The following is a 144,179-nucleotide window of genomic DNA, read 5'->3' on the forward strand; positions in this document are numbered from 1 at the left end:
CTCCTACCAAAAATCTTAATACATTCTAGAGTGAAACATTCACTTGTGATTAAGCTGAAGGCTCTACAATTCTTCTTGCACAATGAAGACTGAGAGAAGTTAAAACTGGTCCCGCTTTGCAATAGCAATGAAAAATTGAAACCAGATCGTTTTGAAGGCAGCTGCACAATGAAATCAAGACCGTCTATAGCAGGCATGAACCAAAATGTATGGTAATGTGTATTCTGAAAACCTGGTTTTTTTTTGGGGGGGGGGGGGGGGGTGTAGCGGGAAAGAGTCAGATTAAAAAAAATTTCAAAATAAAAATTTAAGGAGACCATTAAAACTTATATTTTTAAAAATCAATTTTTCTAAACATAAATGTATTGATACAGGCAGTTTCACATTTAAAAGAACTATCCAGCATTAGGCAAAAAGAAACAGCAGCAAAAATAACACAGCAAAAAAGTCAAAATATCCTCTTTTTCTTGTAATATGAATCAGCATAATGGCCACCGAGGCCCTGCGAGTGTTGCCCAACGTAGCCGCCATCTGGACTCACTTCAGGGGAAGGCAGGAGGTAGGAAGATGCACGTTTCTGGCCAGTCACTGGAGACTTAAGGAAAATAATGAACAATTTAATTTCAGATCTTGTTTTTAAAAGCTCCTCTTGAAGATGGTTTCTATTAATAGTAAAGCAAAAACAAACCACTGGTGCAAGAAATGCTGACTATTTGAAGCATTTACGAATTCTAATAGTAATTTCTACAACAATCACCAAAATTTTTGCACGGAAACCTATTCTCAGTGGCACAACATAATTCTCCAGCATGAAAATGGACTATGCAGAACAGTAAATACCCAGGCTAAATGCCTGGGTCTCTACTGAAGTAACCATTTTTGATTTTGTTTCTGGACAAAGGGTCATATAGGCAAGGAAAGTAAGCTAATGTTTCCAATCCTTATCACTACCCAGTTACTGCTTACAGGGTACAAATTTTAAAACTGACTGCCAATGTGACACATTTCAATGTTTTTTGTTACAATGGTCTTACTGCACCCTTCTCTCCACAAAGAAACAAAGGTGCATCCCTATTGTCTGTCCCAGATATCCCACACCTGTAGGATTTCTAATGCTCACTGCACCTTATGTCCAAACCATTTCAGTAGTACATCAATGAATTATAACAACCATGTTTAAGCTGAGCTCAGGTTTCAAAATAACTAGCTTTATTAAATTGCAAATGAGATATAGCTTGATAGTTGCAAAATAGTCCAATTTTTAAAAACTATTTTGTCCGAACAGTAGTAGGTGTAATGAGTCCCTTCACTATCTGATTAGAACATTTGTGCATTCCGTTTCAGTTCCATAGAACCAAAGATTAGGAACCTTTGCATGAGCTTCCCATAACCAATCCCATAAGCCTCTCTTCCTACAAACCTGCCCATTTCTCAAAGTGACAATGATCTTGGTCTCAACTACTCCATGACCATGCTCTTACAAATTCTGCTGAAAGAAATTTCTCCTAATCCATTTCAACATTGAGTGATGATTTTACATGGGATAATTGCAGCTCCCTGCACCAGGAAATAAAATTTCCATTTCAGGCCATCAAGACTAAATTTTGAAAATAGAATAAATCTGATCTCAGTCTTCGACACACCAATGAAGATAATCCCAATATTTGCCATAACAATAGTTTTGTATTCTTAGAACAAACTTGGTGAGATGTTCCCTGAACCTGACTTTGATAAGGAATAACAAAATGTTTGAAATGCCCAGATCAGGAACTATACGAAAGAACAACAGAATATATGTTTCTGATTGATAACCTTTTCATCAGAACTAAACAAGTTAAAGATGCAACAGATTTTAAGAGGCAGGGAGGAAGGAACAAAGGGGAGTATGATTAAATGACACTCCTTTTTGTCATTTAATCACTTGCCCTCCACCCAATCACATTTTTCTTTTTGTATACTCACCACCTCCCACTCCCAGCCAGTCTTTGCCTTCCACTCTTCGCCCTTCCCCATTTTGAATTTCTGTACTTGCTCAAGGCCTATTACAAATCTAACTTTCCAATTCTGACAAAAGGTCATTGACCTGAAACAATAATTCTATTTCTCTCATCATAGATGGTATACATCTTGCTCAGTATTTGAACCATTTCTCTTCATTTGATTTCCAGCATTTTGCTTTGGCTTTGAAGTGCTTTCTATAAAATTCAAAATCCACAGCACTCTTTAATGGCAGCGTAACAATCAAATCATATACATTCGATTTTTATACTCTAGGCTCTTGTCTATAAACAAACAAATTCCACTGGTTATTAGCATGTGTACTTTCAAATAATTGTGATTTGATTAATTATTGTCACGTGTATTAACAGTGAAAAGTATTGTTTCATGCATGCGACACAAAGCATAGCATTCATAGAGAAGGAAACAAGAGTGTGCAGAATGTAGTATTACAGTCTTAGCTATGGTGTAGAGAAAGGTCAACTTAACGCAAGGTAAGTCCATTCAAAAAATCTGACAACAGGGAAGAAGCTGATCGAATTAGACTTTTGTATCTTTATCCCCCCCCCGCCCCCCGAAGGAAAAAGGTGGAAGATATAAATGTCCAGAGTGCATGGGATCCTTAATTATGCTGGCTGTTTTGCCAAGGCAGCGGTCAATGGATGGGAGGCTGGTTTGCGTGATAGATTGGGCTACATTCACAACATTGTGTAGTTCTATGACCTTGGGCAGAACAGGAGCCATACCAAGCTGTGATACAACCAGAAAGAATACTTTCTATGGTGAATCTGTAAAAGTTGGAGTGTTTGGGGGGGGGGGGGGGGGGGGGGGGAACGACGACGAATTGTTGGTGATCTGGACACCTAAAAAAAAACTTTTCTACTTTGTCCCCTTTGATGTTGCGATGGGCATATTCTCCTTATTCTTTGATGACAAATCTCCTTCGTTTTGTTGTTATCGATGGAGAGATTACTGTTGCCACACCAGTTTCTCTCATACCTGAACTGTCTCATCACTGTTTTGAGATCTAACCCACTACATGGCATCGTCAGCAAGTTTGAAAATCGAGCTGGAGGGGAATTCAGCCACACAGTCGTAGGTGTATAAGGAATATAGGAGGGGGTTGGGAACACAGCCTTATGGGGCACCAGTGTTGAGGATGATCATGGAGGTTGCCGATCCTTACTGACTGTGGCCTGAGAATTAGGAAGTTCAGAATCCAGTCGCAGAGGAAGATGCTGAGGCCCAGGCCACAGTTTGAAGATGAGTTTTGTGGGAATAATGGTGTTGAAGGCTGAACTGTGGTCAATAAATGGGAGTCTGACATAGGTATCCTTGTTATCTAGGTGTTCCAAGGTTGAGTGCAGGGCTGGGGAAATGGCGTCTGCTATGGCAATAGGAAAACTGTAGTGGTTCCAGGTAGTCCGGAGGTTGGAACTGATTTGTGCCACGACTAGCCTTTCGAAGCACTTAACGATGGATGTCAGCGCCACTGGCCGATAGTCACTGTGTATTTCAAATCTACTTGTTTCTCCATATCCTTCAGTATCCCTGGATTTACTTCCCAAAATGAACTCCTCCTTAGCACCAAGTGCCATGGGCCAGCTGTCAATCCATCAGATTAATTTGGAGTACGATCTTACTAAAATGTAGCATCTGCTTTAATAGGATACACCCTACATCCAATCATAGAATCAATACAGTGCAGAGAGAGACCATTTGGCCCATTGAGTCTGCACAGACTCTCCAAGAGTATCCCATCAGATCCTCCCTCCACCTAATCCCTGTAACCTAACAAATTTATGATGGCTAATCCACCTAACCTACATATCTTTGGAATGAGAGGAAACCAGAGCATCCAGAGGAAACCCAAGCACAGGCAGAGAAAGTGCAAACTCCACACCAACAGTCACCAGAGTCAAACCCGAATCCCTGGCCTTTAAGGCAAGTGTGTTAGCTACCCTTTCCAATCCAATTAATGATGTGAAGTAGATACCATCCTGTTTTATAAAGTTTTGCATTTTGAGGTTATCATTCATCATTATATTTTTAAAAGGAGTCCAATGATTAGAAGAACAAAGTGCTGGAAAATCTCAGCAGGTGTGACTGCATCTGTGGCAAGAGAGCACACCCGAGTCTGGGTAGTGCTCGCAAGGGCACACTAATGACTATTGCTCAGTTGTCCAGATTTCATCCCTTGTTCATCTTGCTCATTTCTCAGGAATAAAACCAAGTAATAATAGTTATAATTCCTATAAAATTAGAAACATGCTGATTTATTATTGCATGCCTCCAAAAAGATACTACCCACATTCATTATCTACATTACGTTTATTCCAGGCTATTTAGAGATAATTAAAATCATCCAGTATTATTGCCCAGTTGATCTTGAACTATCTGCATGTTTTCCTTACTCAATCCCACCCAATTGATAGGGTATGACTATCCACCATAACTTTCAGAAACTGAACCTCATGACCTCCGGAGAAATGAAGTTATCGTGTGGGTGCAGGTAACCACACGATACCCCGAAATCCCACCTAGTCTAAATAATATCCATTGTTTGGTAACCTCTGTTAGGGAATTTCACAATTTGCCTTCCCAATTCTACCCCAAAGGATTCTGTTTTAACTCAATCCAGAATGTTCTCATGTTCCAGTACTATAAGAAATAATTCCACTAGCTCACTGTTCCCACCTTCTTACCCCTATTCAATTTTTCTGAAAATGTCATTACCTCTCTCCTTTTAGGTACCATGTCTTAAGAGCACATTGATGACCATTGACCTCCATGTCAATCTTGCTCTGGAGGAGCAGACCATCTTTATTGGTACTGCATTTGTCCATTTTGAGGGGTTCTTAGAAAGATCTGTCTTCATCTATCTTGATCTTTTTTACCACGGAGCTTCTGAATCATGATTTTCTATTACATGCCCAAGGCATGTGGGTAACTATTAGGAAGGGGAAACCTCAGGTGATGGAGAGCACGCCGGTGGATGTTCCCCCTTCAAAATAAGTACTCCTGCCCGAGTACCACTGGGGGGCGGGACAGGTCATCTGGAGGAGGAAGCAGTGGCCAGCTCTCTGGCACTGAGCCAGTACTTCAAAAAACTAACAAAGACAGCAGCAAGGCAGTACTAATAGGGGACTCCATAGTGAGGGGATCAGACAGGCGTTTTTGCAGACGCAGACGGGAGTCACGGACGGTGGTTTGTCTCCCTGGAGCTGGGATCCAGGATGTCTCTGGACGCGTCCCAGATATCCTGAAAGGGGAGGGTGAGGAACCGCAGGTTGTGGTTCATATAGGTACTGCTGACATAGGAAGAGGGAAGCAGTCATGAAAAGGGATTATAGGGAACTGGGTAGGCAGCTGAGAAAGAGGAATGCGAAGGTAGTAATCTCAGGAATGCCGCCTGCGCCGCGGGAGAATGACAGCAGGAATGGAATGAGGTGGAGGGTGAATGCGTGGCTGAGGGACTGGAGCAGGGGGCAGGGATTCCGGTTCCTGGATCATTGGGACCTCTTTAGGGGCAGGTGTGACCTGTACAGTAAAGACGGGTGGCACTTGAATCCCAGGGGGACCAATGTCTTGGTGGGAAGACTGGCTAGGGCTACTGGGAGGACTTTAAACTAGAAAGGTTGGGGGGAGGGAACAGAGATGAGGAGACTGAGACCGAGGAGGGTAGCTCCCGGGTAGGGAAGGACTGTAGGCAGTACGAGGAGGTGGTTAGATGGGTGGTGGAGAAATGTCCAGACTGAGGGGCTGAGGTGTGTCTATTTTAACGCCAGGGGTGTAGTAAATAAGGTACATGAGCTTAGGGCGTGGATTGCTGCTTGGAAATGTGATGTGGTGGCCATTACAGAGACTTGAATATCTCAGGGACAGGACTGGGTTCTTCAGGTGCCAGGATTCAGATGCTTCAGGAAGGACAGGGTTGGGGCAAGAGGTGGTGGAGTGGCACTGTTGATCAGGGACAGTGTCATGGCTGCAGAAGAGGAGGATGCCGTGGAGGGACTGTCTGCAGAGTCTCTGGGTGGAAGTTAGGAACAGCAAAGGGTCGATAACTTTGCTGGGTGATTTCTATAGGCCACCCAATAGTGACAGGGAAGTTGAGGTGCAGATAGGGAAACAGATCCTAGAGAGATGTAGTAATAACAGAGTTGTCGTGATGGGGGAACTTTAATTTCCCAAACAAGGGTAAGGGGTTTGGATGGGGAGGAGTTTGTTAGGTGCGTTCAGGAGGGTTTCCTGACGCAGTACGTGGATAAGCCTACAAGGAGAGGCTGTACTTGACCTGGTGCTGGCTAATGAACCAGGACAGGTGTCGGATCTCTCGGTTGGAGAGCATCTTGGGGATGGAGATCATAATTTTATCTCCTTCACGATAGTATTTGAAAAAGAGATAGGATCAGGCAGGCTGGGAAGGTGTTTGTCTGGAGTAAGGGGAAATATGAAGACATCAGGCAGATAATTGGATGAATAAACTGGAAGGAGGCGTTCTTGGGGAAAAGTACAGAAGGAAGGTGGCGGATATTCAAGGAACGTTTGACTGGAGCTCTGCACGATAACGTTCCGATGAGACATGGAGGTTTTGGTAGGGCGCGGGAACCGTGGTGCACGAAGGTTGTGGTGAACCTAGTCAGGAAGAAAGGTGTATAAAAGGTTCAGAGAGCTAGGAGATGTTAAGGATCTAAAGGAGTATAAAGCTTGTAGAAAGGAGCTTAAAAAGGAAATTAGGAGAGCCAGAAGGGGTCATGAGAAGGCCTTGGCAGGTGAGATTAAGGAGAATCCCAAGGCCTTCTACAAATATGTAGAAAGTAAAAGGATAAGAAGAGAAGGGATAGGATCTATAGAAGATGAAGGGGGAAAAGTCTGTGTGGAACCGGAAGAAATGGCAGACGTGCTTAATGAGTACTTTGCCTCAGTTATCACGGTGGAAAGTGATCTGGGAGGTTGTACTACAGGTTTGCGGCAGTCTGAAAAGATTGAGTATGTGGATGTTAAGGAAGAGGATGTGTTAGAACTTTTAAACTCTATCAAGATAGACAAGTCGCTGGGACCGGATGGGGTGTACCCCAGGTTACTGTGGGAGGTGAGGGAAGTGATTGCAGAGCCCCTGGCGATGATCTTTGTGTCGTCGATGGAGACGGGAGGGGTTCTGAGGATTGCAGATGTGGTTCCTATTTTCAAGGAAGGGAACAGGGATAGCCCGGGAAATTACGGACTGGTGAGTCTGACCTCAGTGATTGGTAAGTGATGGAGAGGATTTGAGGGACAAGATCTATGAGCATTTGGAAAAGTTTAGAATGATCAGAAATAGTCAACATGGTTTTGTCAAGGGCAGATCGTGCCTTACGAGCCTAGTTGAGTTCTTTAGAGAATGTGACTGAACACATTGACGAAGGAAGGAGTGGTAGACGTGGTTTACATGGACTTCAGCAAGGCGTTTGATAAGGTCCCCCATGCAAGACTTCTTGAGAAGGTGAGAGGGCATGGGATCCAGGGGGCTTTGGCCTTGTGGATCCAGAACTGGCTTGCCTGCAGAAAGCAGAGAGTGCTTGTGGATGGGTCTTTTTCTGCATGGAGGTCAGTCACCAGTGGAGTGCCCCAGGGATCTGTTCTAGGACCCTTGCTGTTTGTCATTTTCATAAATGACCTGGATGAGGAAGTGGAGGGATGGGTTAGTAAGCTTGCCGACGATACAAAGGTTGGTGGTGTTGTGGATGGTCTGGAGGGATGTCAGAAGTTGCATCCATAGATAGGATGCAAGACTGGGCGGAGAAGTGGCAGATGGACTTCAACGCAGATAAATCTGTAGGGGCATTTTGGCAGGATCAATGGGATGAAGGAATACAACATCAAGGGTAGGAGCCTTAGCTGTGTTGAAGAGCAGAAGGATCTTGGGGTCCGGGTCCATAGGACTCTTAAAATCGGCCTCGCAGGTGGAGGATGTGGTCAAGAAGGCACATGGTGTACTGGCCTTCATTAATCGAGGGATTGAGTTTAGGAGTCGGGAGGTAATGCTGCAACTTCATAAAACCCTTGTCAGACCCCACTTGGAGTACTCTGTGCAGTTCTGGTCGCCTCACTATAGAAGGATGGGGAAGCTATTGAAAGGGTGCAAAGGAGATTTAACAAGGATGTTGCCTGGATTGGGAGGCATGCCTTATGAAGATCAGTTGAGGGAGCTAGATCTCTTCTCCCTGGAGAGACGAAGGTTGAGAGGTGACCAGATAGAGGTTTATAAGATGTTGACAGGAATAGATAGGGTGGATTCTCAGAGGCTATTTCCCTGGGCTGAAATGGTCACTACGAGGGGACACAGATTTAAAGTGCAGGGAAGCAAGGACAGAGGGGATGTTAGGGGTAAGTTTTTCACTCAGAGGGTAGTGAGTGAATGGAATTGGCTGCCGTTGGTGGTGGTGGAGGCAAACTCGCAGGGGTTTTTTAAAAGACTTCTGGATGAGTATATGGGATCTAATGGGATTGGGGGTTATAGATAGGTCTATGGCTTAGTAGGTATACAAGTGATCAGCGCAACTTGTGGGCCGAAGGGCCTGTTTGTGCTGTAGTGTTCTATGTTCTAAATTCCAATTACTGATCAAGATCTTAATCTCAGATTTTACAAGCTCCTCTGCACTGATAGTGATTTTTCCAAAATGTATTTTCACCATAAGAGCTAGAAATCTGCAGCCCCAATTCTTCTCTAACTGCCCAACATTCACTCCTGTATGTCAACATTGGTGTGAATCCCAGAGTTCAGAGCTTTGGTTAATTCTGAGTTGATCACAATCATTTTCATTTTTTGAGATGCATCTCTGGCCATTCCAATCCTTTATCTTATTTCTTGGACAAACTTCCCATCTGATGTTAACATACTTCCTAGGTAACAAAATTTGTCTGGTGACATTTTCATTCTTCACTATGATCTTTACATTTTGGTACGATATTCTTTTTGGACCCTACTAGACTTTGTTTCCTTGAAATTTATGCTCGGCCCCTTATCACTTACACTGATGATTCTAGCCAAAACCTTTTGTAGTTTCTCTTCAGAGCTGGCAGTGAAAACAGTATCTTGCATTATTAAAGTTGTAACTTCCAACCTCCAATTTAGGAAGGTCTTCAATCTCTCCAAGAATATTTTCACTCCACAAACTGAATAACCCTTGGGAGAAAATACAGCCATGTCTAACCCATCTTTTAATCTTCATAAAATTGCTTAATGTTGTTGTTTGCTGCCAATAAAGATTTCTGATCACCCCAAGATCCTCACCATCAAGATCAAGAGACTAACATACTCATCAGTTCTTCATTTTCATCTTATTAAATGCCTTACCATAATCAATAGAACATTTTTTTCATGTTTAGGCTCTAATAGCATGTATATCATAAATATTCATTTCTTGTTCCTCTACCTTCTACAAAACACTGAAGATTTGAAACTTTTGGCTTTACCTTGCTCCCGACCCTATTCAGAAAATGGTAATGTAACTGATGAAATTCACATTTAATAACTCCTGATTTTTTTTAGGGAATGCAATAATTATCAATTTATTTAAAGTCTTCTGGCATTTCTCATGTTGTAAACATTAAAGATGAATCAAAAAGTCTTTCAACACTTTTGAGTTGTCTGGTGTTTATTTTGTTTGGACCTTTGGCTTCATTGTTCTTCATCTTATTTACTGCTGGTCTTACTTTGTCTTTCAAGATCTTTGGACCCACCATGTTTTTAGTTGTTGACTTCAAGTTAGTTATATATTCAGTCCAAACACCTGGTCCATTTCCACAATAGCTTCCTCATGTTTCCCTTTGATGCATCCGTCAGATGTACACCTATCTTTGTTATTTCCTGAATGTCTTTATGCACAGTTCTCAAGTTTGTTCTGGCATTTATTTTATTCCCTCATTTTCTGAGCAACCATTCTTACTTCTCTTCAGCATGTGTCTGTTTGATCCTTTTGACCAATTCCTGATATTGCTGTTGATCTATCTGCTTTACCTTCCTTATATGCTCCATCAGGAGCAACATTTTCTCTGTCACCCATTTTTGTTTTTCCTCCTCTTTAAAACTGGAACGATTCTCTATGATAACTTTTGTGTAACCAGAAAAACCAAATCCCCACACCTACCTAAACTGCAATAATGCCTCCATTATAACTGCTATATTGCACCATTCCAACATGGAATGTTTTTAAATACACTTCAATTGTTTAGGCAGCTAATTTTTGACAATTTAAATATTCCTCCCTTTAAACTGCTCCGTTTAGTTTCCTTTTCTACATGATTTCATTTGCTTTTTCCCTCTTGCTTTATTTGTTTAAATTATCACCCATAGAACAAATTATTGTACCAACGCAGGTACCTTCTCCACTCCAGCTCAAGCAAGTTCCATGCATCTTATACAAGCCAGTTTCGTCCCAAATCTGACTCCAATGTTGCAGGAAATTGAATCGCTTCCTAACATGATTATCTCTCTTATCCCAATAGATTTTCCTGCCTATCATTTGTTTTGAGTGTAACTCTACAATTACTACCTTTGAGCACCTATATCTTTCATCTAAATTCTGAAAATCCCTTTTCATGATTCCAGTTCCAATACTTCCTCTTTCACTGGTTACAATATGAACCATGACTTCTGGCTGTTTCAATTTCCTTTTTGTGCATGTCCCATTATGTCCCTTACCCTAGGGTTGGGAGATGGCATGAGATTTACATGCAATCCCAGAAACATTATTTCTGGGATCATGGAATGGTCCATCACCACAGCATTTCACTGCCAACTATTCATTTTAAAGTGTTGACATCATGGGTGCCTTCAAATAGTTACCATTAGGGTAATCAGTACTGAAAATTGCCTAATCCAAGTAAATACACAGGGCTTCGTGTTTCTCCTGTCTTTCTTCCTTATCCCAACGGATGGCAAACATTTTGCTTTCTCACTACACCACTGTGCCTACAAGGTGACCAACTCCCAGAAACTTTCCATCGCCTGTACGTAAGCATTCCAAGCTGTCTGGAAGCTGACACTTCAGGTTTCAGCATAGCATACTCCTATGCACACAGTTAACATGCAGATTAAGCACCCTGGCCATCCCATATTCTGCAGTTACTTTACAGCATAGGCTTCAGCTCGATCTCCCATATCCTCAGCCCCACACTTAACTATTTTCAACCAATTAGCTTGGTTTCTCTGACGATCAACCTGACTTTTTTCATGCTCTGTCATGTCCCCATTTCCCTTAAATTGCCTACGACAAATTCTGGATAGACAATACGTTAAAGTTAATTACATACTAATGCTTTTGACCAATCTGAAAATTGGGTTACCAAACAGTAGGGGAATTGCCTGCACTTCAGTTTTTCTGGCTCAACCATTATTAATCAGAAGGAAGAGATAAAAAACACCTTCTGGAATCCAGAAACATACAGCTGTCTTGTATTTTTTCCAGTCTCAGCTTTACATGTATATAGTACACTGTTAATTTAGATTTGTACACTTAATACAGTAACAATGCCATGCAATTTACTATGCTGCGACAGGACAAAGTTTGTAAGTTACACATTAACTAGTAAGGAGAGGGGTAGGCTTCTGTGCAACACCCTTACAATCGGATAGCCTAAAACACACATTGTTTAATTCTCGCTTGCCTTCTGAAAGATACACAGCAGATACTTCACAGCTGATTACTGCGTGCCTAAACTGTCAGTTTTTCATCTATAAGCTCAGATCATTTAGTCACAAGGAGAACATCACATATCATGCATCAAACATTTATATAATTCCCATCAGGATAGAGATCAAAAGCAGGAGCCGGGGGAAAAACAATTGAAATGAGAGAAGTAATGGGACCTTCATGCCTCAGATTTACAAACTAAAGACATGTCAATATTTTTTAAAAAATGGCCTTCTATAACTTGTTTACAGAATGGTTTTCAAAAATTTAAATTGGAAATAGAACAATTGAATTCATAGCAGTTAAACAACAGCAATACCAGAAATAATACAATAAGTGAAGGAAATGATTTGAAAGAAAATCATTGTGGTTCAACCAAGAATTTTGACTTAAATATTGCTGTGAAAAAGAGACAAAGCTTTTCATCTTGTACTTACCAAGACACTTTGCAAGAATACCAAGGGAAAACAACAGGAGTGCTGATTGGTTGGCAAGTGGAGTCTGATTGGCAGTTGCTGAGGGGGGTCTACCAGTTGGTGGTGACTGAGAGTCAACTGCCAAGCACTGCTTAAAGTTTAAACCAGGCAGCTTGACCCTGACTGGTCAGGACATTGTCCTGAAGAATGAATTGGCCAATGGCTTGTCCTTATTGGGTTTACCTGAAGCGAGAGCGTATACACACGCACGTGTTTTCTCTGCAAAGAGCAGGGCCCTGAGTATTAATAAATACAGCTTCCAACACAAACAAATGCACCACACAGCATGTCCAAGCGACCATCTGAAGTTGGTCGTCAGCATGATTCTTAGCACACCAAGGATTACTTAGCAAATGTTGTTCATCTGTAGAAATCACATGTAATGTTTGACAGTGTTTAGAATTTTGCAAGCATAGGCTGGTTGGGTACACTTTGTACCCTGCCTGTTGCAAACAGCTGGGACATCTTGCTTGATATGATCCACCAGTCTTTGGCACATACAGGCTATAAACCTAGCATCTCACCAGCAAAGAAATTCATATCATATTACTGGTTTGTGAGATAGGTTTGATGGCAGCATTCTGTTAGTGGTGAATACCATGTGTATTGTTACTCCACAGCATCAGCACAAAACAGCTGGCTTCACATGATTATGAGATACCCTGCCCTTCTATATATATCAGCTACTTTTCATGGCTGAAAGTGAAAGCCTTCAGCCTGTTCATGAGTTTCCATGATATTCACTGCAAAATGATTTGATCAGGGTAGCTATTATCCTGCAATGTGTCTGATACAGCCATTTTAAGGCATCAAATTTGCATTGAGCAAATGGCCCAGGTCCTATTTACAAGGCTGCCACCAAGACCAATCTTATAGCCTCTTTGCAGAGGGTTTTCAGGGTCAAGCTAATTTAAATTTCAAACAATTCATGGCAGTTAACTGCCAGTCACCATCAACGGGTACATTCCCCATGGCAATGTCACTGCCCAACAAATGCGCACTCTTCTCAGTATAAATTAAATTAGTGTTTTCCCCTTGCATTGGTATTCTTGAAGTACCCGGTTGAGAAGACAAAAAGCTTGACAAGTTTTTTTAAGCAATACTCCAATTTCCGTACTCGAGACTAATTTTGACTAAATTAAATGCATTTTAATCATACAAGCTGCCAAAATACAATTCAAATGCACTACATAGTGATGCATTACAATAGCATATCAAATACCCACCAGAATGAAGGTTTGATCAGTCAAGCTGAGATCAATTATATGACTGCAAGATACTGCAAAACAGCAATATGACAGAGGAGGAGCTTGGAATATGATACTAGCTAATCTCACATACATCCTAGCATCCAAGCAAATTCAACTCCAAGTTGGACACAACCATGAACCTGGAGGGCAAACGGGAATGTAATGAAACAATGCCTCTTTATTCACAATTGATTTATAAAGGAAAATTGTGGGGTGAAACAAGTCAACTGTGTATTAGAACTTATATCTGGTTTCAATTTCTCCTAAAAGAAGTTGTTTTCCCATTTCTTCCTACTTTTAGTCTTTCCCTTTCACTTCTGCCACACTGGACAGTCAGATAGCTTAGAAAGCCCAGGTCACACCATTAAAAAGGTACGTTACATTCAAGGCACATTCCCAGAATGTTTTTCTGGCCAAGGCCATCCTGATCATCAAATTCTTTGGAAATGTTAGAGCCCTCAGGTTAAAAAAAAACAATTCACCTTGTGACATCTCTATTCATTTAGAAATAACACTCTAGGATTTCTCTCTCTTTTGGGGGAGTAAAGGCTTTTACCAATTTTCCATAATAATACTTGATGTGATGGTATTAAATTTGCTTTATGACAATTCTGTGAAGTAAACCTGAAGCATTTTTTTGCGTTTTCATAATGAAAATTTGTTGTTGGCCTCGGGTTTTTCTCATCCCTTCAAGTGGGAGCACTCAGAAGCATAGAACCTGAACAGTGCGGGAGGCGGCCATTTGGTCCAAAGCCTGTACCTACTGTCCCAAAGGAGCATCCTACCAAGACCTAATCTCCCCTTCTATCCCCTGTGTAGATTTACCATTTCCAATACACCCCAACCTGCACATCTTTTGGACTGTGGGAGAAAGCCAGGGCACCCAGAAGAAACCCAAGCTGACAGGTGGAAGTGGTGCAAACTCCATACAGCCCCATTACCAAAGTCTGGAATCAAGCCTGGGCCCCTGGCACTAAAGCAACAGTGTATACCACCGTTACCATGCCATCCCATGAGACGATTTATATTTTGCCTAACAAAATCTTTCAATCTTAAGACCTTTAAGTCACTCCTAAGCTTTCTCAAGGGAAAAAAAGACCAAGCCTGTTCACCCTTTCTTGATAAATATAATTTCATTTATGATTTGTGTACATTTTTCACTGCTTCCATATCATTTTTATAATATGGCAAGCAGAACAGTGCAAGTTTATTCTAACAAAAAGTTAATATAAATTTAGCATAACTCCTGTACTTTTCAATTCTAACCCTCTTGGAAAAAAATGTAGTTCTCCTTTTAGTGGTAATTCCTCACTTAAGATTTTGCCCCAGCCAGGACCTATAGCTGTTTTTATGTACTGTAATTTCTAACAAACCTATCATCTCAAAACATAACCTCGAGTCATTAATACAATATTCAACATGCAATATTGGAATGCTCGCTGAACGGAGTCTTAACTAAGGAGTCAGCATTCTCAAAGCAGTACATTATCCATTGATTGGCATGGTAGGTATCATGTACAGGGTGATAATATTATAGACAGTTTGCAATACTCAAACTCTCCCTCACTGCTGAAAAATCAATTCCAGCCCGTTCCATTTGAACGCAAACAAACAATCAAGTTATCACAAGAGATAATGCAAATATTCCATCACACTAGTTAAAATCAGCGCAACAGCAGCAAAAACACGCATGTTCAGACTCTTACAAGTCAAATAAAAGAGATTGGAACTTTACCTTGAAATTAGTCATGGGGTTTCCCACTGGAGCGGGACCAAGGATTCCAGCCCCTGGAGCAAGTGACTGCTGGGCTGTAGCACAAGGAGGTCCCTGCTAAGAAAAGAAAATGAATCAAAGCAAGCATTAGCCACCCCCCCGCCCAAATGTCCCCTTCTCCTCACCTGAGGCCAGAGATGAATGCAAGGTGCAGTGACATGGGTTCCAGTTACTTTGTGATACTCTATTTAAGTGATTATATTTCATTTGAGAAGAATCAAAGCTAAAAACTAAAGTGAAATATTAATGAGGTGTGTAGGCACAAACAGCAACTTTGGTTTCAATGCCCTAGGGTACGCTTCCTATTCCTGTTCAGGTGATAAACTGATCCTGGTCTTAGATGTCAGATGAGAACAGGATTCTGTGTGATAGGAAGAAAGTTGTTGACCAAAAAAATAAACTTACAATTGTGCGGAAAAAAGAACCACATTGAATTCCAACTCTCAAACACCAACGTATTGATCAGCTCTCTATGGCAGCTAGAACAAAATCTCACTATGTTGAGAGAGTAGAAAGTGGCATTTTATATCTTTTTCAAATGCAACAATTTGTTGAAGGGCTGTCATCATGAGTGTTTTGGAAAATCTTTGTCATGGAAACAACATGATTACATCACTTGCATACAAGACCATAAATTATAATGGCAAAAGAAAAATATTCCCAAATATTCCTTTAATTCAAAGACCGTTGCTCTGTGAAATCTGAAACCAGATATGGTTGAGTATTTATTTAGGGCCAGTTCTCCCCTCTTTACCCAACTTCCCAAAGGATGTTGTCTATTGGTGGACATGATTCCAACAGCCCTCTGATGGCTTTCCCCAGCTGATATTTATCATGAGAACTTACACAGCATAGCATTAAAACTTCCAGGATATAGCAACTAGGAGATCTTGTTCTCCAACATAAATACACATTCTGCAGCAGGAACCATTGGATAGCAAGAAGAATGATTCTTTTTCCTTTCATAATGCAATGGAGTTACAGGATTCCACTTTCCCCTCTTGTACTTGGGCAGAGTCAGCTAATTCAGCTGGATTAGAAAAGTCAAACTTTGGGCACTCCAGGCTAGATATTTGAACAGTACATTAGATGCTCATTTTACTCGAGGTTACTGGAAACTTTAATACAAGATTTTTAAAAAAGCACATCTGAAACAAATCTCAATTTTTTGTACCAAGGTAAGAAATACTCACATTTTTCACTTAGTGATAGCATCAACTGTTCCAAAATCACAGGCTTTCATCCATCTATTGCTCTCACTAGGCTACAATCATCTTTTGGGGGGCAATCTTGGAACTCTCTTCTCAATGTAGCCTTTTAAGCATGCTCTTCTCCAGGTTTAAGTATACGCTTGTGTCTCTCTGACCCTGGGCCTGGCGCTCAAAAAAGGTGACATCTGACCAGGGTACAGGTTTCAGCATTATATCCTCTTGTTTCTCCTCTACACAGTCCAACATTCTACTCACTTCATTGAGTTTGAACTTGACCAAAAGTCAAGGAATTAATGCGAATGTATATTTGCCAATGTCATCTAAAAGTTAATCCAAATTAATATTTTACATTCTATTAACCCCTACCTTGTTGGTTTGACCACTTTGCATGCTTCCAGGGAAGTAGGTTTGATTTGCAGCATAATAAGAAGGCACCACCTGCACAGCCATACTGTAGTCCACACTAGTATTTACAGGTGTGTTCTGGAAGGAAGAAAACCACTCAACTATGAGTTTTTAGGAATAGGAAAAGCTACATGGGCCAATGACGCTGTGCTTTTGGTAATCTCTCAACCCAGCCCGCATTCACACCATATCTCTCAATTACTGTTGAGACTAAGCAACATATTCACGCACACTTTGAAGTTATATACATTGGATATTTTTCCTTCCCTTATGTTTTACGTTTCAATTCCCCTCACACCTTAAATAGTCCTCATAGCTTTTCTTGTGACTACAAATTACAATAGTTTAAAGTTAAAAAAGGGCATTTTCTCCTTAAATTCTGTTTGTATAAAGATGCAACAGTTGTAATCAAAGCATTGGATGGCTGCCTGGATCCGTGGCCTCCAAATTCACCAATATGGATGCAAATACCGGTGCAGGATATCAAACACATTAGGTCCTGATTTTACCATCAAGTTGCACCCGTTTTCAGGTGCGAAAACTTGGTAAAGTTAGGCATGAGGCAAGTAGTGCGATCCGTGGCCGCTCCCCCTTTACCAAGGCCCAAAAATGGCTGCAATCAGGACTGTGCCCGAAACAGGCGTGATAGCTATTTAAATTGACTTAATGGACTGGGTCCGACAGCGTTCTGCCTGGGATCTGTGCAGGGAGGGGAAGTGTGCGCGAGGGCCCTCGGTGGGGGTGGGCAATGTTTTGAGGGCCAAGGATGGGCATCATCTGGTGCCCAGGTGCGATGCGGCAGGGGAGCCACATTATCATTTTCTTCTGCACATGTGCAGTTGGAAGCGCTGATCAGAACTGCAGGGTTTCAGATGCATTAAACCCCACTCACAGGCTTCTGCAGCGCGATTTGGAATTGCTCATATTTTTCACAGTACATATGGGAATACCTGAGAATGAGTCTAAAAGTCAGATCTGAAACAAAGTTAAGTCTGCCCAGCACTTAATCAAAATGGTAAAATAGGGCCCATAGTCTGCTTGATATTACCACTATCCTCTGTGTTGCTAATTCTCTCAAAAATTTTAAAGAGTCACAGAATGCCTTCGACTTTCCTAGCTAGCCCTTTTGTATTCTTACAATCCTGCCACCACACAGTTATAAAGAGTAGCACTCAACTGAAGGGATCCAGGAGAGAATCAAAGAATGGGATGGGGTGCAGAACACAGGAGTGGCATCTAGAAACAAATGGTGTCATATTCGATGCACTGAGTCTCCCCGCCCCTCCCCCACACAAATCAAGGAGTCCCTATTATCCAACTAGTTCCCCCCAGCTCCCACCCTAACACAACACATTCTACTCCTACCCTAAGGCCCAAACACATCTCCCATGCCAAAACTCCTCCACAACCCACAGACCTCTAGCTGTCCACCCCAAGCTGACATTCACACTTCCCCCACCAGCCCCAGAATCCAACCCAATATGCCCACCCCACCAACTTGACTCTCACCTGCCTGAAAATCCAATACTTCTCTCCTTCAACAGACTCTTACCCCACCAACTTCCAAAAAAAACATGAAAAGTGTGAACAGAATATCAAAGAGAAACTCTCATGTGTGAATGGATTGTGACTGAGGGGGCACAGATTTAATTTAAGAGTAGCAGAAGCAAAATAAGATGTTTCTTGACGCAGTGTGTTTGGGTCTGCATGTGTGGTGGAACCAAATTTATTCAAGGAACAATATACAAGGTTATGGGGAGAAGGTAGGAAAATGGCACTAGGTAAATTGCTCAGAGGGTAAGTGCAGACAAGACTGCCTGAATAACAACCTCCTGCATTGTAACAATGTGATTGTAACCCACAGCCACTGTAGTGCTCTAATTTTGGTAGGAGCACTGCTCCATGGAATGGGAAGCAAAACAAAACAAAAAAAGCCTTTTCTACCATTTCTCTAGTAGCCTTTAGCTGACTCTAATTATCACTGTTTAAGACTGTTGCAGGACTGGAAAAAAAATGATTTCCATAGTAAATGTTCCACCAAGATTTTCTCATTTTGCACAAGGACCCTAACAGGCACAGCACCCTCCTTTGCAGCCTTAAGTTGAACCTGTGTTAAATTCAGTTGCCCATATGGATTATAGCTGGTGTCATGACATCAATACAAATCAGTTGCAAAACAACACTAAAACTGATAAATATGGAACCTGTTTTACATTCTAAAGATGGGTGAAATCACACCAGTTATCCCAATGTGTCTAAACACCTTCACTGAATGTGGCTCACGAAAAGTGCAAGGATGTCTGAACAAACTATGTAACTTGAGTCTTCGCACTAGAAGGCATGCAAGAATGGAAGGAGTACCATTCCTGAAACAATTCCTGATGTGGCAAAACAGATGAGTATGATGCATCATCCACACCCATCCAAACAAAGCTGTTCAAACAATGCAATCTCCTGAATGGCCTACAAAATTGGGTAGTAGGTTAATGAGCCAGATTATAAAAGGGCAAAGGCCTGTTTAGGCAGCAGTAAGTTCCATTCCAGTCTGTTCTTAGAAGTAAAGGCTGTGATGTCCCCCCAGCAAAAGAAAAAGGGGAAATTTCATAGTTGGGTCTCCTCTGGCACTTGCCAGTTACAACATGTGCCAATGCTACCTTTTTGGCAGCAAAGTTCTCCAATGAGATGGTATCACTAGGAGGGAAAGACTACGGAATTAATAACAGGAAGATTAAGGTATGGCAAAGACGTTGAACAAGTATTTTCTATGTCTTCACAGTAGAAGACACAAATAGAACATAAGAACATAAGAAATAGGAGCAGGAGTAGGCCATCTAGCCCTTCGAGCCTGCCCCGCCATTCAATAAGATCATGGCTGATCTGTCGTGGCTCAGTTCCACCTTCCTGCCCTCTCCCCATAACCCTTAATCCCCTCTCTTATCAAGAACCCATCAACCCGCTTCTTAAAAATATTTAGCGAGGCAGCCTCCACCACTTCAACGGGCAGAGAATTCCAGAGATTCACCACCCTTTGAGTGAAGAAGTTCCTCCTCAACTCCGTTCTAAACCGCCTCCCCTTTATCTTGAGGCTGTGCCCCCTAGTCCTACTGTCTTTTTTGAGCAGGAAGAGTCTCTCCACCTCTATCCTATCCATCCCATTCATCATCTTATACGTCTCAATGAGATCTCCCCTCATTCTTCTAAACTCTAACGAGTACAAGCCCAGTATATTCAGCCTCTCCTCATAGCTCAATCCCCTCAACTCTGGTATCAGCCTAGTAAACCTCCTCTGCACTCCCTCCAGGGCTAAAATATCCTTGCGCAGGTGCGGCACCCAAAACTGCACACAGTACTCCAGCTGCGGCCTCACCAATGCCCTATACAGCTGCAGCAAGACCTCCCTACTTTTATATTCAATCCCCCTCGCTATGAAGGCCAGCATCCTATTCGCCTTCCTGACCACCTGCTGCACCTGCAAGCTGGGTTTTTGCGACTCATGCACAAGGACCCCGAGGTCCCTCTGCACCGTCGCCTGCTGCAGTTTTTCGCCACGTAAGTAATAGTCCTTCCTACCATTCTTCCTACCAAAGTGGACCACCTCACACTTGCCAACATTAAATTCCATTTGCCATTTCCTGGCCCATTCGCCCAGCCTATCTAGATCCTTCTGCAGACTCTCCACACCCTCCGCACAATTTGCCTTTCCCCCAATCTTGGTGTCATCAGCAAATTTCGACACCAAATAGTATATAGTATCCCAAGAATAGTAGAAATGCAATGGGTAATGGGGAGGGAGAACTTGAAACAATGATTAGAGAAAAAGTACCAGGAAAATTAATGGGACAGAAAACTGAAAACTCCTGGATGATGGCCTGTATCCTCGGCTCTAAAAAGCAAAGCCAGAGACTGGCTGTAATCTTTCAAAATTCCCTAGATTCTGGAAAGCAGATTTTCAAAACCATATTCCAGAAAGGGGGAGCGAGAAAGCAGGAAGTTATTGACCTCTTTGATATTGGATAAATGCTAGAATCCATTATTAACGAGGTTGTAGCAGGACATTTAAACCACCATTTAAATATTTAAACATCAAGACTATCATGCTGGGTCAACATGATTTCCCTTTCACAAAATCAAGTTTAACATATTTATTAGAGGATATAACAAATAAGATGTACGAAGAGGAACTTGCAGACCATAAGAATTGAACCAGTAGCTCTTAAACTTTGAAAAAAAAAGGAACTCCTAAGGTACTACATAAAAAATTACTGTACAAGACAACAGCCCGTAGTGTTGGGGTGTTATTTTCAAGAATGGATAGCAGATTGGTTAAACAAAATAGTTGGAATAAATTGGTCTATCAGGCTGGCAAACTGTACTGGAGTGCCACGGGGTCTATTAGGATACTAGGGTCTCAACTAAATCATTAACTAAAAAGAGAGACTGACGGTACTTTTGCCAAATTTATTGATGACAAAGTAGGAAAGCAAGCTGTGAGGAAGATTCAAGTCTGCAAACAGATATTGCTAAATGTATAAGTTTCTTCCGAAATCCATCAATATAAATAGAAACAAGTTTGTTACTTTCAATATTTAATTTTTTGGGATTTGTGATCTGAAAACTGTAATTTATGGATTTTAATTAAACTCCTTTTATCAGTTTGCTGAACACAAACCAAAAATGAACAGAACACACAAAAACTCAGTCTGGCATATTATTTAGCCCAGTAACAATCCCTACACCATACTGCCAAGCATCTTGTATTACCATCCAATTCCTAAGGACCATAGGCATTGATGATAGAATCTCCAGAATAATTTTTGATTTATTGATGTGAATTGGTGATTTTATATTAAACTCATGAAAAACACAACCAGAAAGCTCCCAGAAACTAACTGTTTCCTCCACCAGTGTCCAACCAAAATTCATCCCTCTGTCAATATCGCAAAAATGGATTATTTGGTCATAGTGCATAGAGGGGCCATTTGGCCCACTGAGTCAGCACCAATCACAATCCCACCCCGGCCCTACCCTCATATCCCTATATATTTATTCACTAATCCCTCTAACCTACGCATCTCAGGATACTAAGGGGCAATTTTTAGCATGGCCAAATCAACCTAACCCGCATATCTTTGGGCTGTGGAAGGAAACCTGAGCACCCGGAGGAAACCCATACAGACGAGGAGAATGTGCAAACTCCACACAGACAGTGACCCAAGCTGGGAATTGAACCCAAGTCCCTGGAATGTGAAGCAGCAATGCTAACCACTGCTACCATGCTATCCCTGTTGTAATATATTACAGTACTACAACAGGGGTGACACAATAGCATCGTCATTACAGTATCACATGCAGTTTGTGGGAGCTTGTCCTGCACGTTGGGTGGAATGTTCCCTCACTATAAAGTGACTGCACTTCAAAAATACCTCATCATGAAGTGTTTGCTTCTCAGTGCGATAAAAAATTTTTTAAATCAACAGTTGCATTTAACTCTCTACAGAGAAGCTTAATCTTCCAGGTGTTGTCTTCTTGCCACATGGTCACCTCCCAAGATCCCTAAAGATCCATTCTGTAGAACACTACAGTGCAGAAAGAGGCCCATATAGTCAGCACCGAACACAATCCCACCCAGGCCCTACCCCCACACATTACACCCACCAATCCTTTCAATCTACGCATCCCTGGACATTAAGGGGCAATTTCTTAGCACGGCCAATCAACCTAACCTGCACACCTTCAGACTGCGGGAGGAAACCAGAGTACCTGGAGGAAACCCACACAGACACGTGGGGAATGTGCAAACTCCACACAGTGACCCGAGCCGGGAATCGAGCCCAAGACCTTGGAGCTGTGAAGCAGCAGTGCTAACCACTGCTACCGATCCATCCCAGCAGCCTTATTATATCTGAGTGACAATTTGTAGACACTGGAAAACTAATCGTTTCCACAAATAGCTGATGACATCCAACTCCCTCAACATCATTGCCCTTAATGTATGGTTATAATTGTGCAACTAAAACAAGTTAGATTAAACAGAATTTAATGCAATTAAACACTTGGAAAACAAACTTGTCAACCTTACTACAAACGCTTATCATCTCCAGGTCTATTCCTAGTTGCTCACTCAAGTCGAGCGAGTGGAAGGCAGTCTTGATAGACATCTGAAGTTCACTTACTTCTACCATATCAATCGTTTCAACTTTATCCAACTATAATCACCTCAGGACTGAACTTCACCCACAGCTTCCTAGCCAACCTCAGAAGCTCCCACACAGTTAACTGCCAAAATTTCAAAACTCTCAATTTCTTCTGCATTAAGCCCATTCCTTCATTACTCCAAAACTCAACTGCTCTTCATCCAACAGGTGCAAAAATCACTACAGTATTGTCCCACTATAATTTATGCTTTCGATTTGATTTGTCATCAAATGTATTAGCATACAGTGAAAGGTATTGTTTCTTGTACGCTATAAAGAGCATCCTGTTCACAGAGAGGGAAGGAGAGAGTGCAGAATGTCATGTTAGTCATAGCTACGGTGTAGAGAAAGATCAACTTAATGCAAGGTAGGTCCATTCAAAAATCTGATGGCAGCAGGGAAGAAGCTGTTGAGTCAGTTGATACGTGACCTCAGACTTGTATCATTTTCCCGACAGAAGGTGGAAGAGAGGATGTCTGGGTGCATGGGGGCCCTAATTTTGCTGGCTGTTTTGAAATATAGTAGGGGGCTGAGAACATGGTCTTGTGGGGCTGTGCTTCATTAAATAACATTAACATTACAATAACAGTTATCCTTCAACTTAAATGCCTTTGCTAAGGATGACACTGAATTGGCCCCAGTCTCTTGCAGTCACTAATTCTATCAGCATTTGTTTACATGGCACAGTGACAAGCACTGCTGCCTGTTAGCATCAGGGACCCAGGTTTGATTCTCAGCTGCACATTCTCCTGTTACCTGCATGGGTTTTCTCCAGGTGCTCTGGTTTCCTCCCACAGTCCAAAGATATGCAGGTTAGGTTGATTGGCCATGCTGTATTGACCCTAGTGTCAAGGGGATTAGCAGAGTAAATACGTGGGGTTACAGGGATAGGGCCTGGGTGGGATTGTGGTCAGTGTAGACTCAATGAATTGAATGGCCTCCTTCTGCACTGCAGGGATTCTACGACTGCTGCTTTCAACTCTCTGGCTAATCGAAACTGAACGGCTTGAAATCAGTTAGAAACCAGCAATACATTCAGAATACTTTTCTATTTTTAGGAATTCCCTAAACACGCACCTCCCTAGAACTAATGGTGTGGTTGATATATTCCTAGGGCTTTGCATACATAAAAAGTCAACAGTTGGCTTTATAATTTTTTTATATAACAAATGTGAAAACAAGCAACTTTGGAAATGCAATGGGAACACAACTTTTTATAATTGTAGATATACTCAATATTCCTTAATGCATACTGGAGCAAAAAATTATGCAATTAAGACTGAAGGAGTATTTAAACACTTAGTGCATCACATTTATACCAAGTTAAAATAAAACCAGCTGTAGACCAAGTGGTCATGTGAGAACATGATGACAGGCTACAAAAGAGATCTGTGGCAGGAGCTTTGGAGTTGGTTTTCCCTGGGAGTGCAGGCAGAGCACAAGTGTTGAAGTAGCTGAAGAGCTAATGAATAAACTACCTTGTTGAAAGTCCTTATTGTCACAGAGTGATCGACGGAACCCACACCTACACAGTGTCAGAAGCTGACTATATGGTACAAGGATTTTGCTGCTTTGATAAAAATATTGCAGATAGCTGGAAAAAGTTCCAGGAGTGACATATTTACTCTGGTGCTGCAATCTCTAACAAGTCTAAAATCTTAGACTTAAATCTTAAAGCTTTCAGGCCCTGAGGCCGTCAAAAAAATTGCAGTCATTTGTTTTCCAGATGAAGGAAAAGACAAGATAATCCTGAAAATTCAACACCACCACACTTCTGGTTAAAAAAACTTTAATAGACCTGCATTCAATTCAATGAACCAAAGACCAGATGAATCAATAATCTTGCATGGCCACTAAACAAATGTGTGTTTTGATTCAACAGATATAAGAACATAAGAAATAGGAGCAGGAGTAGGCCATCCAGCCCCTCCATTTCAATAAGATCATGTCTGATCTGTCGTGGCTCAGTTCCACATTCCCGCCCTCTCCCCATAACCCTTAATCCCCTCACTTATCAAAAGCCCATCAACCCGCGTCTCAAAAATATTCAGCGAGGCAGCCTCCACCACTTCAACGGGCAGAGAATTCCAGAGATTCACCACCCTTTGAGTGAAGAAGTTCCTCCTCAACTCTGTTCTAAACCACCCCCCCTTTATCTTGAGGCTGTGCCCTCTAGTCCTACTGTCCTTTGAGCGGGAAGAGTCTCTCCACCTCTATCCTATCCATCCCATTCATCATCATATACGTCTCAATGAGATCTCCCCTCATTCTTCTAAACTCTAACGAGTACAAGCCTAGTTTATTCAGCCTCTCCTCATAGCTCAACCCCCTCAACTCCGGTATCAGCCTAGTAAACCTCCTCTGCACTCCCTCCAAGGCCAAAATGTCCTTGCTTAAGTGCGGCGACCAAAACTGCACACAGTACTCCAGCTGCGGCCTCACCAATGCCCTATACAGCTGCAGCAAGACCTCCCTACTTTTATACTCAATCCCCCTCGCTATGAAGGCCAGCATCCCATTCGCCTTCCTGACCACCTGCTGCACCTGCAGGCTGGGTTTTTGCGACTCATGCACAAGGACCCCGAGGTCCCTCTGCACCGTCGCCTGCTGCAGTTTTTCGCCACGTAAGTAATAGTCCTTCCTATTATTCCTATCAAAGTGGACCACCTCGCACTTGCCAACATTAAATTCCATTTGCCAGGTCCTGGCCCATTCACCCAGCCTATCTAGATCCTTCTGCAGACTTTCCACACCCTCCGCACAATTTGCCGTTCCACCAATCTTGGTGTCATCAGCAAATTTCGACACTATACACTCGGTTCCCTCCTCCAGATCATCTATACAAATGGTAAAAAGCTGAGGCCCCAGCACCGACCCCTGGGGCACTCCACTAGTCACCAACCGCCAATCCGAATAGCACCCATTAACCCCCACTCTCTGCCTCCTATTTGACAACCAATCCTCTATCCACGCTAACACCCTACCCCCAACTCCATGCCCCCTTACCTTCTGCAATAACCTCTTGAGGTACCTTGTCAAACGTCTTCTGAAAATCAAGACAGACCACATCCACCTGCTCTCCTCTATCCACCGCCCTCAACACATCCTCATAGAACTCCAATAAATTTGTCAGACATGACTTCCCCTTAACGAAACCGTGCTGTGTCTGCTCTATCAAGCAATTCCTCTCAAGATGCCTCGCTATTTCCTCCTTGATAACGGATTCTAACATTTTACCTACAACAGACGTTAAACTAACTGGCCTATAATTCCCTGCCTTTTGCCCGGCACCCTTCTTAAACAACGGCGTAACATTAGCCATTTTCCAATCTTCCAGCCCTTCCCCGGAATCCAGCGACGTCTGGAAAATAACCACCAAGGCATCCACTATCACCCCCGCCATTTCTTTCAGAACCCTTGGATGCATTCCATCCAGTCCTGGGGACTTGTCCACAATCAGTCCCTCCAGTCTGTCGAGCACCGCCTCTCTAGTAACAATAATGTCATTGAGACCCTCCAGTCCTACCACCTTTCCATCTCTAACACCTGGCAAATTATTCACGTCTTCCTCCGTGAAGACTGAAACAAAAAAGTTTTTCAAGACCTCAGCCATTTCCTCATCCCCTACCACTAAGTCCCCCCTCTCATCCTCTAAGGGTCCAACGTTCACCCTCGCCAGCCTCTTCCTTTTTATATATTTATAAAAACTCTTGCTATCTTTTTTATATTAAGCGTTAGCCCAGCTTCATAGTTTCTCCTACCCTTCTTTATCAACTTCTTTGTCAATCTTTGTTGACATTTAAACCTCTCCCAATCCTCTTCTCGCCCACTACTCTTAGCTACTCTAAACGCCTCCGCTTTTAATTTAACACTTTCCTTCACCTCCTTCGTTATCCACGGCTTATTACCTCTCCTCCTACGGTCCTTTTTAACCATCGGAATAAATTTCTGCTGAGCACCAAGAAAGATCTCCTTAAAGATGCTCCACTGCTCCTCAGCAGACCTACCTTCCAACGCGCTCCCCAGTCAACATTTGCCAATTCTTCTCATCCTACCGTACTCCCCTCTGTTCAAACAAAGGACGCGCGTCCGGGAACCCACTTTCTCCTCCTCCATCTGCACCAGAAACTCCACCATACAATGATCACTCTCCCCAAGAGGATCCTTCACCACAAGGTCCCTAATTCTACCCACCTCATTACATAACACCAGATCCAAGATAGCTCGCGCCCTCATCGGCTCCAACACACTGTCGAAGGAAACTATCCCGGCAGCATTCCAAAAACTCCTCCGAGCCCACCGCGTCCAACATGGGTCGACCAATATGTAGATTGAAATCCCCCATAATTATCGCCGTTCCATTCCTGCACGCCGCACTTATTTGCGCGTTAACAGCCCGCCCCACCTCCAGATCATTATTCGGGGGCCTATAGACAACACCCACCAGCGTCTTCCTCCCTTTGCTGTTCCTAATCTCCACCCACAACGATTCCACTTTCTGCTCTTTGGTTCCTATATCATCCCTTGCAACCACCCTGATGCTATCCTTAATCAGCAGAGCTACGGCCCCCCCCCCCCCCCCCCCACCCCCTTTTTCCTCCCGCCTATCCTTCCTAAACACTTGATACCCCTGGACATTCAGCTCCCAGTCCCTGTCACCTTGCAGCCACGTCTCTGTAATGGCCACCAGATCATATCCATTTGTGCTGATCTGCACCACCAGCTCATCCACTTTATTCCGAATGCTTCGTGCATTCAGATAAAAGTGCCTTCATCCCAGCCTTCACCTGGACCCTATTTGCCAGAACACCACCAATCATACTCATGCCCCCTACTCCCTTTATTATTGGGACATCCTCAGCCTCTTCCCTTACTTGTACCCTCTCCTTAACTTTAGACCCCGTAATGTCACCTACCCTCGCACCCTCCCCCCCCCCCAATTAGTTTAAAGCCCTGTCTACAGTCCTATTTACACGATTCGCCAGGACTCTGGTCCGAGCACAGTTCAGACCAACCCCATCCCACCCGAACAGGTCCCACCTACCCCAATACTGATGCCAATGCCCCATAAATTCAAACCCATTCCTCCCACACCAATCCCTGAGCCACCCATTCACTTCCTTAATCTTATCAACCTTACGCCCGTCTGCACTCGGTTCAGGCAGTAGCCCAGAGATAACCACCTTGTCGGTTCTACTTTTTAATTCCATTCCCAGCTTTTCATACTCCCTCCCCAGCTCCTCAGTTCGCATTTTGCCTACGTCGTTGGCACCCACATGTACCACAACGACCAGATTCTCACCCTCCCACTCCAGGTTCCTCTGCAGCCCAGATGCGACATCCCGGACCCGAGCACCAGGCAGACAACACACCCTTCTGGTGCACTTTGTCATTGTGACAAAGGACAGTGTCAATACCCTTAACCCCACTATCCCCAATTAGTGCTACGTTCCTTTTCACCTTCTCTTTGCCTATGTCCTGCGTCTGCATCACTACTGTGTGCAGTTTGCTCACCAACCTCACCTCCCTTGTTCTCATCCAGACTGGAAGCAAGAACCTCAAACCTGTTATGCAGATTGAAAGGCTGAGGCATCTGCTCCCCACCCTCCTTCCTCCGCTCAGCAGCCCCCTCTTGTTCCTGACCCTTAGAGTTAGCCAGTCTAGGGGGGGTGGACGTCACTTGCACCCCATCGACAATGGCACCCTCTCTCCCCTTGATGAGCCTCAGTGTCTGTAGCTCAGAGGCCAGCTCGTCTACCTTGAGCTGGAGCTCCTTCAGCAACCTGCACTCACTGCAGACATGGTCACTGGGAAGGACCCTGAGGTCCACCAGCTCCCACATCATACAGAAACAGCACATCACATGCCCCTCCATTATTCACTGTAGTAGTATTGAAAATTTCAACACAAACTTACCTGGCCCTTTTTCTCCCAAGCCCTTTTGCTCCTAAGCCTTAATAGCTCACTCTGCTTCCCTCTCACTCCGCTGCCTACACCAGGCCTCCTTTTAAACCTGGCACTGTTTTAAAGCCTGCTTCCCCACAACTCCCTGCTATCGACTCCCTTAGAATTCTTAAAGCGGTAGATACAAAAAGCCCACAAAAATGCTTTTAAATGATTTAAACAGTTCTACAAAGGTAAGTTCTGACTACGAAAGTGCTTTAAACGTATTTAAATAGGTTTTTAACAGGTAATTTCTTATGTCTCTCTGCTCCTTCACTCGTCTGCTCCAGCAAACAATGGAAGGCTTCACCAATATATTGGCACACAGTGAAAAGTATTATTTCTTGGATGCTGTATAGACAAAGCATACCCATTCACAGAGAAGGAAAGGAGAGAGTGCAGAATATCGTATTACAGTCATGCTAGTGTGGAGAGAAAGATCAACTTAATACGAGGGAGGTCCATTCAAAAGTCTGACTGAAGCAAGGAAGAAGCTGTTCTTGAGTCAGACTTGTATCTTTTTCCTGATGGAAGAGAACATGTTTAGGGTGGGTCGTTGATTATGCTGGCTGCTTTTCTTAGGCAGCAGGAAGTGTAGACAGTCAGATGGGAGGCTGGGTTGAGTGATGGGCTGGGCTTCATTCACAACCCTTAGTTTCTTGTGGTCTTGGGCAGAGTAGGAACCACACCAAGCTGTGATATAGCCAGAAAGAATGCTTTCTATGGTGCATCTGTAAAAGCTGGAGTGAGTCGTAGCAGACAGGCCAAATTTCCTTAGTTTCTGAAAAAGTAGGTGGTGCTCATGGGCTTTCTTAACTAGTGTTGGCATGGAGGGGACGAAGACAGATTGTTAGTGATCTGAACGTTTAAAAATCTGGGATTCTGAAGATTTAATTAGGGATCACATCGTTTGTGGAATTTATAGTGATTTAATCTGCTAGCAGCTGCTATGAGAGAAAAACTTAGCGCTACAATCAGCTATCAATAGCTACGTTAAAACAGAGAAAAAGTTTTCAGGCAAGAAACTGAAGCATTTGTTGCACAGTGGGTGTCTAGCTTTAACTGGCCCCAAAGAGAACAGCTTCTTTTGCATATGGCAAAAGCAACAAATAAGGGAAATGGAATCACTTCACTAAGCAGATCCAAACCACAGCAGCCCTCTCTGCCATCAGCAACCATTTGATCCTCCAGGGGAAGGAGCGTCAGTGAGGGGAATGAGACTACATGATTCAATACCACCAACACACTGTTCTCAGAAGAGTACCAATAGCCATGGAGCAGGAAGTCATTAATGAGTTGAATCAAATGACAGCATGGTGTCATAACTTCTGCAGAGGCAGCCATGGAATGGGTTGCAATGGTTACAAAAGATTGTACAGTCAGGTTGTGTCTTGACCTGGTGTACTTGAACAAAGCACTGCCCTGACCACATCACCCTATGAAGACAGTGGAACATGAGATAGCAGACATGCCACATGCCAAGATGTTCAGCATTCTCAATGCAAAATACGGCTTCTGAAGCACCCATTAAGATGAAAAATCCTCAAAACTAACCACATTCATGTCTTCAGTAGGCAGATATCAATTTCTTTTTATTGCCTTATGGGAACTGCAAGTGGATATGAGGCTGTCCAGCAGTGCATGAAGCAACTCAGATCATAGCTCATGATATCCTTGCTTGGGGTCACCCTATGCAAAAACATGATTAAGACCATTTAATTAAAGCACAATCCTGAGAAATGCAGATTCCAGGTCAACCAGGTTCCTTATGTGGGTCATTTGCTCAACTGATGTAAAGCCCAATCCAGGCAAGGCAACAGTTTATACAAATGTTCATTCCTGTGGACAAGCATGCTTTACAGCACTTTCTTGCCATGATAGATCACCCAAGTTCATTCCAGGTTAGTGTTAGGTCACTGGACCTACTTCATCAACTTCACACCGCTCAGCCATCTTCAACAGACTCAAACAAGTCCATTGATGTTCAGGCACTCATACTTGTATCAGCTGACACCTTCCAGCATGGATATGGCAAGCTGACCTTTGCTTCAAGGGCCCTCATTGAAGAGTTTTTAGTCTTTGTCTGTCAAATTTCATGAAATCATATATGACCACAGAGGAAGAACTAATACTCCATCACCAGTAATCTCCAAAAGATACAACTACACCCTAGATTAGAAGCAACCAGATACAGGGCCAAGGAATTCACTGTACCAGCCTTCCACATATAGAAAGATGGAAAGGGAAATCGCCCGATGTGCATGATGCAATGCACATCAAGTAAGGAACCACTGAGGTGTCAGACCTCCCATGATCATTTGTAGCAACTGACATCTTTGAATGTGATGGTAAACAACATTTAGCCTTAGTTCATTCATATTCCAGTGGTTTGAACTCTACCTGCCAACTCTTGAGTTAAACAGTAATCAAGCTTGAGACACTTTGGTACACACATGTCCCAGAGACTCACTCATGACAAACAACTCTCATTAATTCATTCTCCACTGAATTTCACAACTTTGCGCACACAGAATTTTGACTGGATATTGGCAGCTACTCGCAAGATACTCAAATGGCCTGGTGGAACAAGTTGTACGTTCAGTCAAGCATGTTCTAGAGAAATGCGCGTGGATCACAGACGACAATGCTGCACTCAACCTGCAAAATCTACCACAACAGGACCTGCCCTCATTGGCACAAGGACTTTTTTTCAACTGCACCAGGATCACAATTCCTACTGCTGAGGCTCTGCTTCAGCCCAAACTTGAAACCAATGTGAATGATGCCCTCCTGCAATACAAACAGAAGTAAAATGCTCATGCCCACAGACTCACCCTCTAGCACCAAGTCAAACAGTCAGGATTCAGACTACTTGCAGCGGCGCTATACAGCAATGTCTGTGATCAGTTACATGATTGTGATGAAGAGGCTTGATGGGCTATGCAGCAGTTGCAACAGCTTAATCTGTGCCTCATGTAAATTATGCTATGTTAGCTCCTTTAATTGTTCGTTCTACAATGATCTGTACATAGTTTCCTATTGTGCATACTGTTACATCTCAAGCCAGTGGGTGTCCCACTAAACAGGGACGATGCAGGCCAAGTGGCCACGCAAGAACATGATACAGCTACAAAAGAAGTAAAGTGCATAAGTCCTTGCTACCAGTAATTCATTGAATCCACATCAACAGGAGTTAGATGTAATTGGGAGCCTTTAATTACAAAACCAAGGAAAAGCCATTCTAAAAGGGAATGTGAAGAAGATCAAGTCTCCTATACATTAAAAATGTGCACTTTACACCATTGACGTCTACAACAACATGGCTGATTAAAAAAATTGAAGAACCAGCATCCATAATGCAAAAATATCTAACAAATAGTGGGGGAGAGGAGAAGAACAGGGTGTTCTAATCAAAAGTCAGTTCAAGTTTAGAACTGGAGTCAATCTGTACTTAGCCAATCCGTATTCAAATCTAACACTGAGTGAAACATTACAAGTATAATCTCCTAACTCAATTAAACCCCAGTTTCACAGTCAAGTGGATGCTAGATGCCAATTTGTGCCTTTCACTTGAACATAATTAATCACAATTGATATACAATTAACAGGAGTATGAAGTTTGGGTTTATAAAGCTAAAAAACAGGAATAATGTCACGGTGAAGAAATTCTAAACCAACTGAATATTAGAAAAGAGCAAGAAGCGAGAAAGAAAATTTGAACAAATTTCCATCCAAAAGAAAGAAAAATCATATGATAAAGTACAAGATAGTTTGTTGAAATCGTAGTTACAGACAATTTTTGGAGAGACAAGACACTGAAAAATATGGTATTTATTGGCTTTCATAATTATCAGTTATTTTTGAACAGAAGCTGGTGCCTAAGAGCAATAAAAATACAACACCTAAAATAAAGAAACAGGTAACTTAATGCAGAAGTGCAAGCTAATGAATTTTGGGAAGGAAAAGACTGAAAGGACAGAGCATACTCAATGGAAAGATATTGCGGGGTGTCAGAGAATATCGTAAATAAATAATCCCTTGAACATAACAAGTGACTAAGTACATATTCTGTGATGCAGTACAGTAGATGAATGTGGTTGATGGACTGAATGCATCATTATCACGAAGGAAGAAGGTTTCAGAAGTTGAATCTCTGGTTTATGTTCAATCAACTAATCTCAGGTCATAGCAATGATGAGGCATAAGAGGTCTTTGCATCAACATGTTAGAAAGAGGTGAGAAAAGTTAATCTAGTCTGAAAAGCATCGGCCATGGCACCAATCGTGGACCATAGCAGAACATAACACCCTTGTACCCAAGAAGAATAGTTCTACATGCCACACGTTAAGGATGACCAACACTGCCTACGCAAACACATGAACACAAGACACTACTGCAATTACAATGGTCTTCGTTTCTCAGTTGCCCTTCTTTTTTCAAGAGGAAATTAATAGGTGGTGAAGTACTAGTAAACACGAAGTTGTCATGGTCCTTTTTTTAAGGAAGTGCTGCAATTTATTTTACAAAAGCAACCACATGAAAAGACAGAGCATTTAATTTACTTTCAGTAAATAAATTCAGTAAATTCCAAAATATGGTTCCTTCAAAAATCAGACATCTGAAAATCCCTCTGCTCCATTGCCACACACACTCCTTTAGGGCATGGAATGTCATGCCACAATGCAACCTAATTATGGCTTTTAATATGCAAATGAATTGGTATTCAACTTCATTTTGTGTCCAAATACACACTGCTGCTATAAAATCTCAAATACAAATATATCTTCACATTTATCAATGCAATGTTCACGTACACAAAACTCAATGACAATCAAAAAAAAATACAGAAATAGCAACAGAGTATACTGGAGTACCAACATATGGATCAGCAGCTACACAGTTAACTCTATGAAGGAGATTCCGACTTGGACCAAGATACTGCTGCAAAATTGATGATTTCCAACAGCTCCCAAAAAGAATAAAGCAAACAAAAGTAATCCAGTTTATTTTTACTTTGGGATCCACAAAAATATAAGCAATATAGATTGTAATACACCATGAGGTTTTGTACCATCTACAGGAACTATTTCTATAGCTATTAATGCAATTTCACTTACCTCACTCTGCTCTTTCTCACACCCTACTACAAACGTCTCGGAAGAGCTATGTGATGGCACATAGTTCTGGTACCACTGTTGCATGGTATCCTACCAATACAGAAATAATTTCACAGGCCATTGTCAATGCTTGGTCTAACATGTAATATGGGATTGAAAAATACTGAGTTCCAATTCGCCTTTAATAATGTATCCAGGAATATTCAGTACCATGTTTTTTGAGCCAGTTCTCCCAATGACCATATTCCCATGTAGCTACTTGCACCTGTAGCCCACCCACCTTATTTACAATACTTTGCACATTTACATACATGCACTTCAAATCCTCTTTAGATCTTAATGCATTACCTCAAAGGCCAACCTCCATCTCATGTTTTACCATTTCCTATTTTGTTTGCTTTGCCCAATTCTTTGTGCACCTTGTTTATCCTTTCTAATGCTACATTGTGGTTCCATCCCTGCCAAATTAGTTTTAACCACCCCCAACAAAGTGATTAAATTTTTCCTTCTGATTATGTGCACCCATTTTCTGTGACAGATGCCAGGTTCTTTTACAGCTACTTTATAAGTGATCACAATGATGAAATAAGTGATTATTTAATCAGTCATGAATATTTGTTACACCACAAGTTGACTTCCAAACAATTGTGTAAAAAAAAGAAAAACATTTAAGAATTGCATCTACAAGGCTCAGTGGGGAAATTACTATAAAGACCAGGAAGGTCTGTCTGGTTGCCTCTTCCATCCTTCGTCTCTGTAGCCAACCTTCAACTTACATCCAGTTCAACAAACTTTGACATTTCACCTTTGAAAAACTTAACTATGTTTGCCAGTCCCCTTCTCAGTGTTTTTCAATTCATACAACATACACTGAACACAAGGTAAAGAATCTACTACATTAAGGAAAATTAGATTTACATTGTTGAACTCATTTCATATTTTAAAGTATATTCAAGTTTCTCTTGTTTTATACATTTATAAATTATGTTCGAATCATTTGTCTTTAGCCTTAATATCAAAGAAACTCAATTAAAATCAAATCCATTTCACAGCAACCATTACAAATTGAGATTTGTAGCTTTACCTGTGAATAGTCCGCACAACTGGAGGTGTACTCAGGATAGTCAAATGTGTACTGCGAGGCTGATGTCTGCAACAGCTCAGGTGTTGTGACTGCTCTCGAGATGGCTGGATTTAACATGTATTCCAGGACTCCAGCGTGCTGTTGCCCAGGAGCATGCTTACTGACATTTCCACCTGAAGGGAATGAAGAAATGGGTTTAAAATTTAGGGAAAAAAAAGTGAATTGGTTGTATTGTGAAGTAGCAGAAGTAAAAGAAAAATATCTTCCTTTTGTTTTTGAAAGTTGCAACTTCACAACCAACGGTAGCTTTCCCTTTCCCTCATCATTCATGAAACAGCAGAAGTTAATTGGTTATTTAAATATGGAAAATATTACATCTGATCTTGGTTTCGTCCATACCTACAAACACATTTTTATTCACTAGCTTTACATGAGTTTAAAATTAGAAATAATTATTAAGAGTAAACAGCAATCCAAGTAGGGGAAAAAAAACCCTTGTTTCCTGTGCAGATAAGTTTGAAATGAACCAATTGTCGAGTGCAATCAGATTCCAACCAACCTGAACATTGATCAACTGTGGGCGCGGTGCACCTAAAGTCTGGACATCCATCAAGGAAGAAACTCAATTTTTCAAAACAGATACTAATATTTTTAAAGGAATTTAAGAGTACTTTGAGTAGAAAATAGCCCTCTACACTTGAGACATTTGAATCTATGGCAGAATATTTGTAGCACCTCTTTTATTATCCTTTCACAAACTGCAACCAGTTTGGATCATCAATAACACTAACTGATCATTTGTGCCATGCAAAAAAAAAAGCCATCTCCCCTGATTACTCACCAGGCAAATTCAGGTTTGGCAGTATATTGCAAAAGTTAAGATAAGGATTGTTCGGCATTTTTAGATCAGGTGGTGGGATTCCCAGTAATGATGTCTGGTTGCTTGTTGCAGTGTTCTGTGAAGAAAGGAGACTTTAAAACAAACAGGATTTTTATTTTTCTCTGCTAATCATCTAGCTGAGAAACAGTATATACAAGTTTAATACGCTGGCAATTACTCTTTTCTAGTTTTCCTTACAAAAAAATCCTGGATTAATAAATGTTAGGAAAACAAAGGTAGTTTTAAAAGCTATTATTAATTGATAGTCAAAGCAATTGTGAAGAACTTGTATAACATTCAAGATAAAAGTAATTTTGAAAAGGAAGGTGCAAAACATGGGAACAAAACTGATGGAGGGAAAGTTATTGAAAAGATTTGAAAGCATGTCTTTTTGAAAAAGGTGCTTGAAATCACTCGTGTAGAAGCAGAGTTCAGTGAGACAAGGTAACTCGTGGTATACAAATCATTTTGATAATGAATTTTGAGGAGAAATCCATAGAAATTCTTGTGTTCGGAGTGGACTGTGTCAAAACACAGCCAGCCTGCGTGTTTAAAGGGACTGTGCGTTACTGAAATGATAATAGCCGAAGATAAACTTTATAAACTGCAGGGAGATCCGGATAGGGTGAGCGAGTGGGCGAGAACCTGGCAGATGGAGTATAATGTTAGCAAACTTGAGGTTATCCACTTTGGTAGAAATAATAGTAGGTGGGATTATTATTTAAAAGGCGAAAAGCTGCAGCATGCTATGGTGCAGAAGGATCTGGAGGTCCTTCTGCATGAATCGCAAAAACCCAGTCTGCAGGTGATCAAGGCAGCGAATGGAATGTTGGCCTTTATAGCGAGGGGGATAGAATATAAAAGCAGGGAGGTCTTGCTGCAACTGTACAGGGTACTGGTGAGGCTGCAACTGGAGTACTGTGTGCAGTTTCAGTCGCCACATTTGCGGAAGGATATACTGGCCTTGGAGGGAGTGCAGGGAAGGTTCACTAGGCTGATACCGGAGATTTGGTGGGGGGGGTTTTAGCCTACGAGGAGAGATTGAATAGGCTGAGTCTGTACTCGGAGCTTCGAAAGCTGAGGTGGGGGGATCTTAGAGACATAAGATAATGAAAGGGATAGATAGGGTAGAGGTAGAGAGAGATTCTTCCTGCTTAGAAAGGATAGCAGAACTAGAGGGCAGAGCCTCAAAATAAGGACGGGGGGGGGGGTGCAGTTTAGATCAGAGTTGAGGAAGAACTTCTTCACTCAAAGGGTGGTGAGTCTCTGGAATTCTCTGCCCGTTGAAGTGGTGGAGGCTACCTCGCTGAATATATTTAAGTCGTGGGTAGATAGGTTTCTGATAGACAAGGGAATTAAGGGTTATGGAGAGAAAGCAGGAAAGTGGAACTGATCCACTTCAGATTGGCCATGATCTTGTTGAATAGCAGGGCAGGCTCGAAGGGCTAGATGGCCTACTCCTGCTCCTATTTCTTATGTTCTTATAACTAGTGTTAATCTTAAAATCTGTGTATCTTTGTAAAACTAAGGGGAGTATCAAAATCAAACTTTATGTTTTTTTTTACTTGTTGAAACTAAGTAGCAGTCCTATGATTCTGTTCCTCCCCATTTCCTAAAAGTGAAAGTTAAGATCTTTTGAGCCAAGGCTCCATTCTAGGATCTTTCTGTCCAGTTGTAACTGGAACTGGGGCCGCACAGTTCTGAGAAGATATAAAGAACAGGAGTCAGTTTTCTAATACTGGAATAAAGCTTATTCCCTGCTCTTCTACAGGCAACACCTCTTGCTACTAGTACACTTCACGAATTCCAGGTGATCTCTAGCACATGCTCAACTGACCATTTTCATTTATGAACTGAATAGAGTGGAGGCTGTACAGGATAGTTAATTAACATTTGTCTGATTCACATTGCCATGATCATGAGCTTTTTGAGGGTGAGGGGTTAAGAGGTGGGGAAGTCCATAGCAAATCATTGTAGTATCAGTCTGCAGGGTTTTCTAAGTATCAAATGAACCTGACAGAGATGTCAGTAAAGTTAAAGAGGCAGCTTATGCTCGAATTGAGGAGAAGTAGTCCATGACAATTTAAATAAGGCTGGAAAAATCCACCTGGCTTTACCTCAAGGAAGCCATCTCCAGGATTACCCTCACGGTGAAAGTCAGTTCAGAGATTAGAAGTTACTCATCTGGAAGCAAGCTATTAGGAGTTGAGAACAGCTTTGAACTGGTTCCAGGGGAATGTAGTGTCCACTTAAGTGGCAGAATGAGGCATAACCATGGAGGGGGATTTTAAATGGGGAATATTTTCTGTGGTTTAGAGAAAAAGTTACCTTACTGAATGTAAAATATCATCTGATCATTCCAATGTAGAGACTGGAAATTCAAATATCGTTTTGAAAAGTTATTGGTCTCTCTGGGAGTTGTAACATTAAGTGGGCTATTTCACAATTACGGTGGTAGGAACGAAACACCTTCAAGGGCAGTTCAATTTGTGCATCTCAAGAATCCTATTTAATCTGGAACGGGCAGCAACTCTCCAATTGTTGCATTTATTCAAGTGGTGGCCATGATTTTCATTTGTGATGAAGATAACCAGAATATTAATCAGAGTTGCTACAGCAACAGAATAGAATCATTACATTCTACTGCTCAGTTTTGCTTTCAGATGTCCTGGCAAGACATTTGTTCTGTATACTTGGAGACTTAAAACAAAAATAGTGAAATTTCAAATTTTACTTTTACATATACTCAACTTTTCCCCTTATATAGATTACACCACTTAGTTTTTGAATTTCCTGAATTATGTTTTGGGTTGAACAAATTCTTGCAAGAAGCTTGGCTGTGTCAATTATAAGCAATTACCTTATTTTCTTCAAATAATTATTGCTGGGTTTACTTAGGACATGCAGGAGTATTTTAGCGCTCTTTAAGTTAGGTAAGTCATTCTTTTGCACTTCATTATAAAATCGCATATTCTTAAGAAATACAACCTTAAGAAACTCCTTTCACACTTTTCCAAAGCAAACTGTATACACATTAGCAGTCAAGCTGTGTTAGGTGGGAGGTTAGCTTACCCAAGCAGCACCACTTATAGATACATTTGGTTGGATTTGTTGTTTTTGTTGACTGGTGATCAAACTTCCCAGAACAGAATTAGGAATTCCTTGAAGATGTGCCTGTGTGACAGAAGCAGAAACTGGAGGTGGCCCAATGACTACATTTGATTTCTCCAACAAGGCTTTTTCGGTTGTATCTTGTCCCAAGAATTTCTGATTGGGGTGAAAAGGCAATGTTCCCACTGGTGGTTGAGCAGCTGCTTTTGCAAATTCAACAGGCAACGAGGGAACTGGAATACCTGCATGAAACAACAGATATGAAGTTAGTGGCAGAATGATTTCAATATTTTTAGATGCATTTCAATAGCAACTGTATGCATGTTAAATACACAAACTTTTCTATTTTCTGGGGAAGGGATTTCTGGTCAACAGCAGGTGGGGTGGGAAAACAAAATACCTTGCCTCAGGCAGGGCAGTCTCGTGAATGTAATGCAAGGGAACTTAAATTAATAATGCATCAGAAAAGTGAGTTGATTAGTTGGCAAATGGACTCTGATTGGTGTATTCTCCTTGGTAGTCCAGTTACCAATGGATAGTTGAGTTAACTACCAAGCATGGTTTGCAATTTAATCAAAATAGCTGGAATCAGTTTGTAAAACATAGTTCTGGTGTATTGATACGTGTAGCTTCCAGTATTAGTAAATGTACTGCACTGAGCCAGATTGGCTAAAACAGGCCTGTTTTAGCCAAAAAAAGTGACAGCCAATTGTTGGTTTATTCCTCAGAGCAATGCCTTGACTGGAGTAAAGTTGCCCGGTTCAACTTTCAAAATGGCAGTTAACTGTCAGTCATCATCAATTGGTACATTCTCCACAGCAACACCTGTACCAGACTTCATTTGTCAAGCAATTGGCACTCAGTATAAATTCATTGATTTCTCCTAGACTATATTATTGTATATGTCCTGATAAATGCAAGATGATAAACTTCCAAAAAAAGGTCTCTCTTCAGCAACACTCAAATCTATGCTGCCAAATTAAAGGTATTGGTTGATGCAAAGAAAAACCTCTTCAAAAATTTTCTTTACCCCAAACAAGGAAATTAACAGAGGTGTTAGCAGCAGAATTAGCAGGCTTAAATCTGCAGGCTGGGATGAGATGCATCTCAGCTGTGGGAGGAGATAAGGAGGAAGATATCAGTTACTGGCACAGTTTTAAATCCTCTCCAGCCGCAGATGTCTGAAGGACGGTTAATATTGTCCCATTATTAAATAAGGAAGGTATGGATAGACTAAGAAACTTCCTGGGGAAGTTACTTGAAAGTGTCCTGAAGGAGAGAATATATCTGCACTTGATAGATGCCGATTAATCAGAGATTGTCAGCATGGATGTGTCATGGGTAAGTCATGTTTGATAAATATAACTTTTTTTGAGTGTTGATGAGGACAATGCATTTGACTGTGGTCCATGTAGACTTCAGCAATGCTTTTGATAAATTCCACTGGTCAAAAAGGGCCCATAGGATCAAGGCAAAGTGGCACACTGGATCCAAATTTGGCTGAGAGGCAGGAAGCAGAGGGTGACTGATTAGAAGTCTGTTTCCAATGGGGTTTTGCAGAGCTCATTAATGATTTGGACTTAAAGTAGGCGGTATGATCAAGATGTTTGTGGATGGTACGAACGTTGGTAGGATGGTAAATAAATAGTGAGGAGATAGCCATGGACTTCCAGAGGTTATCGACTGGTCAGGTGGGCAGAGCAGTCAAGTGAATTTCAACCCAGGAAAGGGTGAGGTAATGCACTTGGGGAGGACTAACAAAGCAAAGAATTACACCATGAATGGTAGGACCCAGGAAAGTACTAAAGATCAGAGGGACGTTGGACAGCAAATCTACAGATCCCTGAAGGTGGCAGGACAGGTCGAGAAGAGGTGACTAGATAAAACAGCAACTGGGATACTTTTATTAGCTGCGGTATAGAATACAAGAGCATGGCGCTCGTGATGGAACTATATTAAACACTGGCTGGGTCATAACTGAATTACTGCACGAAGTTCTGGGTGCCACACTGTAGGAAGGATTTCACTAAAGAGGATGCACAGGAGATTTACCAGAATGCTGCTTGGGCTTGAGGGTTTCAGCTATGAGGGAAGGCTGAATAGGCCAAGGCTGTTTTCCTTGGAGCAACAAAGGTTGAAAGGAGATGTGATAGAGCTTTATGAGGGGCAGAGTTAGGAAGGTACTTTTTCCACATTAGTACAGGACCCAATAACCAAGGTCACAGATTTAAGAGAAGGCTTTTCCCTCAGAGGCTGGTGGGAGTCTGGGACACTTTGCTCGAAAGGGTGATTGAGTCAGAAACTCATGTAACATTTCCGAATCCCTAACATCCTGCTCTGCTTGAGACTGCATTAGACTGCATTCGATAGGAACTAGAAGATGACAATTTTTTATATTGGATCCTTGCAGTCAGTTACAGCATTCACCTCATCTGGCTAAATATGCAATACCACACATACCACAATTGAAAGGATTTACTCCTCAGAAGTGAACGTTGGAATTAAAATCTATATTTAATTTGGCAAGAACATAAGAACTAGGAGCAGGAGTAGGCCATCTGGCCCCTCGAGCCTGCTCCGCCATTCAAGATCATGGCTGATCTTTTTGTGGACTCAGATCCACCTGCTCTCCATAACCTTGATTCCTTTACTGTTCAAAAATTTATCTATCCCTGCCTTAAAAACAATGAGGTAGCCTCAACTGCTTCACTGGGCAGGGAAGTCCACAGATTTACAGCCCTTTGTGTTAAGTTGTTCCTCCTCAACTCAGTAATAAAACCGCTTCCCCTTATTTTGAGGCTATGCCCCTAGGTCTCGTTTCATCCGCCAGTGGAAACAACTTCCCTGCTTCTATCTTATCTATTCCCTTCATAATCTTATATTTCTAAAAGATCTCCCTTCATTCTTCTGAATTCCAAGATAGTCACATGTAGTAACTAACCAAATTAATATAACCAATTTTGCCAACAGGCCATCCTGCATTGGAGTCAAATCTATATTTCTAACACCTAGTATCTTAGAAATCAATCAGCATTTCATTCCACAACAATTGGCAGAATTTAAAGTACAAAAATTAGTTTTAGTTTTGCATTGTACTTACTCTAAACCAAACACAGCAAGCACATTTCACCAGCAGGCAACAAGCACCTTTTGGCTGCTTCTCTATTAAATATGCAATCTTAGTCAGAAGCCAAAATGGAAATTTCATCAGCACAAAACAGGCGCTTGACAGTTGAGATTGGGTTAAAGCTCATGTGTATAGTCATTATCCATACAAAGGGCTGTTATGTTAGAGTATTTTTCATTTGCTGGCATTCAGATAGATCTGGTAGTAGTAGAATCTCTATCGGTTGCCTTAACAGCAGTCATGGGCACTGCAACTCAACAATGCAAAGACTTGGATCAGGCCAGCAAAGCACTACTTATTTCATTCATTACCTATATAAAACTTTCTGTATGGTTCAAGATTGTAAACCAGCTGCTTGCAAATTTGAATTTACCTTTTGGTGAATCTGCCAAAATTCCTTTCCCAGGGTTCAATCTTGCAGTTGGTCCAAGGCCCAAAGCCGCTTGAAGTAAAACAGATGGATCGCCAAGTAAACCAGGCTTCTGGAAATAAAATATTAAAGTAAAAACTTTTTTTCCCCCTTTAATTCATTTCTCTTTGCTCCAATTTTTTTCTTGTTCTCCTCTTGGAAAACAATCAACTGTGTCCCAACTGCCTCCCACTATGTCATTCATGGCCATTCCCCATCCTCAGGTCTGCTTGGTATATATTGTCAAGCTGTTTCATAGTACACCACTGTACCCAAGTGTAGTTATTTCCTTGTCTACCACCTCCTTTTGAAATAATAATGGGAACAGGACCCTGCCTTCACAAGAACACACAAAAGGTTCAGGTGAAGGAAGCAGCATGCAGGAGCATCTAAAAAAATGGGAGTGCAACAACCTCAGTCCAGCAATTTTGCATTTTCAAAACATCGTAGCTCCAGCTTTGGATTGGATTTGGAAGTTGAATAGCAACGCAAGCCCAGGAGAGGCAACTGACAACAGAATGGATGGTTTGGAGGAGACCCACAGCAAGCAGGAGGTATGAGTAGAAAATTACATTTATCTTTTATATTTTCAAAAATGAGAAGTTATTTAATTTACCAATGTAGGAATCTAGCTTTTACTGAACTTCAACTTAAAGAGAAGAATGTTTTTGTTTACTTTGTCCAATAAGTCCTACAGTTTTAACCTTGATTCTTCTTACACTACAGCAAAGGCCACTGGTCCAGACAACAACCCAGCTGTAATACTGAAGACATACCCCAGAATAAACCGCAACCAAAACAAAGCTGCTACAGTCCAGTTACAACACTGGCATCTAGCCATGTGAGTCGAACAGATATGCCCTGCCTACAAAAAGCAGGGCAAATCCAATACAAATTACCACCCCTTTAGTCTATTCTCAAAGTGATGACGGTACGATTGACAGTATTATCAAGCTACACTTATAAGCAATAACTTGCTCAATGTTCAGTCAGTTCTGCCATGGCATCTTGGCTCCTAACTTCATCATAGCATTGTTCCAAATATGGCCAAAAGAGCAGAATTCAAAAGGTGAGATACAACGGCTGCCTTTTACATCTGCCAACTATGGCACCAAAAGGAGCCGTAGCAAAATTAAGGTCAAGCAGAATCAGGGAGAAGTCTCCACTGTTTGAAGTCATATCTAGCAGAAAGGATTATGGTTAGACCAGAAGACAGATAAATAGGCTTTGTGGCCTATTGACTCAGCTCCACCATTCAAATGAGATCATGATCCACTTTACTGCCTTATCTCCATAACTTTGTTACCTTGATTCCCTTACCTGATCAAAAATGTATCTCAGCGTTCAGCATATTTAATAACCCAGCCTCTACAGCTAGAATTCCACAAATTTACTACCCTCGAAGAAATTCTTCTTCATGGGTGACCTCTTACTCAGATTATGCCCTCAGGTCCTAGCCTCTCCCACAAGGGAGAAGCAACAATTCTGTCATAATATGCTCACCTCTCATTCTTCTAATATGAAATGAATACAGGCTCAACCTCTCATCAGAAGAAAATCCCTCCATATCCAGGATGAACCTAGTGAACTTTTTCTGGACTGTTGCCAATTTCAACATATCTTTACTTAGGTAAGGGAACTAAAGCTGTTCATGGTATTTCAGGTGTAGTCTAACTAATGGGCAGCACAATGGCATTGCTGCTTCACAGCACCAGCTGCCTGGGTTTGATTCTCAGCTTGAGTCACTGTCTGCGTGGAGTCTGCACAGTCTCCATGTCGGTGTTGGTTTCCTCCCGGTGTTCTGGTTTTCTCCCACAGTGCAAGAGACGTGCAGGTTAGGTGCATCGACCATGTTAAATTCTCCCTTAGTGTACCCAAACAAGTGCTGGAGTGTGGCAACTAGGAGGTTTTCACAGTAACTTTACTGCAGTGTTAATGAAAGCCTACTTAATTAAACTTAATGCCTTATAAAGTTTTAGCAAGACTTTTATTTTTTATACTTATACTTCTTTTACACTTTTATATTTTATACTTCCACAAAAACTCAGTTTGCAAGTGCAGGTGATCAAGGTGGCAAATGGAATGTTGGCCTTTATCACTAGGGGGATGGAGTATAAAAGCAGGGAGGTCTTGCTGTAATTGTACAAGGTACTGGTGAGGCTGCAACTAGAGTACTGTGCACAATTTTGGTCCCCTTATTTGCAAGAGGATGTATTGGCCTTGGAGGGAGTGCAGAGTTCACCAGATTGATACAGAAATGAGGGGGTTAGTTTATGAAAAGAGACTGAGTAGATTGGGCCTGTACTTGGAGTTTAGAAGGCTGAGGGTGGGGCGGGGGGGGGGAATCTTATAGAGACATACAAAGATAATGAAGGGCCTAGACAGGGTAGAGGCAGAGAGATTATTTTCACTTAGAAAGGAAACAAGAACTAGAGGGCACAGCCTCAAGGGGAAGTCAATTTAGAACAGTTGAGGAGAACTTCTTCTCTGAGGGTAGTGAATCTTTGGAATTCATTGAAGCAGTGGAGACTACCTCATTAAATGTGTTAAAGTCACAGGTAGATAGATTTCTGATCAATAAGGGAACTAAGGGCTATGGGGAGCAAGCAGGTAAGCGGAACTGAACCATCAGATGAGCCATGATCTTATTGAATGGTGGGGCAGGCTCGAAGGGCAAGATGGCCTACTCCTGCTCCTATTTATGTTCTTAGACTCTACGACCTATGAAATAAAGGCCAGCATTCTATTTGCTTTCCGTAATACCTGAACTTGCATGCTAGCTTGTGATTTGTGCAGTTTTCGGCAGTTTCTTTGCAGTTAAACAAACATTCAGCTCATTGTGCTTTCAAAGTACATAACTACATTATGTTCAATCTGCCTTTTTTTGTGAATCTGTATCTCTCTTTAGACTCTCATCCTCACCTCTTGCCTTCTCACCTATTTGTGTCATCTGCAAACGTAGCAATATCACACTTCTCTTGTCTAAGTCATTTATATTGCAACCAATTATGGCCCCTGCATTGATCCCTCTAGAACTCCATTAATTATAGGTTGCCATCTTGAAAATGCCCCTCATCTCAAACCTTAGTCTATTAGCCAATTGTTTATTTATGCTAACATACTACCCTCAACATAATGGGCATACTTTTTTAGTAGCTTTTATGAAGTACCTTATTAAACATCTTTTGGAAATCTAAGTACATTAGATCTACTGATTACCCTTTGTCTATCCTGCACGTTACCAACTCAAAAGAATTCTAGTAAGTTTTTCAGGCATGATTTCCCCTTCATAATCTGCTTAATTATATTATTTCTCAATACTCTATCACATCCTTCATGATGGACTCAACATTTTCCCACTGAGAAGTTAAGCTAACTTGGCTTTGGTTACTTTTTTTATGGCAATGACCATCTTCAACAAAGAGAACCCAACCATTTCCCCTTGACATTATCATCATGGAATCTCCCACCATCAGAAACTTAACTGGACTAATCATAAATACCGTAGCTACAATAGCAAGTTAGAGGTTGGGAATCTGTAGCATGTAACTCAGCTGCTTGTTAAAGCCAGTCCAACGTCTGTATGGTACAAACCCAGAGTATGGTGGAATACTCTCCACTTGACTGGATGAGTATGGCTTCAACAACATTTCAGAAGCTCGACACCATCTAGGAAAATGCAATCCACTTAACTGGCTACACTACGTTTTCCATTCATTAACTAGTCCCCAATTCATGCTACTACCCATTATTTCACAACCCCTAATATTATATAACTACCAATTGCTTAGTACCTAATTAAATGTCTTTTGAAAATCCAAGTGTGATACATCCTTTCACACGCCATTATTTGACCTGAAAATAACACCCTCAAAAATTAAAGATTTTTTAAAATACAATTTCCCTTTCATAAAAATGTTGATTGCCTATATGATTCAAGTGTGTGTTACCACTTCCCAAGCAATACATTTTAAAAATTTTCCCTACCACTATCAAGTGAACCGTTTTCATTCTCTCTCCTCCACCTCCCCAACCAATCTTTCTTGAACAGCAGGGTTGTATTTTCCACCTTCCAATTCACAGGGACCATTTTTAAAATCTAGGCTACCTTGGAAGATCAAAAACTATATCAGATCTTACAACTTTTAAAACAGAATGATGTGGATCATCAGGTCTCAGGGATTTGTTGATTTTTGCTTTGTACAATTCTCCGGTACTTTTTAACTACTTAAAAGTTCATTTTCAGGAGACCCTTGGTGGCACAGTGGTCAGCACTGGACTTGGGTTCAATTCTGGCCTTGGGCAACTGTGTGGATTTTGTATATTCTCCACTTGTCTGTGTGGATTTCCTCCAGGTGCTCCAGTTTCCTCCCACACTCCAAAAATGTGCAGGTTAAGTTGGATGGCCATGCTAAACTGCCCCTTAGTAAGAGAGGGATTAACAGAATAAATAGGTGGGTTTACGGGAGTCGTGCCTGGGAAGGATTGTCGTTGGTATAGGTACGATGGGCTGAATAGCATCCTTCTACACTGTAGGGATTCTATGACTCCCCACTATTTATTTTGTGTACTTTTTTTTGCTTTCTAATGTAAAGACAGGCATATTATACTTAACATCTGTCCTGCCTTACTCCCCATTAGAATAGCTCGACTTAGTCTCCAAGAAAGCAATGTTTATTTTTGCAATGTACTTGTAGAACCCTCAACCTGTTGTATTGTTAGTGTACTCTCATTCCACTTCCTCACTATCAATTTCTTAGCCACTTCTTCCTGCTTTTGAAAATTCTTAAAATTCTCAAAAATTATGATTCATTGGCAAAATTAGTCTGTCAGATCTAATACTGTTCTTTACTTTCTCAATTAGTGGTGGTTTGGTGACCTTTGCTATGGAGGTCTTATTCCTCAATACATATTCATTGAAAATCCTTGATTATGTACCATATCTTTTAATCTAATTTTCCATTCTCTTGTCAACTTGATCTTCAGCCTTCTGCAATTTTCTTTGTTCACATTTAAAATCCTAGTTTTGGACATAACCACATTACGTCGAGTTAATATGAAGTCCTATAATGTGGTCAGTCTTCCTAGAGAATCATTTACTATAAGATTGCTAACTAACCTGGACTGGCTGAATTTCTATATTGAAAAGGTTAGATAACCAGAATCCAGAAAACTTTCAAACCTCTTTTCTGGGATATATTCCAATGTTTTTAATTTTTTTATTCCATTTGATGAGACAATTTGAAACCTCAAAAAGCCCAGCAGTCTTCACTTTAAAGAAATATTATGCATTTAAAAGTTATTTACAGAAGATCAACTTCTTCTGAATTATGATTTTTAAAAATGTTGTCTAAGAAGGTCTGTTGCTCATTGTTAAAGAGATATGGCTAACATTTTAGATGCCCATAAATTTGTTTGACATTTGAACTTTAGAAAGAGACAAGAAGTGATGCTTTATCACTTGCAAAGAATAGGATCTTTATGCAGAACATGTCCATTGCTCAAGGTAGTCACTAGACAGGACTCTGTTCATTTCCTAATGTATTACCAAAGGTTTACCTGGATAGACACTTGAACGTATGGAGAATTAGGACTCATTATCATGGTCTAAAAGAGCAGAAATGTTAAGGTTTGATCAGATCCCAAAAGAAACAAATATGCTTTTGACTGACATTTGCAAGTCACATGAAATGAACTTTAAAAATACTAATTAAATACTGAAAAATGGACAGCAATACTAATAGGGAACTAGTTTACTCAGAGGAGTTACAGGAATCACAGGACAGTTACATCTGAAGGAACACAGAATTCCCCATCTAGGAGATTAAAAACAGAACATTCTGAATGGTCAAAAAGGCTTACAAACATGTGTATAAGGCAAATACCTGCCAGCAACTTCCGAACGTGTGGGTACTTAATAGGGGCTGATTCAATTGTTTCCCTTCTTCCTCTCTCAAAACCCTGCTAACACACACTGTTAAAATGTACACAAATGCCATTGATGTAACCACAGGACCCTCATAACCATACAAAATGCACAAGTTGACACTTTCAGGAGACAACAGGTGAATAGGCGAATGTTAAGAACAAAAAGGCAATGTGAACAAACATTACAATATAAAGCCAGTTTTGAGATTACACCAGCTGGATTCTAAACTATAACTCACGTTGTTGATAGCTGGATTCTCCTTGTTCAGGAGCAGCTGTTGTTGTTGTGCTACCTGCATTCGTACGAGGTTCTGAAACAATCCATTTCCCAACACAGCGTTCTAACAAAATAAATTAATCAGTTAAAATGAAGCTGGTCACAAGGTACAGATCAATTATACAGAAAACAAGTTTATCCAAATTATGAAATTTTAAGTGTCAACAGGTTGTGAGAATTCATTAAAAAAATGCTGATGTTAGTTAGGAGACATGCGCTCTTCAGTGTCACCAGCTGAAGCAAAAGGTCAATCCCAATTGTTCACCAACTATCCTCCTGAATACTAGTACATACAAACATATGAATTAGGTGTACAAGTAGACCACTTGGCCCTTGGGCCCTGCTCTGCCATACAACTAGATCGTCTGTGATCCTATGAAAGTTAAAGCCTACCCCTTATAATCTTTCACCCACTTACCACTCAAAAATCTATCAAGCATAGCCTTAAAAAAAAAGCAAAGACTCTGCTTCCACTGCCTTTTGAAGAAGAGGGTTCTGAAGACTCTGTATCCGGGGGAAAATTTTAAATGAGCGGACCCCTTATTAAACCCCTAGCTCTAGATTCTCCGACAAAAGGAAACATCTTCTCCAAATCCATCCTGTCAAGAATCTTAAAGGTTTCAGTCAAGTCACCTTTTACTCTAAATTCCAATGTGTACAACCTGTCCAGCCTATCATAAAACAATCCATCCAATCGAGCTATTAGTCTAGTAAACCTTCTCTTAACTGCACTGAACACATTTACATCTTGAGACCAATACTGTATGCACCACTCCAGATGTGATCTCAGCAATGCCATGTACAACTGAAGCATAACCACCCTACTTCTGTAATCAATTCCCCTCACAATTAACAACATTCTATTAGCATGGTTAGTGTGAAAAAATTAGATCAAAACAAGGCATTATTCTATCCTAGTCCCAAATCATTATGGCATACTGATTTTTGTGGATTGCACATTGAGAGAGGTGGTCACACCCTAAGCTAAGTCTGCACAGGTACAAAAGGAATGTATGACTGCCAGGGAGAGTGGAGATAGGCAGGTAGTGCAGGGGTCCCCTGGAATGATAAGCCTCTCAAAGAAATATGCTGCTCTGGATACTGTTGGAGATAATGACTTCCCAGGCAAATGCAGTGAAAGCAAAGTCCATCACATTACAGAGGGGGAAAAACAGGGGTAGAGCTATACTGTATGGGGATTCAATTTTAAAGGGGAACAGATAGGTGTTCCTATAGCTACTAAAATGATTCCAGGATAGTATATTGTCTCCCTGGTACTAGGATCCAGGACGTTGCAGAGCACTGTAGGACATTTTGGAGGGGGAGGACAAAGAGCCAGTAGTTGTGGTATACGTTGACACCAATGACATAGGTAAAAAATGGAATGAGGTTCTGAAAGCTGAATACAAGGAGCTAGGTGATAAATTCAGAAGCAGGGCCTCCAAGATAATCATCTCAGGATTACACCTAGTACCACGTGCCAGCAAGTGCTGAATGAGGAGGATAAGTAGGATGAATCTGTGGCTAGAGGTATGGTGTAGGAGGATGGGTTTCAAATTCCTGAGACAGATTCTTCAGAAGGTGGGATTTGTACAAACTGGATGGGTTGTCTGAAAAACATTCATTCATCGCTGCTTCCTGTTAGGGTTGGGACAAGCATCTTTGCAGGGCTGTTCGTTAGTGCTGTTGGGTGGCTTTAAATAATATGGCAGGGGGATGGATACTTGAGGACGGAGTTGAAAACTGGGTTAGAAGCGAGAGAGAAAAAAAGTGAGAGCGTATGATGAATACATGGGAATAAAAAGGCATAAAAATCAGTAGTTGTACCGGGCCTAGAAATGGGCTTAGTCTAAGGAAAAATGAAAAACAAAAACAAAAAGGTTGCCTATTTTTTAAGCTACGTGCATTAAGATATGAACTGACAGCACAGAGTTAAATGGGTGTGATCTGATAGCCATTACTGAGACATGGTTGCAAAGAGATCAAAGTTGGAAATTAATATTCAGCATTGTGACTTTTCGCCAGAAATAAAATGTGATGGGGTAGTTATGTTAATGAAAGGAAATAAATACAGTTCTGAGGGATGATCTAGATGTGGAGAATGTGGAATTGAGTTGGTTGGAAGTAACAAATATCAAAAAGGATGAGGGTAATAGGTGTATTATAAGACCTCCAAAAAAGTAGCCACATTGTGGAAAAGCATTTAAGTCAGAAATAATACATATGTAAAAGCAGCACTGTATTAATCATGGGCAACTTAAATTTTCATATAGATTGGGCTAATCAAATTGGAAATGGCAGCCAAGAAAATGAATTCAGAGACTGCATTCAGGATGGTTTCTTGGAACAACATAATATAGAGCCAACTGGGGATCAGGCTATCTTGGATCTGATAATCTGTAATGAGATATGTTTAATGAATGATTTCAAAGGTTAAGGAAGTAGTGATCACAGCACAATAGAACTTATCACAGAGAGAACACTGGGACTGAAATATCAGTGATAAACTTAAAGGAGGTAGACTAGTCATATAGTAGCAAGACAAAAGATGTGCAGTAGCAGACATTTAGGGAGATAAATCATGACTTCCAGCAAAATACATAAGGAAGAAAGGCCTTACCATAGTCAACCAAGGATATTAAAGGAGGGTAATAAATTGAAAATGGAAAACATTAACTGGAAATGTTAGTGGTAGGCCAGATGAGTGGGAAAGATCCAAAATGCAACAAAAATGGACTAAAAATTTCAGAAAGGAAATAAACTGAGGGCACTAACGAGAAAAAAAAATAATACAATAAGAGCTTTATTGAAATACATTCTAATGAAGTAAAAGAAAGCAGTGACCCCATGGAAAATGGAACTGGGGAAGAATTGGGAACAAGGAAATGGCAGGAGTCAAAGAAATATTTTGCATCAGTTTATACTGTACAGAATCACAGTATTATAGAACTGAAGCATCCCAGATATAAAAAGAATTAGAGGAGCAATTCAATAGATTGATTTTAGACAAACTAATGCGCTAAAAGGTTGACAAGTCCTCTTGACCTGATGGTTTGCACCCCAGGATCTTAAAGAAATAGCTACAGAGATTGTGGACGCATTGGTAGTCATTTTCCAAAAATCCTTAAGATTCTGAAACTGTCAAAGGATTGGAAAACTACCAACATGGTACCCATCTTCAAAAAGGGCAGGAGGCAAAATGCAGGAAACTACAGGCCAGTCTGTCTAACTTCAGTTATTGGAAAAAATAAAAACATAAGTGAGAATAGCAGTACATTTGGAATGCCATAATCTGATCAAGGACAGTCAGCATGGTTTCATGAAGGGGAAATCATGACTGCCAAGTTTACTAGAGTTCAGTGAGGAGGTTATCAGCCAGAGTAGAAGAGGAGAACCAGTTGATGCAAATTTTCAGAAGACACTTGATAAGATGCCACATAACAGGCTACTATGTAAATTAGGAACTCATGGTTTTGGACGTCCTACTCTGGCATGGGTAAGAGGATTGGCAAACCAGCAGAAAGCAACTATAAAGGAGTGTTTTTCAAGTTTGGCAGGGGGTGATGGTGGCGGCAGCAGTAACCAGTGGAGTGCCACAGGGATCAGTACTGGAGCCTCAGCCTTCGCAATATGAATTGATTATCTGGAGGAAGAAACAAATGTACTGGCGCCACATCTGCAGTTGATAAAAAGGTGGGAGGGAAGGCAAGTTGCAAGGTGGATACAAATAGTTCAAATAGATAGTGAGTGGGCGGAAACTTGGCAAATGGAATTCAGTGCGGAAGAATGAGAGATTATTCATTTTTGAAGAAAGAATGGGAAGGCAGATTATTATTTCAGTGGTGAGAGACTGCAGAAAGTTGTAGCCATAAGGCCCTTGGGAGGTCCTTGTTCATGAAACAAAACTAGCATACAGGTGCCGAAGGTAGTAGGGAAAGGGAAGGCAAATGGAATGCTGACTTATTTCAAGGGGCTGGAGTATAAAAATAAATAGGTGTTGCTGCAACTTAAGGTATTAGTGAGGCCACATTTACAATATTGTATACAGTTTGATCTCCCTAGTTAATAGAGCATGTCAGTGGAGACAGTATGGGGGTTTATGGAGACAATTCCAGATATGGAAAAACTGCCATAAAGAAAGATTAAATAGTTTGGGTTTGTACTCCTTGGGAGTTGTGAAGAATGAGGTTATATGACTGCAACATATACATTGCTTATGGGGTTAGAAAGGGTAAGTTATTGTGAGGATATTTCCAGTCATAGGAGAGTATAAGATACAGCACATTGTAACAGTATAAGGTGTGCACTCATTTAGCACAGATCGGAGGAAGAATTTCTTCTTTCAAAGGTTGGTGAATGCTTAGAATTCTTTACCCAGAAAGCTGTGGAGGTGAAGTCTTTGAACATTTTCAAAGCTGAGATTGATAGGTTTTTAATCAGTTGGGGAATTAAGAATTACAACGATAAGGCAGGAAAGTGGGCTTATTGAGTGTTAGATCAGTTGTAACCTATTAAATGGCGAAGTAGGCTCAAAGGATTGAATAGTTGTTCCTATTTCTTATGGTCTTATGGATATTCACTGACCACACAACTAAATAAAGGCCTCTTGGACAGTGTTATGGTTCAGGTCAGAAACTCCAAAGCGCGCCTGGATTATAAATTTTGCACCTTGAATTTGGCTAGGATAAACATGATACATTTCACCTCAGGTATGAATCAAATGACCACTAGGGAGCTTTTAATCAAAGTTTAATTAAGAATATAGTTAACATGTATAGTAAGAGATTCAGCAAGAATTTTTTTTTTATAACAAAAACAAAGCAACATATAACCCTCAAATACATCCAAGATGTTCCCATCAAAACCAATCCCATAACTAACCTTTAAACAGGTGTGACACGGCAAAGACTAATGCTCACGAGATATTGGAATGGAGTCCTTTGGATGAATTCTGCAGTTCTCTCGATAGAACAGTAGGGAGACTCTAGACAAACCATCAACAGCAGATTCTCCCATTCAGAAAAGGCAGGACCTTATTTTCAGATAACCAGTAGAATTTCCAAATAAAACAGGGAGAGAGAAGCACTTTTCAGCGTGCTGTCCCTTCTAAAACTAACCTGCAGCTCAGAACTGAAAATGAAAGAGCTCCTGTTACTTGGCCTGCAAACATGCTTCCACCTGACGATGCAGGGTCATAAAACTAAATCACAGGAAGTATCCGAGGCCCTCATTTAAGCAGCAGTGAAAGGACTCCTCATTGACAGCTCGGCAACAATGACATCAGCTAAGGCTGAGAGTATAGGATTTTTAAAACAAAATCTCCAAAAAGGTGCACCAATGTTACAGCAGGCAAAGCTGAAGTATAAAATCAATGGAGCAGGGATAGCAAAAACTTCAAAAATCTGTTTTTAAAAACTAACCCCACAACAGTATGCAATTTTCCCTAGGTTTAAGCATCTCCAGATGTACACGTGCTGGTCAAATGTCACAACCAACACTGCAGTCAACAGATCTGCTCTTGCACACAAATGTCTCCCCTATCGATGGTGTCAATAGAGTGGTGCACAAGTGAATTGAAGCGGGTCTCCAGTCAGGCAAGAAATCAGTTATTTGAAAAAAGTCAAGTTTTCCTTTGAAAAGCTCCTATGTTGTCCATTCCAAAGAAAAAAGGTAGCCTCTTACGAGTACTCAAAACAAGTAGTACATCTTTTCAGCAAACTAAGCAAAGCAACCGGCAAAAGGGTGTTGCCTAGGGAGAGACAGGTCAAAGTTTTTGAAGGTTTGCAAAGGTGAATGATTCATTTTGTGGGTTTTGTTATTTGCATACTATTGAGATCAGGTATTTTATTTACAGGATCTTTTATAGGTCAATGTTAGAAATTGCACAGCATACCAATCACATTTCAAAGCAATTCATTTTAGACAGGGTTCTTCAAATGTCCTAGATCAGATAGTAATGAAGAGCAATATGATCATCATGCATTATCAAAATGATTGTTGGGTCATATGTACCCGACCAAAAATTTGGAGGTTCCACTACCAGCAGTTTCCATTATCCACCCACGTAGAAGATTTGGGAAAACAGAATTCCACTGGATCTGACATGCAACAACTCAACCAGAATCAGTTTATATGCACTGCCTGCACTTGTCCAATAGTATGCTTTATATATTGAAATATATTTCTGAAGTGTTTTTTTTATTTTTGAAATTACCTGTGTTTGATTCATCTGAAGTAGGGCTGCAGTCAGTGCAGGGTTTGGTAGAACAGGCAGGTTGCCAGTATTTCCTAAAACACCTGAAGAGATCAAACCAGATTCGAGGTTAATCTGGAGGAACTATTTACGTTAATACAATACTATTAGTCTACTCATCCACAAAGAGGCAAGCATCCATTCCAAATTACAAGCTTTGAAAATATCCAATGATATAAAATACATTTGAGAACTTATAATTGATATTATTTGATTTGTCACATGTATTGGTGTACTGTGAAAAGTATTGGTTCTTGCATGGTATACAGACAAAGGATACCGTTCGTAGAGCACGTAGGGGAGAAGGAAAGAGTGCAGAATGTAGAACATTGTTAGGAGAGTTTACAAGAGTTAGTAGAGTTTTAAAAGCATAGAACAAGTAGAAGATAGAATTAGAGAGTATGCTGGGGATAGCTTGCAAAAAGTCACCACACTCTGGAACCATCTTGATATCAACAAACATTATCACCCTATGTACCCAGCTCAACAACTTATTTTTCACGCGAGCCCCTCCAGTGATTAAATTTGAGGAGTGTTATGTTGCTCATGGTGTCAGTTTTCAGAAAAAACATTGGACAAAAGCTCTATCTGCCCACTGTGTAAGTAGAAAAAAATCTGTGGGAATGATTAAGAAAGATCCAAAAGCTAATCTGGAGTCATGAGAGCTCAGACCAAAAGTCTGAAATCTGCAGCCCTCCACTTCAGCATGGTTTCTTAGAGCTTCCCTTCTCTAAATCACTCCTCAGGCCTACCCAGTGATTATACTGACTTTGGGTCACATCACTGGGGTGTATGATCTGATCTCAGTAGGAAAACTAATTTTCCTGACATCTCAAAAGATTGAAAAACATCTTCTCTAATATTTTTGTGGCTTATGCATTTAAGTTCACAGAACTTTTTGCATGGTCACAAACATGTAGCAACTTAAAAGGGTCGACTTGTGCTCTGCCTGCACAGAAACTTCCTAGTTGCTATATGGCTTAGAAAAAGGACCAAACGTTTCCTCTGTCCGTCTGCCAATTAAAGGACTGAATACATTCATAAGAACTTCAAACTCCACATTCAGGCCTATCCACATGACAGGTTTCTCAAGTGCCAGAGCCCACATTGATCAATTCAAATAGTGGGAATGGCAAAATGACTACTACGATCACAGGCAGCACAGTGGCACAGAGGCTAGAACTGCTGCCTCAGCATCAGGGTCCTGGGTTTGCATATTCTCCCCTTGTCTGCATGGGTTTCCTCCAGGTGCTCCAACATCCTCCCACAATCCAAAAGATATATAGGTTAGGCTGACTGGCCATCAGGGTCACATAATGTATAGGTCAAGGGGATTAGCAGGGCAAATATATTGGGTTATGGGAATAGAGCCTGGGCGAGTTGCTCTGTCCAAAAGTTGGTGCAGACTCAACATGTCAAACGGCCTCCTTCTGCACTGTAGGGATCCTATGATTTTTATCGTGACTTTTAGCGATCCAGGTCAGCTATTTGAATAGAGTTCAAGAGAAGACAAATGAAGATAAATTATGCACAAGCATCCTCCTTCTTGTTCCAGGCAAGTCACATTTGACTATTTTCAGAAATACTGAAATTTAACTAAATGTGATACACGTATTAGATACAAGTTTTCAGAATGCTTTCAAATGAAAAGCATCAAGACACTTATAAAGCAAACAAATGGTGCAAGACAAAATGGATATACATAAAAACATTGCTTAAAAACAGGATGGAAGTAATATGACAAAGATTAGATATTCTTGCGTATAGTTAATTTGGACTTGCTAATAAAGAAATCAAAAGCTGGCATACAGCAGAATGACTGTAGAAGACTGCAGGAAGACAAACACGTGCAGAAATATATGGTAATATATCTGATGGGAAAATACAAGGAGTGGGTACATACACTCAAGACAGACTGATGTGAACTATTAGACACCGAGATGATGGTTTGAGCACAGATTTAAGACAAGAATAGGTTCACAGAATACAAGAGTAACATACTAATATCAGGTTTGGACACAATATTGATCAGACCTCAGTCACAGAACAATGCACAATTCTGGATGCCTTATTGGAGAAGAACATTTGTGACAATACTGTGCCTTTAAGAAATGTATGTGTGTCATGTTTTCTTGGGCAGGATTGTTAAGCAATTCTATTTATTGGTGCTGCTTAATCTGTAACCAGCAGTCCATCAGTACTGCAGAAACATAATTGATCTTAATTGCTAAAGTGTTTATTTTAATCTGGACTAATGCACTTCTGTTATTTTAGTGTTTTCAAAGTATGGCTCAATTACATTGATTGCGAGGACAAGTCATGTGACTGGGATTAAACAGTCAGTTGCTACTTAGAATTGGTAGGGAAAAGTGCCTTTCTCTCTGGACTTTGACACTGGGATCCGCCAGGAAATAAGCATCTTTCTCTGGAGGCTGTTGTATGGGAGTCAGAAGACATGTCTTTTTGTATCTCTCCAGAGGCTGAAAATGTAGCATTCACATGAGCATGTCTGTTTTTGAGCAAATTGATGGAGGATGCATGTCTGTGGGGTTATTGCTTATGCTAGAATTGTATGGATAGCTAACAGTTAAACATAAGGTATAATTCTTAAGTTTGTTTTCATAACATCAGTTCTCCAGGAAAACAGTAGAAATGGGAAATTATTAAGACAAAAGGAAGGAACAAAGGGCAAGAGATAAATGAACAGGGGCTTATTAAATTGTGAAGCATCTTGTTAAACCGAGAAAGCCTATTTTCACTATTTGGACAGCCAATGACAAGAAGCATCAATTTAAATGGTCCCTAAGAATCTTATGAAAAATGTCTGCGTGCTGTGGCTTCATGGAGTGTGGAATACTTGGGGTGAATAAGGCAGAAACAGGTGTATCTTTTATAGATACATAAATAATTCACAGTAAAATTCAATGTTATGGAGTGTGAATGAAATTAGTTTTGGATTACTCCAACAAGGGTCAGCACAAAGGAGTAACCCATACTTCATTGTTCTTTGCTTCGAACTCCTAATTGCTTAAGTTGGGACAGATCAAATTGGATGGTTTAAGCAAATTCCTTGTGAAAAATTCAAAAGTAGAGGAACACACTGATAGAAATAAAATGTTCGCTTGTGTGTTCTTGTCTCTAGAAAGAAACCCTAAGACGACCTACTCCAAAAAGGAATCCAAGACATAAAACAAGGTTTAAAAAAGCTGCTTAAAAATGAAATGAACAGACAATCAGGTGAGGCTACAGATCAGAATGGTTCCACTTCTCAAAGCATATTAAGAGTTGAAACAAATCACAGGGACAGAAAAATCTTAAAAACTCACTTTTTTTGCCAGCATGCCCTTGAAAATAAGGCCTAAGTAGCAATGGTAATGCAGCAGGATTACCCAGGCTGTTCATGATCTGCAATGGGTTGGGTTCAGGAAGAAGGCCCTTCTTACTGTTTAGCAACTAAGGACAAGAGAAATTTTAAAAATCAGAGCAGTTACATCGTCATACCAAAACAGAATAAATTAATATCTTTCATTGCATACTTACAGCAACAAATTTGCAGGCATTCCCCAAAGAAACTCAGTTGTAATTCATTAGGATGATTTTAATAGGAGTATCAACAAATGGATTTTGATAAAAGACAGATGATCCCATTAAAATCAAAGTCAGAAATGTGACTGCAGTATGTAGCACTGGTACAACAATATTGGTACAATGCCTCAAATACAGAAGAGTGCCCTGGGCTTGACAATGGCGCTGCAGTGCTTTAGTGGCCTGACTGTACTTGCCATCAAGGCTTAGACTTAAACAATAGGTATTTGGGTGGCATAACACAGGATTGTCTGAACCTCAGTCAGCCCCTTGGGTTGGGACAGAGGTGGGGAAAGAGTAGAAATAATTGATAGATTATTTAATTATTTAAATACTGACATGCTATTGCTTTAACTACCTTAATATAAAAGTTGAAAATATCCTGCTGGGTGACACACTGGCAGTGGTTAGCACGGCTACCTCAGTGCCAGAGTCCTGGGTTCAATTCCGACCTGGGGTCACTGAGTCGAGTTTGCACATTCTCCCTGTCGGCGTGGGTTTCCTCTGGATTCCTCCCGTCGTCCAAAGGTGTGCAGGTTAGGTGGATTGGCCTTTCTAAATTGACCCTAATGTCAGGGGATTAGTAGGGTAAATGTGTGGGGTTACAGGAATAGGGGCTGGGTGAGATTATGGTCAGTGCAGACTTGATGGGCCGAATGATCTCCTTCTGCATTGTTGTGATTCTAAGCTGATATCAACATTTCATTCCAAAAAACCGAAGCCATTAAAATTACAAGCTTACAAGTTAAAACAAAATGAGACTTCTGTTTTCACAGAAAGTTGGTGGACATTGAGTATCAAAATTCTCTCAGTTCTATAGTTTTAACAATAGAGTTCATTATTCCAAAGAAGATTTGAAAACACAACTTACCAACCTCTGAGCAGCAATAAGTGCTGCCAGTGTACAACGGCCAGCTGGCCCTGGTGCACAAAACGAAACACGGGCTTGGCTACCCCCAATAAAGATTCCATCAGTGGATCGCTGTACTACTTCAGTTTGATCTGAAGTCTCATACTCCGCCACTGCAAAAGAAGGATGGCTACCTGAGGCCTGGGCAAGCTGACAGATAAAAAGACAAATAAGTGCATTAAAAAAAATTAAACAGCACTGGTTCCCTCTTCAAGGGAATATTAAGTGGGATGGTGTATTACTTTCTGAATGAGCTCAATTCATTCTCCCCCTCCTCCCTCTGCTTTTCCAAAATGTCATTACCCTAACCAGAAGGTTAATTGCCGTGGCAAGGCTGGGCTGAAGATGGGTGGAGTGTGGCAGGCAGAAGAGATTGCCAAGTAGCTTCAAACTTTAAAATCATTCAATAGAGGTGCAATTTAATAAAATAACTGAAAAACAAATAAAATATATGCAATCATCATCTTTGGATTACCTTATGTGCTCATAGTAATCTACAGCAATTAAGAAAAAGTCCCAAGTTTGGGAAACGTCACAAAAGAGCAGTCAAATACCTACAGGGTAATTTGAAAAAGCCAGGAAATTGAAGCAAAAGGAACACAAGCGTTAGAAGCAAGCTATTCAGTCCATCGAACTTGTGCCATCATTCGACAAGATCATGCCTGGTTGGTCTCAACCATGCAATCCTCAACATCCTTTCAATCAAAAATCTGAAAACTCAGCCCTGAAATACACTATAGCCCTGTGAGGTTGAGAATTCCACAAACTAATGACTCAGAGAAGAAATTTCTCATCTCAGTCTCAAATCGGAGACCCCTAATTTTTAAAAACGTGTCCCCTAGTTCTAGATTCCCCTGACGAAACATGCTGTCAACATCCATCCTGCCAAGTCCCCTCAGGGCCCTATATGTTTCAGCAACAACTCTCATTTTTTTAAATTCCAATGGTTGCAGGCCCAACTTGCTCAACCTTTTCCATTAACCTCTTCACCCCAGGAGTTAGGCAGTCAAGTGAAGCTTTTGATCCTGCTTCTAATGCAATTATATCCTTTATATCCAAAGCTGCAAACAGTACTTCTGATGTGGTTGAATCAAGGCCCTGTCCAGCTGTGGCAACACTCCCCTATTTTTATACTCTTACAATACTTAAAACTACTTACTGTGATTGCATTTTAAAAACTAAAATAGACAATAAGTCTTTATAAAATGCAACTCTTCTTGTAATTACAACTGCACTAAATGCACAAGCAGGTAGGACTTGGGAAATATGGAGGGTTCAAGACAAACAGTACATTGAAAATACATCTCAATGGTTCAGTTGGTAAATTCAACATGGAACAGTCACAGACTAGAAAGATAACTGATTAAATTCCCAGTCTCTGGCATAGTCAGCACCTCCTGGCTAAAGAATGGGGAAAAACATGACCCAGTAAGTGGTTTCAATTGTTTTCTATTGATTTATGTTGAAAAATGCATATGTGTAGATATTAAATAAAATCAGACAAGGCAGTTCTATACTGTGTCACGTAGCGGAGGTAATTTTATGTAACCTATGTTTAGATTGTTGGGTATTAGAAATATGGGGTAAATTACTTGAATTGTGTCAGTATAAGAAAGGGTTAAAGCTCTAGTTAGATTCAAAGAAAGAAAATTATAGCACAGGAATGACTCGCCAAACCTGCATCAAGCATGCTGCCTGACTGAACTAAAACCCCCTATCCTTCCGGGGACCATATCCTGGCATTACTATCTTATTCACGTACTTGTCAAGATGCCCTTCTAAAGTCACAAATTCAAGTTAAACAAAAGTGTTTTCAGGAAGAGAGGTTTGGGTTTCATTTCAAACTGTCCCTGTTGTACTTGAGTTCTAAGAGTTGGGTGGCACGGTGGCAGCGGTTAGCATTGCTGCCTCACAGCGCCAGAGACCTGGGCTCCATTCCCAGCTTGGGTCACTGTCTGTGTGGAGTCAGCATGTTCTCCACATACCTACATGTTTTCTCTCCAGGTGCTCCAGCTTCCTCCCACAGTCTGAAAGTACTGGTTAGCTGAATTGACCATGCTAAATTCTGTGTACCTGAACAGACACCGGAGTGTGGTGACTAGGAGATTTTCATTAACTTCACTGCTGTGTTCACAGAAACCCTACAGTACGGAAAGAGGCCATTCGGCCCATCGAGTCTGCACTGACCGCAATCCCACCCAGACCCTACCCCCATATCCCTACACATTTTACTCACTAATCCCTCTAACCTACGCATCCCAGGACACTAAACTGCAATTTTAGTACGGCCAATTGACCTAACCCACACATCTTTTGACTGTGGGAGGAAACCAGATCACTTGGAGAAAACCCACACAGACATGGGGAAAATGTGCAAACTCCACACAGACAGTGACCCAAGCTGGGAATCGAACCCAGGTCCCTGGAGCTGTGAAGCAGCAGTGCTAACGTGCCACCCGGCGTTAAGCTTGCATAGGTTTGCATTAATGCAAGCCTACTTGTGGCAAATAAACTTTAACTTTTGAAAAGCAAACAGATCTTAAAAGGACAGAACTGTTGCTTAGCAACCTTTAAGTTAGAAGAACCTTTTGAGTTTAGTTTTAATTAGGCCCAAGGCAGTGGAGCACAGAGGAGAAACGACTCATCTCTGCCATAAGTAGGATAATGGAGCAAGTCCCATATAGTAAAAAAGATAGTTTTAGAAATTAGGGAAAGAAGAGTGGTTCCAGGAAGACTGAAGTCAAAAAGACGAAAGAAACTAGAATTTTAATAGAAATGGTTTACAGAAATTAAAGACAGGGCTGAAAAATGCAGACCTGGTGCACTTAGCAATAAAAAGCCAGAAATCAGTAATAATCTTAAGGTTGGTGACTTTAGTTCAGCCTGTGAAGCAGCAGTTTTCTATTGAATGGCCGAGTACCTGAGAAATTGTATGGAAGCTTAAAAGCACATGGCAGTTAAATACATAGGAATTCCGAAAGGAGAATTGGAAATCCTGGAAGTGGATCCTTGCTAAAAGCACCGGAAGAATATATGGTAAGTCTATCTGAAAATGGAAAAGTTTAAAGTTTATTTATAGCCACAAGTAGTCTTACGTTAACATCGTAATGAAGTTACAGCAAAAATCCTCTAATCGCCACATTCCAGCACCTTCATAGAATCATAGAAACCCTACAGTGCAGAAAGAGGCCCTTCAGCCCATCAAGTCTGCACCGACCACAATCCCACCCAGGCCCGACCCCCACATATTACCATCTAATCCCTCCACACAACCCAGGAGACTAAGGGGCAATTTAGCATGACCAATTAACCTAACCCACACATCTATGGACTGTGGGAGGAAATCCACACAGACACAGGGAGAACAAGCAATCTTTACACAGACAGTGACCCAAACTGAGAACCAAACCCAGATCCCTGGAGTTGTGAAGCACCAGTGCTAACCACTGTGCCTTGGGTACACTGAGGGAGAATTAGCATGGCCAATTCACCTAACCTGCACATCTTTAGGCTGTGGGAGGAAAGCCACACAGACAATAACCCAAGCCTGGAATCGAACCTGGATGCCTGACAGCAGTGCTAACCACTGTGCTGCCCCAATTTGGAAACACAAGATGATCATTCTAGGATCTTCTTGTGCAGCTGTATCAACTGGGATCATAACAGCTGTCCTGAAGTTAGAGTTCATGGACATTTTGTCACACACGAAGCAGTATAGAAAGCTATTGGAAAGGTGCCCATCACCCACACTGCTACAAAAGGCATTACTACTTAGGGATCGAGTCTAAACAACTGAGTTCAACAAATGCTAAAATATTAACTATTAATACCAATTACCAAGTGAGCAGCTGGTGAGTCTTATCTTCTACTTGTAGATTTATTACATATTAGAGCTTTTCAGTGTAAGGTTTATTAATAGTGGTAAGGTTTCTGAGTAGCGTTGAGATTAATTAATAAAGAGAAGAATGGCAAGTCTGCTCCAGCCTCTAGAGTGAATTTCCTGTGCTACATTAACTCCAGGATCCTTCCTGACATGGATAATCTTTCGTGCAGGAAATGTCAGTTTGCAGATGTGAATCCAAAATCGAATATTGCCTTCCTGGTGGCAGGTCAATTAAGTCACCATGAGGCTGCAGAGTACCTTGAGGGGTGAGGGTCAACAGCCAGCAGTATTGGTCCACACAACATAAGACAGACGTAGTCCTGCAGTCAGAACCTAGGAGCCAAGTAGGAAGTTACGGCCTCTCAGCGTTATGCACATAGAAATGGGAAGATAAAGCAGGTGAATGTGTGGCTAGAAGGATTTAAATTCTTGGGACATTGGGTGTAGCTCTAAGGGTCAAGACAAAACAAGGCATTCATTTACTATTTCAGCTAAGCTCCATGTGTCAACCCCACTTTTTTGTCCATGATGAACCCTACTCATTTTACCATCCTTTAACTATTTATATATCCGTAGAAGACTTGGAGATTTCTTTTTATGTTGGCTGCCAATCTATTTTCATATCTTCTCTTTTTTATTTGCTTTTTCATCATCCCACTGAATCTTGTGAATTTACCCTAGTTTTTCTACCTGTCACATGCACTTTCTTAATTTCTAATTCTCTTGCCATCCAGGGTGATCTAGCTCTGTATGCCCTATCTTTCCCTTTCGACAGAATATATCTTGACTGTGCCAGAACTATCCCTTCTTTGTTCCACTGTCATTTTCTTGTCATCCTTTGACTTCCAATTTTTTTGGCCCAATTTGTATTACCTCGTTGAAGTTGCTTTTTTCCCCCCAGTTAACCGAGCATTCTTGCTTTGTTTATTGTAGCCAGTCTACCTTATACAATGATCACTGACCCCAAATGTTCTACTAATACTAGATTCATTTGACCTACCGCATTCCCAAAACAGTTCAGAGTGCTTCCTTTCCTATTGGACTGAAAATATACTCCAATAGAAAATCTCCCTGAATACACTTTGTACCCCTCTGCGATTTCCTTGTAAAGGACGTAAAGGAATAAATTTGCAAACTACACACTGAGCAATGTTGCATGATTTTTGTTCCTTTGCTCTAGCCAAATCGATTCTATTCTTGACCCCTTTGAGACATCCTCTTTTTCCACCACTGTAATGGTCTCCTTAACTTTGCCATCCTACTCCCTTTTCTTCCATTCTGAACTTTGAATATTTTGCATCCAGGAATACTTAATATCTAGTCCAGCCCTTTGCACCAGGTTTCTACCTCCACAACATCACATTTCCACACTGTAACACAAGTCTTATTTACTACACTCTGCATTCATATGCATGCAAAGTAACCCTGAATTTAGATTTCTGTAGAAGGGTCACTTAGGTCCAAAATGTCAATTCTGTTTCCACAGATGCTGCCATTCCTGCTGTTTACCTAGCATTTTTTGTTTTTATTTAAGGTTTTTATTTATCCCTTATTCTGAATATTATTCCCCATCTCTCTTATGGGGAAGAGGTAATTCAGACACTAGAGGGTTCAAAATTGATACGGTGGTGATTTTGGATGGCCATCTGTTCTTGTTGATAAAGCATCAGGACCAGATGAGGAAAATTGCAGAGGCAACCACCATAATTTTTTAGTTTCCTGGGATGCAATGGTGGTGCCAGATGGCTGGGGGGTGGGTCGCACATGTTCCACCCTTGTTCAAGGGTGGGATGTTCTTTCAGAGAATCAATGGGCTGAATGGCCTCCTTCTGCACTGCAGGGATTGTACGGCAGGAGTATGAGGAAGGCAACCAGGGAAGAATATGGATGTTACAGTTGAAAGCCAATAAATGCTTCATAATTTGCTTCAATTCAAAAAAATTTTCAAAGAATGTACAAATCTGAATTACAGCAATTCATTGGTAACAAAATTACTGATTTGATTGGTCTTATTTTCACAGAACTAGTGAATTCAACCCAGAATTATTTTGAAACGGTTTTCCTCCCAATTCCACATATACTCTTTTACCGTGGGTACAGTTTCAAAATCACAGGGCAATAATCTAATCCTAAATTCACTAATTATTGCTGTTGTAAGTGAGAAAACAAAATATCACAAAACAGAATGAAGACTGCCAGATGACTACCAGCTATACAAATGCAAAATGGATGAACACTGTGGATTGAAGGTCGATGGCCTTTAGTAAAGAATATTTATACAGCAACTTTCTCATGAGAAAAAGTGTGGAATATGGTACATGATATCTAAAAACAGCATAATTCACTGGCCAAATCCTGTTCATTGCCATTCCTGTTAACAAAAATTCAATTCACTCAGTCAAGTCAGTTCCTCAATAAGTTTATACAAATTAATACCAATAGGAGAGTTTATGCAAGTTCACTTAATAGACTTGATCAAAATTGCATGGCACAACTTTTTTGAAAATTACATAAGATAAAGAGGCCATGACCCAGTGTTTAGAACACAAAAGTTTAAAACAGTAATGAAAATGAGCAATTAAAGCAGTACAAAATAAAATGGTGGGAGAAAAAAAAATGACTTTTTGATGCTGCATAATGTTATTCAATTTGTATTATGATTTAAAATACTGCATATCTAGCATGAAAAAAGATTACAACTGAACTACAGTGAACAGTATTTGGCAATAAACAACAACAGCCTGAACATATTCACTCATTGCTCCACATACCTGACAGAAAATTGGTTTAAACTTCTGAGAGAAGAGCTCTGTCAGTTCCTTTGCGTCTTTATAATCGTAGGGAATTTTATCTATGCAAAGGCACTTTGAATGAAGGAAATCAGCTGTGAGATGATCAACATCTGTCCACTGCACATATAATATGCAAGATCCCAGCTGTTTGCCCATAAGTTCGGATTTAGCTCGAGCAGCAGAGTCCTTCTTCATGTACTCCACAAAACCATAACCTTTTGAATGGCCAGTAGTTTCACTATAAACAAGGAAACACCTCTCCAAGTTTCCATAAAGGCGTACCAGTTCTTCAAACTGTTGTTGAGTATAGGACAATGGAAGTTGAGTAATGCAAAGCAAGGCATCAGTAGGTTGCAGTTGAACAGATATCTCTGTCCCCTGGAAATTGGACTTATGAAATTTTTGAATGGCATCCTGTGCTTGGTCTCCATTCAGCAAAGTAACAAAAGCTGAAAAAGGAAAAGAAACAATTTAAATACAAGAATTAGATGCCATAAAATCTGATGTACATTCATCTATTGCCACCTTCAGAATTAACATTTTCTTGATCCCTTCAACACAAGAACCAGGTTTGCATATTGTAATTTCTTCCATCATTTAACTAGTATTCCTAACTGGATACTCACCTCATACGGAAACAATGTTCCATTTACACAAGAACAGAAATGATGAGTGGACCATTTGGCCTCTCAAGGTTGCTCTTTCATTCAATAAGATCAAGGCTGATATGGCTGTGATCGCAACTGCAGTAAAACGTGCCTATTATACCCAATTCCACTTGTAATAAATGTCAACATTCCATTTGCCTTCCGGATCACTTGCTGCAACTGTATACCAACTTTGCAGGATGGGCAAAGAAATCTGCTGTTCTGGTATATGAATACCAGTCTCTCCCCATTCAAATGTATTCTTGCCAAAGTGAACAAGTTAACATTTTCCTACATTATATTCCACCTGTCAATGTTTTGTTCACCATTTCAACAAAATACAGACTTAAATAGAAAAAGCAGAAATCTTGAAGTATGATAGGTCAGAGGACTGATCCACAGCATCAAAAACCATAGATTATTTATTGACTGATCAATTTCTCCTGTGAAACTATTAACTTATTAATTTGTTGTTGTTGGCTACATTAGATTATTAGCTTCTGATTGCTGTTTTCATTTTAGAAATTTCAGTTTGGCAAGCTGAAGTACATAGTACTTTTCAGTTCTGGTTTCCCGTCAAAGAAAAGAGGAGCTTAGAATTGAACTCTGATATACAGGGACAGCACAGTGGCAGTGGTTAGGCCTACAGCCTTAGCACCACGGACCCAGGTTCAATTCCGGCATTGGGTGACCACGTAGAGTTTGCGCATTCTTCAGGTCTGCGTGGATTTCCACCCACACTAAAAAGATGTGCGGCTTAGGTTGATTGCCCATGCTAATATTGCCCCTTAGTGTCCCAAGAGAGGTTAGGGAAATTAGTGGAGTTATGGGGATATGGCCTGGTGGGATCGTTGTCGAGAGTTAGCGTATGCTTGAAGGGCCGAAGAGACTCCTACTGCATTGTAAGGATTCTAATGATTCTATATTGCTATAATTCTAATAGTGCATTTGATAGCTGGCTGGACAACATACTGAAAAGATTTGCATTTGTATAGCATTTTTCATGACTACCAGACATACCAAAAAGTATGTTACAGCCAATAAAATACTACAATTAATGTCGGAAGAGTTTACGCTTAATAGGTTCTTATAAATAGCAGTGTGATAATGACCAGATGATCAGTTTTAAAAATTACTTGATCGAGGGACAAATATTAGCCAGAGTGCCAGGGATATTTCCCCTATTTGTCTTCGTAATCATGCCATGGAACATTTTACAACTACCTCAGGGGAAAAAACAGAGCTTCAGCTTAATGTTTCATCTGAAAGACCGCATACCTTCGGCACACCACCTAGAAACTTGACTCTTAAGAATAAACTGAAATTGACACTTGCCGGCCATCTCAAGTAATTCAAAGTAAGTACTTCTGCTTAACGAATCAGCTTACAACATAAAATTCTAAACATTGTATAAAGAAATGCTAATGCAGACAAGTTTTCATTGAGCAATTACAAATTAATTAATTGAAAAAAGTTTGTTCAAATTGCACAATGCAGATCAACACTTGATATGTATTGAAAACTTGCATTCAAGAACAATGAGTATTCTTTAAAAATTGAAAATTTGAACCATAGTACGTTGCAAATAAGGTTACAGGAGCCCCAACATTCTAGATCGTTTTTTGTTTGGCTTCACCTTTTATGCTTTGCAATGCTATACCATTTAGGTGTTTTAGCTTGCACAGCACTGCCAGAAAAACAAAAGATCAGCACGCAGGCTCTAATAAAATTCAGAAATTTAAGGCAATAGTGTCCAATAGAAATGGCTGACAAGCCACAGTTCTGTCCACAGCAGCAACATTTTAGTCACATGCACTAATTTTTGTAGAAAACACCTGACATGCAGGTAAATGTATTTCACTCATCATTACCATTCCAAAACTGAAAACATTCCATGATCAAAAGTCTCACACATCATTTTTTGCCAACAAAGGCACAAAAGGTTAAGGTACACATGCACATTTGTGTAAATGTGGGTACTGAGATTACATATTGAACAAATGTGTACTCATGTTTTTACTAACTGGAAGCGCAATTGGCCACATACAAGTGCTTAATTTGTTGGATAATCTTTCCAATAAGGAAAAACTTTCAATAACCTGACAACATCAGGAGCCAGTTAAAATTAATGTAAAATTAAATTTCAGATGCCAGAAACAGTCAGACAGCATCTCTGGACAAAAAACATGGGTTAACTTTTCAAGTCACTGACCTTTAGAAGAATTGGAAGATATGCAGATGAACAACCTTTAATACATGCAGATCCAGGGAAAAAATGGCAGACAATTTTTAAATCTGCAATTTGGTGGATAACAAGAGATAACTGAATGATAGAAACAATGACCATGACAAATGAAAAAGATGCCCAGAGGATGATTACAACAAGATGGAAAGAGGAAGGGAAGCCTAGACAATCTAGCAAAGCACTGAAGGCCTGTGTCCCTTAAATGTGGTAGGGAAAAAAATACATGTATTTAACTGGCATAGTTAAAAAACCTCCATTCTGAGCATCAGCTCACACCATCTGCATCCCAACAGCCCACCCACAGCTATTTTTCATAACTAACATGCTGTGGGAGAGAAAGAGCATAGTTGAGATCGAAGTTGTTAACATCAATGTTAAGACCAGAAGGCTACTAAGTGCTTTGTCGGCTCAAAGAAAACAATGAGATTGGTCAAGCAAGAATTTCCCTTTTGAATTCTTTACTGCCACTTTTTTGGTTTTGAGATATTTTCTACTTTCTCGTTTAGTAGGAAAACCATTACTTTCTGATCACTGATCAGAAGCTAACTGGCTTACAGTTTCCAGGATATGTTCTCTCTCAAGTACAGGTATTTTAGCCAGTCCTTTGGTGTTGCACCTTTTGCTAATGAATTAATTAAAAATGTGTAAAATATTAGTCTGAGATCCTTCTAAAATGTATGGAAGCAATCTGTCCACCCCACAAGTTTTATCTTATTAGCTGATAATTCTATACTTTAATGTAGTTATATAATTTCTACTCATCTTCTGTAATCTGTCTGCCTAACCTCCCACTAAATGCTGAAGCAAAGTAATATCTCACCATTTTACTATTGCTGGCAAAGATTTTATTTATTCTTCCTTTAGCATCTCTATTTGCACCACAATGTTTATTTGCATGCAAATTATTTTTTGTTGTAGTTTATATTCCTTCACAATTTAATATCATAGATTCTCCTTAGCTTCCTAATTTGGTTTTGCATTTTTCCTAATATCCAATTCCATCCATGGCTAACCAAGTTAAAAGTAATGTCAAATTGAAAGAAAAAATACAACTCCACTAAGATTAATGGCAGATCAAAAGACTGGATACAATATAAAACTAAGCCAGGAATTACTAAAAGAATGAGAAATTGGTTACAAATCTATTACTAGATAATAAGCATTTATACAGGAATTTAAAAAGCAAAGTGAATGTTGGTCCTCCATAGTGTGTGTCTGGGGAATTAATAAAGGAAATGGTGAATGAATTGACAAGATATTTTGCATCTGTGCTCATAGTTCATACAAATAACATTCCAGAAATAAGCGTGTGTCAAGAGGTGCATGGGAGGGAGGAACTTCAAACAACTACAATCACCAAGAGTACTAAAACAATTAAAACCCTCATCCTGGTAGCTGAGACTGAACCAAATTTGCAACCTTAGTACCATCCTTCAGCTAGAGATAAGCTGCCAACCACACATCCACACCATCATTAAGACTTCCAATGATATGACCTGACTCTGCTCATCTCTAATTCTCATCTACGTCTAAATTACCTCTAGACTGGACAATTCTAACACACTTGGTTGGCCTCCCATTTTCCAGCACGCTAAAAGTTGAAACTCAAGCAAAACTCTGCTGAACGCATCATAATTTGCGCCAAACTTTATTCAATCACCCATATTCACTCAATTGCACTGGCTCCCAGTTGAGTGATGTCTCAATTTTAAGATTCCCATATTGTTTCAAATCGCACCAAGGCCTCAACCCTCCCTCACCTTTAACTTTATCCAGCTTTACAACCTTCCAAGACATCTGCACTCCTCCACCCACGAATCACTCAAACATTGTTGGCTATGCCTTCAGCTGATGAAGCCTTAAGCTCTGGATATACACTTCTTCAGTCATTTAGGACACTAAAAAAAACTTATTTGACTGTCTGCCCTTATATCTTGTCTGCCTTATTATTTAGTGAGATGTCAAGTTTTGCTCCTACAGTGCAGGAGGCTGCCATTCGGCCCATCAAGTTTGTACCAACCACAATTCTACCCAGGCCTAAATCCCCATAACCCCATGCATTTACCCTAGCTAGTTCCCTGACACTAAGGGGCAATTTATCATGGACAATCCACCTAACCCGCACAACTTTGGACTGCTGGAGGAAACCCATGCAGACTTGGGGAAAACTTAAACTCCAGACAGTGACCCAAGCTGGGAATTGAACGTGGGTCCATGGTGCTGAGAGGCAGCAGGGCTAACCACTGTGCCATCATAAATTCAAGTTGTGAGAAAGACTTCAGTTTGAGCAACCACTTGTAACAATCTTTTTTGCTAAGGATCAATCGTTTCTTCTTGCTTAACCATATATTTTCACTGACTGATTATCAGCACATCTTAATAAGCCGATTTCATTTGCTCATGATATCTGCATTCATCATATTGTCATTGTTTAAACATTAAATATAAAAGTAGGTCTCTTTTCCAATTGATATACTTTGGGCTTTTGCTGAACTTCATTGAGGTGCCACATCAAGGGTTATGTGGAAAATAAAAGCTCATGATTCAGGAGGTAACATACTGGCAAGGAAAGAAGATTAGTTACCTATAGGAAACAGTAGGTATAAAATGGATCTTTTACTGGTTGGCAGAATGTAACAAATGGTGTGCCACATGGATCAATGCTGGGGCCTCAATTTTTTTACAATTCATATAAAAGTGACCTGGATGAAGGAACCAGAGGTAATTGCCAAATTTGCTGATGACAAAGGTAGGAAAGAAAGATGTGAAGAGGAGGTCACAAAGGAATATAGGTAGGTTGGGAGGGCAAAGATCTGACAAAGGAAGAATGTTGGAAAATGTGAACCTGTACATTTTGGCAGGAAAAATAAAGAGTATGTTATCTAAATCGAGAGAGATTGCAGAGCTGAGATGCAGAGGGATCTGGCTATCCATGTGCATGAATTGCAAAATGCTAGTAAGTAATTAAAAAACCTAACAATGTTCTAATTTATTGCAAGGAGAATTGGAACAAGAGGGGTTTTAAAGGATTGTCTCTTTTGCCTGAGGTTGAGTCCTCTGGTTCAAGCTTTTTCTACTAGCGGAAACAGCCTCTCTGCGTCCACTCTATCCAGGCCTCTCAGTATCTTGAGATTTCAATAAGACCCCCCCCACCGCCTTCATCCTTTTAAACTCCAAAGAGTACAGACCCAGAGTTCTCAACTGTTCCTCACACGACAAGCTCTTCATTCCAGGAATCATTCTTGTGAACCTTCTCTGGACCCTTTCCAAGGCTAGCATATCCTTCCTTAGATATGGTGCCTAAAACTGCTCACAATGCTCCAAATGGAATGTGACCAGAGTCTTATACAGCCTCAGAAATCCATCCGTGATTTTGTATTCTACATCGGGATTACTGTGTACAGTATAGATCTCCTTACTTAAGGATGGGTGCAAGTACACGAAATAGTTCACAGAAAGCTTACTAAACTAATACTTCTTTAAAAAAGTCACAAGTAGGCTGACATTAACACCTCAATTAAGTTACATGAAAATTTAGCATGGCCAAAGCACCCAAGCAGCACATCTTTTGGACTGTGGAAGGAAACCAGAGCACCTGGAGAAAACCTATGCAAACAGAGGCAGAATGTGTGGAGTCTGCACAATGACCCAAGCCAGGAATTGAACCGGGACTCCTGGCACTATGGGGTAGCAGTGTTAACCGCTGTGCCACCATACTACCCAAAACACACCTGGAATGGTTGGCCAGGCTAGACTTGTATCTGTTGGTGTTTAGAAAAGCAAGAAGCAATTTGATTGGAACATAAGATTCTTAAGAGGTCTTGACAGAATGGATGTGGAAAAGATGTTTCCTCTTGAGGAAATCTAGAGCCAGACACCATTGTTTAAAAATAAAGAGTCTCTCATTTAAGAGATGAGAAATGTTCTGAGGGTCACAAGCTTTTGGAACTCTTCCACAAGCAGAATCTTTGAATATTTTTAAGGCAGAGGTGAGCAAGGGGGTGAAAGGTAGGTGGGAACATACAAAAAGACAAGAACAAAAGGTGTCAGAGTGGAATTAGCAAATGACTGGAAGTTCAGGGCCACATTTGCAAATAGAACACAGAAGTTCAATGAAACAACCATGCAGGCTCTACAATGCTTGTACCTCTTCTCATCCCACTTCCTGCGAGGATTCATTCCTTTTTCTAGTTTTTGCAACTCAAGGCTGACATGCAACTTTTTTATAAGAGCTTCTGAAAATGCTCTTTCCTCAGTCACAATTCTTCCCTTGCTGTGGCATACAGGCTTTGTACCCATCACCTTTACCTATTCCCCATTCTCCTAGCTCTCTGGGTCTGCAGTGCTGAATATCTTCAAATATTACAGGACTTAAATCAATGGCTAGTTTGGGAAATTCATTCTGGTGCTGTGGGAGGTATTTGTCAGTACAAGAAGTACAGTGAATAAAATTTATAGTGCAACATAGCTAACTTTTAAGCTAAATGCTAACTAGAAAAGTGACTGAGTCAAGTATCACATAAGAACATAAGAAATAGGAGGAGTAGGCCATCTAGCCCTTCGAGCCTGCCCCACCATTCAATAAGATCATGGCTGATCTGTCGTGGCTCAGTTCCACTTTCCCGCCCTCTCCCCATAACCCTTAATCCCCTCTCTTATCAAAAACCCATCAACCCGTGTCTTAAAAATATTTAGCAAGGCAGCCTCCACCACTTCAACGGGCAGAGAATTCCAGAGATTCACCACCCTTTGAGTGAAGAAGTTCCTCCTCAACTCCGTTCTAAACTGCCCCCCCTCCCCTTTATCTTGAGGCTCTGCCCCCTAGTCCTACTGTCTTTTTTGAGCGGGAAGAGTCTCTCCACCTCTATCCTATCCATCCCATTCATCATCTTATACGTCTCAATGAGATCTCCCCTCATTCTTCTAAACTCTAACGAGTACAAGCCTAGTTTATTCAGCCTCTCCTCATAGCTCAACCCCCTCAACTCCAGTATCAGCCTAGTAAACCTCCTCTGCACTCCTTCCAAGGCCAAAATATCTTTGCGCAGGTGCGGCACCCAAAACTGCACACAGTACTCCAGCTGCGGCCTCACCAATGCCCTATACAGCTGCAGCAAGACCTCCCTACTTTTATATTCAATCCCCCTCGCAATGAAGGCCAGCATCCCATTCGCCTTCCTGACCACCTGCTGCACCTGCAAGCTGGGTTTTTGCGACTCATGCACAAGGACCCCAAGGTCCCTCTGCACCGTCGCCTGCCGCAGTTTTCGCCACGTAAGTAATAGTCCTTCCTACCAAAGTGGACCACCTCACACTTGCCAACATTAAATTCCATTTGCCATTTCCTGGCCCATTCGCCCAGCCTATCTAGATCCTTCTGTAGACTCTCCACACCCTCCGCACAATTTGCCGTTCCCCCAATCTTGGTGTCATCAGCAAATTTCGACACCCTACACTCGGTTCCCTCCTCCAGATCATCTATATAAATGGTAAAAAGCTGAGGCCCCAGCACCGACCCCGGGGCACTCCACTAGTCACCATCCACCAATCCGAATAGCACCCGTTGACCCCCACTCTCTGCCTCCTATTTGACAACCAATCCTCTATCCACGCTAACACCCTACCCCCAACTCCATGTCCCTCGACCTTCTGCAATAACCTCTTGTGAGGTACTCTGTCAAACGCAGGCACAGGTTCTGGTCTGCAATTAGTCAATAGGCTCATGAGAAAAATGGGCCATTTTGGCAACATTTGCTATACTTGTACAAACTACCCCATTACACTCACTCAGGAAACAGGGTTTAAATACTGAAAGGTTATCCTTTAATTTTCTTATAGCATGAATAGTTCAAACAAGTCTTGATTCTCCTTTTCTATCTCGGAATGAATGTCGCTGGCAAAGCTAACATTTATTGTCCGTCCTTAATTGCCTTAAAGTTGTGCAAGACTATGGCAGCATCAAAATCAAGCCTAATGTTTATTACCCAGTATCCCTATGTGTGGAATAACCAAGTGTGAAAGAACCGATCCATCTTTCTATCCTCTAGTCATTAATGCTAATTTTAACATTTAATCTGCCAATTCAGAACTAGCTCGAAATTGAGCCTGGAAATGCCTGAATTTGGTTTAGCTCAGTGCCACAATGCAACTTAAAAACTGATTCAAAGAAAAGGCATATTTGCCGTTTGAAAAGAATGTGAATAGAAATGACCATCTGTACAATCATCATCAAAATCATTACATGTAACTTCTGTATGACAAAGCCTTCTTCCCAATTTAAGAACAATCTCATTCATCTGTTATCTTCGATCATTTCAGACCCAGAAGAAATTACTTCACTTGTAGTACTGAGAGTCTTCTGCCACTGTGGATAGTCCACCATCAAATACATTGAAGGCTGGGATAGACAGATTTAGAGAATGAAGTGATATGGGGAAATCGGCAGAGAAATAGACGTGAAACCTAAGACCAGCCATGAAAAAGATACAGAAGTCTGAGATCACATACCAACTGACTTAATAGCTTCTTCCCTGCTCTCAGACTTTTGAATGACCTTAACATATATTAAGCTGATCTTTCTCTACACTTTAGTTTTGACTATAACACTATATTCTGCACTCTCTCCTTTCCTTCTCCCCTATGTACTTTCATGTATAGCACGCAAGATACTTTTCACTGTATCACAATACACATGACAGTAATAAATCAAACATCGGACTAAATGGAAGAGCTGGCACATAGGGACCATATGATCTACTCCTGCTGCTATTTGTATCCTTTTGTTCTTTTTGGCAATGGTGATCACTGGTTTGGGAGGTGCTATTTATGAAATCTTGATAAATTTGCAGTGTATCCTATAGAAAGTAAAAATTGAAAAGACTGGCACTTAAATTGGTGAAGGGAGTTCTGACAAAGAAAACTTTATTTAAACAGTGTTCAGCTTCTTGAAAGTTGCTTGTAGCTGCAACATCAGGCAAGTATAAGTACTTTACTGCACTCCAGACTGGTGTCTTAAAAGTAGAGAGTCAGGTGGTGAACCATTCAGCATAGAATCACCAGCCTCAAAATGGGTTTCTCAGTTGTGATACCCAGCAAGTTGTTTGTAAAGATTAGTTAAGGTAATATCATTAATTGTCAAAGTGTAGTGTTTAGACTTCCACATATTGAAAGTTGTCATTGCCGCTAGTTAGGTAGCCTCCTTCCACACAGCAGTCATGGACTACTCAAGTGAGGAATTATGAATGGAGTTAAACACCATGCCATCACTGATGAGCAATCCTAATGTGGAGGGAAGGTCATTAATGTAACAGCTGCTGGCCCAAGACATTATCCTGAGAGACACCAAAAGCAATGCCATGGGACTAAGGTGATTGTCTCCAAAACCAGACTGTCCTATACACTTACCTGCTGCTTTGAATTCAAGGCATTCTCCTCTGGCATTCACCTTGCCCACGTTTGGGCCAACGCTATTGAGGTGCATAGCTGAGCTCCAAGTGGACCCCATTCTGAGCACGTACTGCTTGATTGCATTTTCACAACTTTGTTGATGACAGAAAGGGGGCTGATGGGGGCAATAATTTACTGGATTGGATTTGTTCTGCTTTTTATGGACATGACATAGTTGCATTATTTTCCACATTGGTGAGCAGACACCAGTATTGCAGTTACACAAGGAAACACTAAACAGGTCTATCATTTGTTTGCAAAGTCAGATTCATTCCCTGTCTCTGGAAGTGGAATCTGTCAGGCATGGGCAGGAAAAGCATTCCATTTAGAATTTTTATTTCCACTCTAAGGAAGACAGACTGTAATGCCTGGAGCACTTTAAATTGCTTTAAAGTTGGTGTTAATCATCAGGGAAAATTAAATTATTTGCCACTGGCTTAATGTGGTTTATTCAAAATGAAAACACAAAGCAATTTAAATGATTATCAAGACAATTAAACCTGTGGTTACAGGTAAACCAAAATGCTATTTTAGCTCTGGTATAAATTGTGCAATCAATTTTCATGGTTGAAACTGAGCTTTAGAAACACAAGATTAACATTGGATATTTTCACACTTGTCCTCCTGAAGTGAGAAATTTTTACAGCTTTAAATCCAATTAATTGAATGTGCGGAGTTTGCACATTTTCCTCCAACCCCCGCTTCAAAACCCAGTGTCTGTGTGGGTTTCCTCTGGGGACTCCAGTTCCTTCCCACAGTCCAAAGGAGTGCAGGTTAGGTGGATTGGCCATGCTAAATTGCCCCTTAGTGTCAGGGATATTGGCAGCGTCGATACGTAGAGTCATTGGGGAGAGGACTTGGGTGGGATTGTTGTCAGTGCAGGCTTGATTGGCCCAGTTGCCTCTTTCTGCACTATAAGGATTCTGTAATAATTCTACAGAAAATGGAAAAATGAGAAAAAGAAAAGAAAACAAAACTTTTAATTTGATTTACATGACAAAGTTTTCCATCTTGGTTTTCCAGGCTAAACTGCAACCTCAAACTTGCGTCATATCAGATCTCCTAGTTGTAGATGACAGTTGTTTCTAACTGGCTGTCATTGAACTAAACAGAAATAGCCAATTTAAAATCCTACATGCTGACACTGACATCAGAATCTAATTCAAAAGCTGCATGCCAATTGTCAAACCAAGTAGTAACATTTCTTTGGAGAAAAAGCCAGAATATTTTAATTTCAACAAACACTGCAGTTTCAATATTCTCTTATCGCCTGCTGAAATAGTTACTACTGAGTGCTAGTAACGAAATGATTCTTCGACTGCCGCTGTGACAATGGATGCACTAAAGGCCTGCAAAAGAATGCAAGTATCTTAACCAGAGAACAAAAAAAGTAAGAAATTATCCCCCTCCAAAAACACTCATTCTTGATGAATGGTAGTCAGGTTCAAGATCCATTTCTCAAACATTTTGAAATAATCCTAACTTACCAGTTCCTTTGTTCTTATCCACATAGCAGTACTTCAATTCATAGTCTTTGAACAAGTCATGTATTTCCTAGATCATAAAATAAAATATTAGCCATTTAATTAAGCACATTCAAATACTTAAAGTAACGATTAAAATGCACTGAGAAGGAAATGTTCAGAAGTCAGATAAATAAGTTGGTAGGGATGGTTTGAGGTTCAAATCTGGAATGCATTTGAGGAGCTGTAGTCTTAAAGTACATCTGAATTAGATTAAAGGTAAAGTCACCACAGTCCCACAGGATGGAGTGGCTAGTCAAGTTTTTTTTTCCCCCCAGGGTAGAAGAGTCAATTACTAGGCAGCACAGCTTTAAGTTGCCATGGGCAAGGTTTAATGGAGATGCAAGAGGCAAGAATTTTTTTATTCACAACAGTGGCTCACTTGAAATTGCTGCTGAGGTAGGTAGTGGAAGCAGAGACAAAAGTGACTTTTAAAGGGGCGTCTTGACAAATATGAATAGGATGGGAATAGAAGAATCTGGCTCAAGGGTAGGGGGTTATAGTTGAGTCAGGTAGCAGGTTTGGAGGGCTGAAGGGCCTGTTCCTGTGCTGGAATTTTCTTTGGCCACAGCATGCTCTCCCTTTGAGAGCTGACTAGTTTTAATTTGTCATACATATTAACACAGTGAAAAGTATTGTTTCTTGCGCCATACAAACAAAACACTTCATAGAGAAGGAAACGAGAGACGGTAGTGTTACAGTCATAGCTCGGGATATAGAGAAAGATCAACTTAATGCAAGGCAAGTCCATTCAAAAGTCTGACAGCAACAGGGAAGAAGCTGTTGAGTTAGTTGGACTTAGTGGTAGGGGATGGGGATATGGCTGAGGTCTTGAACAACTTTTTTGTTTCGGTCTTCACGGGGGAGGACGTGAATAATTTGCCGGATGTTAGAGATGGAAAGGTGGTAGGACTGGAGGGTCTCAATGACATTACTGTTACTAGAGAGGCGGTACTCGACAGACTGGAGGGGCTGATTGTGGACAAGTCCCCAGGACCGAATGGAATGTATCCGAGGGTTCTGAAAGAAATGGCGGAGGTGATAGTGGATGCCTTGGTGGTTATTTTCCAGACGTCGCTGGATTCCGGGGAAGTGCCGGAAGATTGGAAAACGGCTAACGTTACGCCGTTGTTTAAGAAGGGTGGCAGGCAAAAGGAAGGGAATTATAGGCCAGTTAGTTTAACGTCTGTTGTAGGTAAAATGTTAGAATCCGTCATCAAGGAGGAAATAGCGAGGCATCTCGAGGGGAACTGCTTGATAGAGCAGACGCAGCACGGTTTCGTTAAAGGGAAGTCGTGTCTGACAAATTTACTTGAGTTCTATGAGGATGTGTCTAGGGCGGTGGATGTGGTCTTTTCTTGATTTTCAGAAGGCGTTTGACAAGGTATCTCACAAGAGGTTATTGCAGAAGGTCAGGGGGCATGGAATTGGGGGTAGGGTGTTAGCGTGGATAGAGGATTGGTTGTCAAATAGGAGGCAGAGAGTGGGGGTCAATGGGTGCTATTCGGATTGGCGGATGGTGACTAGTGGAGTGCCCCAGGGGTCGGTGCTGGGGCCTCAGCTTTTTACCATTTATATAGATGATCTGGAGGAGGGAACCGAGTGTAGGGTGTCGAAATTTGCTGATGACACCAAGATTGGTGGAAAGGCAAATTGTGCGGAGGGTGTGGAGAGTCTACAGAAGGATCTAGATAGGCTGGGCGAATGGGCCAGGAAATGGCAAATGGAATTTAATGTTGGCAAGTGCGAGGTGGTCCACTTTGGTAGGAATGATGGTAGGAAGGATTATTACTTGCGTGGAGAAAAACTGCAGCAGGCGACGGTGCAGAGGGATCTCGGGGTCCTTGTGCATGAGTCGCAAAAACCCAGCTTGCAGGTGGTCAGGAAGGCGAATGGGATGCTGGCCTTCATTGCGAGGGGGATTGAATATAAAAGTAGGGAGGTCTTGCTGCGGCTGTATAGGGCATTGGTGAGGCCACAGCTGGAGTACTGTGTGCAGTTTTGGGCGCCGTACTTACGCAAGGATATTTTGGCCTTGGAGGGAGTGCCCAGGAGGTTTACTAGGATGATGCCGGAGTTGAGGGGGTTGAGCTATGAGAGGCTGAATAAATTAGGCTTGTACTCGTTAGAGTTTAGAAGAATGAGGGGAGATCTCATCGAGACGTATAAGATGATGAATGGGATGGATAGGATAGAGGTGGAGAGACTCTTCCCGCTCAGAAAGGATAGTAGGACTAGGGGGGCACAGCTTCAAGATAAAGGGGGGGCGGTTTAGAACGGAGTTGAGGAGGAACTTCTTCAAAGGGTGGTGAATCTCTGGAATTCTCTGCCCGTTGAAGTGGTGGAGGCTACCTCGCTAAATATTTTTAAGACGCGGGTTGATGGGTTTTTGACAAGAGAGGGGATTAAGGGTTATGGGGAGAGGGCGGGAATGTGGAACTGAGCCACGACAGATCAGCCATGATCTTATTGAATGGCGGGGCAGGCTCGAAGGGCTAGTTGGCCTACTCCTGCTCCTATTTCTTATGTTCTTATGTAACCTTAGTCTTTTGTACGTTTTTCCCAATGGAAGAGAGAATGCCTAGGGTGCATGGGCTTTGTCGAAGCAGTAGGAAATGATGACAATCAATGAATGGGAGCCTGGTTTGCGTGATAGACTGGGCTACATTCATGACTTTCTGCATCTCCTTGTGGTCATGGGCAGAGTAGGAACCATATCAAGCTGTAACACAACCAGAAAGAATGCTTGCTACGGTGCACCTGTAAAAGTTGGTGAGAGCCGTAGCTGACATGCCAACTTGCCCTAGTCCCCGGAGAAGCGGAGGCATTGGTGGCCTTTCTTAACCGAGGACGAGACACCTAAAAACTTGAAGAGCTCAACCCTTTCTACTTGGTCCCCATTGATATAGACAGGGACATGTTCTCTTTTGCACTTCCTGAAGTTGATGACAATCTTTCATTTTGTTGACATTGAGGGAGAGATTATTGTCGTCACACCAGATTCTCTCTCATTCTTGTACCCTGTCTCATCATTGTTTGAGATCCAACCCACACAGTGGTGCCATCAGTAAACTTGAAAATCGAACTAGAGGGGAATTTGACCACACAGTCATAGGTGTACAAGTGATTATATGGTGATTTAACCCCAGGATCGCCACAAAAGTGCTTCACACTTCCTGTTAAATTGTATTTACCATGCATGAATCCATTGCATCAACCCATCTCTATTCTCCTGAAGTCTGTTAGTCATCCACGTTATTACATTACTTGAGATTAATGTTACCCACAAGATTTGTGAAGTCAGCCCTGGACATGCATGTTCATGTCATTAACATGCATCAAAAAGAGTAATGGTCCCACTCTTCCAATATCTTTAAGAGATCACTCTATCCTTTCCTGTGGTCTGAAAAACAACCTTTCACCACTGCTCTCTTTTTTGATTGTCTATTTCATATCCACACTGCCACTTCCCTTTAACGTGAAGATGCCAGCGTTGGACCAGGGTAGGCGCAATAAGAAGTCTCACAACACTAGGTTAAAGTCCAACAGGTTTATCTGGTAGCACAAGCCACAAAGCTTCAGAGCATTGCCACTTCATCAGGTGAGTGGGAGTTCTGTTTACAAACAGGACATATATAAATACAAACTCAATTTACAAGAATGGTTGGAATGCGAGTCTTTGCAGATAATCAAGTCTTAAAAGGTAGAGTGTGAATGGAGAGAGGGTTAAGCACAGGTTAAAGCATTCTCCAAGGTTGCCTAGACGACTGCAGAATCACGGAGCAAAAACTGATAGCCAAGTTCTGCACATGAGGTTGCTCCCAACCGGGATCTTGGATTCATGTCACACTATCTGTAATCCCCACGACTTGCCTGGGCTTGCAAACTCACTAACTGTCCTGGCTGGGGACAATACACATCTCTTTAACCTGTGCTTAACCCACTCTCCACTCACACTGTCTGTACCTTTAAGACTTGATTACCTGTAAAGACTCACATTCCAACCATTATCTTGTAAATTGAGTTCGTATTTATATACTCCCTGTTTGTGAACAGAACTCCCACTCATCCGATGAAACAGCAGTGCTCTGAAAGCTTGCGTCTTGTGCTACCAAATAAACCTGTTGGACTTTAACCTGGTGCGGTGAAACTTATTATACTTTCCTCTAACCCCGTGGGCTTTAATTTTGCTAACAAGTCTATTTTGTATATTATCAAACATTTTTTGAAAGTCCACATGCACAACACCACTTTCACTTGCAAATTCATGTTGCATGTTGTTTTGTAACTACCTTTTTCCAGTAAATATTCTCAATTCATTTCAAACTCATTGATATCAATGGAAATCAGGGGGAAGCTCTGCACTGGCTGGAATTTTAAAAAGGCTGTAATTGTTGAATGCCATTCAACTCAACCCTAGGACTATATCACAGGACTGCTCAAGAGTAGTGTCCAGGGCACTATCACATAGAGGTTAGAATTAGGGTATGCTCGCTGATGATTGCAGTGTTCAGCCCCATCTGCAATTCCTCAGATACTAAAGTATCTGAGCACGTAGCAAGCCTGTAGCAGCATGTAGCAAGGCCTGCACAACATTTCAACTTGGGCTGGTAAGTTGTGGGTAATGACCATCTCCAACATGAACAAAATTTAACCATCTCCCTTTGATATTAAATTCAAAGCAACCCTAATTAATCAGCATCCTAGTCATTACCATTGACCAGAACCTCAGCTGGACCAGCCACAAATTTGAGGGGCCACACCTGGAGTACGGTGTACAGTTGTGGTCTCCGTAATTGAGAAAGGATATACTGGCACCAGAGGGGGTACAGAGGAGATTCACTAGGTTGATTCCTGAGTTGAGGGGGTTGGCTTATGAGGAGAGACTGAGTGGACAGGACTTACTGGAATTCAGAAGAATGAGGGGAGATCTTATAGAAACATAAGCTTGTGAAGGGAAAAAACCACTGGCAGGTGAAACCAGAACCGGGGGCATGGCCTTAAAGGGAGAACAGATTTAGGACAGTGTTGAGGAACTTCTTCACACAAAGTTGTGAATCTGTGGAATTCCCTGCCCAGTGAAGCAGTTGAAGCTAGCTCATTGAATGTTTTTAAGGCAAGGATACATTTTTGAACAGTAAAGGAATTAAGGATTATGGTGAGTGGACAGGCAAGTGGAGCAGAGTCTACAAAAAGATCAGCATGATCTTACTGAATGGCAGAGCAGGCTCGAAGGGCCAGATGGCCTATTCCTACTCCTAGTACTTACGTTCTTATGAATGCAGTTTCAATATTCAAAATGTTGGACATTATCCAGAACAAAACAGCCAATTTGATGAGCACATCATGTCGATGACTCATGCCCTTCCACTAATGGCACACAAATGCAGAAATCTGCAACACCTATAAGGTGCAACAGCATATTTCAGACCTGTGGGAAGTACCACCTAAAAGGATGTTCTTGGTGAAACTACCACCTGCAAGCTTCCCTCCACATAACATCCTGAATTTTCTGCCACAGTTTTGGCCTAGTGAAACTTCCTCCTTGACAACATGCTGATACCACAGTGCAGTGGCTCAAGGGCAGTTGGGCACAAGGTGCAGGGAGGCAAATACAGAAGTGATGTTGGGGTAAGTTTTTCACTCAGAGGGTGGTGAGTGAATGGAATCGGCTGCCGTCAGTGGTGGTGGAGGCGAACTCGCTGGGGTCTTTTAAAAGACTTCTGGATGAGTATATGGGATTTAGTGTGATTGGGGGTTATAGATAGGTCTATGGATTGGTAGGTGTTGATGTGATCGGCGCAACTCGTGGGCCGAAGGGCCTGTTTGTGCTGTAGTGTTCTATGTTCTATGCTAGTCTTGCCAGCAATGCTCACATCCCATGAACAAATTTAAAAAACATTCCCAAAGCATGTAGTTACAGTTGCAATGCACAAAACAGTTGCAAGTTTGACAAACAGCAACAAGGTAATGATTAGATCATTTGTTTGAGGCGCTGGTTAAGAGATAGACGTTAGTCAAGTTACCAGGGAGGACCCATTGATCTTTGGCTAGTCTTGTTTTGAAATTTTACATCTAAGTATAGACAAGGCTCCAGTTTAACACGTTATCCAAAAGACAGCCCACTTAGATTTTGTGCTCAAGTAGCACTTGAACCCACAACCATCTGACTCAGGCAAGAGTGCTACCAACTTGAATTGCAGCTGGCACTTGTTTTCATGGTTTAAATCAAATATATTTAATTATGTGAAATCAATTATCTTCAGTCTTAACAAAGGAGAAGCTTCTGGAATGTGCCTTAGCAATCAGTTGGTTTTATGAGCCAATTTCTACTTTCAAAAAAGTATTTTCTAGTTGGGGACTGATTATGTTCACAATTATAGGGCTCAATTTTGAAGCAAATTCTTGTGAAATTTTGGACTTTGGTAAATTGACAGAACAATCTCTGAATCCATGCTAATACGTGACTCCAAGACCCATAAGCCCTTATTGTGCATATTAACCCCATATCAAATATTTTCTGGACACTTAATATACTTCCCGCTCAGAAAGGATAGTAGGACTAGGGGGCACAGCTTCAAGATAAAGGGGGGGTGGTTTAGAACGGAGTTGAGGAGGAACTTCTTCACTCAAAGGGTGGTGATTCTCTGGAACTCTCTGCCCGTTGAAGTGGTGGAGGCTACCTTGCTAAATATTTTTAAGACGCGGGTTGATGGGTTTTTGATAGGCGAGGGGATTAAGGGTTATGGGGAGAGGGTGGGAATGTGGAACTGAGCCACGACAGATCAGCCATGATCTTACTGAATGGCGGGGCAGGCTCGAAGGGCTAGATGGCCTACTCCTGCTCCTATTTCTTATGTTCATCCACTGATTTTCTTCTATCTACTCTAATAACTGCAACAGAAAATGTAACCAAACAAGATTTCCATTTGCTAAATCCATATTGACTCCATCCAAATCATATGATTTGCTAGATATTCTACAATTTTTCTCTAATACATTCTTGTATTTTCTATACTGATGGCAGATCAGGCCTATAACTCCCAGCTTACTCATTCCTTTTTTGAATAGTGGTTACATTTGCTATCTTCAAAACCATTAGGGACTGTTCAAGATCTTTGAGCATTTTGGTAAATTAAAACTAATGTATTCACTAGCTCTGTACCTACCAGTTTTAAAACACCAGGGTACTTTTTTAAAAAATACTTTAGTCCAGTATTACTAAGTCCCCCATTCCAGATCCTTGGTTCCCTACTTTTTCTGGAATATTTCTGGTCTTCCATGATCTTCTGCAATCAGTAAGGATAGGCAACAACACCTCCTCCATGATCATCCTCAACACAGATGCCCCACAAGACTGTGTCCTCAGCCCCCTACTATACTCCTTATACATTAACTGTGCGGCCAAATTCCCCTCTAACTTGATTTTCAAGTTTGCTGATGACACCGCTGCAGTGGGTCAGATTTCAAACAATAATGAGATGGAGTACAGAAACAAGATAAAGAATTTGGTGAACTGGTGCAACAACAATAATCTCTCCCTCAATGTGCACAAAACAAAGGAAATAGTCATCAACTTCAGGAAGCACAGTGGAAAACATGCCCCTGTCTACATCAATGGGGATGAAGTATAAATAGCTTCAAGTCTTTGGGTACCCAGATCACCAGCCTGTCCTGGTCCCCTCATGCCAATTCTATAGTTAAGAAAGCCCACCAACACCTCTACTTTCTCAGAAGATTAAGGAAATTTGGCACGTCTGCTACAACTCTCATCAACTTTCACAAATACACCATAGAAAGCACTCTTTTTGATTGTATCACAGCTTGATATGGCCTCTGCTCTAAGACTGCAAAAAAACTACAAATGGTCGTGAATGAAGCCCAGTCCATCATACAAACCAGTTTTCTATCCATTGATTGTTTGCACTTTCTGCTGCCTGGGAAAAGCAGCTAGCATAATCAAAGACCTCACACAGCAGGCACTCTCTTCCACCAAGAAAAAACACAGAAGTCTGAGGTCACATATCAATGCCCGGTTGCCATCAGACTTTTGAATGGACCTACCTCACGTTAAGTTGATCTTTCTCTACACCTTAGTCATGACTATAACACTATATTCTGCACTCCTTTCTTTCTCTATGAAGAGTATACCTTGTCTGTATAGCATGCAAGAAAATACTTTTCACTGAATATTAATGTGACAATAGCAAATCAAAGAACAGATTAGTATTTATCACTGCTACTTCCTTTAGTTCTCACGTGTGTATTTCCATTATCTCTTCCCATTTAATGTTTTTCTGCCTTTTCCTAACTTACTCTCACACACTCAATTTCTTGCTCATGCTTTGCTTGACTCTAAAATCAAAATAGAACACTTTTGTTGAGTACTTCGCCTCCAACTTCAACTATCACCTTGCCCCACTGCCCACAAAGAGAAAGGTCAGTGCTTTATCATTTAAAGATGAGTTTGAGTAGCATCCATGGTTAATACTTTTTAAAACTTACTTCCCTTGTCCCATTCAAGCTTCTTCATACCATCCTTTTTCCTATATTCTGACTTCAGATTGAAAATCTCACAATATGTCCCTATTTTATTAATTAAACTTGATTCATAGTTTTTAGCCTATCTCCTGAATAGTCAATTTAGAGATTGAGAGAAATCAGGAAAGTGCAATAGTATTCAGTACCAATTTGAGTGCAAAGCTCATCATTGTTCACCCTGAAACCCACTATTCCAGAGTACTTTGTAAGTAAGGTCACGTTTCAGTTCACTGGGTGAGAAATGCCTACAACAGCAAACTTTGCATGGAGCAAAAAGAAAGGGCATTCAAGTGAACATGAACTGGGGAAAGGACTTGTATTTATATAGTGCCTTTCATGAACAGTAGACTTCCTAAAAAGTCCTACATAAATACTTTATGTGGTTATGACTGTAATGTAGGAAATTAAGCACACACTACACTCACAGCAAACACCCATAAACAATGTGATAATGCTGAACAGAGGTGCTGCTACTCAGACAAATACAAGAACGCAAACTTTGAAATAATCACAACAATGTTCACGTTCTAAATTAACGATTTGAAAGAGGGAACTAAATGCCTAATCTCCAAACTTGCAGATGATACAAAGTTGGATGGGAGGGGGAGCAAGCTGTGAGGAGGATGCAGAAATGCTCCAGCATGATTTGGACAAGCTGAATGGGCATATGCAGTGTAATATGGATAGATGTGCAATTATCCACTTTGTTAGCAATAATAGGACATTACTTGAATGAGTGTAAATTGAGGTGTGGGCATTCAGCAAGACCTTGCTGTCCTCATGCACCAGTTGCTGAAAGTGAGTGTGCAGGTATAGTAGGCAGAAAACAACGCAAGTGATATGTTGGCCTTGACAGCAAGAAGATTTGAGTATAGGACTGTGGATGTTTTACTCCAATTGTATAAGACATTGGTGAGGCCACACTTGGAGTACTGTGAGCAGTTTTGGTGTCCTTATCTGAGGAAGGGCAGTGACCAGGCTGATTCTTGGAATGGCAGGTCTGTGATATGAGGAGAGACTAAGTTGGTTAGGATTATATTCATTGGAGTTTAGGGGGGAGGGAGCGGGGGGAGGGAGCGGGGGGAGGGAGCGGGGGGAGGGAGCGGGGGGAGGGAGCGGGGGGAGGGAGCGGGGGGAGGGAGCGGGGGGAGGGAGCGGGGGGAGGGAGCGGGGGGAGGGAGCGGGGGAGGGAGCGGGGGGAGGGAGCGGGGGGAGGGAGCGGGGGGAGGGAGCGGGGGGAGGGAGCGGGGGGAGGGAGCGGGGGGAGGGAGCGGGGGGAGGGAGCGGGGGGAGGGAGCGGGGGGAGGGAGCGGGGGGAGGGAGCGGGGGGAGGGAGCGGGGGGAGGGAGCGGGGGGAGGGAGCGGGGGGAGGGAGCGGGGGGAGGGAGCGGGGGGAGGGAGCGGGGGGAGGGAGCGGGGGATCTCAACAGAATTAGGCGGAGTAGATTCAGAAAGGATGTTCCTGATGGTGGGGGAACCTAGGCCTAGGAGTTGTAATGAGGATAAAGGGCCAACCCTTTTAGGATGAAGGCAAGGATAAATTTCTTCACCCAAAGTAGTGAATCTATGGAATTCACTACCACAGAAAGTAGTTGGGGTTAAAACTGTGCGATTTCAAGAACAAATTAGATGTAGTTCTTGGGCTAAAGGGTTCAAAGGATATGGGTAGAAGGCAGGATCAGGATATTGACTATGATCAGAATGGTGGAGTGAATTTGAGGGGTCAGATGGCCAACACTTGCTTCGATGTTTCTATATAAACAAGAAAAAAGTGCTGATTGATTGACAAGTCAACTTTGATCAGCTGAGGTATTGCCATGGAGAAAGCAACAGGGACCATAGGTTCCCTAAGCTCAAGACAATTCAAAGAAAATGCAAGGCTTGAGCATATTCCTTTTGCTTGCAAGGAACAGGTCCTTGTATTTGAATGCATATTGCTTCAACCAAGTGTAAATGAGCCACATTACATTCTTGAGGAATAATTTTAATAATGATAAAGACCAAGTAATCATCTTGTGAAATCAATTGACAAACACTAACCAGGATAACACCTCTGTTGTTCTCCAACATAGTGCTCTGGGTTATTTTACATCCAAGTCGGCAGATGGTGGCTTGTTTTAACGGTCCATCTGAAAGGCAACACTTCCAGCAGTGCAGCACTTCCTCAGTACCACACTACGTGGCAACCTTGATTTTATTTGTGCTCAAGCCCTGTACAGCTCATCCATTCCTGGATTTCAAAAACCCAATCAAATTCCCTCCAGCTTCAAAAACCCACCTACCATCCTTACTGTGAAATGAACCTGCTGTTTGGCCATTAATTGGCTGTTCTGAGGAACATTAAAGAATGACTGCACCCCACACAGTGCAAGCTTTTGACTCACATTACAGCCTGACAGTTCAGTTTAGAAGCCTAGCAAGGAAAATTCTGCCATTAGACTCCTCAACCAATGGAAATAGAAGAGAATTAATAGAAACTAATAATTATAATTTGTAGAATCACATCTTTATTTTAACCCTTAGAGCCCAGTTATTATTCTGATAAATTGATGCTGTACTCCCTCCAAGGCCAATATACACTTCTTGAGGTGTGGCGACCAGAGGTGTATTTCAGGTGTGATCTAGCCAGCATGATTCAATTCCCTTGTTTGCATTATACCCCTCTAGATATAAAAGCCAACATTTTAATTTTCTCTACCTGTCCAGGGCATTTTAATGGTCTGAGTATCTGGACCTCAAAACCGTCCTAACGTACATTGATCCTAGCTTTTCACTATTTAGAAGATGCCTTGCTATGTCCTAAATTGGTGACATGGTAATTACATAATAAAGAAATCTTGGTTGTAATATAACCAGGTACAATACCACCACAAAGCACTGCTCATTATGGAATTTGTTGTTTGATTACGTTTGTGCAGCCAATAATATTAAGATGTTGAAGACTGGCTTTGAAAAACCAACAGCTGTAGGATACAAAAAGAATTGTACAGGAATATCCAATATCTGGCACTGGATACGTGCTTTAAAAATCCCGTACGGATCATTTTTGAAGGAAAATAAAAACCTGAGCAGACTCATTTTCTACAAGCAGTTTAAAAAGGATCTCAATCGTTAAAACGCGCGGGGGGGAATGGAAATGTCACATCAGAACGAAACCAGGAATATCTCGCGGAAATACAACCACGCAGCTGAAAATACGACTTTCCGCAGCACTGTTTTGTAAATTCAGCCCTCTCCGCATCGAGTTTACTCGATTTTTAAAGAAAAATCATAAACAGCCTAGCAGCCAACATTAGGAGGCTCCACATTACAAACACGCACTTGCAAGTTTTAAATCACACCTGACTACAGATTTAAACTTTCCACTTCCAACACAGGGTAGGAAAAAAATGCGCATTCCACTCAACTCGCGTTGGAAACTAAACTTAAGATCTGCTGGGACTCGCTTTAGCTCGTATTAAAAGTTGAGGAGGAAGGGATTTAACCTGTAGGTAAGGCAGAGTGTGTGAGTAAGAGACCTGAGCAATGGCAGAAGCTGCTGAAGTTGGCCCCGAGTGAAGAAGTTGCTGTGAGCAGGTAAGCAGAGTGCGGAATATTAATACAAATACTGGTTAGGAGCGGGGAGCCGACATTTTAAAGCGTTGTTGTCGTAGCCGCCTTCCACCACCTCCACCTCCTCCGTCCCCACCCCCGGTGCAGGCTCTGGCTGGCCTAGGAACTCCCACCCCCCACTTCCCTCTCCGGTACCTGGTTGCTGCTGTCCGTCCGCAGGTTCTTCACCAGGATCTTCCGCCTGTTGCTCAGCTCCCTGCGGGTCCGCTCCAGCCGCCGCTCGATCTCATCGGGCTCCAGAGTCGGCAGCTCCCCCTCCTCCCCCATCCCCTGGGCCTGCTGTGGGAACACGGAGCCCAGCGCCGCCATTTTGGAGTAACAACCGTTACAACTCACAGCGGCCACGAGCCCGAGGCCGGATAAAGGAGAAAGGGGCGGGGGGGGAGGGTGGGAAGAGAGACACACACCGCCCCCTCAGTGTGAGGCCGGTACTGCAACGCCGGAGACACTGCCCCCTCAGAGCGAGGCCGGTACTGCAACGTCGGAGACACTGCCCCCTCAGGGCGAGACCGGTACAGCAACGCCGGAGCCGCCGCCCCCTCAGGGAGAGGCCGGTATTGCAACGCACCAGACACCACCCCCTTTAGGCCAGTCGGGTACGACAACGCCCCAGCGAGGCTGGTACTGCAACGCTCCAGACACCGCCTCCTCTGGGCCAGTGCGGTACTGCAACGCTTGAGCCACCACCCCCTTAGAGCGGCGCCGGTACTGCAACGCCAGAAACACCGCCCCCTTAGGGCCGACGGCGGTACTGCAGGTAAAACAAAAAGTGCGGGAAATTCTCAGCAGGTTTGACAGCATCTGTGGGAAGAGAATACAGCCAACATGTTGAGTCTGGATGGCCCTTCGTTAGAACTAAAGAGAAAGAAAATCGGATAAAAGCAAATTACTGCAGATGCTGGAATCTGAAACCATAAAAGAAGATGCTGGAAAATCTCAATAGATTTGACAGTATGTAAGGAGAGGAAAGAGCTGGCCTTTCAAGTCCAGAGGACCCCTTGTCAAAGCTGAAAGGCAGAGAAAGTGGGAGATACTAATGCTGCAGGGTGAGAGAATGAAAGATGAGTCATAGCCATAGAAACCAGGGGAAAAGACTGCTAATGGCAGTCCAAAGAGAGAACAAGGGGTGTAAATGGCCAAATGGCAGAGAACCTAAAATGAGAGAGTACTCTGTGACAGATGAAGACGTTGGGGGAAAGGGGTAATGGATGGGACAGGGGTAAAATTTAGAAAATGGAGAAAGGTAAGGGGGATAAAGTAGGGGGGAAATGAAGAAAGGCAATAAAGAAATGAAAGGTAGAGAACATAAAAAAAGAATGAAAACAAAGGGGTCGACATGGGGTAGAGCTAATCATCTGAAGTTGTTGAATTTGACATTGAGACCGGAAGGCTGTGAAGTTCCTAGCTGGAAGATGAGATGCTGTTCCTCAAGTTTGCATTGAACTTCACTGGAACATTGCAGCAGGCCAAGGACAGACATGTGGGATGGGAGTAGGATCGTGTGTTAAAATGGTAAGCAACTGGAAGGTCAGGGTCCTGATTTCACACAGACCAAAGGTGCTCAGCAAAGCGATTACCCAGTCTACACTTGGTCTCTCTGACATAGAGGAGACTATACTGGGAGCAGCGAATGCAATACACCAAATTGAAAGAGAAGTGAAACGCTGCTTAACCTGGAATGAATGTTTTGGACCTTGGATGGTGAGTATTAAAGAGGTAAAGGGACAGGTGTTACACCTTCTGCGATTGCATGGGAAGGTGCCATGAGTGACAGGAGAGGTGTTGGGTATAGTGAAGGAGTGGACTATGTTATCCCAGAGGGAGTGGTCTCTGTGGAATGCTGACAAAGGGAATTAAGGGAAGATATATTTAGTGGTTGGCAAAAATGGCGGACGATTATGCTTTGCATGTGGAGGCTGATGGGGTGAAATATGAGAACGGGGGCACTCTATCCTTGTTTTCGGAGGTGGGGGGAAGGGGTGAGGGTCATGGCATGGGAGATGGACTGCACGCTGTTGAGGGCCCTGTCGACACCTGTAGATGGGAATCCACGGTTGAGGAAAAAGGAGCAAACATTAAAAGCACCACTTTGGAAAGTGGCATCATCGGAGCTGAGAGAAAGGGGTGGAGTCAAAGAAAATCAGACAAGATTTATACTGAGGGTGGGGGGTATGGTTTTTTTATTAGCATAAAATATTATATTTATGATATTAACACGGCAATGAAGTTACTATGAAAATTCACACTCCCGCACTTGTTCAGGTACACTGAGGAAGAATTTAGCATGGTCAATGCACCTAACCAACATGTCTTTCGGACTTGGGAAGAAACCAGAGCAACCGGAGGAAACCCACGCAGACACTGAAACTCCAAACAGTGACTCAAGGCGGGAATCAAACCCAGTTCGCTAGTGCTGTGCGGCAAAGTGCTAACCACTGTGCCACTATGTTCCCTCTAGTGTAATTGATAGGGATGGCATAGAAACAAGACAAAGGGAATGTAAATGGTGATGATAAATACTGAGAATGGTGCTAATCATGACCATTAAGAGATCGGAACATGTGAATAGCCAAAGGTAGAGATTGTAGAGGACAACTTGAGGAATGTGGCAGTGGGCCCTAGAGTGGTGAACAGGAGAAATAAGATGGAAAGCAAGTGGAATAATAAAAATAAGAGTATAAAGTAATAAAAAAGGATGAATAAGATGAAAAAATAAACAAAATAAATGGAAATGGAGTGAAGGTGGAGGAGACAGGTCATGCTCTGAAGTTGTTGAACTCAATGTTCAGTGCAGAAGGCTGTAAAATGCACAATTGGAAGATAAGGTGCTAGTCTTCCAATTTGCATTAGGCTTCACTTGAACATTGCAAAAAGCCAAGGACAGACACGTGGGCAAGAATGCAGGGTGGTGTGTTGAAATGGCATGAAATGAAGGTCTGGATCTTGCTTGCAGGTGGACCAAAGGTATGGTGAAGAGGCATGACAAAACCAGTTCTTTGGAAACTGATTTGGATTGCTCAGGCTGAGAGCAAAGGTTAGAAAAATTATTATATATGGCCATGTACTGAGCAACTCCACACACTATAATGAGAAAGAACCCAGTGGAGCTGCTACTGCGATGCACAATATGCACTAAAATATCAGACCGCAGCCTTGGTCAAGAGAATCGCAATCACAATGCTGAGAAAAAGGTTGTTGCAAAGTTTTATGCAGAGCACAGAAGAGGAGCTGGACAATTCATCGTGATGCCAGGTGACAAAGAGCTGATGGGACCGGAGAATCTGAGTATGATGGGTACACTGTTTTATCCAAAGCTGTTTAATCGCCAAGGAAAGAAACAGTGTGTCTGTGCAGTTGCCAGAAGGAGTGCCATATAATAGAAATTCTTCATGTATTAAAAATGTGGAACTTCAAAGTTCTAGATGTCCAGACCACAAACAACCTGCCCTGGTCTCTTCATGCTGATGCTATAGTTTAGAAAGCCCATTAATGCTTCTACTTTCTCAAGGAGCTAAGGAAATTTGGTATGTCCACTATGATTCTCACCAAATTTTACAGATGCACCAAAGAAAGCATCCTTTCAGGATGTATCACAGCGTAGTATAGCCCCTGCCCTGACCAAGGCTGCAAGAAACTACAAAGGGTTGAGAATGTAGTCCAATCCATCGCACAAACCAATCTCCTATCCATTGACTCTGTCTACACTTCCTGCAGCCTCAGAAAAGCAGCCAGGATCATCAAAGACCCACGCATCCCGGGCATACTCTTTTCCACCTTCTTCCTTCAGGTGCAGAAAGAATAAGGTGGTTGTAGTGGGTGACTTTAATCTTCCTGGAGTGGATTGGAAGGTGCCTAGAGCTGGGGGTACGGAGGGAGAGGAGTTTGTAAAATGTGTTTTGGAAGGGTCGCTGGAGCAGTATGTAACTAGCCCGACTAGGGAGGGGGCTATACTGGATTTAGTGTTGGGAAATGAGCCGGGGCAGGTGGTTGAGGTTGAGGTAGGCGAACATGTGGCTAACAGTGACCACAAGTCCGTCTACTTTAGGATAAAAATGGAAAGGGATGAGTGCCGTCCGAGGGGGAGGGTTCTGAACTGAGGGAAGGCGAGCTATAGCCGGATTAGGAGGGAGCTGAAGGACACTGATTGGGAGGGACTGTTAGCTGGCAAGTCCACGGTTAGCAAGTGGGAGGCTTTTAAGGGCAAACTGAAAATGTTGCAGGAAAGGCATGTGCCGGTAAAGAGGAAGGATAGGAAAGGCAGGATTAGAGAGCTGTGGATTACAGGGGGTATCGAAGACTTGGTCAGGAAGAAGAGGGAGGCATATGTTAGCTCGAAACAACTGGGAACGGAGAGTGCGCTGGAGGAATATAGAGAGAGTAGGAGGGAGCTAAAAAGGGGAATTAGAAAGGCAAAAAGAGGGCATGAAATGGCTTTGGCTGATAGGATTAAGGAAAATCCAAAAGCATTTTACTCTTATATTAGGAGCAAGAGAGTGGTTAGAGGGAAAATTGGTCCTCTTAGGGACAAAGGAGGGGAGCTATGTATCGAGCCTGAGGGAATGGGGGAGATCCTGAATGAATACTTTGCGTCGGTATTCACGAAGGAGAGGGGTTTGGTGTCATGTAATGTCTTGGAGGGAGCTGTAGATCAGTGGAAGGAAATATCCATTACGAGGGAGGAAGTGCTAAGGTTTCTAGGTAGCATAAAAACGGATAAAGCTCCGGGGCCTGATGGTATTTATCCCAGGCTGCTTAGGGAGGTGAAAGATAAAATTGCTGGGTCTCTGCCACAAATCTTTGTCTCTTCTTTGGACACAGGTGAGGTCCCAGAAGACTGGAGGGTAGCTAATGTGGTACCGCTGTTTAAAAAAGGGTAGTAGGGATAACCCTGGTAATTATAGACCAGTGAGTTTGACATTGGTGGTAGGAAAATTATTGGAAAAAATTCTTAGGGATAGGATGTATGAGCATTTGGAGCGTTGCGATCTGATTAGGGATACGCAACATGGCTTTGTTCAAGGGAGGTCTTGCCTTACGAATCTGGTAGAATTCTTCGAGGAGGTGACAAAAACGGTTGACGATGGGCGAGCCGTTGGTGTCATCTATATGGATTTCAGTAAGGCGTTTGACAAAGTCCCTCATGGTAGGCTGGTAGAAAAGGTTAAGGCACATGGGATACAAGGACAGGTAGCTAGGTGGATCAAAAACTGGCTGGGCAATAGGAAAAAGTCTGACAACACCAGGTTTTAGTCCAACCTATTTATTTGATAATATACTCACTAGCTTTCGGGGTTACCCCCTTCGTCAGCTGACGAAGGGGGTAACCCCGAAAGCTAGTGAGTATATTATCAAATAAATAGGTTGGACTAAAACCTGGTGTTGTCAGACTTTTTACTGTGTTTACGCCAGTCCAACGCCGGCATACCCACATCATGGGCAATAGGAGACAGAGAGTAGTTGTCGAGGGGTCCTTTTCTGGCTGGAGGCCAGTCACCAGTGGTGTGCCGCAGGGCTCAGTACTGGGACCTCTCCTCTTTGTAGTATATATAAACGACTTGGAAGAGGGCGTACGTGGTGTGATCAGCAAGTTTGCGGATGACACCAAGATGGCAGGATTGGCAGATACCGAGGAGGACTGTCAGGTGACACAGCAGGATATAGATAGGTTGGTATATTGGGCAGATAAATGGCAGATGGAATTTAATCCTGACAAATGCGAGGTGATGCATTTTGGAAGGAATAATGCAGGGAGGAGTTACGTGATAAAAGGTAGACCGATTAAGAGTATAGAAATACAGAGGGACCTGGGAGTGCAGGTGCACAAGTCTCTGAAGGTGTCAACACAGGTAGAGAAGGTTGTGAAGAAAGCTTATGGAATGCTAGCCTTTATAGGAAGGGGTATAGAGTATAAGAGCTGCCGTCTAATACTTCAGTTGTACAGAACGTTGGTTAAAACGCATTTGGAGTACTGCGTCCAGTTCTGGTCACCTTACTACCGGAAGGATGTTGTGACCCTGGAGAGGGTGCAGAGGAGGTTTACCAGGATGTTGCCTGGCATGGAAGGACTGAGTTACGAGGAAAGGTTGGAGAAACTGGGGCTCTTCTCCTTAGAAAGACGGAGATTAAGGGGGGATATGATAGAGGTGTATAAAATAATGAAGAGAATAGATAGAGTCAACAGTGGTAGGCTTTTCCCTAAATTGGGGACAATTACGAGAGGTCACAATCTAAGGGTGAGGGGGGAGAAGTATAATTTGGATACGAGAGGAAGGTTTTTCATGCAGAGGGTCGTGGGGGTATGGAACGCGCTACCAAGTAGGGTGGTGGAGGCAGGCACGTTGGACTTGTTTAAGGTTTACTTAGATAGACACATGAGCGAAACAGGGATGGAGGGTTATAGTAGAGGGTATTAAATAGGGTCAGAGCCTTGGGATGACACCGGAAATGTAGTATTACATGTTAATGTTTTGTCTCTTTTAATCCACAGGTGTCGGTCCACCTTGTTGTCAAGCGAGGGGCATGCACACGGTGGGTCGTGCGTGGGCTGCTCTTGGAGGTTCCGAGAGTGGCCTAGTACTTCGTGTCGTTGTGTATGCTTAATCCTGGACCAGTAGACGGGCACCACAACAGCTCAGTGACTAGCACTGCTAGCTGTGCAGATACATGGATTTGGGCCTGTGTCTGTGGGAGTTTGCGCATTCTCCCTGTGGTTGCGTGGGTTTCCTCCGAGCGCTCCGGTTTCCTCCGAGCGCTCCGGTTTCCTCCCACACCCCAAAGATGTTTTTTTAGGCTGATTGGTGTACCAAATTGACACTATTCTCCCCTGAATCTGGCTACATTAGGGGTTCCACTCACACACACACAGGGCATGGTAGGTGTAGGAAGATGCGGCGGCACGAGCTCGTTGGGCCGAAGGGCCTGTTTCCCATGCTGGGCTGTTCTTTGTTCTTTGTTCAGGAAAAAAATACAAAAATCTGAGGCCAGAATTTTACTGGCCTGCCTGCCATGTGAATCAGAACAGGCAAGGGGTGGGGCATGGGAAGGTCCGTTGACCTTGGCATTGGGATGGTCCATTGACCTCGGGCGGGATTTTATGATTTCGGGATAAGCAAGCCCGTAAAATCCTGCCATGTGGTCACATTCCAACTGACTCAAGAACAGCTTCTTTCCTGCTGTCATTGGACTTTTGAATGGATCTACTTTATATTAAGTTGATCTTTCTCTATACCCTAGCTCTGAGTATAATACTGTATTCTGCACCCTCTCCATCCCTTCTCCTCTATGCATTCTATGAATGCATAGTCCGCACTTGGAGTATTGTGTGCAGTTCTGGTCCCCACATTATAGGAAGGATGTGGAGGCTTTGGAGAGGGTGCAGAGGAGGTTTACCAGGATGTTGCCTGGTATGGAGGGGAGGTCCTATGAGGAGAGACTGAGGGATTTGAGGTTGTTTTCGTTAGAAAGAAGGCGGCTATGAGGGGACCTTATTGAAACATATAAGATGATTAGAGGTTTAGATAGGGTGGACAGTGATAGCCTTTTTCCTCGGATGGAGAAAGCTAGCACGAGGGGGCATAGCTTTAAATTAAGGGGTGGTAGTTATAGGACGGATGTCAGGGGTAGGTTCTTTACCCAGAGGGTGGTGAGGGATTGGAATGCCCTGCCTGCTGCAGTTGTAAATGCGCCTAGTTTGGGGGCGTTTAAGAGATCCGTGGATAGGTTTATGGATGGTAAGGATTTGGTTTAGGTTAGAGGGTCATTGTTTTTTAACTGGTCGGCGCAACATCGTGGGCCAAAGGGCCTGTTCTGCGCTGTAATGTTCTATGTTCTATGAATGGTATGTTTTGTCTGATTAGCATGCAAGAAACAATACTTTTCACTGTATCGCAATATGTATGCCAATAATAAATCAAATCAAATGAAAAAGTATCATGGTGTCAAAGGCACAGCAGCCAATGAACCAGACATAGGAGATGAGATGAAGCTAAGATCCTGCAATCCAGAAATCCAATCCAGTGATGCAATGACAGGCAGACAGCATATGATCCAGAAGGAATACCATCGGTTGCAGAGGGGTGGACGACACTTCTTAACCCTGGTGAAATGACCAAAGTTCCTGAGACATAAGGTAGACCATGGTGCAAGAGGAAACAACAGAGTGATGTGGAAATCAGTTTGAGGCAATGATTTGTGATTTAAAATGACGTGATTTTAAACTGAGAAACAACAAATCTTGACACAAAGTATGTGCCTAGATTTAACATTTAATGTTTTTTTTAAAAATGATTTGTGGGATGTGAATGTTGCTGTTATGTCAGCATTTATTACCCATCTTCAGTTGCACTTGAGAAGGTAGTAGTGAGCTGCCTTCTTGAACGGCTGAGTCCCTGAAGTGTAGGTATATCCACGGTGCTGTTAGGGAGTGTTAAAGGGATTCAAAATACCCCGAAACTAAAACACTAGTAAAGACTATTAAAACAGAGTGGATTTACTGAGGATAAGAATCACAGACTGCCTTATACATATATTTTACAGAGGTACTGTTTGCATAGAAACACATATAACCACAGTTAGAGAATTTAAACATGTATTTCTGCAATGTGTTTTTGAAAAAGCATACATCTTGGCTAATGGCACAGAGTTCTAAGGCATCATGGAAAGTAGTCAAGTGAATCACATTCTTCATAACAGTACATTCACAGAAGCATAGCTCTTATTGGCATGGGCTCTAAAGAGCCCTCATGAATAGAATATTTCATCAGCCAAGGTCAAAGCTAGTGATCCCAAACAGTTCAATGAATAGACAAAGTGTGAAGCCAGATAAGATGGTCTGGTGCAACCAACAGATGGCCGTGGGAAATTTAGTCAGAAATCACTTATAGCCTCACGCTGTCAAAGAACAAATATAATTGGTTGAGATATATGATATTTACTAATAATGATTGACCTGTACTAATCATGATTGGTTTACTTCTGACTGGGATGAGCCAGTGGGCATGTAAAATGATTTTTGGAAATTGTATAATTATACTGCGAATGTGATATAACTTCAGAGAAGTGTTGGAATGCCCAGCAATTTTCTCCCAGCTTATGTTAGTCAATAAAGAACATCTTTCACCAGGATATTGCTGTCACACATCTTTGTATTAGTTAAAATTCAGCTCAATACTTAGTCTCTGAAGAAACCCCAACAGGAAGAGAGTTGCAGGATTTTGACCCACTGACAGTGAAGAAACCGCAGTATGTTTCCAAGTCAGCATGGTGAATGACTTGAAGGGAAACTTTCAGGCGGTGGTATTCCTAGGTATCTGCTGCTCTTGTTCTGCTTCACAGTAGGGATTCTATTGTTATACTGTATTTTAATCGAGTAGGCTGCTTGATCCTGAATGGCGTTGAGCTTCTTGAGTGTTATTGGAGCTGCATTCATCTAGGGACGTGGAGAGTATTCCAGCACACTCCTGACTTGTGCCTTGCAGATAGTGGACAATTTGGGGAATCAGGAGGCAAGTTACTTAACTGCAGAATTTCTAGCTTTTGACATGCTCCAGTAGCCACAATATTTATATAGCTGGTTCAGTTCCATTTCTAGTCAATTGTTACCCTCAGGAAGTTGATAGTGGGGACAGGATAGAATGCCACTGAATGTCAGATGTTAGATTCTCTCTTGTTGGAGATGGCCATTGTCTGTGTGGCCCAAATGTTACTTCCCACTTGTCAGACCAAGCTTGGAAACTGTTTCGATCTTGTTGTATTTGGGTATGAGCTGCTTCAGTATGTCTAGATTTGCAGATGGTGCTGAACATTGTGTAGTCATCAGTGAACATTTCCATTTCTGACCTTCTGATGAAAGGAAGGTCATTGATGAAGCAGTTGGAACCCCTGCAGCAATATCCTGGAACTGAGGTGATTGACTTCCAATCAACACAACCATATGCTATGATTTTATTCAAAATGAAAAGATTTACTCCAAATACTGATCTTGTGATTTTGAAGTTTCTGTTTATGATGTTTGCAAGATCACGAGAAAACAAGTGGAGTGGGTCATTGAGGTGCATGGAATTCTGTACCAACGATTACCACAAGGAAGGCTACAGTTAAATAGTGAAAGGAAGTCAAAAGTTTAGTTTACACAAGTTGAAGAAAGAGAAATCACAGTTCCAGAAAGTGAAATACTGAACAAAAGACTAAAACTATAGTGGACTGTGATGGTGAACTTACCTGACATTCATCATTTAAGAAGTTAATTTACTCAGATTGTTCAGAAAATTTATTGCAGGGATGGAGTCTTGAACTACATGCACCAAGCAGAAAAAGGTGTGTCAATATTAGACACCATACAGCGTTCACGTCACCTGCCTTGGATGGGGAAGTACATGTTAAGGGCAATTATGTTGTTCTTGCAGTTAAATCTATGAATTTGAATGTTGAGATTTGATGGGAACATCAGAGGATAGAGGAATAGGAAAGGGACAAAAATATGACTAATTTTAAACGTATCCAGATTTGAGAGGCAATATAGGTCAAGGGTAATGGCACCTGTGACTTGGTAAAGGATAAGGACCAGACAATGAAGCTTTGGATGAGCTGAAGTTTATTGTTATGTATGTCAAAGCATGCCCCTTTAAGAGAACGGGTAATCTGGAACTCAAGCCCCACTTTGGGTGAAGCTTGCCTGGGCAATCTGATGCTGACTGTGCTAGGAGATAGATGTGTAATAAACTGTTCCGTTAATTTATTCCCAATGATCTTGTGGTCCTTATTAGTCTTCAGTATCAAATCTCAAACATAATATTGATTCAATTTATTATTGTCAAATGTATCAGTATACAGTAAAAAAGTATTGTTTACTGCACACTCTGCAGACAAAGTATAACATTCATAGAGTATATAAGAGAAAAGGAGAGGATGCAGAATATAATGTGAAAACATAGAACGAGGGTAAAGGATAGAATTAGAGGGTATGCTAGGGACAGTTTTCAAGAAGTTGCCATGCTTCAGCACCCCCTTGAAATGAATATTTTTGATGTATGGTTTGTCAGTTAATATTGAATTTTAATACTGGTTCCGGAAGAGGCAATGCCTTCAAAGAGGGTGTTAGTAGCAGATAAGCTAAGGTGGAGGCAGGCAATGTTACAGAGCTGGGAGTAGATGATATCAAGGGTAGAGAAGTTAGAAGGATGATATCAAAATTAAGAGATTATGCCTATCAGGAAAGGTTGGGCGTTCTTTTCTCTAGTAAAGAGAATGTGATGTGATAGAGATCCTCAAGCTCATGAATTGGTTTGCTAGAACAGATGTGGAAATGATCTTGCCAATCTAGGAACCACAAATATAAGAAAGTCACTAACAAATCCTGTAGGGTATTCAAGTAAAAACTATTTTCCCTGAGTAGTTAAAACACTGAATTTACTACTGCAATGAGTAGTTAAGGTAAATAAGACTTAAGGGGAAACTAAATAAGTACACAAGCGAGAAAGGAATAGAAGGATATATTAATAGGGTCGGTTGAAGTAGAGCGGGAGGAGGCAGATGTGGCAGATTAACGTGAATTACTTGTTTCTGTGCCGTACATACGCATAAGGTCAGATGTTCAGATACAGTATCAAGCTTGTAAATGGCCTGGTTCATGCTACAGCAGGTGGCTGAAGAGGAATATGGGGTAATTGATGAGGATATGGAATTTACAGCACAAGATGATGAATATACCAAAATAAATGGAGTATTTCCTTTGCTTGGAATCGTTGAGGTGACCGATTCAAAACTGGCACTGAACTGTTGGTTCTATTTTCTCACCAGATATGCTGTCAGACCTGCTGCGTTTTCCAGCATCCACAATATTTGCTTTTATTTAACTGAAAAACATAGAACAGATTTCTCCCCATTCTCTGCCTCAAATTGTTTTCTCATTGAAATAATTGTTCCTTGAGTGATCCAAGACAGTGAAGCTAGTTTATCTGTTCCTCTACCTGAGTCCAAAAATCCAACTGAACTTTATTTCATCTGAACTTTATTCCATCTGACAAAACAAGCTGGTTTTTGATGGCTGTGACATTTCCCCCATGCAGAAATGCTCTTTGAAAGGAGCAAAAGCCCTCAAGTAGGGGAAAAACTCTATCAATGTTGCATGTTCCTGTGACAAGATTATCAGTTCTTGAGAAAATTGCTATGAAACTGCAGTAGCTGAAAGAAAGTTGGATGATTTTATTGCAGAACATGTTTGTAGGGAAGACTTTCAAAGTGTACTGGTCTCTTTCAGATATACAGTCTGGTGATTATGGTACAATGAAAATTGTTGTTCTCAATGTCTATGAGCTAGTGCCGGAGGCTTTCAGGCAGAAGTTTGGACATCTACAGAAGAAACAGAGTTAGACTTTTGTGAAATTTTCTAGAGAAAAGGAAATTATATTTGATAAGTGATCTGTGAAGGTTGAACAAGATGATGCCAATAAAAGAGTTCAAAAGTAGCGTACATTTGGGAACAAAGTTTCACCTGAAAGACCATAAATTCCCTAAGATAACATAGGCTGCAAGAATGCTGATAAGTATGCATTGTCTCTCAAGCATGTTAGTAGCAGGTCATAGTTTGTGAACTCTCACAAATTGGACAGAAAGGAGATCAGATCAAAGGAGGAGAATGGCTTGTGGAGAAGAAACAGATTCTCCTTTGAAAATTAATAGAGGTAATCTGAAGCTAACATTTAATTCAAGGGTATCAGCATGTTTTCTTTGTCCTTAGAAATGGGCATGTAAAGGCTGAATGCTGGAAATTAAAAAGCAAATTTGTGAGGGTGCAGAAGATAGCTTCAGAAATCACTCTCCCAATAGATAAAAATGACGGTTAATCCATAGGTTCACCTATATTCACCAGTAGAGGGGGACAGAGTGTTGGAATAATGCAAGTTTTTCTTTATAAGTGTCCCTATATCAGTCTGGTAAGGCAATTAATTTTCTTAAGATATACAGGGTGAGCTCAATTGCTGATTCTAGCAGGTGACAGGAATTGCCTCCTAAAAATTCACTAAATAAAAATGTGTTGTTACAGGGTATTGATGGGACCTGTTTCCCCATTCCATTCTGCAGAGTTAATTTAAGATATGGTTTAATTTACACTCTTGTAATTGTGGGGATTGAGTCTAATTTGCCTATTCATGGCATAGTTTTTTTTTGTTAGGAACTTACCTGGCCAGAGATAAAGTATTGCAGTCTTCAGTGGTTCTGCAACAACCCTTTGAGGTTTTGGAAATAGACGTTGTGCCAGAAAAGTCCAGTAGCATGCAAACAAAAATCATGACTTTCTGCAACCCTGCTGTGAAAACTATTGTTTCAACAAAATGTGGCCAAAGAGTCGGAAACTGAAACAGCTGATGTTAAAGGGATATCGTAGTATCATACTGACAATAAGTTCTTGGCAGTTGCAGATGAGGTAGAGCCATCTGAATTAAACATGCTTGCAAAGCATGAGAAGGGTGTGATAAAACAGATAGCACAGTACTCCAAATTAACGACAAAGCAAAGAAAATAACTATTTTGAAACAGAATAACTTAGCCACATCCAATACTGACCATAGAGCTGCAAGATAGGACACTTGTTCATCGAATGCAACAGTGCAAAATGAGGCCATTCGGCCTATCAAGTCTGCACCTACCACAATCCCACCCAGCCCCATCCCCTTAACCCCATGCATTTACCCTAGTTAGTCCCCAACACTAAAGGGTAATTTAGCATAGCCAATCCATCTAACCCGCACATCTTTGGACTGTGGGAGGAAACCGGAGCACTCGGTGGAAACTCACGCAGACACGGGGAGAATGTGCAAACTCCACACAGATATTCCCAAGCTGGGAACTGAACCCAGTCCCTGGCACTGTGAGGCAACAATGCTAACCACTTGTTCTTGAATACGAATTAATTTTTTTAACAAAAGTGATTGCTTTTGCTAGAAAAGAACTAGACAAAGTTTGAGCTGAGTGGGAAGACAAGAAGCGCAAAATAATTAAAAATAATTATTAAAAATGAAGAAATGTTTTTTAGTTGATCGTTAGCATAACCTTAATGAAATTCTTAATGTAGCTGAAGAGGAATTTAATCGACAGAAGAGCAAACTACTTGCACCAAAGAAGGCGGTGTTGATCCACATTCTGGAACAGAAAATGACAGTGCTAAATCATGGAAAGAGACTTGAGGACAAGATGATCCTGAATTTAAACTCCTCCCTCTTACATAGATGGGTTGACTGGCATTAAAGGTTTTGTGATTCTGGAAAAAAAAGTGGAAAAACATGACTCTTGCTGAGCGACAGTGGTGAAGTAACAGTCACAGAGACGAAGAGAAAAAAGTAGTGTTGTGAGAAAGAGAGGACAGTAATTGTAAGCTCATTGATAAGTAAAACTAGGATATTAGGACAGCAGTTGACTGAATAGTCGGTTATAGCTGGAGTGCTCCTGGAAGTCGAGTTTAGAGAACAAATTTGATTGCTCTGCAGTTGACAAACAATGAGTCTAGAATGCAGTTTTTGGGCAAATGGGTCATTGAGGAAGTTCAAAGAAGAGAGGTGTGAGGTCATAGCAGTCTACAGCACAGAAAAGGCCAATTGGACCATCATATATATAAAGAGGAGGAGACTGGCTATAGTGAGTGTTGGACCCTTGGAGGACAAGAGGGGGGATTTAGCGGTGGGTGATGGGGAAATGGCTGAGGCTTTAAATAAGTTTTTTGTGTCGGTCTTCACAGAGGAGGACACAAATAGCTTACTGAATATTAAAGATAGAAGGATGGTAGGAGATGAGGTCCTTAATGTGATTACTGTCACTAGAGAGGTAGTGCTTGATAGACTAACGGGACTGAAGGTAGACAAGTCACCAGGACCGGATGGAAGGCATCCCAGGGTTCTGAAAGAAATGGCAGAGGTGATAGCAGATGCCTTAGTAATTATTTATCAAGATTCGCTGTACTCCGGGGAAGTGCCGGAAGATTGGAAAATGGCTAATGTTACGCCGCTGTTTAAAAAAGGTAGCAGACAAAAGACAGGGAATTATAGGCCGGTTAGTTTAACATCGGTAGTTAGAAAAATGCTAGAATCCATCATCAAAGAAGAAATAGCGAGGCACCTAGAAAAGAACAATTTGATCAAGCAGACACAGCACGGATTCGTTAAGGGGAAGTCGTGTTTGACGAATTTATTGGATTTCTATGAGGATGTGACTAGTGCGGTAGACAGAGGGGAACCGGTGGATGTGGTTTTTAGATTTCCAGAAGGCATTTGACAAGGTGCCTTACAAAAGGTTGCTGCAAAAGGTTAGAGTGCACGGAGTTGGGGGTAAGGTGTTAGCATGGATTGAGGATTGGTTGTCTAATAGGAAGCCGAGAGTTGGAATCAATGGGTGCTATTCGGGTTGGCAGTTGGTGACTAGTGGAGTGCCGCAGGGATCGGTGTTGAGGCCTCAACTGTTTACCATTTATATAGATGATCTGGAGGAGGGGGCTGAGTGTAGGGTAACGAAATTTGCTGATGACACATAGATGAGTGGAAAAGCAAATTGCATGGAAGGTACGGAAAGTCTGCAGAGAGATCTGGATAGGCTGAGTGAATGGGCGAGGACGTGGCAGATGGAGTATAATGTTAGCAAATGTGAGGTTATCCACTTTGGTAGAAATAATAGTAGGAGGGATTATTATTTAAAAGGCGAAAAGCTGCAGCATGCTACGGTGCAGAGGGACCTGGGGGTCCTTGTGCATGAATTGCAAAAATCCACTGCAGGTGCAGCAGGTGATCAAGAAGGTGAATGGAATGTTGGCCTTTATAGTGAGGGGGATAGAATATAGAAGTAGGGAGGTCTTGCTGCAACTGTACAGGGTACTGGTGAGGCCGCAAATGGAGTACTGTGTGCAGATTTGGTCGCTGCATTTGCGGAAGGATATATTGGCCTTGGTGGGAGTGCAGAGAAGGTTCACTAGGCCGATACTGGAGATGAGGGGGTTAGCCTACGAGGAGAGATTGAATAGACTGGGTCTGTACTCGCTGGAGTTTAGAAGGATGAGGGGGGAATCTTATAGAGACACATAAGATAATGAAGGGGATAGGGTAGAGGTAGAGAGATTCTTCCCACTTAGAAAGGATAGCAGAACTAGAGGGCACAGCCTCAAAATAAGAGGGGGGGGGTGCAGTTTAGATCAGAGTTGAGGAGTTCACTCAAAGGGTGGTGAGTCTCTGGAATTCTCTGCCCATTTAAGTGGTGGAGGCTACCTCGCTAAATATATTTAAGTCACAGGTAGATAGGTTTCTGATAGACAAGGGAATTAAGGGTTATGGGGAGAAAGCGGGAAAGTGGAACTGATCCACTTCAGATCAGCCATGATCTTGTTGAATGGCGGGGCAGGCTCGAAGGGCTAGATGGCCTACTCCTGCTCCTATTTCTTATGTTCTTATGTCTGCACCGGTTGAAATCTAATTCCATTTCCCAGCATGTGATCCATTGCAAGTGCACATCTAAATACTCAAATGTTACGAAAGTCTGCCTCCATATCCATTCAGGTAGTGAGTTCCAGACTCCCAACAGTCTTTGGGTAAAAATGTTTTTCCTCACATCCTCTTCTGCCCCTTACCTTAAACCTATACCCTGGGTATTTGTTCTCTCTACCAAGGGGAAAGGTTTCTTCCTATCTCTATGCCCCTCATAATTTTATACATCTCAGTCATGTCTCCCCTCAGTCTCTTGTCCCCAGCCTATCCTTTCTTTATTGCTAAACACTCTAGCCTAAGCAAAATCCTGGTAAATCGCCTCTGCACCCTTTCCAGTGATATCACATCCCTTCTATAATGTGGATCCCAGAACAGTATGCAACAATTTAGCTGTGGCCTAACCAATATTTTATACAATTCCAAAATAAAATTCCTGCTTTTAAACCTTATGCCTCAGCTAATAAAGGCAAATATACCATCTGCCTTCGTAACCACTTCATCCACCTGTTCTGCTACCTTAAGGGACTGGTGTACATGCACATCAAGGTCGCTCTCTGATCCTTGGTGTTTCCTAGGGTCCTGTTTTTTGGCATGTATCCCCTTGTCTTTTTCCTGCCCAAGTGCATCACCTCACAATGATCTGGATTGAATTCCATTTGCCACTTATCAGCCCATTTGAACTATCTTCATCGCTATTTACCACCCCATCAATTCAGAATCATCCATTACTTATTGAACAACTTTCCTACATTCAAATCTAAATCATGTATATAAACCACAAACTGCAAGGGCCCCAACACTGGTCCCTGCAGGATCCCACTAAGAAGTCTCACAACAGCAGGTTAAAGTCCAACCAGTTTATTTGATAGTAAACCCACAAGCTTTCAGGGTTTGCCCCTTTGTCAGGTGAAGGGGCAAACCCCGAAAGCTTGTGGGTTTACTATCAAATAAACTGGTTGGACTTTAACCTGGTGTTGTGAGACTTCTTACGGTGTTTACCCCAGTCCAACACCAGCATCTCCACATCATGGATCCCACAAGGCACAGGTTTCCAATCAGAAAAACACCCCTTGAGCATCACTCTCCGCTTCCTGCCAGTCAGACAATTCTGGATCCAGTTTGTCATGCAGGTTCAGTCTCCCATTTGGGACCTCATCAAAAGCCTTGCTGAAGTCCAAGTAGACTAAGTTAAATGCATTGCCCTCATCTACAAACCTGGTTACCCCTTTGAAAAGCTCACTCAAGTTTTTCAGACATGACCTCCTCTCAACAAAACGGTGCTGACTGTTCTTGATTAATCTCTGCCCCTCCAAATGCAGAAGAATTTTGTTTTACAGAATTTCTCCTGAGTTTCCCTATCACTAAAGTTGGGCTAACTGGCCTGTAGTTTCCTGGTTTATTGCTTCCTATAGAGATAACAAAGGCAAGGATGAGGATAATACCAGGAATGCTTGCAAGAGATCTTTCTTGCATAGGTCTCTGGCTTTTGTTGGGTCTTGGGACTCAAGTTCTACTTTAGTCTCAGATTTAGAAATTTTATTAGTGCTCATGGTTTAAGATTCACATTGACGTCTGTACCTATTTTCATTCTGCTTCTGCAAGATTGAGATGTCCAGAGTTCACAGGAATAACCTGCATCACATGGAAAAACACACAGAAATGAATGAAGAAATACAACACTAGCAACTAAAATATAAATATTTTGCTTTTTTTCCTCACACAGGATATACTATCAAAATTGTGACCCAATGGCATGGTTTGAATGGAGGTTTTTGTTGGTCATAAATCTGTTGTGGACAACTAGACCTCAGTCTGGAATTGCCTATTTAAGCACCTCCACTTCTTGCTTTTTAAAAGCATCTTCAAAACCTACAATTCTAAACAAACCCTGGCTCGGTAATCCAGAGATCAAATCCCACCATAGTAATTTGAAAATTTAAAGTAACAAATTTAAAATAAACCCAAAATGCTGGTTTATCAGTAAAAGTCACTGTTAAATTTGTATAATTTCAACTGATATACAAATACCATTTAGAGAAGAAAATCTGCCATTTTTATCCGGCACAGCTTACATGTGACTCCAATCCTACACCAAAATGGTTGATTCTCAACTGTATTCTGAAGTGGCGCATCAAGCCTCTTAGTTGTACTAAATCACTTATAGCAGTTCCATGAACAACCAACCATCACTTCCTCAGGACAAAAAAAGGATGGTCAATAAATGCCAACTGTGCCAATGATGTGCTTAATTCACAAAATTTTTTTTAAGAAAGCTTTGAACAACTGTAAGAAACTCTTAGGCACTGTATAAATACAAGTTGGCAGTGTTGTGGAGAACTGCTAAATGAAACAAGTTTCCAGTTTTCTGTAATCTTCACTGTCAAAAACAATGAATTGGCATTTGAGCCTGCGCATCTCCTAATGTTCAGGTACACTGGCAGGTCCACTACTTGATTCCAGAGCCTTAAAGGTCAGATAGCCAAAGGAAAAAAAAAGGAATAAAGAAAAATACACCAATATTACAAATAAAAACAGCTGAACAAAAAGTGAGTACCATACTTTGGGATGTGGGTCAAAGAGAGGGATGGTACAATGTATCTTTAACAGAGACAATGCATCTCAAAAACAAACTCCAAATACAATTTATCATTTGTTTTTAATCAAAAGATACTTATTTCCAGTTTTTAAAGGTACAAGTGTAAAATTACATCAAGGATATTATAATAACTAAGCAGGATACTGTCTAGTTTTAAGAAGAAACAAAATTAATCTGATATTTATCTATAAACATCTGTAAACAACATTAAATTACGTTCACTAAAGCCCAATGCGATAAGAATCCATTTCTGGTCCCAAAGACATGCAAAACAATACAAACATCAGCAAATGCACAATGTCCATATTATGTATATATCCCATTGTGTTTTTAGTAATTATTTCCCCAGTCTTTTTTCGTCTTGTGAAGATGCTATAATGAGGATAAATTCTACTTGTTCACCCAACTACTGTTCCTTTGCGTGAGGCTATATATTGGTCACTTGAATGCAGAAGGCAGCACAGTTAACCTTGATCCTCCTGTCATCCAAGGGCCACTGGATAATGGACAGTGATCAGAAAAAGGAGCGTTGGCTGATTTCTGGTCTCCTTAATCCCAAAGGAGATTGCCAATTGTGGCAATCTCACCATCATTACAGGTAAGCCAACACAGCAAATGAGGGATCAAACCGTGGACTTTTAGTCATTCCTGTGCAGTATCACACAAGGCAATACGTTTCTCTCCTAAACAATGTGCAGCAATGTGCAAGATTATTAATTCTGCACAAGGAATTGAATAATCTATCACAGAATTTGTTAGACTATGAGATATTGAGAATGTAACCTTCCATTCACTATATAGAAATTTCGTAGAAAATAAACGCTTAAAACTCCTGGGACATCAGAAATGGACTTAATTGTACAAGACCATAGTGATATAAAGAATATTTACAAGTGTTTTCGATATATACAAAATTTTAAAGATGAGCCTGAATTATGATATTTATTTCAATTTATTATTTGTTACACATCTGTAAAAATATAAAGCCATTCTTTCAAGGTTCAATATTCAAACTTTTTATATGGTTTAATATATTAAACAAAAGTAATTTATCTTGGTTAAAATCACATCTGTAACTTTTGGTTGACATTTTCTCCCCATCGTTCCTGAAGATGCCAATTCTTGTCGGTATGTAGTGTATGGACACGACAATCCTCTGAACCCTCACTCATGCCTAGACAGTGACCATCACTCAGCTGTTCAGGCTACAAGAACATCAAGGTTGGACAAATCCTATGCTCACTTGGCATCCCTGCTTTAGCATCAGGCAGCACTATTTACCAGGATGTCTGGCAGATTTTCCAAGCCTATTCAACATATAGCACCCAAGAGGTGCACTGGCTAATTCAACATTTTGGCTTTTCAAATGGTTGGAAGGATTCTGTGAAAGTTGATTTGTGCTTATCAATTCAAGTGACATTAGTTTTATTGAACACTTCCAAGAACAGTATTACGAGCTGATGGCCATTTTAATTTCTAAACACAAATATAAAGATAACAGGTGGGATTTGCTGTTCATGCCCACTGATGAGATCGTCTAGTCCTGCTGCAAGTCAATGAATTTTTGGCTGGGCTGCAAGATCTCCCATCACAATGGGGTTGGAAAATCCAGGCAACTGTTAGTATGAGGGTGAGGACAGTGATCAATTTACAACCTGATAATATCGGTGAACAATGTTTTGAAGAAACTTGGTTAGGTTGGCCTTTTTCTGAAAAAGAACATTTTCAAAAGCTTTCAAGATTCAGGAACTGTGCTTTTGGATTGAAAAATTGCAAATGTTACTCATGTCATCATTTAAGAAGGGAATGACAGAGAAATCAGGTAACAACAGCCCTGTCAGTTTAATCATGGGAAAGACACTGGAATCTGTCATCAGAAATCAAATGGCTGAATAGTTAGTTGATCAGAGTCAGATGGGTTTGTGAAGCGTAGCTCATGTTTAACAAACTTAGTTGGATCATTTGAAGTCAGTAGCAAGCTAAATTGGGAAGTGTCTACGGACGCTGTTTTTATGGACTTCCAGGTAGTATTTGATCATGTGGCCACACACAAGGCTATTGGTATCGGAATGCATGAAATTGGAGGCAATCTTGTCATATGACTCATTAGGTATTAAAATTTTAGTTTTCCAAATGGCAATATATGATAATTATTATTCCCTAGGGGTATCAATTTCAGCATGTGTGTGCATAAGCCATTGATATTGAGTTGCATAGAAGTGTGCAGATGACACTAAGGGGCACTGAAAACTGGATTGGAGCAGCAGTTACAATGGAACGTAGACTGAGAAGGTAGGCAAAACTATAGAAGTTCAATATAGAGAAGAGTAAGATTATCCACTTTGGATCCAAGATTTACAAGAGTTAGGCCTTTCAAGAGTGAAATCAGCGAGCAATATTTCACACAAAGAGTAGTGGAAATCTGAACTCTGTCCCCCAAAATGATGTGGAAGCTGGGTGAATTGAAAATTTCAAGACTGAGACTGATAGATAATGGCATCAAACAATAAGGAACAAAGTCCGGTAAACGGAATCAAGGATCACCTGTAATCTAAATGAATGGCTGAACAGGCTCAATAGCCAATTTATCTTCCCATAATTTATAAGTGATCTGTTGAAAGAGAATCCATGCAAATTTCTGGTTTCAAGACACAAGTTAAAAGGAGTTATTTCTTCTGACCAATGATGGACTGAACAATTAAACCCACATGTTCAGGCCAGTTAAAAGCGTCTGTGTTCACTATAGGTCTGCATAAGGTATTATGGCTAAAATAGTGTGAACCATTATGGAAAACCAACTCTTCATACTCAATTTTTAATGATATTGTAGGGATAGGACCCATTGTCATGGATACCTAAATATTATATTTCAAGGCCAGTTTGAGAAACAGTTGTGTAATATTTGTGCAACTTAACAGACAAGCAAGATACTAAGTGCAGAAAAGATGGAGGAGGGATGATAACTGGGCAGGAAAGAACTGTGCACACCCCTTTTTCAACTGCACTACCTCAACTCAGAATATTGCCCTCACACATCTTTGATTTTATGTAGAAAAGGAGAAAGATGTTACAAATGCGATTTTTCATGGATTAAAATACTTTGTCATCAGCCACAGTATTACAGTGACAATCTAGTTCCCTTGCTCTGAATAGAAAACCTATTTTAGAAGGAAAACAAGCTAACTGCAGTTTCGTAGAATCTAGCAGTTGAGTGAAAATTACTGTCATATTTGGAAGCTTGTTGTATACTTCCTTACAGCAAACTGATCATATTAAAGGCCCACTGTTTTGTCAAAAGTGTTTGGCAAAGCCTTTTACAATTACCTCAACAGCAAGTCATTTCAAAGTGATTCACATCGTAGTTTCCTAAGTTTGTAAACAAAAGAATGCCAAATACTTTTACATGTAGATGTGCTCATTTAATTTTAGAATTGTACTATATCATTGACAATGAGTAAAATCTATCTTCTAAGATTTTAATTGTTTAATAAGAATTTACAGTTTAAAAATGCAGGAATACAAATAATTATCACTTTAAATTTTTAGCGACTGTAACCATAAAAATAAAAAAATTTAAATTTACAATTTCATAAACAATTTTTTTTAGGGAGATCCCGTTCATGTGTGTGAACTATACATGAACCATGTATTGACTAGTAAATACCTTCCCTAAACTTCATGTCATTATCAGCAGCAACTTGAGTTTTTTTTATATTAAGTGTAAAATCACATCTGACTGAAAGAGAAAAGACCACCAAAGAAGTTAATCTATACAGGACACACAGTTACTTAAAAAACAAGTTATTTGCAGTATTGATTGCTCTTCAGGCCATGCTCGCCAACGACCAACTTCACCGTAGAGCTTTGAAGTCAATTGAAAACTGTGATATTTGAAAACGTTCCACTGCACCACAAATATTTAACACCAACACTCCATAACAGAATCTTATTCCAAACTGATCTCATGACGTTGCCATTTTACAATGGCAGCCATAGACATCATGTATCGCTTTACTTAGAACAGTAGTACTCATAAAATCGCCTGGTGGCTATCTGTGCCATGACTTTATGCTCACCTGTGATCCTGAGTAGAAATGATGTATGTACCCTTGGGACTCCATTCACAGCCTTCCCTGATGTGGGTTGTGGACCATGCTGGGAACTGATTCTACTCTCCCACGTCTACCTTTTAAAAAGATGGCTTGGGAACTCTTAAGAGGAAGGCCTATCCCAGTTTCCAAATAAACAAGAGCCTTATTAAAATTAAAACTCCTGGACCAATGGTTTACTTCTCTTCCTGTGGGAAGGTTCTTACCCTCTATTTATCAAGTTCCCATAGTGGCATAATTGGAATCAGGGTCCCACTGCATAGGAAGTCCAACCTGCATGTCTGCATCACTTGTTGTCTTCCCAAGTGAGCCTAAAGCAAGACACTGGTTAAAGATTGTGACCTTAAACACAACATTAGTAATTTCTCTATTTTGAAAAGGTTTTTTGAACCCATGCAATCAAACATAATGCATTTACAAACTTTAGTTTATCTGTGGATTCAATTAAAATTCTTTATCACTACTCATGTAGCTTTCTTCAATCTTCATTCACAAGCTTTTCTGTAATTGACAGAAAAAAAACACATCAGTTCAATTTTCCAGTCAGTTTTTTTTAAAAAGAAATTGTTTCCTATGGTTGATTTCTGTTAAAAAGTTCAATAAATAGTAGAAAAATAATCCTTTATTTAAAAAATCTGAGATGCACTGTTAACACTTTTACAATTCCCACTGAGTTGCTTTGATGGTTTTTAGTGTTCCTGAGAAGTCCAGGAAAAGTTTACACCATCTGACTCGAAGACTTAATGATTTTAAAAAAAGAGTTTTTGTAATTTTCTGATTGTAGCTTCCAGTGAATGGCGAGCACAAGTGGTTCAGCATTCTGCATCCACAGTGTGGACTGTAACCGCAGCTTGTAGGTGATGGCTGTGATGGAGGGAAGGATGGTGGTGCAGGCGGTAATGGTGAAACTTATGACTTAGCAAAGCAGCAGTCTGAGGTGGAGTGTCCAACTCTAAGTCTTCCTCATGGTTCCCGACATCCACCCCGGCTGTTAACGGGTCATTATTGCATGGTGGATTTTCACTGTCCTCCTGAGGACTCATCGTACTATATCCTGCGGGTGAGTGCAATTTTACAGAATTAGTTAAACGTGTCAGTTTTTGGCAAGCATTTCCATTTACTGAAGTTGTTTTATTTCAAATCCAACAATTTTAATGATCTAGCTTTTTATTTACAAAACTGCTCAACTGTGATTCAAGTCTAATTTTTCCCTCCCCTCTGCAAACATCACGATGCTGCCATGTGCTTTTGTGTTGTTAAACTGTTTCAACATCTAGTTCTGGATGAGCTGAAATTCCCTCCAGTTAAAAATTGGGGTACCTGAAAATTACTATCCTCAGGCTTGCTACAAATGTTGATCCTTAGCCACTGATTGCAATGCTGACGCTGGACACGATTCTAGGCTAAAACAGAATATTCACAACCTCAATTGGTATTTGACCCTGAACTGAGTTTCTGAGCCTATTCTTCACCAAGGCTACACATTTCCACCTCAGGACTCATCTCCCTACCTGCCTCAGCCCATTTGCTGCTGAAACCATGACTTATCCTCTTACCTCCAGATTTGATTATTATACCTCTTCTGAATGGCCTCCAGCTGTCATGCTCCAAAAGCTTAAGCTCATCCAAAACTCTACGGCCCATATCTGAACTTGAACCAAATTTTACTCATCCATCAAGTCTATTTTCTGATCTACCTTGGCCCCCAGTTCTCAAGCTTCTAACATTTCCATCCCATTTACATTCTTTTATGGCTGTACCCTCCCTCCAGCCTTACAAGAAGTTTACATTCCCCCAAACCTGGCTTTCTATCTATCTTCCACAACTGTACTCCAGTTATAAGTGCTTCCAGAAAAGGAAAAGAAAATATTGAAGTTAAAGCATTATAATAGTCAAATACATAAAATTATCTCAAGGACAGCTTAGGCGCAAATGCACCAAAATCTCTGTAATTGCATCATTTAACAAAGTGTTCAACTGATGTATTTCCTAACACATATCACAAAAACAATTATCGAATTTCTCTAAACTCAAACAGCATCTTGAAACATTTGTTCATTTTAAGCATAGGTTTCTTAAACACTAATAAAAGCCTACTGTAAGAAAACTAAACACTGTCAAACTCATGCTGTGACAACAGCTCCTATTCAGGGGGCTCTGGACAGTGTTGCTGCATTACATAAACAAAAGTCCCCACAGAATATTTTTAGCAAAGTAATACCAAAAAATGGTTAGGTGTTAAAATAAAGAAACAGCAGTACAAGAGATGTTTATCTCTCCTGAATTTTTCTGAAGATTCTTTCATGCATTTGAAGATAATTCATTTCCAGTTTTGACTGGGGCTCAACATCAATCACGGCCCACACAGATAGGACCAGTTTCCTTCAAACAGAAACAGGATCATTTTCAACTTCTGAAATGCTAAATACAGCTGAGAAATGAATACGCTTTTTTTTCCCCTCTGTCAAGTGAAATGCAAGGCTATTGATCTTACCATGATCACTCTCTGTTCCTGATCTTCCCCAGTAGCGGCGCCTGCGTTCTGGACTGTGTGCATGTCGTTCTATCACAGCCGCTATAAATCTTGTGTTACTGACTATTTAAAAGAAAAATAGAAAATTCTAAGTGCAGACAATAACTTTCTCTTCTCAATGCGCAATTCTAAATAAGAGAATTTAAAATTTCAAGTATCAATGTTTGGGGGTTGGGGCAGAGAGGAAGGGAAAAAAGGAGTTCAAATGAACTGGTAAATTTAGTCAGAGGAGGTCAGGCATTTACTGACCCACTCACCAGTTCCAGACACAGTGGATGTTTCCAATCTACAAATGCAGTCCCAGCAGCCAGTGTAACCAAGGCATGGGACAGTAACTAATTAAATGTTAAAGGTTTCAGTAACCAGAACTGTGGTGATACACATCCTTAATGCAGATATGAGTGAGTGGTAACAGTACTCTACATTCAGAAGGTACTTGCTCCATTCTACTTCTTTGCAGCTTTCAATTTGTTTTATTCCATAAGCTTTCTTCATCACATTTCATTTTTATTTCTCAAATTTACTTTCATTTTTAATGCATTTGTTCTTCAACTTTGCAGCTTTACTTTTGCAAATTAAGTTTGTAAATGTTGGTTGGCAATTAAGACTGCATTTCAGTAAATAGGGAACTGGTAGCGTCATGGTCTTTTCACAGGACTTGTAATCCAGAGGCCCAGAGTAATGCCCTGGTTTAAATACCACTACAGTAAAAAGTCTGACAACACCAGGTTTAAGTCCAACCGATTTATTTGATAGTAAACTCACAAGCTTTCGGGGTTTGTCCCTTCGTCAGGTGAATGGAGAGTCCTGGCCTCAGACAGAGCATATAAAGCACAGACAGTTTACAGATTACTGATTAGAATGCGAATCTTTACGCCTAACCTGCTGTTCAAGTCCTAAAGTGGCCGACAATGTGAGTGGAAGGAGCACTGATCACAGGTTAAAGAGATGTATATTGTCTCCAGACAGTACAGTAAGTGAGGTTTTGCAAACCCAGGCAAGTCACGGGGGTTACAGATAGTGCAACATGAACCCAAGATCCCTGTTGAGACCATCCTCATGCGTGCGGAACTTGGCTATCAGTCTCTGCTCAGCGACTCTGCGCTGTTGTGTGTCGTGAAGGCCGCCTTGGAGAATGCTTACCCGAAGGTTATTCGGAATGTGTGTCGTGAAGGCTGCCTTGGAGAATGCTTACCCGAAGGTCATTCGGAATGACCTTTGGGTAAGCATTCTCCAAGGCGGCCTTCACGACACACAACAGTGCAGAGTCGCTGAGCAGAGACTGATAGCCAAGTTCCGCACACATGAGGATGGTCTCAACAGGGATCTTGGGTTCATGTTGCACTATCTGTAACCCCCGTGACTTGCCTGGGTTTGCAAAACCTCACTTACTGTACTGTCTGGAGACAATATACATCTCTTTAACCTGTGATCAGTGCTCCTTCCACTCACATTGTTGGCCACTTTAGGACTTGAACAGCAGGTTAGGTGTAAAGATTCGCATTCTAATCAGTAATCTGTAAACCGTCTGTGCTTTATATGCTCTGTCTGAGGCCAGGACTCTCCATTCACCTGACGAAGGGACAAACCCCGAAAGCTTGTGAGTTTACTATCAAATAAATCAGTTGGACTTAAACCTGGTGTTGTCAGACTTTTTACTGTGTTTACCCCAGTCCAACGCTGGCATATCCACATCTTAAATACCACTACGGCAGCTGGTGGAATTTAAGTTCAATTAATAATGCAGTTCTAAAAACCTATCTCTAACCTACATGACTCCAGATCCACTGCAATGTGGATATTTTCAAGTCAGGATGGTGAGTGGCTTGAAGTGGAACCTGCAGATGGCGATGTTCCCATCTATCTGCTGCCCATATCTTTCTAGATGGAAGTGATCATGGGTTTGAAAGGTGCTGTCTAAAGATCTTTGGTGAATTGCTGAAGTACATCCTATAGAAAGTACACACTGCCGCTTCTGAATGTCGGTGATTGTGGGAGTGGATGTTTATGGATGTGATGCCAATCAAGCGGGCTGCTCTGTCCTGGATGGTGTCAAGCTTCTTGAGTGTTGTTGGAGCTGCACCCATCCAGGCAAGTGGGAAAGTGTTAACCGGACAGTAACTTTTAGCTTTCCACATATAATTTCACATGCATGGATGCTGAAAGTTGCTGGCTGATTCACTTGAGGGAGCACTGATTGGTCTGAATTTGCATTAATAATAGTGAAGCAATCAATACTGATTTTTGATCCTGATCTAGCCTAGAAGCAGAAGGTCAATTGTACCAAAACTCCTATAGATGCAGCTGAGATCAGTTAATGTATCACCGACCAACACTGAGCCAAGTCAGTTCCAAGCACAACAGTTCAATTTACCAGTCTGTCTATCAGGGAATGTTTCTCTTTAAATTTTAGTGGAATTGGTGCATTTTGCTGACCATCTTCGGTATAATCATTTTCCAACAGCTCTATGAAGATCTTTTCTTCTCTTAAAAACATTAGCTGGTGCAGAGATACAATTCCATGGATGCCAGATGTCTTCCAGGATCCTATTCTCATAATTTTTCTTTGTGATTCTACCTAAACTATTCTGTCATGGGCAACTCCAGTGTTGATAGTAGTCATGATGTGGAGATGCTGGCGTTGGACTGGGGTAAACACAGTAAGAAGTCCAACCGATTTATTTGATAGTAAACTCGCAAGCTTGCGAATTTACTATCAAATAAATTGGATGGACTTAAACCTGGTGTTGTCAGACTTCTTAATGGGCAACTCCAAACAGCTGTCAATCACGATCAAAAATGGGACTTCTCCCTTCTCTTGCGTTGGAAGACCAAGGTCTCCTTCACCAGCTCAGTTGAAATACACTAACTCAGCATCAATCAGGCATGGAAACAAAGTCTTCCTGCCCTATGTGGTTCAGTATCTGAATGGGTAGGAGTTATCAGAAGCACTGGGTGACACCCTCTCGTGTTACATCTGAAGATTTTCTTTTCACCTCCAGTTAAAAGGAGCTTTACACTTGATGCCTTTTCAAAGGAGAATTCAGAATCACAACGATAAGTAATTGAGTCATTTTCATGGAAAAAAAACACTTCAATAAATAAAAAATTCTTTCCCTCCTCATCACAAGAAGTAACACTTACTGATGCCTCTGTCCTCATGACTATCTTCATCTCGCTCATCTCGATCATTTTCCAGGTTGGACATTCGCACAGACATTTCTTTTTTTTAAAAAATTAGGTGAAAAGATTATTTTTGAGTATATTTGCAAATCAATTTTTCCAATCAATCTTTATTTACAAGGAGGTTAGGACTTCTTTCAGCTGACACATTAAACCCATTCTGGGAGCAGAGCCAAATCCAAAGGGCACTGGAGGTATCACAACACAAAACCATGAAATGAAAGAATTTATGGAGTTACATCAAAGGAATAAACAGATAATCTTAGAGCTGCACTTGTCTTACAGAGCTGCCTTTTCCATAGTGCTGACTTAGGCAGCAGTCAGGAAATAAATCTTCTGCTTTATGTGGCTCAATAGTTTATCAGGTCGTGCCATTAATATCAATAAACAACTGAATTCCCACATGTCTTAGAAGTGATAGATAAAATATTGTTTTACTTTGGTCTCTTGGTTTCAAAAGCTAAGTAAAGCCTGCCCTTTCGTTCCTACCAAAAGCAGTTTCATCCATTATATCAAACACTCCTAACTTGAGGTTTATGCTTTTCTTTATGCTACTTTCTGGAGTTTAAGAACATAAGAACATAAGAAATAGGAGCAGGAGTAGGCCATCTAGCCCTTCGAGCCTGCCCCGCCATTCAATAAGATCATGGCTGATCTGTTGTGGCTCAGTTCCACTTTCCCGCCCTCTCCCCATAACCCTTAATCCCCTCTCTTATCAAGAACCCATCAACCCGCTTCTTAAAAATATTTAGCGAGGCAGCCTCCACCACTTCAACGGGCAGAGAATTCCAGAGATTCACCACCCTTTGAGTGAACTTTTTTCTTCATGATTCTGGAAAGGTGGTTACTGTTCTTACCTTGTGCTGCAAGAGGAGACATGTGCTGGTGACTTCTCCTATGTATCTGGTGTCGATAAGCATACACTGCCAGAACAAGCACCATGATACACCCCATGATCCCACCAGCCACAGGTCCAACTGGGGCACTTTTGATCATGTTCAATGCTATAACCTCATCTCCTAGAATTAGGAATGGTTAAAAAAAAAGGTTACTTGGCTTAATATCTGTAAAAGTGTACATTCAGATATCAGTTATAACATAAGCATACAATTGAGCTTGAATCTAACAGTGTTGCAGTTTCTCATAGTGTCTCGAAAAATTTAACATCTGGTAACATATATCAACTTTTATCATGTAAGCAACACTAATGGCAGCAAGGAGGAGGCACCACCCTTGAAATTAGTACACTTCCCACTTTAGCAAAAAGGCATGAAGATTGGCTTAGTGATCCATAATCTGAAGAATCAGTCTCAGGCTTCAGAACTTCGAATGTTTCACCTTGACTGGAGTTGCACTGAGATGTGCATTAACTGGCAGAAATCAACTGAAGACAGTACAGGAGTCAGCTCTGCTGGCTGTAAAGTCATAGAGATTTATAGCATGGAAACAAGCCCTTTGGCTTAAGTCGTCCATGCCGCCCAGTTTTTAACCACTTAGCTAGTACCAATTGCCTGTGTTTGGCCCATATATCTCCATACCAATCTTACCCATGTAACTGTCTGAATGCTTTTTAAAAGATAAAATTGCACCCGCTCTACTAGTATCTCTGGCGACTCGTTCCAGACACTCAACATCCTCTGTGTGGAAAAAATTGCCTCTCTGGATCCTTTAGTAACTCTCCCCTTTCACCTTAAACCTATATCCTCTAATTTTAGATTCCTCTATTTTTGGGAAAAAATGTTGACCTTATCTATGCCCCTCATTATTTTATAGACTTCTATAATATCACACCTAAGCCTCCTACACTCCAGGGAAAAAAGTCCCAGTCTATCCAGTCTCTCCTTATAACTCAAACCATCAAGTCCTGATAGCATCCTAGTAAATAATTTCTGCACTCTTTCTAGTTTAATAATATCCTTTCTATAATAGGGTGATCAAAATTGTACACAGTATTCCAAGTGTGGCTGTATTAATGTCTTGTACAACTTCAGCTAGACTCCTGTATTCAGTGTTTTGACCAATGAAACCAGGCATGCCGAATGCCTTCGTCACCACTCTGTCTATCTGTGACTCCACTTTCAAGGAGCTATGAACCTGTATCCCTAGATCTCTTTGTTCTATAACCGTCCCCAACACCCTCCCATTAACTGAGTAAGTCCTGCCCTGGTTTGATCTACCAAAATGCATCACCTTGTATTTATCTAAATTAAATTCCATCTGCCATTCATCAACCTACTGGCCCAATTGATCAGGATCCTGTTGCAATCCTCGCTAACCTTCTTCAATGTCTACTATGCCACTAATCTTGGTGTCATCTGCAACTTACTAACCATGCCTCCTACATGCTCAACCAAATCATTAATATAAATGATAAATAACAGTGGACCCAGCACCAATCCCTGAGGCACACTGCTGGTCACAGGCCTCCAATTTGAAAAACAACCCCCTACAACCATCCTTCATCTTCTGCCATCCAGCCAATTTTGTATCCAATTGGGGATCTAATCCTGGATCCTATGAGATTTAACATAATACAACAAACTACTATGTGGTACCTTGGTCCCATAGACAAGAACCTGCCTGGACTATCCAGGTTCACTGAAATATGGGGCTCTATTTTCGATCCCAGATTCAGGAAGCTAATGACCAGATCATTTCTGATAAGAACACAGCACGGTGGCACAATGATTAGCATTGCTGCCTCACAGCGCCAGGGACCAGGGTTTGATTCCCAGCTTGAGCCGCTCTGTGTGTTGAGTTTGCACATTCTCCTCCTATTGGCGTGGGTTTCCTCCCACAGTCCGAAAAATGTGCTGGTTAGATCAGTGGCTTTGGAACATCAACAGTCATGAAAGGCACTATAAATGCTATTCTTTATTTTTCGATTTCTTAAGATATAAGAAAAGCACCACTTAGTAGGCTAGGTGGCACAGTAGGCTATGTGGCACATTGTGAGGCATCAATGCTAACCTTTACCAATGTCAGGGACCTGGGTTCAATTCGTGGTTTGGGTCACTGTTTGTGCCTTTCATGACTGTTGATGTTCCAAAGCCACGCACCTAACCAGCACATTTTTGGACATGGAAGGAAACCCATGCCAACATGAGGAGAACGTGCAAACTCCACACACACAGTGACCCAAACCACGAATCGAACGTGGGTCCCTGGCGCTGAGGCAGCAATGCTAATCACTGTGCCACCATGCTGCGTTCTTATCAGAAATGATCTGCATGTTCTCCCTATCTCTGTGTGGGTTTCCTCTGGGTGCTCTGGTTTCCTCCCACAGTCCGAAAGATGTGCTGGTTAGGTGCAGTGGCAATGTTAAATTCTCCCTCAGTATACCCTAAAAGTTAACGTTTATTTATTAGTCACAAGTAAGGCTTATATTAACATTGCAATGAAGTTGCTGTGAAATTTGACCTGAAAAGGTGCCCAATGCTGGCAACTAGGGATTTTCACAGTAACTTCACTGCAGTGTTAATGTAAGTCTACTTGTGACACTAATAAATAAACTTTAAAAACTTTAAAACTAATTTTAACTTAAAAAACTCTAAACTTTTCTGGGTCTTGACCTCATGTCACATCAGTGTCAATGACACAACGTGGCTTTTAAACCCAAAGGTTCTAATTAGACTAGCCATGAGTTCAGTGTCCAAGAAGTGACAGAGTGCTAACTGGAAGCCAGAGCTATTCCTGGAGGGTGATTTGCAAAGGCTGATGGCACTTGTGGCTGGGCTTGCTGTTGTTTTGAGGGAAGCAGGAAAGCAGAGGACTAGCAACCTCACTCAAGTGCTCAAATGCTCACTCACTTACTTAATCCACTCTGCTCAAACAGGGGCAATTCTATGCTACCACAAACACCTGCTTGACTATGATTTTAAATTGTGCCATACACCATGGCCAGAATTTTCCGTTCCTGTTTGCGTTGGATGGGTTTGGTAACTGGCATGGAAAATATCACGAGAAGTGCAAAGTCGCGTTTTAGATCACTGTGAAAATATGACATGATTGTCCCCTCCTCTTGTCAGTGACAGGCCACATTTCCCAACGCTGAACATGGAATGCCATTTTAACACTTTTACATATTATCAGGCCCACACCGGAATCATCCACCCTGTCAAAAAATCCATCCCCAGTGGTGTGATGGCAAAACAGTGTAAAGTGTGACTGGTCTCTGAAGGCGTGCACTTGGCAAGTAGACTTCCCATGTGAGCTCTGGTGGCTGCAGTGCTCAGAAGGAGACAGTTATGCCCAGGCATCAAGTGGACACTACCCTGGGGGTGCAGCAACTTGGTTGAACTGGTTTGATCGCTTTCGGCTGGGGTGACCTTTAAAAATGGTGCCCAGAATCACTAAGTACCTGAGATGATGGTGGGATAGGCGAATCAGGGGTTGGTGATATGTCGTGTGATCCATTTTTTTTCAAATGTCCACATTATATGGCTGAGAGTGCTGCTATTGCTGGTGATATTAGGCTGTGTTGTTGTGTTTATCGCTGAATCAACATTTGATGGATTTTGGTTTTGAATTTTCTCCATAAATGTAGTGTTGACACAATGCAGGCCAGCTTTTGGTAGTGGGCCATGAACAAATATCATACTTTGAGTTTTTTCTCTCTCATGGTGCAGTGAGGACATGTGAGATTTTCTGTGACAAAGCTACCTGCTATAATGTCCCCATTGACTGGGTAGCAAAGTTTTATTGTCACTAGAAGAGTGGAACAGATGAGTGGGAGAACCAGAACCTCAGTTGCATTAGGAAGCCAGACTTCTTTTCTTTTTGGCATAAATACGAGGATAGGCTACTTCTCTCCGAATTATAAATCTTTTATAGTAAAAAAAAACTTTATTTGATAACACAATTTAAATATAGCTCTAAGAAATGAAGCAGCTTAACCATTAAGAGTTGAACAATATTTAAAAATGAAAGGAAGTAACTTTACTTCCTAGCTTTAGGCTATTCCAGTACTAAATAAGCCCCATTCATGCATAGATCAAAACCACTTTCAAATAAATAGTTAGCAAACCCAGGCATATTTGATATAAATTGTGTTGACAGTCTTTAACCTTTGAGAGAGAAATTTTGTGGAGATAAAGCGAATTCTCAGGAGCAGCCAGTACATTCCTCTGATTTCAGCAGACCTGCACTGCAGTTCCCTAGTTTTTTCCCTGCTATAGACCTAGCTCCTCTCATCACCACACCAGCATCTGACTGATAACTAAAAAACCCAGGGGAAACCTTCATCTATAAACAAAAATCCATCAGTTCTATCTGAAGTAAACACTACATAGCTAAAATGAATGATTATTCTGCTCTCCCAAAATGTCGGCTGCATTCCTTCCACAGATACTGACTGCCTGTAGAATAAAGCTAAATTTCAAACATTCCTCTTAAACATAAAACAATATACACTTAGATCAATTGCACTTTCATTGCACTGGAATACTCATTCAGGTGTAGAAGGATAAGATGACTGCAAAGAGATGATTTTCTGGGGTATGATCAAATGGGCAATTTTGTAATCACCTAGTAGCTTTTGAAAGATGGATTGCATTTGATTTTTTTTTGTCCCACCCAAAAGGTATGAAGGACTCTCTTTTTACAGTATTTTCCTGAGTTCTGTTCAAGTTTGGGTATGATTGGAGTTCTGTTCAAGTTTAGGTACGACTTTGAGGAAGGTCAGAGCAGTTTCTTGTCGTAGACAGGTACTCCTGATCTAGTGGGTCTGCTTATCCATAAAGTATTGTAAGTATTGCAGTGTTGTTTGATGGAACTGGAAATCTGTTCATAAGTTTGAATGACTCTGCTTTCAATAAACTGAGAGCACTTGTGGCAGCCTTCGCACATCAAGACCTGAAATTTCCATTCTACACACCACCTGGATATAAAGTGATGGGCTTCATTTAAGGAGCTTGAACAGGAAAAAACTAGCTACAATCATCTGTCTTCAGTGTTACAAGATAAAACTTAGAATGCTGTGATATTACCATTTGTACCAAACTATGTTCATGGGTAGTCACTGGGAATAACAGTATTCAACACAGATTAACAAATTGTAAATATGTCAACTGGGGATGTAATACACCTCAGACTGAAGCAGCTTGTTGGCTATCTACCAAATGATAACAACTCAGGCTAGAAAACATGACAGCTAACAAACTGGATAAAAATAGAAAAAGAAAATTAAGTCAGAAGAAATAACACCAATGGAATTAGGGAAAAGAGACAGCAATGGAGATTATGACAATTTTAATGTTAAGCATTGAAAAGCCTTTAAGGTCTGTTTTATTAATTTAGCATTTTAATTAGCCAGTTTTTTTTCTCTATTCATTCATGTGACATAGGTGTCACTGGCTCACCAGCATTTATTGCCCATCCCTAGTTGCCCAGGGGCAGTTGAGAGACAACCACATTGCTGTGGCTCTGGAGTCACATATAGAATCCATGAAAACAAGAATGTGGGCAAGCCAATATTTGAAACACGAATGATTATCAAAACCAAAAAGGGGTTACTGCTACAGCATGATGGAAGTGAATAAACTTTCTCTGACACACTTGAATTTCAATTTACAGGAATGGTGTTGACGAAACAGATTCCTTGATGAGAAAAGGGTAATGGGATAACTTCTCTCCTTTTAAATAAAAAGTCAGGTACTTTTAACAGACGGTCTAATCCCTATAGGGTGTAGAAGGATGGATTAGTAAATTTGCTGACGACAGTTGGAGGAGTTGTAGACAATGAGGATGGATGTTACAGTTTGCAGAGGGACATAGGTAAGCTGCAGAGCTGGGCCGAGAGGTGGCAGATGGAGTTTAATACAGAAAAGTGTGAGGTGATTCACTTTGGTAAGAATAACAGGAGTACAGAATATAGGGCTAATGGAAGGACTCTTAGTAGTGTTGACGAGCAGAGAGATCTCGGGGTACATGTGCATAGCTCCCTGAAAGTTGGCACCCAGGTTGATAAGTTTGTTAAGAAGGCGTACGGTGTGTTAGCTTTTATTGGTAGACGGATTGAATTTCGGAGCCATGAGGTCATGTTACAACTGTACAAAACTCTGGTGCGGCCGCACTTGGAGTATTGCGTACAGTTCTGGTCGCTGCATTATAAGAAAGATGTGGAGGCATTGGAAAGGGTGCAGAGGAGGTTTACCAGGATGTTGCCTGGTATGGTGGGATGGTCTTATGAGGAAAGGCTGAGGGACTTGAGGTTATCTTCATTCGAGAGAAGGTTACGAGGTGACCTGATTGAGGCATACAAGATGATCAAAGGATTGGATAGGGTGGACAGTGAGAGCCTTTTACCTTGGATGGTGATGGCTAACACAAGGGGACATAGCTTTAAATTAAGGGGTGGTAATTATAGGACGGACGTCAGAGGTAGTTTCTTTACTCAGAGGGTAGTAAGGTTGTGGAATGCCCTGCCTGCAGCAGTTGTGGACTCGCCAACTTTAAGGGCATTCAAATGGTCAGTGGATAGGCATATAGATAACATTGGAATAGTTTAGGTTAGAGGGTCATTAGATTGGTTCCACTGGTCGGCGCAACATCGAGGGCCGAAGGGCCTGTACTGCGCTGTAATGTTCTGTGTTCTAAAAAACCATTGCAAAAAATTCCTTGAAACTATCATTTATCGTTTGACCAATTAAAATGTTAACATCCAGTGTTACTTGCTCTCTTGGATGCATTCTTATGGGCTGTAACAAATTGGATAACCCTCCTAAAGATTTAACTGGATGCCTCGAGGATAGTAAATAATTCACAATGTAAATGGATAATTATGTTGTCTCTCACACTACTTTAACATCCTTATTGCCCATTGTACCATTCTTACCTAAGGCAGGCATGTCATCTATATATGGGCTCTTGGCCCCCACAATTCCTCCAAAGCATTCTTTCTGGGAAGCACAATATGGTTCATCCAGATGTGTTTTTCCATCACTGTCCACCATACACCATTCACAATCTAAAACGCCAAAACAATCACTGAAATATAAAGAAAGGAATCTGTCATTAGACATGTTTTTTTTTGTTATCTCTACTTTTCTCTCCAAGCTAGTGATTGTGCTGGATTTTGGGTCCAAAGACACCAATTGCCCCCGATATCTCACTTAAACGACCAATCTCGAGGATCAACTTAGACAGTTGAGTGCTTCCAAGCAATTTGAAATATCATAACTGAACTAGTTCTGTCTTCATCCACTGTCATTGCACTTTCCAGAAAGGTTCACTGAGTAGGAATCAAAAGGAAATCGCGTTGATTTTTCATCTTTCACGGCCTAGGATCGAATTAACTCAACTGCTTTCCTGTCTTAGGTTGGTTAACATTTCATGGATGTGCAACAGCATTGTCACCAGAGTAACCTTACGATGGTAGGAGCAATATAGGTTAATAAACCATCAATTGTTACTGAAGCTAATTTTCTTCTTCGTAAGGCTCAGAACTTATCCAAACCAGTTTCCCCGAATACTTCTGGACTCTATTTAAAACAACAAAACATTCAACTTAAAAGTCAGAAATTAATTTTTACAAAATCTTAATTCCTTACAATTTTGTTTTCTTTGAAAAGGATTCCTGGATTTTGATTGATCTGACGATCAGGGATAAAACAATAAATCCATTCTCTTGCAATTTCTATTGCAAAGAGAAAAATGATTGTTTCGCTCATCTCCAGGCCCCACATTTGCACATTGTAACCTTACCCGCTTGATGTCCTTTGACTGCATCTGGTGTTAATGCACTGTGGGAGGCTTTCCTGTAGACTGGGGTCAAAAGCAGCAAGCGTCAGTGGCTCCTGATGGACTTCACAGCTAGGATTTCTATTTTATTAAAAAAGAAATCAATTACTCACATAGTAAGCATTTGCTGACATATCAGTTCCTTTTAAAAATTATTAAGCATGTCTCATTTCTCCCATCTCCCTTGAAGGTATCGATTTCTTGACGAGTTTTGGTTCTCATATGTGGTACGTTGGCTATTCATACGTTCTTCATAAATGAGCCGAGACTATGAGTTTCGGCAAGCTGTTCCACAATGGAGGACCCAACAGAAACATACCTTACCCGTACCAGACTAACATGCGTACTGATGGTTTTCAGCAGAGCAAGTCCTGTTTGAATTTGTTTTCTCCCTAACACAGCACTGAAGCTATAATAGTGCCCTCAGTGTTGCTTCTGCGATCAGCTAACTCAGGACAGGCCAAGGATTAAACTGGGAATCGTTCTGCATTGTATATTTTATACTGCACACATTTCCTCAAAAGCTGTTCCGACATTTATTACTTAACGTCGCCTGTTCTCTTTCAAACAATTTTAGCTCCTGGAACGTGTCCTAAAGCTCTCAACCATCAAACTCATTGCTGGGAATGGTGAGGGATTCAACAAATGTAATATTTGAGAATTTTTAACACAGTTATAATTCAGTGAGCAAATGTTACTACCATCCAGGACAAATTACACTTCAAAAAAACATGGAATGAGTCTTGCCTGCTCTCTGCATTGGTCAAGTTGCCAGTACATTCATTCACCTCCAGAGGGCATTCACAGGGGCACTCACACTCATTTTGTTCCATTCTGAACAAAAACAAGAAACTGGTTATCATTAATTGCACAGTGAAGTTAATTTCAAGAGAACAAAATTCTTAGGTTTTTAGCCATTTATTTTTTGAACAGATGCACTCATTGAAATTTCATCTCTCCTTCCCTTACTCCTCACCTACAAAAGCCCTTTCCGCATCTTGATCAAACTCCCTCAAAATAACATGGAGTTATTAATATCAGTTACTGGTTCAGAGAAGATAACTAACTTGTTCAATAATATTGCTATGTTGGTACACTAATATATTACGGCACTCTTGTCTTCATAAAGAGGCATGGACATTTTCAACAGCTGTTATTCCTTTTAAGACTTCATATATAATACATTCATGACAGTCCACAAGCAGATGGGATTGGTGCTTAACAATCAGGAAAATCCAATGAATCCAAAGTTCTGGTGGCAGGAAGAACTAAAAGTTTTAGCGTAGGGGCTCACAATTTTGTGTTGCAGCCAGAATCTAACAGGTTTCCATGTCATTTAGTGTGTGGAAAAATCATGATTGCAAAGGTTAGATGCACCTACTGTCCACCCCTTTAGGCCCGAGAGGTAGTCCCAAGAATTTAATAATTCATTTACCTGTTCAGCAGATACTAGAGAACAGGTGGAGGCTCTACTGAGGATTTTAAGTGCCCTAAAAATTTGCTGATCATTCACCTCTTTTGTTCAGAGGTTCAAATCTTCACATCCATGAAAGGTTCAGGTTCTCCAGTGGGTGCTTCCACACAGTGAGGCTGCTTACCACCTCCCTCCTCCTCCTCCTACCCCCCAACCCAAAAAAAAAGCAAGTAGCTCCTTCCTTGCAATATGGGACATAGTCAACTAGTACAGCAATCCAAGAAGCAGGAATCCTGCTCCTCCATGCCTGCTCCCTTAAAAATATCCACTTACTGTCACAATCTTCAGAGTAATGTTGCAAATTACAAATCCAGATATTAAAATTCAATGTATAGATCTATTGAGATATTTATGGTTTACACAACCTACACTTTGGAATTTTCAACACTGACATTATTTCTAAGTAAATTTTTATATTTATGTCTATTCAGTGAGGGTCATGTGGAACTAAGGCAACATTTCATAATGTGATCAAAATGGGTAGAAATATTTCATTAAAAATTTGCCTTAAAAAATACATATCATTCAGACTTAAGTGAATGCTTCCACAGAAAATCTCAAATATGTATAGATTTTATTATCAAATTGTGTTTGAGAGATGTGTGGAAGTTGTCTTTCTCATGAAGCATGCTTGCACTAGGCCTCTGGTCAAGGAGAGGTAGTTGGCTTTTGCCCCAGTTTTATGCTGATTCATGACATAGGAAGGATTATTTCTAAAAGAATAAAAAGATGACATCATTTGTAATAAATTCTCTTCCTAAAATGTGGGTGATGCTCAATTGACAGGACAATATGATTTTCTCAGTCCCACAGTCATGGACACCATGTTACAACTCACTGTGCCAACCACTATGTTTGTCACAGATTCACCATCTTACCAAGATACCCTACAACTTGAAGGCATATTAAGTGATTCTGCCCAAATGACCAGACAGTATATGGAACAGAAGGAGTAAGGTTTATTAAAAAAATCTCATCAATATGTTTAACTCATCTTGCTCTTTCAAATGCTGACTGACCAGCAATGCATTTTTAAGACTTTAAGTATCTATTTCTTCCATGTATGCATTAAGAATGTCATGGCTGAAAACAGTGGCAACTGTCACATATGATTGTGCCACAGAATCTGATAAGCACTAATAATAATTTACCAGTTGATTGGTTTTGTGCAATACTGCATTTCCTCAGAAGCAATGCAAAATCCTATCAAGTAGATATCATTCGTGTTACTCACCTGTGACAGTTCAGGCAAAGCCTGTCCACCATACTGCAGGCACAGAAAGCAAGCGCATCACACGTTTCGTTAACAATTCCAAGAAACGCATTGGTGCCAGGAATCCTGGTTAATCGATACTTCGAACAATGGCTACCATGGACAAGGTTGGTCAGATCACCCTATCAAAAGTAGTAAATGAAAATAACACGAAGTACTCACAAGCACAAGATGTTCAATTAAGTTTTTCCAATACAATTGGCTCAGTGGATAAATGCAGCACTTGCATGTTGCTGTGAAATGCCGACCTGCTCAATCTCAAGTCTGCTAAATTGAAAGGGTAACAATGGAGCTATTACATTTGGCCTCATCACTCTTAGACTGGAAAAAAAAATACAAATAAGAATTTTTGTCCCTGCTGGCGTAGTTCAAATCAAATGTTTAATGGTAGGTTTTAGACAATTTTTCAAGCTTTGTCCATTTGCATAGCTTCAGGTACAGATTGGACAATTGCATGCAGAAGGTCATTGTTCACAGCAAATAAGAACATGCACATGAAATTTAAGGGAAAGGAGGTAACTAAAGGGTCAGAACAGGTGGGATTTCAACAATTCTGAATGCTTTTGCAAAGGCTTAACTGGCATTCAAGGGTGAAAGGGCAGGTATTAAGAAAAGCCAGAATGAAGGGAAAGAAAACTTTATTTAGGCACAAGTCTGAAAGTCAGTAACAAAGAATCCAAATCCTGTTTGATGTCTGCTGAAGTAAATATGGTGCTTTATGAAGGGCTTGTGAGGAGTTTAGTCATCTGCCACCACAATGAGCTATTCCACAGGCCATCATGGAAAATTTCTGAGAGATTGCCTGGTACTGAGGGGGTTAAAGCTGAGTTTCATGGCACAGTTGACAAGCTCACTGAATGTGCCAGTCCTCTGCTGGACGGTATTGTACGTGTCCTTGCAGCAGCTACACAGCTTTACATCAGGGTTGCTGACTACAGATAAACCTGAAAAACTGTCACCTATAGTCACAGCTAAGCAGTTGTTCCAGGGAAAGCAGAAAAGATTGGTCACAGTTTAGAGATTGATCGCTCTGAAAAGCCTTTCTTCATGCAGTATCACTGAACATATGATAGGCTGTGACTGGAATGTTTCTGAGGAAGCACCGAGAAGTACAGTTGGTCAGGTGTTCACACAAGTTATTGGTGCCTTCAGTCTACAGTTTATTTTGCGAAGAGGAGCCTCTGTATGCAGATAACACCTGCCAAAATGAGGTGTGTTCATTTCTATTTGCATTTGCAGCTGTGGGTAGCAGCCACAGAGCACAGATCATGTCCTGTGCAGTTTGCTCTATCTGGTATCCTTCACTTCTTTCAAATCCCTCAGATAAGGTAATTTTCATTCCTAGTACTGATGGTAGGTACCTGCTGCTATACAGTATACTCGATCTAGATGTGATGTTTACCATCAAGGAGTCAGTACTAACATGAGGAGTCCCTATTAGGATATCTTGATTTTGGGTGGGGAGAAGAGGGAAGCGTTCAACTGTTTCAGCCCCTCTATCTCCCATCTTACACTGTTATGCAGAATTCTTGTGTTCAAGGACTCAGATAGGAATAAATAAAGATAAACTTTTTCCATTGGCTGGAAGGTTAATAGCAAGAGAACACAAATTGATTGGCAGAACCATCCGAGGCAATATACAGGAAAAGTTTGTTATAATGATAAATGGTTAGGATTTGAAATGCACTGCCTGATAAGGTGCTGCATACAGATACAAAAGAATTGCAGGGACGTAGTGCAAGAACAGGTACGACTAACTTGATTGTTCTTCAAAAGAGTTGTTGAAGATTCACTGGTCCTATTGGCCTCTTTCTGTGCTGTGCTGATCTGGATACTATGATTCTTTTCTCTGGTTTTCTCAATGATGTAGGAGGCATATTTCTCCCCACAATGCACTGGATGGTATTGTAACACAATGTTCATAAAAATAAAATTAAGCTTCAGTTCCCACAAAACTGAGTTTCCAATCTAACTGGGGATGTTCATAACTGCTTGCACAATATTCAGTACCATTTGTAACTCTTCAGATACTAAAGCAATCATATGCAGCAAGACATGGTTTACATTCAGGCTTGGGTTTCTAAGTAGCAACTAACATTCACACCACATAAGCACGAAGCAATAACTATCTCCAGCAAGAAGAATCTAACCATCTCCCGCTACCATTAAATGGCATTAGCACCACTGTATCCCCCCACTAACAACATCCTCGGTGTTTTCAGAAACTGAACTAAAACAGCCATATAAATTGCGTGGCTACAAGAGCAGATCAGAGACTGGGAATCCTATGGCAAGTAGTTCATTCAAAACCTGTCTACCATCTATATGGCACAAGTGTGGTGGAACGCTGTCCACTTGCCTGAATGTGTATAGTTCTAACATCAGAATTTCAACACTATCGAAGACAAAGCAGCACTTTAGACTGGCACTCCACCCACCACCTTCAACATCCACTCCCTCCATGATCAACACAAAGTCAGAGCAATGTTTACCCATCCACAAGATGCACCACAGAACTCACTAATTCTCTTTCAACAGCAGATTCCAAACCCATGACCTCTATAACACAGGACAGGGGCAGCAGATGCTATGGGAAGACCTGCAAGTTCCCCTCCAAGACACACACCATTCTGAAGTGGAACTATATCAGCATTCCTTCACTATTACTGGGTCAAAATTCTGGAATCTCCTCCCTAGCAGTAATTTGGGTGTGTACCTACACCACCACGTGGACTGCAGCAGTTCCAAAAGGTGGGTCAGCACTACCCTCTCAAAAGCAATTAGGGATGGGCAGCAAATGCTGATCCAGCCAATGACACCCATATCCTGTGAAAGAATAAAAGGGTATGACTGCAGAGACAAAGCCTGTATGTAGGATGAGTAAATTTATCTTACTTGGCTGTTTGATCATTCCAGATAGTGGCTTGGGAATGAGGTCATAACAGTTATTTTGGGCACAGTGCTATGAAGTTTTATGGGAAGAAAATAAACAGTTAAAGTGAAGGGGAAAGAGGAGAATCTAAAATATCCATTTAATTAAAAAGGAAAACTGACTATTATTTTCAGGAACAAAAAAAATTAAGTCAACCTCAATCTGTTACAATTTCAACTGAGTTCTCAATTCATATTCAAAAGATTAAAACAACCTGCTGAATTTGGTTCTGCTTGCTTGAAGCACACACACTGTTTAAAAGCAGACTTACTACAATGCTGGTGTTGAACTTGTAGAATCGCTGCACTGTCCTGTCACTGAAACTGTTGCAAAGGTTTTTCTTCACAAAATTGGGATGATTTAGAATGTCATTTGCCACCAGAGGTTCCTGACAGGAAAAAGAGGAAAAACAATTTAACGGCAAAGTCCATATTATCAGTTGACTTCATGTTTCTGACACCAGGGAGAATACAGAGGTGCTTGTTGTAGTCAGAGCCCAGCGCACCTTCACCTTACTCAATGGCTCTGCCATTCCCAACAATTCTTTTCCTCTTCTTGCAAAGAAGGAAATATGCCAGGATGGTAAGAACACAAACAAAACTGCTGACTTATCTATACAAATATTCTCTGTCTGATATGGAGTGTACGTTGTCCCTGTTGGAACACATTCCACTTCTCTAATGTAACTGGCTCCAACTATCCACAAGGATTCCCCTGGAACTGAACTGTTTAGAACTACACAGTTTATCAGCATACAATATTGATATGGCTTCTACCATGTGTCCAACTGGAACCACTCCTTAAAAGAGGCCAATTGGAACCACTGTAATAGTTGTACAAAAATAAATTAGTGACTAGTCACTAGTGTGGCTGTGAAAAACCCACTGTTTTAGTCATGTGTACTAATTTTAGTGCAATACACCTGACATACAACACAGATAAATGTGCTTTAGGTGTATATTTATTTAACATTTACCACTGTTCAGTGGTTAAGAAAGAAAATCATGCACAACAATTGAAACATCCAAACACTTTTTAGACTAACCAATTTATGAACAAATGCACAAAGAGTTAAAGTACGCAAGCTTATGGCGTGCAAATAAGTACTGAGATCACACGCTCAAACCTCTGTCTTTTACTCATTTAAAAAAAAATCATAAATTCAATTAGTCATTACTGGATACCAAATTAGCCACATCTGGCTACTGGCTAATGGAGTGGATAACGCTGAATTAAAGAACTGTGTTGCAGTGTAATTTGAGGCCACAGGGAGAATTCCGAATCCCATTGAAAGACATACCACTCTAGACCATCAATTAGCCAGTCTGGATCAATCATCAACAGCCCTCTCAAATACAGCTCATCTGATTCTGATATTGGGTTATCTATCCTGCCACAGAGAATCACATTTGTTCTAATATTCAGTCTCCTGGCAGATTAACTTACAGACAACACAATGGCAAAAGAAAACTTATTTACCTTTCTCCCTGAAGCTTCTCCCTGCTTATTGAAAGTACAAAAATTAATTTGGAGTCATCTAAGAAATACTGGAACAAGAATGAGTCCCTCCAAGTCAGCCATCCACCTAGTTGACAAAGTTTTGACTAGTTCCATTGGCGTGTTTAAAATTAATTGCTCAAAACTAAATTCTTTCAATACCTTGTGGGTAATATGTTGTTGTTCCACAGGAGCATGGCCTTTTGGGTCAATCAGAGTTGGATGTGCCAAGAGATAACCTTTATCTTCCATAATAAAGCACCTATTGAAAAAAACCCAAATCAATGTTAAGAGAGTGTGTCCAAGGAAGCTTCCATCACTGTAGAACAATTGAATGGCTAAATTTTACATTTAGTAGGCCACTACCTTCTTTTTATAAAGTTTGATGATGTAAAAAGAAAGCAGAGACCCAGCAATCCACATTTTAAGAAGGCACCATTAAAATGAAACGTGAAAAAATGTGAAATTTATAAAGAGTTAATATACAGCCTCTGCCACAGAATTGGAAAATATCAATCTGTGCTTCCTTCCTGGGCACCTACATAGCACAAAAGAACAAAGGAAATGTTCTTCTTTTGCTAATGACAGAACAGATCAGTTACAATTGTTTTAAATAGTCTAACTGATGGAATCTAGATCTTCATTAAGTTGAGTAATTCTGTGTTGGTGTTACCTGATCTTGTTGCCTCCATCTTGATTACAGATGGGTAACAAATCCAAAAGAACTTTATAGAAGTATCGCAGTGTAAAATCAACACCCATCACTGCTACAGCATGCCCTGGTGCTGAAAGAGATCTTTGAAGAAAGAAAATAATATTTTGATATATTTTTTACTAATATCCACCGAAACAACAGTACACTTTGGCTTTTTTTTTTGAATTTCATTTTATCTCAATTTTTCAGAAAGAATCAACACAAATCATTCTTGAGTAATTATTCAGAAATCCACAGTTGAAGATGTTACGCTCAGAGAAAATGGCCAACAGTACTGCCACATTTCATCTTTCTTTTTAAAAAAGGTTTAATCAATAATAATGAACACCATGATGAAATTGGAACTTAGATCAGGTTAGTTTTACAGAGAAAATAAAGGGATGCCACCTTCATGAAAAACATGTTTTAAAAGCAGAAATTCTGGGAGAAGAGTCATGCAGTTTTGTCTAGTGCAGTTACCTATATAAATTTGTATTTCTTAAATTAAAAAAAGGTTTAATAAGTATTTTCACAAGGGTGATGCATTTCTAACACACTGTATAGAATTAATGGCTTAATGGAAGTTTGAAATCTGAAGTTTACCTGGAAGAATGAATAGTGTGGCTGAGAGTTACCACATAACCAGCTCCTCCAACATCAAGGTATGGACCAGTAAAGGTAATTAGAGCTGGGTTAGCCATCGCATGGAGATACCTAGTAACAACAGTACAATTTCTCTAAGTACAGTTTTTTTATACTTGATATTTATTTTTATCAAGGGCAAAAGTTTATTTTCCCCTCTGGTATATTGTTTCATATTATCCTGCTCCCAGACTTTTAATATTGCTTCCTGGGAGGTGAACGAAAGCCACCATATTAACACTTTCTGTATTTCCTTCCCTGCAGGGAAGTGAATGGTCTTGGTGCGAATCCTGGACCAAAACAAACGAGGCTGAGCTAAGTAACAAAGACCCTGTGGCACCACATTGTGGCTCAGGCATACCAGCCACACAATTTGCTCATATTATGACTGGTTTGACTATTAATACATTAGCAAGAGAAACTGAAGGGCACTAACTGGCCCCAGTATTTCTGAGTTACGAAAGGAGAATCTCTGTGCTCCACATCATTATTCAGTGAACCCTGTCGAAAATACATGCATAGCTACTGAGCAAAGACATAATAGGCTTGGTTGAGGTGCCCCCACAGTTCAATAGCTTGCCAACTCTCAGCATCTAGCTTCAAACACAAGTTGCCCTCAGTCAGAGAAGAAAAAAGAAATACACCCATGATGTTCAATGCAGCTTGCTCAAGTGAGAAATAAAGCAGGCAGCCAAGGGAATTATTGAATTTGAAACAAATACAAATAAATCAAATAATCTTGGCTGCAACATCAACAAAACAAAATGTTAACCACATGAACACAAAAAACCATCATTAATCACTTCACTGCGAGGACAGGCCCTGTTCACTGGAGTGAGACACAAACATTTTTTTAAATAAAGAGGTTTCGCTAGTGAGGCTATGTGGAAAACTCTTCCTGCAGATCCTGTAAAACTCACCACTGTCTCCTGGTGGGATCAAATGCTTTATCCATGAGAGAACCAGGGTAAATCCGAAGCACCCCATTGGGCGTTGCTATGTAACGCCGAACAATGTAACTGTTCAGGATACTGATTTCCATTTGTGACATCCATTCATCTGTTACATGACTGGTAGCCATGACTTCATTCCTGACAGAAGACTACACACAGGCAGGGGGAGAAAAAACACACACAGGACTTCTTAAAAGATATGCCTGAGAAGTTTCAAAGCCGTGAATCAATCCTGTTAATACGCTTTTTAAACAGATTGTATGAAATTGTAGAGACAGTTCCCTCATATATTAAAAAAGGATTCTGTGTAGATTTCAGTGTTCCAATTTATCCAGGCCAGGGAAAGATAATTTGTCTAATTTCACACAAGTGAAAACCTGATCCATTCCCCAAAGGGATTTTTTTTTTTTAAATTGAGAAACCTAGTGAAGAGTCAAGGGTTACAGTGCAGGACACCACCAAGGTCAAAAAGAGTCGCAGATTAATCGGGAACTATGATTGGGTGATGTTAAGCTTGGGTTTTAAAATCATGAAGATTAGAGGAGAAAGGAAAGACACAGGAAGACAAGGGGTACCAGTTTTGAGATCATAGGAAGATTTAGTTGAGGTTAAAAGATACTATAAAGATCCACAATTTTAAAACAGTGAGAACACCAGGAAAATGAAGGAATGTGCAGGTGGTCCATGAAAAGAGCAAGTAAAGAAAGTTTTGGGATGGAGTATTAATCTGCAATGTGTTAGTATCACATAATTTAGCAGATGTGTGAATAATTTCCCCAGAAGCAGCATATTAATTTCTCTCCTAATTTAGAGATGGAATGAGGATTCCAATTCTCTGTAATGACTTGGGGTTAGAAAGGAACAGGAGAAGAGAGCAGTGGAATTTTTATACTGATCCACCTCATCCGGCAATTCAACTATAGATGTCTTGTTTTGTTGGCAGAAAGCATTCTCAATTGTATGATACCAGGGTGAAGTGCTAATGACGACAGCGGTTGGAGCAATTTTAGATGATGAATTAAAAACCAAGAAAAGGTGCATCACACAACATTGAATTATATTTACTAATTTGATATTTTTTCTCTTCATAATGTATTTATTAAACATACCAAGGGTCATAAACAATTCTGAAATTGAGTTCATACCTTAAGGCTACTGAGAGGGTTTATCCTTTATCAACTTACATAAATTTGATTAGCAGTTCTCTTTAGGATATACACATTGACTATTTACAAAACTGGAATGCCAATTTGTGAAAAGCAAGTCACTTATTTAGCAAGAACTAGCGGTCCTGTAAAATACAGGACTTTTTTATGCATAACTATGATTTGAAACTGGCTGGGCATTAATTAAACTTCACTTTGGCACCATCGTTAAGCAATATTTCAAGCACAGTTAGTACTTCAGAATAAAAAGCCTCATTTTTCATTTCTTCTCAATGTATAACACAACAAAATAAATCATTATAGTGTAGGGATATTGCCTCCCCCTCACCATTAGCTCTTGGCAGAGTTGGTGCCTGAGTTTCTGATCAGTATCTGACCAGCTGTAGGGACTCAGTAGTGTTCAACAAGTGACTGCTAAGACAGAGATACCTCAACTTCTGTGCATCAAATGATAGGACTCTTCTCATGATTTTCTCGGGCTGAAGCAAACTGATACTGAACTGAGCTTTAAACTCAGCTCAGTATCAGTTTTCTAGGCCCTGAACAAAGTTGTGAAATAACTTATTGGTACAGTTTTGGAAATTTCAGAGTGCTATTTTTTAAATGAAAAAACACACCTTGAGTCCTGGATTAGCAATGAGACGTGTGTTGTCACTCAGATAAGCTGTGTAGTGTTCCACCATGCGTTTGGTCTCTGCTTGACTCAGGTGCTCAAATGGAGATGAGAAGCTGCCTGCAGACAGCATGACTGTGGGACTTTCTGAAAGACAGGCAATCAGGGCATTGTATTAAATATTAATATCACAAACACGAGACTTGTGTTAATCAAATCCAAGAGGCATCATTATGGTCTCAGGTTAATGAGGGCATAAGCTTTCCAATACTTAATGACACTTGATGCTAGAGGCTCATGATGATATGAAGTTTGAACAGAAAGTGTTTTCCTTGAATAAAAGGATTACAACTGAATATGTGAGAAAGCAACATATGCCAAATGATGCTGATCAAGTTACCTTACATGAAAGTTCACATTAACAACAGAAATTATGAACGTTGAACCTTATATAATGATTTTGTTCCCAATAGTTTTCTCTTCCTATCAGAATGTGTGCTGGCTAGGGTTGGGGGTATGGGTCCATGCAAAGTCCTTCCATTCTTCATGTGTGGACCTGGCATGTTTTACCAGCAGAGGACCAAACTATGATTTTTTTTTAACACCAACAAAAAGGCATAAGTCAACTAAACAGTGGTCCTTGAAATTCCTTCGGTGAAGCATCAATAACAGGAATGATAATGATTGGATAGTTCAGTATCTTATGCTGTTGTTCTCATGACCATACCTATGTCAAGACAGGCAGCATGATGGGAAGGCAATAAGTAATCATTGTACACTTCTCCACATGAATAAGAAAATTAGAGAAATTGAGGTTAAGTCATCATCAAGCTTTTGCCATGTGCCGCTAGCAATCATTTCTGAGTACAATTGGTGCAGGTCTGGGTTAGGTAGCCCAGCTGCCTCCTTATTTAAAAGTGACCCAAGGTGGGGTCGACTGCAGGGAGGAGCAGCAAAGAATATCAGAAGTCACAAATCCTCAAAGCATGTCTTGAAAATTAAATGTTCCTACCCAGTGTTGCTAACTGCTTGAAGTGCAGGCAGGAGGTGGGCTGACCCAGCAAATCCAATCGATGGTAAAGAAGCTTGCTGCTTGGTGCTGTGTTCAAATTCTTCAGGTGTTTGACTGGTACCTCAGGCTGTACCATCACTATACAGAGAATAAAAGATGTGTCCTGCACCTGCACAGACAGAAGTTCCAGGATTTATTTAAATTCATTTTGAATAAAGCTTCATCAGGATAAACCTGTGGCACGAATTTCAGTAACACAGCAGAATGGAGGAGGAGATTTCATGGAATTGTCAAGCCCCTATCTATGCAATAAAACATACTTCTGAATACATGGCAAACATTAGTTAAAATAATACTTTGAAAATGCCTGACTGTTGACAGGGCAACAGAAAAGTGGAAGAACTGGCAAAGCCATTTCAGTTAATCTCATGAAATGGAATGAGAAAGACAAGGATGGGTTTGATCTCCATTGGGTTAAATTCTGAATCATAGTTACAGGCAGTGTGGAGTTGCCAGAGGGCAGGTTAGGTCCTTGGAGAGAGGGAATTAAAAAATAATCAAGGGGAGAAATTCTGCTCCAGGATCACACTTCCAGGCCTGTGACTGGATCACAGCAGCACTGGTGGAAGACCAGACACAGCTGAACTGCCTGCCTTTCCCATTGCAGTTGGTGCATTCCTGAACCCCGAGAGACCCAAAGTCAAGAGTTTAAGCTTAAATAAAAATAAATGCAAAGACCTTTGAATCAATTGCATATTTTATCTTCACGATAACATCAAGCATTAACAAATAGGCCCACCTACACTGCCGCTGTATTTCTGTCCGAGAAAAATCTCACAAAACCACCAACAGTTTTCTGAAATTCATTGTATTTATATTATTTGGCAGGTTCTGTTACAATCAAAAACTATGCGCAAACAAATCTATTTTTAGCTGAAGGACCTCCCCAGGTAGCTGGGGAGGGTTTCTACAGGCAGTGAGAAGGAAGTGTGCATCAGTGGTTTTTACGCGCAGGTAGCCAGCACTCTGCCCAGGAACTGAAAATTGAAAGGCAAGTCTTCTGGAGGCCATGTTTACATTTGCCTCTAGGATCCTGCTGCTGATGCAGCCATTTCTTTAGATGGATATTGATGCATTTAAGATAATAGCACTTATTTACCTTACAACCTTATCACTGATCAATCAAGCTCCTGAAAGTGGCAGCGAAATGAGGTAAATGTAGCAGAAAAATGGAAGAACTATTTTCTAAACTTTAACATAAGGAACCCATTTTCAAACCAAAGTTTGAAAATTCAGAATTAATAACCTAAGAGTAGCACAATAAATGTACTCAGTCTATCATTGCACTAAATATTAGCACGCTTAATTGCAAAAGCATTTATCTGGATCAAATATGATTAGCACAATCAAAAATTTAACACTAAGCCATTAAAGATACGTGATTTGGGTACTTCTGTGAAAAACACCCTTGATTAAGCAAAGTTCTTTTGGTTTTAAACTGCAAACCCACATCCTCACAGGTGAAAGAAAAATCAAATTCAAGGGTATGTTCAACAATGTATAACATACCAACTTCCAGGCATAGCTGACATTGTAGGCCTCTTTGCTGGTTTCTCGTAAACGATTTATGTGCCAAGACAAGGAGGAGTTTACAGGCACAGTAATAACTTGACTTCCCAAAGGGAGGCTGCATGGAGATACAAAATATAAATAATTTACATCTTTACAAATAACGTTTCTACAAAACTCAAATCTCCAAACATGATTTTAGGATTTAAAATGATAAAACGTGTGTGATTAAGGAGAAATGCAACATATGAAGAGTGATCTACTTTTCTACCTGTTTTGTGCCTTCAAAAAATTTAGCAACCATACCTTCAATCCCTTCACCCAAGTCATTTATGTGAAGTGTAAAAGGTTGAGGCCCTAGCACGGAACCCTGTGGTACACCATTCATTATACCTTGCCAGAAAAATGACTCATTACACCTACTTTCTGTTTGCTGTTAGCCAATATTCTATCCATGCCACACAAAAACAGAAAATGCTGGACACAAAAACAGAAAAACTCAGCAGGTCTGGCAGCATCTGTGGAAAGAGAATAGAGCCAACGTTTCAAATCTGGATGACCCTTTGTCAGAGCTCTGAGATTTTCCAGCATTTTCCGTTTTTGATTCAGATTCCAACATCCACAGTATTTTGCTTTTAATCTATCCATGCCAATATGTTACCCCTACCGCAAAAGATTTTATTTTCCTCAATAACTTTTGATTTGACATCTCACCAAATGGCTTCTGGAAATCTAAATTCAGTATTTCTACCGGTTCCCCTTTATTCACAGCACATTTTACTTCTTCAAAGCTGGTTAAACATGTTTTCCAACTCATAAAACCATATTAACTCTGTCTTGAATTTTTCAGAGTGCCCGACGATAACGTCTTTAATAATAGCTTCCAACATAGAACAGTAGACTATTTAGTCCATTGAGTTTGCATTAACTCTCCAAAAGAGCATTTTACCCAGGCTTACCCTCCCGTCCTATCCCAGTAACCCCACGGATTTACCATGGCTAATCCACCTAACCTGTATATCTTTGGACTGTTGAAGGAAGCCAGAGCACCTGGAAGAAACCCATGCAAACAGTCACTCAAGGCCAGAATCGAACTTGGGTCCCTGGCATGAGACACAGCAGTGCTAACCACTGTGTCGCCCAAAATAAAGAGAAAAAAAAATTTTAACCAGCAATATAACTTTTCCCTTTTTTCTGTCTTTCCTAAATATTGAACACCCTTAGTTGTCCAGTTCCCATCCCTGGTCACCCTGCAGCCATGTCTTCATAATCCTGACAATATCATTACAGTTTATATATATTTGCACGATTAATTCATCCACTTGTCAATGTTCCATGAGTTAAGGCATGAAGCCATTTCCCCTATATAGAAGTTAAGTTAACTGGCCTGTAGCTTCCTGCTTTCTGTTTGCCTCCCTTTTTAAATAAGTTATAATTGCTATTTTCCAATCTAATGGGAATCAATGGAATTTTGGAAAATTAAAACCAGTGCATCAATTGATTAGGCATTTCTTTTCAGGTGCTAAGATGAAAATCATCAAGGTTTGGGGATTTGTCAACCTGCCATTCCAACAGTTCGCTTGGAATCACTTCCCTGATTATAATTTTTTTGAGTTCCTCCCCCACTTTCATTTCTGATTTATAGCTATTTCTGGGAGTTACTTATATCCTCTAGCGTAAAGACGAATGCACAATACCAATTCAAATTCATCTGCCATCTCCTTATTTTTCATTATTGATTTTCCCAAGTTCAGTCACTATAGCATAAACATTCACTTTGTTAACTTTTCTTTTTTAAGTATCTATAGAAACTTGTCTTCATATTTCCAGTCAACTTTCTCTCCTACTCCAATCTGTTCCTTCTAATCAATCTTTTCGTCAATATTTGCTGTTTTTTATATTCTGCCCAATCTTCTGACCTGCCACCAATCTTTGCATAATTATATGTGTTTTCTTTAAGTTTGATGCTATCTTTCTTTTTTTAAAAAAGTTCACTACAGATAGTGGGTTCTCTCCTTGGAATTTTTCCTTTCTCGTTGGAAGATATTCAGTTGGCAAAATGCATTACCTGAGAATGTTTTGCCTGACAAGTTGAAATCTTGGAATATTCTCATAGTGTATAATGTCAGTGTGAAGTGGTGGCTCTGTTAGCAGGTACGGTCTGGTCAGGGACGGATGCATAAGAGTGTAACCTGAAACAAAAAGGAAAAGTAACCGAAGAGTTTAATGGCAGTCTACCAGACTGAATACTATGTTTACAAGTAAGAGAGTTCACAGCTGTTCCAGTATTCATGATCAAAGGATGATAATTATCTGACAAACACAACAGGTGAAACGAAGCGATGACAAGATAATCAAATTGACCCTGGCTCTTTACTGCTGATTGAGTCTGGAACAACCGCTTAAAAAAAATGATCTCTTGTGCTCTGTCCATGTTAC

The 144,179-nt window shown here is 41.0% G+C and overlaps 2 protein-coding genes across 4 annotated transcripts in view; both read right to left on the reverse strand.

Annotated features, from left to right (window-relative positions):
* Nucleotides 1–265: 265 nt before the first annotated feature.
* raver2 (ribonucleoprotein, PTB-binding 2) lies at nucleotides 266–90,666 on the reverse strand. 3 transcript variants are annotated; one of them, XM_080195616.1, is made up of 15 exons: nucleotides 90,431–90,666; nucleotides 78,107–78,173; nucleotides 66,261–66,730; nucleotides 59,568–59,756; nucleotides 58,438–58,564; nucleotides 55,073–55,155; nucleotides 48,821–48,922; nucleotides 42,618–42,726; nucleotides 39,079–39,359; nucleotides 35,968–36,082; nucleotides 35,127–35,299; nucleotides 34,043–34,132; nucleotides 16,750–16,866; nucleotides 15,134–15,229; nucleotides 266–595 (listed from the first exon to the last, which is right to left on the reverse strand). In XM_080195616.1, the coding sequence occupies exons 1-15, from the start codon at nucleotides 90,602–90,604 to the stop codon at nucleotides 449–451; spliced, it is 2,340 nt and encodes a 779-aa protein (XP_080051742.1). In that variant the 5' UTR covers nucleotides 90,605–90,666; the 3' UTR covers nucleotides 266–448. The 3 variants fall into 3 exon arrangements, with proteins under 3 accessions (XP_080051742.1, XP_080051744.1, XP_080051743.1); XM_080195618.1 differs by lacking the exon at nucleotides 16,750–16,866 and having other exon boundaries at nucleotides 15,134–15,226; XM_080195617.1 differs by lacking the exon at nucleotides 16,750–16,866.
* Nucleotides 90,667–109,436: 18,770 nt separating this feature from the next.
* cachd1 (cache domain containing 1) overlaps nucleotides 109,437–144,179 on the reverse strand; it is a 169,902-nt gene continuing 135,159 nt past the window's right edge. Inside the window, exons 11-27 of the mRNA XM_080195619.1 lie at nucleotides 143,809–143,932; nucleotides 141,741–141,858; nucleotides 140,172–140,340; nucleotides 139,164–139,306; nucleotides 137,348–137,529; nucleotides 136,389–136,499; nucleotides 135,765–135,887; nucleotides 135,254–135,353; nucleotides 133,866–133,982; nucleotides 130,624–130,784; nucleotides 128,663–128,749; nucleotides 127,880–127,996; nucleotides 127,011–127,162; nucleotides 120,034–120,195; nucleotides 119,138–119,215; nucleotides 115,955–116,056; nucleotides 109,437–114,514 (exon numbers count right to left, since the gene is read on the reverse strand). Of these exons, the coding sequence (XP_080051745.1) occupies nucleotides 114,273–114,514; nucleotides 115,955–116,056; nucleotides 119,138–119,215; nucleotides 120,034–120,195; nucleotides 127,011–127,162; nucleotides 127,880–127,996; nucleotides 128,663–128,749; nucleotides 130,624–130,784; nucleotides 133,866–133,982; nucleotides 135,254–135,353; nucleotides 135,765–135,887; nucleotides 136,389–136,499; nucleotides 137,348–137,529; nucleotides 139,164–139,306; nucleotides 140,172–140,340; nucleotides 141,741–141,858; nucleotides 143,809–143,932 (2,288 nt within the window). The 3' untranslated portion in view covers nucleotides 109,437–114,272. The remainder of the gene's footprint in view (nucleotides 114,515–115,954; nucleotides 116,057–119,137; nucleotides 119,216–120,033; nucleotides 120,196–127,010; nucleotides 127,163–127,879; nucleotides 127,997–128,662; nucleotides 128,750–130,623; nucleotides 130,785–133,865; nucleotides 133,983–135,253; nucleotides 135,354–135,764; nucleotides 135,888–136,388; nucleotides 136,500–137,347; nucleotides 137,530–139,163; nucleotides 139,307–140,171; nucleotides 140,341–141,740; nucleotides 141,859–143,808; nucleotides 143,933–144,179) is intronic.

The sequence above is a fragment of the Carcharhinus amblyrhynchos genome, chromosome 9 (genome assembly GCF_965287045.1).
Source record: "Carcharhinus amblyrhynchos chromosome 9, sCarAmb.v2.hapA, whole genome shotgun sequence".
Taxonomy (NCBI): Eukaryota; Metazoa; Chordata; class Chondrichthyes; order Carcharhiniformes; family Carcharhinidae; genus Carcharhinus; species Carcharhinus amblyrhynchos.

Coding starts and splice junctions, on each gene's coding strand:
- raver2 (XM_080195616.1), bottom strand. CDS start 90,604: ATGGCGGCGCTGGGCTCCGTGTTCCCACAGCAGGCCCAGGGGATGGGG. Junction 16,867..34,042: donor GTGAGAAAGAGCAGAGTGAG/GTAAGTGAAATT, acceptor TCTTCCTTCCAG/AACACACCTGTAAATACTAG. Junction 596..15,133: donor ACCCCATGACTAATTTCAAG/GTAAAGTTCCAA, acceptor ATTTTCCTTAAG/TCTCCAGTGACTGGCCAGAA.